The sequence below is a fragment of the Pezoporus wallicus genome, unplaced genomic scaffold (genome assembly GCF_028554395.1).
Source record: "Pezoporus wallicus isolate ANWC-B61680 ecotype Strahan unplaced genomic scaffold, APGP_CSIRO_Pwel_v1 contig_7820, whole genome shotgun sequence".
NCBI lineage: Eukaryota > Metazoa > Chordata > Aves > Psittaciformes > Psittacidae > Pezoporus > Pezoporus wallicus.
In genome coordinates this window covers 287,637-425,451 of record NW_026641900.1, presented here as the reverse complement: position 1 = coordinate 425,451, position 137,815 = coordinate 287,637, and the positions used below count along the sequence as shown (strand labels likewise).

Sequence of the window (137,815 nt, the reverse complement as noted above, 5' to 3'; positions counted from 1 at the left end):
AAATCTCCCATATCTGTTCAGATTCTGCACTTCTCATATTTTTCATCCTTCTCTTTGTCTTTTATGTTGCGCCTGTAAAATAGAAAATAAACCAAAAAGCAAGCAAGTTCTACCTCCAGCCCAGCCACCAGTGTTTGGACCAAGAAAGGGAGGAGTGTGCGTGTGCACATGAGGGAGAGGAGCGCTCATGTCTTTGTGAAGGGCTGTGCAGGGATGCAGGATGCACATCCAAAGGAAATCTGCAAGCTCTGCTTCCTGTGGAACAGTGTTTTTCTCTATCTGGCTTGCTAATACCTGGTCCAGGAAAAATCTAGTACTGGTTGCTACTGGCCAACTGAAGCTTCTAAGGAAACAAGAAGTCCTGAGATACTCAGTAGCACCCTGTTTTCTGATGGCTGCGAATGCTCACATGCCTTGCGTCAGGCTAACTATCCTTAACATACTTCGGAAGTCAGCTGGGAATATTTTCTTTATTTAGGACACCCACTAGAGGGAGCAGTGCTAATGCTGTAACGTGGAAGATGTGTAACAAACTGCGTTAGTAGCATTCGTAAATCTGGGGCACTAAAAGCCTTGGGCTCCTGCCTCTCCTGAAAGCCCAACTATGTACTAAATAAGGAATTAGAGGGTTTCTCAGTGCCCTGGAAACACTCTGGAGAAAATAGTTTTAAAGAAAGGCTGATGTTTCCTTTCTAACTTACACAACTGCATTGTTGAAAGAGGATTTGCGATGACAAAATGGGCTTTAGTTGCCCTCAGGAATGAGTTAGGGATGGAATGCGAGGGTTTTTTTCTTGATGGCTAAGATTTGTATGTAAATGCGTTGTCCTGATCCTCAGAAGCAGGGGTTTTAAGCCAAACTTAGCATTAAAAATTGCATTGACAGATATTTGTTTTTTCTCTAAAGGGTTAAAATAACCTGTAGTTGAAAGAAAGAAAATACATCTCAGGTGAAATACTTCTTGTCTTTCGAACAGATTGTCCTTTTTAGTAAACAGCTGAATATTACTATGCTTCTGATGAAAATGCTAGTCAGCATCCCAAGAGCACCTAGATGGATGAAGGGACTTGGATGTTGCAGTACCTGAGTGTTTGTGATGGTTATGTGTGCATCTAGCCCTGTGGTAAAACTGACAATGCAGTGTGGAGAACCTACACTCTCAATACAGCTGAGGGAAGAAGCGATGCATCCCAACAGGATCTGCAGATATTTGGGCACTGAATAGGAATCACTTAGTACAAGTAGTCATCTGGACAGTGCTGGTGGGAAGACATATGAGCAGCTATCCCAATACTTCTTTTTTCACTTGGCTGAGACCTCATAATCAATCTGTTTTTATTTCACTCCTTTACTTCTTTCCCCTCCCTCCATCTTTTGGTACTTGTGTGAAGTGTGAATCTTAAAGACCCACACCTAGAATGCTGATTTTGAGTGGTTTCTTTCCTTTTCTCCCTTGTTATAAACCTAACCCTCTGAAATACAACTCTATTAGTATTAAGCTGAGCCTGACTAATAGCAATAAACAATTGCACAAGACAGACTTCTATACTTGTTTCGGCCACTCTTCTATAGCTAGCAGACAGGAGGAACTGTGTAAGTGGTGATTTACCAGTATGGAACTATCTCTTTTACCTGCTTGATTTCCCTTCCCCTTCTCTCTTAGGATTTCTGTCTCTGGCAGTGCACAAGTAAAGTGAAGGTAATGTGGTGTTGCTCATGCAATGCTCAGCTAGGCAGACAGGGTGGACATTCTGTCACATCTGGAGATGGGACCCAAGGTCTGTATCCCACACTGGCTTCAGGGCAATCCCAAACCACTAAAATTCAAGGTAGCAGTCACAAAAATAGAAGTGGATATTACACGGATTATCCCAGGCAGTGAAAGGGGGAAAGTGAGAAAGTGTTTGTCCTAACATTTTTTGTACTGTTTTATTCTGAGATATAAAGCAACTTGTACATAGTTACTGTTCTATTTCTGACCCTACATCACAAGTTACTGGTGCTGAATATGGCGCTGTAGATAGCAACAATAAGTATTTCTTCATACCAATGAGCTTCGCTTTCCTGGATCAAGATGGGAGCAGCATCTTCTTGCTTTTGACACTTGTTTCTTTTCAGACTTTTAATCCCTTGAATTTACTTCTGTCAGAGTTGAGTTTGGACCAGTCAGCACATCTGCAGAGCATTGCAGAACCATATTAAAGTCCAGGTTGGCAGAGGCCTCTGGAGATTGTATGGTCCAACCATTTGTTGAAAGCAGGGCCCTAGATTGACTTATCCAGGTCCCTGTCAAATTGTGGTATTTCCAACAAGGGAGATCCCATAGGTCAGCCTTTTTCAATGTTGACTTTTTTCTTATGGTGCAAATGTTTTCCTTATCTATATGGATTTTTTCCTAAAGCTCCTTGCACCCGTTGCTTCTTTTCTGTCACCGTGCATCCTTGCAAAGGGAGTTCCTGCCTCTTCTCCGTGATTGCATTTCAGGTATTGGGAAAATGTGATTCGATCCCTGAGGCTTCTTTAGGCTGAGCAAACTCAGATCCTTCAATCTTTCTTCATCTGCCAAGTTCTCCAACCCTCTTATCATGTTGGTGGCCCTTCAGTGAACCCTGTCCAGTTGCTTTTTATCTTCTGAGGAGATCAAACCTAGATGCAGTATTAGGTGTATACCCCACAATGCTAATGGACTGGAACAATCACAGCCCTTGATGAGCTGGCTGTCCTTCTGTTGATGCAGCCCATGGCATGGTTTCCCTTTATTGCTGCAAAGGTGCACTGCTGGAAGGCATTCTGGTTGCCATCCATCAGGACCCTCCAAGCTGCGCAGAGAGACAGACATCTCTTCTACTGCTGTGTGGGATTGCTGTATCCCAGGTGCAGGATTTGCCTTTTATCTTTGCTAAACCTCGTGCAGGTGTTGTTCGCTTGCTCTTTTAGGCTATCAAGGTGTCTATGAGGTGTCTCTTTCCTCTGGCAGGTTTGCCTCCTCACCCAATGTGGTGTCATTTATGTGCTATCAAATGTATGAGTTGCATGTCATAGTCTTATACATTAATATACACCCTGGCAGGAGTGTGTCTGAGCTGCTTACAGGTAAAGGCCCAGTTGTCTAAGTGAACAGGCAATACATGGGTCAGAGAAGAGCTGTATCATCAGGTACTCAAGCTTAAGTTTAATGCTCAACTTCTCTGAGAAAAGACAGAAGGAAGACAGCATTGTGATGGAGGTATAAGGAGCCAAGTAGATATTTTATTTTCAAATACTATCTAAAATGCCTCAATTTTATAAAACCAAAACACTATTTGATAATGTTGTCTTGGAGAATAAATTCTATCAGTGTAGCTTTCAGAAAAAATACAAATGGATGATGTTTTCCAGGTGCCTTTTAAATGTACACAGCATCATTCCTATGTCAAAGACTTGCAATCATTAAAGGGCAGAACATGATAAGTAGGAAAACCAGCACTTCGGCAGAGTAATAATTTGAAGACATGGCAAAAAAAGTCACTGACATCAATTGATTCTGTGCCCAGAATAGTCCTGATAAGTAAAAACTGCATTTTAGAAAGGATCCCATAACTGAGCATATGTTTTTGCAACTGAATATAAATTTTGACGCAAAAAAAGTGAAGCATTCTAGAACTAAATGGCATGATAGCATTTTAAGTGTTACTTTTCACCTAGTCCTGGAAGGGAACAAGAGAAAATGAGTATGTATGTTCAAACCTGCTTGTGTTAGTGATTGTTCCCTGATCAGTCTGAGCTGAAGGGACTGTAATCTAGGTGTCAGCTCTGTGTTTTGTTAGAATTGCTGTATCTGTTTTCACAAGTGGGATCCTTGTTGGAGTGTATCTGGTGTGCCCTTATTACAGGCTGAGCATACCTTGTCAAGCTGAATGGTACATACACCTAAAATACAGGCTGCTGTTAACGTGTGGCATCTTGAAATATCTACTGTTTAAATTGCAGATAGGTAGCCTGGCTATTCTCAGTTTTGGGTTGTTTTTTTTTAGTCTGGTTAATATGTGTGGACAGCAAGCAGGCTGTTGTACTGCCAGATGGCACCTGGCTCCCTAGTTTCTTATCAGTACAAGAACTGTAACTTTGTTACAGTAAAGAAACTGGTTAAAAAGAAAGAAAGAAAGAGGATTATTATGTATTTGTAGAAATAAAAGAAGGTTGAACACAATACAAATATGTCATGATTATTGAACGAATGATGTAGTAAAATCTCTCCAAGAAATCTTTGGAGTGGGACAAGAGGGAGTTCCCAGTACGTCAAAATTTTGATATGGAATGAGAAACACTAATAAGTAATAATTGTTCTGCAGCCATCTGTGCATAAGCTATATTTTTAAGCATGAATTTATTTGCTGTGGGACTAGTCATGCACAAAAATCCTCCCTCTCCTCTATTTTCAGAACAAAACCATGAGACTTATCAAATGTTTAGCACTGATGCTTTGTGCTTAAACTAAAAAATCCTGCTCTTGTTGCTTCTTTCCCAGCAGATTTTGGTGCTGTTATCTACTCCTTCTGGTGGAATGTTTTAAAGGATTTGGGTTACTTTAAGAGGCTTGCTTTTCTAACAATAATTTGCTAGTCATGGTCTCCTTGAAGTTTTGAAGGCTTTCGAATAAAAATGGATTTGAAGCTGGTAGGGGATGAAAAACTTTTGCGAAGTGAAATGATATTGTGGAAGAGAACATCAGTCTGAGTTATTGAGTGTATTAGTGAATGTTTAAATAGTACAGCAGCTTGCAAAATCTTCTTCATTCAGCCTTATAGGCACACAAGTGACTGCTCTCTTTTCTTTCCCAGATCTCTCTTCAGCCCTCCATAATGCTTCTCTCCATTGGTTTGGTTTTTGTAAAGACTTTCCAAAGCATTCCTGCCAAATCCCAGGACAGAGGATCTCTGTGGTACGAATGCACTGTGGCATCTCCACTTGGAAATGTGCATAATGTTTGTCTTTATCACAAAAATATGTCCTCCTTAATGCTGCAGTTTCTTTCTAGAGGAACCTCAGAAGCCTGCTTCCCACCTCATACAAGCTAATGTGTTTAAAGTGAACCTTTTAAAGTCACAGATAGCTCTCTGCTATGCCACGAGACTGGAGTTTTGAGGGTTTAGAATAAAACAGTAAAATTCTGCCAAAAACTAGTTGACATTTATCAGCTGTCTTAAATTAAGAATAGGCCATTTATTAAGGCATAGTAAAATACTCCATTGACAGTAATGAAAGACATAAACCGAGCTGTGTGTAGTGATGAGAAGGGGTGGTAAATATATCTTAGCTACACGTTAGATCTCTATCTCCTTTTGTCTTCAACAGTGCTTTAAATTATAGTAACAAAGTGACGAAAATGAATTTTCCCAGAGGATTACTAAAAAAGTCTGCAGATCTGTCAAATTACCATTGTCTTTCAAACTGAAAGAAGAGATATCAGGCCTAAGGATCCTGATTTATGTTGATTCTGAATAACATTTCTTGTCTGTCTTTAAGATGATAACCCTGAAGAATATGAATAAGTACGCTGAAGGAGCACAGTTTCCAAGCATACATTCACACTGCTTTTTAAGCCATTTCTCTTCTTTCTGGTGGAGGAAGAGGGTGATGCCAGGGTTGTCTGTTCTGGGCATCTAAATCTTACACAGTACTGCAACTTTCACAGGTAACTGACATGTCCTGAGCAACACTAGGAAGGGTATTCTTGTGCAAGGAGAGAAAAGTTACTGTCTAATATTTCAGCCCTAATGCAAAGAAAATGCTTATGCACAAGAATGGATTTTCCACCAGAAAGGCTTTAATGATCATGCATTAATATTCTCAAATTCCCAATCTCAGGAGGTAATTATGATGTCATTTCTAATTGCAATATTATTTTTCTTTAGTCATGTAGATTTAACACTAATGAGATGAGGATTAGGTGTACTACAGTCCTTCTTCACTGGCTGATCCTCTGGCAATGAGTAATAATACATAACACAGGGGAGACATGCAGCTTTCCTCTGTGTTTACTGGCTCAGTCCCTGCTGCTTTGTAGAACATTTACCAGAATAAAGGAAGTACCCTATAAAGTGGCCTATAAACTGATCGTATCTGACCAAGTCCAGGTGTTTGTTTGTTTTCTTTTGGGGAGAGCAATAGGCCAGCAAAGCACCTGAAAGGCAGCATAAATAATCATGCTGAAAGGAAAAAGGTCACTGATTTCTTTAAGTGTACAAATAGGATTTTAATACAGGATGCTGCAGGCCACATGCTCCACAACTCAATGTCTCCATGCAACTTCAAAAGCAAGAGAATTTACCTTTTGCCTAACACAAAATTTGTGCATATGCAGCTGACGTGGTTTCAGTGGTCACTTTTGACATGTGCAAGTGTTAATTAGAGGATAGCTAATACAGTAGTTCTCGCTCAAGGGTTTCTATGAGCTACCAAGATAAACTTGCACGTAAACAGAAGTGTAAGCAGACTGTCTGCCTTTCTGCACTGCACTCTTGGAAAACATTTTGTCCAAAGCATGTCTGGCTCAAACTCACCACTCTTGAGGACTTGCAGTAAAATTAGCTCTGAGAGCCTAAGAAAGTACAATTGAATTGTGCTACACAACTGTCGTGATTTAAGCCCAGTCGGCCGCACACCTCGCTCGCTCACTCCCTCCCCTTCCACCCCCCTGCTCCTGGAGGGATGGGGAGGGGAATTGAAAGAATGTAACTCCCATGGGTTGAGATAAGAACAGTCCACTAAGGTATAACACAAACCACTGCTGCTACCACCAATAATGACAATGATAAAGGAAATAACAAGGGAAGAGAACACAACCACTCACCACCTGCTGACCGATACCCAGTCTGACCAAGCAGTGATCTAGCCCTTCCAGGTAACTGCCCCCAGTTTCTTTAGTGGGCATGACGTGCTGTGGTATGGAATACCTCTTTGGCTAGTTTGGGTCAGGTGTCCTGTCTCTGCTTCCTTCTGGCTTCCCCTCCTCCCTGGCAGAGCATGAGCCTCAGAAAGTCCATGGTCAGACTAAACATTACTAAGCAGTAACTAAAAACATCGGTGTTATAAGCATTGTTTCCAGGCTGGAAGTCAAAAACACAGCACTGCACCAGCTACTAAGAAGGGGAAAAATGACTGCTACTGCTGAGCCCAGGACAACAGCATTGCCTCAACGCATAATTTTAGTATAAGGTAACTTGGCTGCAAAACTAAATTTAGTTACCTAGGAGGAGCTTAAGGTGGTACCCAGGGCTAGATCAGCTTATGCCAGATGTGGAGGGTGCGCAGTATATTGTTGCCTCATAATGGGAGCAGAGATAGTTTGATCCTACAAGGATGTTAATGAGCTCATAATAAAAGGGAATAGAAAATGATGATTTTTAATTAGATTGCTTTGGGATGTTAAGTGGAGAGGAATTCTGGAGTCTGTCTGGAAGGCTAAATGGCTTACCAGAGACTTAATGGGCTATCTACAGTTAAATCGGGGTATTGCTGTGTACTGATTGGAAACATAAAAGTCTTGTCTGTGTTCACTGAAGTCATCCATTACTGTCATCTTCCCCTAACAATGTCTTGAAAAAAAAGAAGTCACTGTTAAAGGAGGGGGGAAAAAGAAAAAAGAGGGTTGCAGTACTACACCTCCTGTTCTCTGTTAGTTATCATAAGGAAGAGGTGCTGTGTCCTGCTGTATGGGAACCCAGCTCTTTGTTCCCTATGTAGACAACTGGAGGGGGATCAGAGAGAATGAATGCTGCTGGACATAGAAAGAGAGTTCTCAGTGTGATAGACATCTACTATCTAAAAGCTTTGTAGCCCCTAACACGACATTTATATTAGGAAGGAGTGAATGGAATTGTGAAAGGGACTTCTAAAGGCATTGAAAGTTTGGATAGCCCCCTTCACTACCTGAACAGTTAGCTCAACTTAGCCATCAAACCATGGGAGAGCTCCTTTCCAGAACAAGGTACAAATTTTCTGACAGCTTAGCTGATTCCTTATTAATAAAGCAGATCTAGAAAACTTGCTCTGAGGAGAGGGACTGAAACTTGATCTATATCACCAAATCTTATTGAAAAAATAATGTGAAGTCCATTTTATAAGACCTTGAAAAAATGCCCATAGAAGACTTTTTTACCCTGTATTCAAAGGCATCATGAACATGACTTTTGGAGATGGAAGCATAAATAACTAAAAAAGCCCTCTAGTGATGTGATAGAACTGTGGTAGAGTCTATATTAATACTTCCAAACCTGCTGGTCAACTCTTCTAAGACAAATGCCATCTAACCCAGAAGCTGCAGGTTTATTTCATAATCAGACACTGATTCCACAGGAAGGAGGATGGTTACAGCACCTAGTGCCTGCCAGGGAATAGTCCTGGGTATTACAGCTGCTGTGTACTGTTAAATTCTTAGGAAGGTCCTTCACTGCTACTGGTGGCAATTAGAGCTCTCCCAGACAATTCCTAAGCAAGGGCCAGAAGCTAGCTTGTGTCAGGGGCCTCTCTTAGTAGGCAGTTTAGATGGGGCTACCTTACTTTGGGGGGTAGGAGAGACCAACATTATGAATGTACACTGCCCTGTGTTAATTGGCCTCATTTGCCAGAGGATATTCCTGTGCACGTTAGATCTAATAATCTTTGAAAACAGCTGACTTTCTGTCAGTTTTCCACATGTAACACCTCAGGCTTCTCTGGATTTTGTAGACCTTCTGGAAAGAGACAAACATCTCTTCCTACAAGATGTTGGAGCCAAATGTATGTTAATTTTTATCTTGGATAATGCTACTACTGCTACTACTACTAATATCAATTATTAAGCAATATGAGCAAACCATAAGGTAAATTTTTATGGCATTATAATTCATTAAGTTTTTTTCTCTTACTGATGAGAAATGCTTCAAGAAATGTTTTTTCTAACCACAAACCAGTCCATGTTCATTTGCTCATTTCTTTGTTGTGGCATTACACCTGCACTGCAATCTGGAGGGAATTGCTTCTTCCCCTCAAGCAGTTTGTTGAAATGTGGCTTCCAAAATATTGCAGTATTTGGGTAAAAAATATACCTTATCAGGGAATAGTTTTGCTACCAGTGAGTTGCAAGGATATGGTGTCCTATTTACTGACAGCTGGTTTCACAGGGTTAAGCATTAACATTTCTCTGCATGAACAGATGTTGAATATTTGTATTTTTTTAATTAATGGAGATTGTCCTTGTGATTTCATGAATTCTGAAGACAAGTGAAGACTTTGGCTACTTTTGCCCTTGGCCTTTTTTATGATTTTTGTTCTTGAATTTCATGCCAAGGTTTCATTCAGTGCTTCTGCAGACAAGAAAGGTAAATCAGGTGCCCTTCTTCTACCCTTGTGGATCATTGTAGTGTTTTTGAGGGATCTGGGGAGAGTAAGGGGGTGTTGTTTGGGGGTTTTTCTTGTTTGTTTCTTTCTTTCTGGTTTTTATTCAACAGCTAGAAGAGATTTGTTGAAAGAGAAAATCTAAATGTTCTGAAATACTGGTCAGTTTAAGCATTCCTCTGTTCTCTATCTGTTTTAAAAGACTGTGTGTGTTTTGTTAAGCTATCAGTACCCCAACTGTCTGTAATGTACCAGCTTTTCACATCTAGACATCAGTTTAACACAGGGCACTTAGAAGAAATGCTATGTGGATTTTCTTCTGACTTTTGAGTAACTTCTTTATTCTTCCTGCAATTTCCTTACTCTTTAAGGAAACTTTATTTTGTGTGTTTTATCTTTTCTGGCATTTTTGAGGATTCAATAGATTGTTGGGTGCCTTTACATTGAAAATATGTGGATGATTATTAATTGGAAGTTGAGGTGGTAACTTCTAGTCTGCCTGAGTAGACTAGTCTGATGTTCTTTGGAGCAATGTATGATGTGAAAGTGTGTCTACATAGTTTCCTTGTCTTTTCGATTTTGTGCAACCTAAAAGTTATCTGAAAGAAAGAAAAAAACAATAACATTATCCATGCAAAAAAGACCTATGCATTGAGTGCATATTTTTAGGTGAGAATACATTGCTTATCAGAGCTGCAGCATTTTTACAGCAAGATCATTTTTACCTGCTGTTCTCCTTATTCTAAGAACTTCTTATAAGATCCCTTTTTCTGACTTTTACTCAACCCTAATCTCAGCTAAGCTCTCATGCTATCAACAAAATTGAGTATGTTCTTTCCTCTGTTGGTTCTGGGATATAGAAATAAGATTCCTATCATACCTGTGGTGTTACATGCTGAAGGTCTAACACAGGGTACTGAAAGGGTACCATGCCAAAGATGATTACCAAGTTCATTTCACTGTGTGTCCACAGATACATGAGGCCATTCAGCGTAGATGAAATAAACAGCTGCCTCGAAGCATCTCCCGGGCTGTGGGAGCAGCAAGCCCAGCAGCATCTGGCTCATATAGAAGTAGTATCCTTCAATCAGATACTTGAGTGTTTTATCTTATTATCTATGAAGTGGGTGATCAGCTCATATAAACATATACTCTGAGTAGCAAAACTGTAAAGATAATTATTGCTTTCATAGATCTGTGATTTCTGTAATTGGATATTTCATCTAAAATATAAGAAACCCTAAGCTGTAGGAAGTCTGTGCCCGTTGGAGAGGCAGGCACTGGGAGAGGAGGAAGAATGCTGTGGCTGTTGAAGTACGTTTCCTTCTCTTTCATTCACAGCTATCGCAGTGGGGTTTCTTTTGTTTTCTTTTGTTTTATTTTTGGGGTTTGAGTTTGGGCTTTTTTCCCCCGATATATAGATTTTTAAATAGAAAACCCAATTATGTTGAGTAGATTTTTCACAACTGACATCCGAAATTTGACCCTTGACAGCGTACTGACATTTTTAATTTATCTTCTAGCACCCTGTGCACAGCCTCCAGTTGACAAGTTGAATAGTTGCCAAGGAATGCAGCTGGAAAGTACCTGCTGTTACAGTGCTGCATATGCAAAACCAGATGGGGATGTGCACTTTTGGAAATGAGTGTCTCCAAGCCCACTCATTATTTACTGCTAGCTGTGACAGGCAGCTTTGGGATGGCATCTCACTGCTTGCAAGTCTGGCTACTGCAAAGTTCATTTTCTTCTTCTCTGCGGTGGTGTCTTGATTGCCTGTTGCCTGTCAAATGGAAGGGGAGATGAGTTAGGCTAACCCCTTTTTAGACTCATGTTCTTCTCGGAATGGGACAGTTCTGCAAGAGAAAATGTCATCTATTTGTGCTTCGCACCAAGGCATGTCTGCTCTTATCACCTGCAAACACCTAATTATAATGTTTTCATTACTCAGAGATTACATATATATATATTGCTCAGCATTCTAACAGTGCACACATGTGCCAAACATTTAATTAGAACTGTTTCAGTGCAAATCCTTTGCTCATAGAAAGAATTGTAGTGATTCTTGGCCAATTATAAACAAAACTTATTAGCTATTTCAAATATGGCAACATGATTTGAAGTCACTTCCAGAAATGAAACAGGGAAGGCCCATGCATTTTTTATTATTATATCTACATTTTAACGCATAGAATTGTTTTACCATCAAATTATAACTTGAGAAACTGTTAATAACATGCAGCTTTCCAGAATGTTAGTTCCTGAAGCTACCAAGCTCTGAAAACAATTATATGAAGTGCAAGTTTATAGCTTCCCATTCTAGAAATCTCAGAACACATCCAAAAACATTTTAGATGACACTTATGTATGCTTATGTTGATTAACTATTACAGTCAGGGTCTGTGCATTTTCCTGTCGTTATTGCCTTACTTGTATTTACAGTGTTAAAGTGCCTGACGCACCAAATGGAGATTTTTGGGGATGAATGAGGAAACTAATTGACCTTCATGAAATCACTCTATAATGCTATCATTAAACCACACAAAGTGATGCTATGCAGGCATTCCGTAAGTAGGTCTGGGCTTGTGTAATTCAGCATTTATTAGATATGTACTGAGTGTGCCAGTTCGCCAGGGCTTCTATTTCATTTAAGGTAGGTATACCATTTAAATTTTCTTCATGGCACAGTGCAACATTCTCTACAGAAACATGCATCAGATTGGTGCCTTGCATACCTTTGACAAGCTTGAACTTGACACAGAACATTTTTGATTAAACATGATCAAACTTTGGTCAATCTTTTGTATTAGCTTTTTGTATTGGTTTCAACTAAAACACCATAGAAAAATGTTGGCAGCTGAAGGTATTAGCAATCAAATAACTGATAAACCATGATTCAGATTATGACTGAGATTCAGATTTAATTTATAAGCGTTAGGGTTTAGACCAATTCTGTAAAAGAAATATGCCTATTTGTGTAAGTGTGGGTACAGATAACAGGTATCTCAGTACCGTGTCCTGATGATAACTCTTGTGTTCCTACAATGGTACCATGAAGTAAGTGTATGCTTCTCCATTCTTAGTTACTGTGGGTCCTTCAGATAACATGATATCCTACAGGAATGTTCCAGAGGGAGGGATCTTCTGAGGCCATAATCCCACAAAGCTATGTCTCCCTCTTATTCACAGCAGCAAAAGGACAAAAATGCATAGACACCAGGTGGAAGCAAGGATATCAAGAACAGGCTGCTTTTCTCACCTACTTCTTATGGGACCATGTAATAGCAACTTCCATTTGCAGTCCACATGGGGAAAGCAGTAAAATCCATGGACTCCTGCTGTACCTCTTGCTCACCCAGTGACAGCTCACACCTTTGGCTGGTGTTGGTTTTCCTTGGGATTCACAGCTTCCAAAACAGAGAGGTGCAAGGAAGGACTGCATTGTGCAGAAGGCTGTGATGTGGATTTAGTTTTCAACACAAGAAGGCCTGGTACAGGTCTAACACCTTTCTGTTGCAGTTTCCCCCCCTGCCCCCCCCCCCCCCCCCCCCCCCAAAAAAAAAAAAAAAGATACTGTGTTCTTACTTTTGCTCTTTTCTTTATTTGCTTGGTTTAGGGGGATTTATGTGTCCTTACAGAATTATGTGCCTGGTTTTTGTTAGCTGAGGAACACGCAGCTACCTCCCTTCATGTGATAGAGCTGGTTGTGAAACTCACAAGGAGTCTCTGAAGTCCCGGTTTTGCTGTTCCATGGCTGTGTTACATACACCTCACAACCTTCACTGCTGGGGAACTTTCAACCCCATGGCCCCAGAATCTCCTGTGCTTTCTATGTGGCTTCTGCAAGGCACATGGCAAACATCCGATGTAGGATGAAAGGAAACATGCTACCCATTTCTCCAGTGTCTCCTCAAACATGGGCTGTGCAGTTCTGCAAGGTGCTGAGCACCTTCAGATCTTTGTGAGTCTGGTGGATGCTGTGAGCACTTGGGAGTACTGAGGCATTGGTGGCGTCAAGTCAGATCCACTTCATAAAGCATATGGGACCCCTGTCAGTCCTTCTTTGGACTATCCTGTTGTGTCTGTTGTTAGCTGCAGAGCACCCCTTCAGTGCTCACTGGCACAGAGGAGTGATAAAATGATTGCTTCTATTTGCAGCCAGACTGGCCTATTCCATGTGCCATACCATGAGCTGGATTGGTTCCTGGAAGGGCCTGAGGAGTGGCAGAGCTGGCTGGGACTGTATGGGCAGACACAGGAGGTGATGAGCCAGGGCTCAATGATGGGGATGTAGCGTTGTTTTCTTGTGGCAGCAGGGAGCCACTGCCCTGGCTATGCTGCCTGCTGAGCCCTTGCATGGAGGGGTACAGGGAACACTGAAGCCCCTGCAAGGCAGATAGGAGGGCTGTGTGGCCCAAGCGTGTAGCAAACAACCTTTCCAGTAGGCATATCTAATGGCATTAATTCAGGTGGTCTGGAACTTTTCCTGTATTCTCCCTAAGTTCAGACTATGTCATTAAACAAAGCAGATCTGAACAACTCTGAGCTCAACTCCAACAAGCAGCTCTGCCTCTGGTTTCCACAGCAGGAAATCCGTGTCTCTGGTTCCTAACATATGTATGTACATAACATAGACATCTCTCAACTGTGTATTCATTATCTGACTGCATCACATCTGTCAGGCAGACTCAATTAAGCAAACATGCTTGCAGACCTAGCTAAACCTTCTGTGCATGTAAAATGCATCCAACCCCAGATAAGGTTTTGGTAATTGGAGAATTGAGGAGAATGAGCTAAGGTGGGGGAAAAGCAGGAGGTAAAGAGTGTTTGTTAGTATTTCCAGATTTGCCCCAAAGACTGTGTCTCCAGGTGTTTGGAAGTGCTAGCATATATTAGGTTGTATAATGTCATGCAAAGAAAGGATGCTGGAGACCAACCAGACAGTTGGAAACATTTCACTACTTATTATCTGTTATTTCCTTCATTGGGTGATTCTTTAAAGAAATGCAGTTTAATCTTAAGTTTCCTCTGTTGATCATTAAATGCTCTCCATCCTTTTGAAGACTGGTTTTGCATGCGTGTGTTTGCTTTTTACACTTTGCAGCTCAGAGTTCTTACAAACCATCAGTGATGTCTGAGGTCAAGCTCAGCCTCCAGAAGCCTTTTCCAGATGGCACAAAAATGCAAACAGCCCTTGCTACCCCACAGGGAAGTACATTGCAGGCCTCTCTTGAATCACCTTTGACTGAAGACATGGTACAAGAAACTTTAGCATTTACATGAGCAATGATCACTGGAGGATCACCCAGGGAGTGTGATGGAGTCACACCAGCATGCACATGTTGCACATGATGGGCAGCGATGCAGAAGTGGCTCTCAGCACCTTCAACAAGCTTCCTGCTGCTTGGGATGGCAAGTGGTGCTTGCCTCCGGTGCAAGTCAGAGCAGCCTGGGACCACGAGCTTGTATCAGGTAGGTAACGTGAGCTACTAAGTGATCTTCTGCCTTGAACTCTGAAAAGAAGGAAATACAGACCTGAATATTTGAGGAAGCAAATGAACTAATAGGAGCCAAGCACTCAGCTCACAGATGGATTTTACCTGTTTTGAGTATCTGCCTGTGCTCATCTTTATTGCTTTGGACCTTGAATCGTTGCAGTAAAGCAATTCAAGGTAACAATCTCTCATAAGGAATGGCACAGACCTGTAGAGAATAGCAAGGCAGACACCAGACTGTATTACAAGCTTCTGGAAAGGAATTTGCATTATCAGCCATAGACTAATTTAACTCTGCTGAAGTCCAACAGATTGCATAGGTGCAGTAATACTATAATGGGAAGGATCAGTCCTAAACTGACTTGTATTCATGCTGATTTAAATACCTTCCTTGGCTTGGCTTCTATATGAATAAGATAAAGGTGTCACGTTTCAGTAAGTTTTACATTAAATTTATATGAATTGCTGGTGGTGGGGTTTTGTGTGCTGAATGGTCTAAGTCAGATATAGAAGTTCTGAAACTGTTTTGTAAAACCACATTTAAGGTCAAGAAGTGCCAGGAGTTTCTGGGTTAAGGAAAAAGAATTTTGTGACAGTTTATTATAATGCATTCTTAATGTCCTTCCTGGACTAGATAATAATTTAGAGTTTGGCACAGGAACTTACTTGAATAGATTTCCCTGGTGGATCAGTCATGAAAAAGCTGCTAAAATTCATCAGAAATATCTCTTTTGAAGAAGAAATTCCATCTCACACATTCCTTAAGGAAGGAAACTTCCACTTGGCCAGGATTGAGATAAAGACATCTTTGGATACAGTAACAGTACTGTGTACAGTGCTGCACCAGGAACTCAACCATGGGTTGGGTTGTAGCCTATGGCAAAGTGACTTGGGGTTTTTTCTTTCTATCTCTGGTCTCATGGTATTGTGTGTAGTATTTCTTGATGTTATTTTTAATGTTATAACAGCTGGATTCATGCCACTCCATGAAAATCATAATTACAGATAGAGAAAAATGACAGTTTTTCAAAGTATGACAAAATTTAAAGTCTGAAAATCAGATCAGGACCTAAAAACATCCCCTGAACCAGAGACTAACAACTTCACTCCTTTCCTAGCTTTTACCGTTTCCAAATATTCCCACTTTCCTGAACCCTGCAAAGGTTATGTAAGAAAAAATAAATAAATCATGATAACTCTTAAAAAAATAATGAGATCTTAACAGTACTACTGATTTTGTCTCACTCAAATCACAATGGGCAGAGGTCTGGCTACCAAGTAGGGTTATGGTCCCCAGCCCTGCCTTGTTTATTATGGCAGAAATATAATTTCACTATATATGGAGCCACGGAGTGACACCACGTACATTAGGAGAAGTAGGTGACCCATCTTCAGCCGTGATTTTTAAGCGTGCAATGTGTTATTAAGTAGCTTCAGAACAAACCTAACAGATTCCTGAAATCAATGTAAGTAGCTGCAACAATTTGAGCAAAGGTGTTTTGATGTCTCTGCTTCTTGTTTGTCTTCATGAGATTCAAAGGCTTAAAATATAAACCCCAAATGTTTGTTTATTGTAGGAAAATGCATGAGTTGTACATACGCTCATACTTTTATGTTTGCAGCTGCAGCCCTATGTAAATTGCTGTTTCTTGAAGCCTCCCATTCATGGTCACAGTAGTAGATTACACATTTCCTTTCTGGAGGGCTAATTAATGTCATCCAAATTCTGAACAGTTAATTTCTGGGTAGTCTCGAGACAGCTGCAACATCTATAACCAAAGAAACACTCTTTACTTGAATAAATGGCCTGTATGCTCTATTCTATTTTATCAATATAACTTGAGAAAGGCAGATGTTTAACACTCAGATACTGTTCTCTTGAATGGGGTTCATCTGGTTCCTGCCTAAATCAAGAAGATTTTGCTAAATTTGCAAAAATGTGAGATTAAAATCACAGCAGGAGATAAGTGAACCAGTCAACGCAGTGTACTTTTGGCAGAGCTCCTCTCTGGTGGCAGTTGTTCTTGCTGTGAGCATGGTGGGGAAGGAGTTGTGCTGTCAGAGCAGTTAAGGGTTGCTGACACCCTTCGTGGGCACCTATAGTATCTGGCCTTAGGGTTTAGATCTCCATGGCCACTTCGGACTAGAGAAGTGGACCCCTAAGCAGAGATTTCAGCTAGACACCAGCCCCCTTTTTTCTCATTTTAAACCTGCTTTTGGGGAGAGAAGTTTTACAGCCTGTTTTCTCATGCAGTGGAACAGCAGCATCATTGTGGGCAAAAGAAAGGATAAACAGAAATGTGCACAGATTTAATGTTTAGGTTTAATTTTAAGATTTTTTTAAATGTGTAATTTTTAGGAACCCTTCTTGAGTGTTGTATGTCAACAGATTCCTCTGTTTCAGCACTGTCTTTATTTCACACTCTCCTTTTGACAACAGTGAAATATCTGCCCTTTCTCTGACTTAGCAGGCAATTGTACTTTTCTCTCCCTTTATCCATATTGTCATAGAATGAATGGGAAACAAGAAAGTAACCAAGCTGTCAAGTGACCTTCCTTCCTCAGGTAGTTTCACTCCTGTGTTTTCCAGCACTGCAGCTGAGAGATATGCCCTGTAGCTATTCCTTTCTTTAGATGTCCTGGAAGGAATGAATTGCTGTGAATCCAAGCAAGAGACTAATCTTCAGCTTAGCATTTAAAAGCTAAATGTTCAGTTTGAGTTGTCATCTAGACTGTCTCCCTTGGCTAGGCAAAGAAAGGCAATATCAAGGGTGATCTGATACATCCTAAAAGAGAGGGAAAATTCATCTATAAAACTCTGTCTTTACTGAAACAGAGTTAAATTACTGGTTTTCTTAGTCCAAAGGTTTCATTTCTTATCAGATTAGATTTAAGCAGGATAAATGTTTGTTTAGCTTAGGAGCCAGCATCTCCTGGAAGTGGAAATGTTCAGTTACTTCAGTCCTCAAGCCTTGTTAGGCTACATCCATCATAGGTGAAAGCCGAAGAGTAACCAGTGAGGCTGCTTCATTTACCATATTAGTGGGAAAATAAGCATTACGGCAAGGAGTGGTAGAACAAAGGATTGTTTCTGATTTTCATTTCAGGTTTCTCTTGAACTTGCACCACTATCATCAGAAGCAAAACAAAAGCTTGTATAAACTCAGCAGCAGCTCAAAAATCCCTGCACCTCAGTGCTCTCAGCCTTGCCCTGTCCTTATCTAAATGGAGGTGTTAGTATTCAATTATTGCCACTATTTTTGGCACTCTTTCACTTCAGCAACACTTGTCCTTTCAAACACGGACTATTAGAGATGACAATGATAGGACAAGGGGTATTAGAACACAAGATGACAAAGGATCTTTCGACAAAGGCACTGGGCAAGATTTTATTTTTTCCTCATATGTATTCTTACTGTACAATAAACCAATTTCAGGCAATGTTAATATGTTAAAGTCCTACTTCAATACAGTGTAAGGGCTGGGTTTCCTAACCAGGATACCTGCAAGAACAGAGATAGATTGTCTGAGGCTGAGAAGATATTGAAGAACAATACATAAGAGATGAAAACAGTAAATGTGATAGGCTGCTTTACAGAACTCCGGAGATAATTTCATTCTGACAAACCAAGGCCTTGGCTGTGAGGACATAAAAATGAGTAGCTAAATCAAATCGACGTATTTCCACATCATGAGTCAGGGCTATGAGATAGGAAAACAAGAATGGGTTTAGAACACAGAACTGACATGGAAAGAGTGCTTATTCAACCCTCATCTCTGCAGCTAAATGGTGCTTTCTCCATGTGCTTTCATGGTGGAGGTTTGGGTCCAGGCCACCTCAGAGATAAAGGGGCAAGTGCCAGGTTCAGCTCTAGACTTAGTTTTCTTTCTGCAGTTCACTTTTTGGATCTCATCTTTTGGTTTCAGCTCAGATTTTTTCTCCCAGTAAAGTCACTGTAGTGATTAGAGGTTACATTGCAGTCATGATGGTCCTAAGAAAGTAATGAAGGTCCTAAGGAGCATTTGTACAAACAGGTAAGAGGAAAAAAAGTAGAAAAAGGACTTCTGGGCACACAAACCCTTCTTTCAGTCTCAAAGACACAAATCTCAAGCTAAATTATTATAGACAAAGTTGCTTTGGGAATGATTTACTTATGGCAGGAGAGTTGCAGACATACCCAGCACTGGTAAAGCAGAAGTATTAGTAGTGGAAGAGGGGAAGTCTTGAGACCAGTGGGGTAAAAGAAGACATGTAGAGTTTTAAAGCATATATCAACAGTAGATCTGCATAAGCAGAGGTGCAGGAGTATAATGAGCAATTGAATAGCTACCACTCTCCCTGATATGCTGCAGAAGATTACTTCATCAGTCTATATGCTGGTCTCACACTTGGAAATGGGAGATAGCTTATACATACCTCCATAAGGTGTGAATTAGGACTCGCTAAAGGCTGTGAGCTATGTGCACGGGAATGTCTTGGATAAACTGTTTTTAAAAGCCAAGGTAAATGCAGAGGTACTCAAGTAAGCTGCTAGGTCTCTAAAAGGAAACTTGTTCATTTTCTGTATTTGTTTTTCTGAATATGGTGAATTCATGCTCTATTTTGCCTTACAGCTTACGCTGTGGCATATGCTTTACTGATTACAGGACGCTGAGACTGCAAAATCCATTACTTAGCAGAGAAAGGATGTTTGCAACAAAGGTAAGAAAACTGGTTAGTTTTAAATTTGTCTCGCTGCAAGATCAAAGTGATTGGGAAGTTCAGAGAGCAAACTTGAACCTGCTTGTTGGCAAATCCACTTATAAAGGCTGAGATGGATGAGTTTGTTGAGAGTCTAGCCTCAAAGCTCTTTGTTAGTGTCCTGGTTTCAGCAGTAGTAGAGCTGTGCAAATATTGGAGACATGTAATGCTTCTAGGCAGGATGCCGTGGGCTGATACTTTAGCAGTCAGACTATCCTCAACAGCCCTGCAGTGAGAAGGCTTTGACCTGGATACATGCGTCTAACCACCACAGCAGTCTATTGTTAGTAACTGTTGTGAGGTAAGAATATTGTAGCCATTTGTATGAGCTGTTCCTGCTTTTGCCAAGATTTTGAGCCACATGGAAGTGTTTGGTGCTGAACTCTTTGCTTATGAATAATGGTAGTGTTCTCTTGATATCAGGTGTGGGGAGGAGGGGGACAGCTTGTTGGCAATAGCTGAGGAAGGTAAGGTAATGTTTTTCCATGAAAAATTCCTTAGAAAAAATTACAGTGCCTGTAGGTCATTATGGCAGAGCTGGAGGTGCTGTGCGGAGGCAGTCCAGCAGTAGCTGCCATGGGCGGCAAGCATCTGCGAACTGAGCTATCGAGTCCCTTTTAAGAAAGATTAAAACTTCTCTTTCCTTTCTAAACAGTGTGATTAGCCTACTAGTGGCAAACAACCCATTAGTGTTTCTTTCTCTTAATGAATTTGGAACCAGAGTCTTTTTAAATGAGGTTATATGGGCACTGTGGACTACTTGCATGCTTCTGGATCAATGTAGACTGATGAGCCTATAGAAATTAGTATAAATCTGGGGACAAGGTGAGTTACGAACACTTAGGTGTTACAAGCAGCCCCACTGAAACCTTCTTGCACCAAGGTGTTTGTTGTTCATTAGAAATAAATGGAGTTCTGCCCACCAGCAAAAGATTTTCCCCTTCCTTTTGTTAAGGCTATCTGCTGGTGCAATTGAGCATAGGCAAATCAGAAGCAAACTACCTTTCTCCAGTCATCTGTCTGTAATTTGACCCAAAACCCTGAAGGTATGTGTCAGCGCTGATAATTAGATACATGGGCACAATTTCCTACAAGACTGTTGGTGGAGTCCAGGCAGTCTGCCCTATTTCAGACATCAGAAGTAGACCACCAGAAGGTTATACAACTCTGGACCATGGGTTGGAGTTCAGATGATACCCCCGAATATTGCAGGGCTGCAGCAGGCAGTATGAGGCATAATCTTTGCTGATTGCTTCATGTCCTGAGGGCACAGGGCTGGGGCAAACATTTATTAGCCACATTCATTAGTTTGGGGGCTTTGGTGCTGCTCCATCCCATTTTCACAGCACTCATTTAAAGCGTGCTGCTTCTGGCATTTGGTCAATGAAAGAACTGATGGGATCAACAGAAATGGCATCAATTTAACTAAAAAATAAAACTGGTGCTTGGCAGGAAATATGAATGACTTGTGTTTTCTTCAGGTCAGGTTTTAAAGGTATTTAGGTGCTTAAGGTACAGGTAGGTACTTGGAAGATTTTTCCAAAGTAGCTATATGCTCAGCTCCAATTATTTTTTAATGAGACTTACGTGCTTCCTTATTTCAAAGACACCTGACAGGAACATGTGTGAGGGTAAAGTACTGAAGGGCCTTTACAAAACTACTACGATATTACTATTGAAAATGAGACTTCATTATTTAAGCATTACAAGACTGATTTAACATTAAAATGATCTGTAGATTGTATTGATGGCTTTGGCATTTTAGTGGGCTTATGGTCTTCAACACTGGAAAAATAGTATTTTCTATTCAATCAGAAGAATAATTATACTTTATAGATATGGGCTGCAATTATGCAACTGCAGGAGTGTGAGGGAGGAGGAAAGGATGTGCTTATCATAGCGTGAAACACCAGAGTTTGTTCTGAGACAGCTGCAGGGCGAGCCTGTGCCTTCATGCTGTTGTCAGAGAAGTGGACCTCAGGTTTAAAGTCTCCTTTCAGTGTCCTGAAGGTAATGTTGCCAAGCACATGGGACACTGAGCTTGGCACCGAGCTTCTGCCCAAGCATCTGGGCTACAAGAGCACATGTACCAGTCTCTTCTTTGCTGGTCCAACATTACCTCCCTTGGAAGGTGTTTTGAGATATCCCACTGAGTGGAGCTACTAGCCAAGAGTTAGCTTTGTGCAGTGAGTTCTGTGCCACAAATATATGAGCCCAACAGCGTATGGGTTGGGAGCAAGAACAGTCAGTGGGAATAGGCACCTTTTCAACCAAGGAGGGTAGAAAACTCTGGGTATCCTCATAACCAGGGACTGTGACAAGTTTGCCTTTGTTCATCCACATTCATGGTTCGTTTTTGGGTCTCACATGCACAGAGATATGCACTCATCACTGTCTCTCCCTGGGGAGCTCCCTTGCATATGGCATTTCCACGACTGTAAATATGAAGTTTAATGCTAGACAAAAAGCTGTGCTGATAATGATGCCAGTAAAAGCTATGGCTTCTTAAAAGCATAAGTGTTTTTTTCAAATGATAAATGATAAGCAGTTATGGAAGTGTGGAGGGAAGGTAGTTAAAAGCAAACTGTACTGATTGAAGATTAAAGCATGAGCATACCTGTGAAATGATGTGCATTAGTTTGGGTTTAATTCTTTTGGAAGAAGGAGATGCTGATAAAGAAAGTACTGAAATCTGAAACTGAGACAAATATCATCATGCAGCTGAATAATAGCACAAAGGGTTAGAAAGAACAGATTGATAATGGTAATTAATGAGATCTTAACCATGATGGCAATGATGTCTTTGATCACTTACTTTTTTCTGATGTGACTCTGAAGCCATGTGCCAAGTTTTGACCTTGAAAGTCTCATTCTTCCCTAAAATAGGGGGGAGAGGGGCTGTAATATAGCATCACTGTAGCTAATTACTTGGTTGCTAGGTTGCCTGGAGTGCAGGATGTGGTCCCAAAGAGGTGGCAAGGTCTGTGGTGCTAGTGTATTAGTACTGCATATGTCTGTATGGAGTTTGGTGAAAATCTTGATTTTACAATAAGCATACTATCAGAGTGGCTGAAAGTATTTGTGCAGAGGTCAGTGAATGAGCTGACTGGTGTATAGCCATAAGCAAAAAGAAAACTGAAAGCAGAACAACTGTGGATCTTGTTAAATCAGAGCATTGCAATACTGTTTCAAAATTACATTCTTCAAAGCCTATCCTAGTGTGCACTTGAAAAACAGTACAGGACACCCCCATGATCAGTGAAACAGTTTGGTTTTGTTTAAAATAAAACTGTTAGTAATATATTTTTGTCTTGACCAAAGCACAGAAATCAGGGCTCTGTGTGCCAGGGTGCGTGTATGCAATAACTGAATTCAACCAAGATAATGAAGAGGAGCAGTTTTGAAAGGAAGATAGCAAGACTTGGATCTCATGATGGTTTAGCTGATGCCTTTTGTGTTTTAATTCTTTTTGACATTTAGTACAGACCAAACCTAGCAATTGCCTATTCCTGGTTTGTTCTTTTTCTCTGTTATCTCACAGGGACTGTCAATACAGCCTTTTGAAATACTACAATGCAGAAAATAATTTTTCTACCTTTTCAGCTTTTTGTTTGTTTGTTTTCATGTGATTAGACTTCAGAAAAAGTGCAAAACATTTCCATAACAACAGTCCAGTGCATCTTCTTAATTCCAAGCACCAGGGAAGATCTCTTCCCATCTCCAAAGGACGTGATTAATATAAGGTTGTTTTATTTATATATACAATATGCAGTAGTTAGCAGCTTTTCATACAGTTAACACCTGAGAACCTGGGCATTTGAAAACAAGCAGGGCACTGGAGATGTGCTAATCTTCAGGTGGTATTGCTTGAACATATCGTGAGATAGTGCAGGTCACTGATATTTTATGTATTCACATTACTGGGAGGCTGGTCTAAAATTTAACAGGTATGTGTAGTTTACAGTTTATAAGAAAAGGCCTTTGCATGTTCACAGGATAATATGTACTGATAATCTCTACTTCTTGGCAAGCTGGAGCAATAAACTGTAGCAAGAAATGTATATCCAAAACCAGAGTTGAGCCCATGGTCGTCTATCTATAGGCCAAAGAAAGGAGCAGGCAATGGCTTTGGAGGTGTGGAGACTTCTGTCTAATGCTGCTGCTTTGAGTGTCCTTAGCACACACCCAGACAGGATGCAAGCCTATCCATTCTCTTGTGAGAGTAGAAAGTTCATTTCCTTTTGCACAGGAGTGAATGGTCCCTCGTGGCTTTTATTGACGCTGGGATTTGATGCTGTCCTTACGGAACTGAGAGGGACTTTCTGGTGGTAGTCCAGAGCTGAAGTCAGCAACATCTAGCAGTTTCCTCTAGAAAATGATTTAATTTCACATGGAAATCTGTCTCCTGGGTTCTCCTAGAACTAGTTCCTACTTTTCTAATTCCTCAGTGATCATAGATCTGGAAAGTTTTTCCAGACTCTGTTTGCTCGCTGTCATTTTGAGTTCTTTTGCTCTTGTTCCAATGTCATTTTACTTTAAAAGCTCTTTTTTTTTCTGGTGAAGAATTGGATGTCCCTTTCCCCCACTGTGATTACTGAAAGTAATCTTATTCCCTCCCAGTTGTGCCCCAATAGTTTTCAAATGCTTGAAATCAGGTGTGATTTTTCTACATAAAACACAACCAAGAATCAATGGAATAAATGACAAGTAAAAAGTGTTGAACAGTGCAGTGGAAGAAAGGATATATGGTACCATTATGATCTGTTTGATTAGTTCTTCAGTTCTTGGCAGGAAGGTTTTCAAGTTGGCCAGACTTCTAAATTAATTCCTCTTTTCTGTCCTCTCTCTCCTTTACCCTTTCTCCTCTGTCACACTGTGTATCATGGACTAGAACTGCATTTTGGTAGCATCAATTAAATACAGAGGGTACACTAAGATTAATGTTTTCATGTGGATCAGAGTGCAGGTTTTGTGCCATGGAATGTTCTCTTTGCTTATGATCTGTGATGTTTTAAAAGGAAATTAAGGTGGAATGTATGCTGGAGTACAGCACTTCATCCACAAATAGGCATCCAGACAGGAGGCTGGACTAGAAATAGTCTGAAAATAAAAACAAGCACAGTGCAATCTGGAAATGAGGCCCTCAGGACCAACTGTTTCACTCCACGGGTCCACCCCCATGGTTCACATTACTTGCTACTGCAGATGTAGTCTTAGCCTTCTGCCCTATCTGTCTGTCTAGGGGGATGGTATAGGTAGATGTACCTGCATGAAGCTTTCCTCCACCCTTATACTATCTTTGCATTCATTTGTATCTGTCTTCTAAAGAGTGTTTATCCTACCCTCAGACAGACAAAACTATCCAGAGGAGAGAAAACTGGCTGTTCCTCCGCAGTATGAATGCAGTCTTGCAGAAGAATGTCACTGGTAATCAAGACTAGGAACCAACAAAGCATTCACCTCCTTGAAACAGATTCCTTTGGATGGTATCCCTTGGTTACCTACTGACTCATAGATACCAATCTGGGGATAAAGAAGACTATTGTACTAGTAAAACCTACACTGAGATAGGTAGATTAATATTTAAAAGCTCAAGTTAATATGACAGATTTAAACCTTGCATTTACATATATTCACTTTTCTTTCATTGGTGCTGTAAGCCTGAAGATTTGTCTTTAAATCTTGCTCATTAGCTTAAAAATGCTATCTTTTAACAGGAAGAATAACATACAAACTGGTTATATGCCTTCTAGTCAGGTACATTTACCAGAGCTTGGAGGAGGAACAGGTAGCCTTTTCAAGAGTGGTTCATCTCATTCAAGGTGAGCTTTGGCTGTAGTCCCTGCATGGGGAGAGGTGAAGAACAGGGCTCGTGACTGTGGTGCATAGGACCTGATTCTGCATTTACTGTACTTGAGGTGCTCTGAGTTGAGAAAGAAGGGCTACATTTTGAAGGTATATTTGAAAGACAGAAAACTTGTATTAGCAGCTGATTAATTAGTCTAGTCAAGCCATGCCCTGTGTCTCTAGCCCAGCAAGTGAATCAGCAAAGTCTAAATGGGCGTTTAAGATTCTCTGTGGGCAGGAGTGGAAGTTCCTTTAGCAGTAATGGCAGAATTGTTCCTGGTGTTAATACAACAGTGAAGACAAGCCTGAAGCAATAATGTTTTATATTTGTGTAATCTAGCTTCATTGTGGAATGACCGCCACTTCCACTGAAAATGAATTCCAAGTACAGTACTTTGTTGGTTGACTGCAAAATTATATTATGCTAAATCAGTCCTTCTTTCTTCCAGTTTATCAAGTTTATGGACTTGGTTATGAGAGGGGAATGAGTGATAATGGAGAATATGAACAAGGAAGTTGTATGCCTCCATGTATACTCCTGTTCATGTAACTTCTGCAAACGTAATTCATCCTTGCATACAGAGAACATAAGCTGGATGACTGTATGGCTCTCTATAAAGCATCTTACTTACAATTACTGCCCAAGGTAACATCACAGTTAATTTTTAGACTCTCCTACAGCTCTGTCCTTGGACAAAGTATGTTGTGTTTGGCACACTAAATCTCTGCCGATTTTATCTCGTTATTAATGACAATTTACATAAGAAGTGGGGATACTCTCACTTTGTTGTCTGGTTCATTGCAGGGGCTTGTGACAAAGACTGAGATTTGTGTTTCTAAGAACTCTCCTCAAAGTGGGCTTAAAGAATAATGAATCCAACACAGAAAGAATCTGATTGGTAATTCTTGAGAAACTGTTGCTTTCCACTACTTGATCCAAAGTTTAGGTACGGAGTCTGTGGTATCCTGCCTTGAGGGAGTGCTTTCACCCTCTGTAAACCTGAATTATTTGTAAAATTTGTTGTGAATGTGAATGCACTCACTGCCATAGGGACTGTATTTTTCTTGCTTGTTTGATATGCTTACTCCTCCCTGAGCACTGGTTTGCATGCTTTGCTGACTTGCTGACACCCGGATCCTGCAGGATGAGCCCCATAGGAAGGCAGTGCTGGTTGGCGCTCACCTCTGACAGCTCTGGAGCAGCGGTACACACTGCTGAAGGGAAGGCAAGAGGAACAGGGTACTGATGTCCAATCTCTAAGCCAGCCCACAGGACTACAGAGAGACCTGCACAACACCCACTGTCATGGCCCTCTCATGTCCTGGGAATGAGGAGGCATGTGGGAAAATAAATGTTTCTTCGAGTACCCTGCCTGCTCCTTATCCAGTTGGGAATGGCTTCACGGGAGATGCATGGGGTTGTTAAAGCAGAGACTGGCACACTTTCCCCAGGATACAGTTCTGGTTTCAGTTAGTTCTTTCTTGTATGCTTTTTAGTGCAGCCATTATTAATTTGGAGACAACTTTTTCATGAATTGTTTCTTCTCTTTCTGATAAAAGATTCCTTTTTAGCTGCTATAATCCTGCCAGATACTGGCAGTTCAAAGGACAGCTTATTTTCTTGCCTTCAGAACAGGCTGATGGATATAACGTTCGGCAATAATACAGCTGGGAACTCCCGAAGAAAAGCAGGAGAGAGTGGTGGGTGAGGGGGTGCAGGAGAAAGCCAAGTGACACATTGAAAGTGGTTTCTCCAACAGATCCTAGCGGTCCATGGCTACTGGGCTATGTCTGAACTCTTGTTGCAGACTTGGCATGGGAAATGTCCTCTTGTTTCTTTCACCCAAGCACCACAGCTTTGATACTCTGCAGTTTAGAAATGTCTTCTCATGGAGACCTACCTATAACTTCTGCATACACTAATGGTGACAGCAGAATTGCGAAGAGCACTGGCTAAATATTGTGAGAGGGGATTAAATACAGGCCAGCTGGGCTTTGGTTCCCTAAGTCTTTTTATTCCCTATTTCATCACCTACTGGATGTGATCATTTGATCCCAAGCTATATCCTTTCTTGGAGGGCATCCTACTGCAGACTTTGTAGGAAGCTTTGCTTTGTGGCAAAGCTCATGTGGAGCATTCTGGCAAACATCCTTCCTTTTATTCAAAGTAAATACAAATGAACAACTGTTACTGACTCACCATTTCAGCAGTGTTACTTGGTGACTCGATGTGTAGGCCACTCTTATGTTACGAGCTGAAGAAAGATCAGGCCTCCATTAAAAGAAAATCACTAAATTAATGGCTCTGCCATCCAGAGGGAAACTTTTCTTGTGTCTCCTGTGTGTTACTGTTGTTAAGTTCACAGATAAACCCCAGGATTTTCAGAAATGGCAAGTGCTTTCTGAATGACGTGGGTTGCATTTAAGATGACATTTTAAAAGAACCTAATTCTCTGTGTTTGGCAGCACTTCTTGGAGAATTAGACTGTCCCCAAGTAGCTCAGGCTGAACAGGGAACCAGAAGAATCCAGTTTCCTATAGGTTTCTCAGGCTGACATCCAAATTTTGTGTAAAGCTTTCCTCTCTCCCTTGTCCTTACACAGTGACTTCATAGATGTGAAAGAGAGTTCTTTATTTTTTCAGTCTTTCGGTTACTTGTTTTCAGCTGGATGATATTTGCTTGGATCCAGTGCCTTGAATTTGACTTCTGCTTTTATTTTCATTTTCAATGTTTTATAAATAAATCCATGCATTTATTTTTAGTGCAGCTATTTTAAGGAGGTTTATCACATGCTGCACAAAGGGACGCGTGGCCCTGCTGTGCAAGTCATCTTGCAAAGATGTGCTAACAAATGCATTTATAGCAGTGGAATTCATGGGGGACCCTGTGGGGGAGCAGAAATCATCCGTATGAACCATCTGGAATGAGTCCCTGACTGTGAGTGATGAGTACTGGATGCAGCAGTGGTTCCAATGTGCTGCCAGGAAAGCTGCTCTCTGGGGCTGGGGCATGATATGGGGCTTCAGCCTGGAGCATCAGGCACCTCCATGGGGATGGCTGAGGCCATGCTGGGACATCAGCCTGTGGACATCAGCCCACAGGAGCAGTGGGTTTTGTGGCCTTGAAGGGCAGGGACACAAAAGGATGTTCATACCCTCAAGGCCCTGGCAGCATCTCTAAAGTTAGCAAGACTCACAGAGCCACCAATAGTTTGGGATTTGTGGATAACATGCTAGCAGTAAATGAGGTTGAAATTTGCTAAAGAAGTTGGCCACCATTGATAACTTACCTTAATCAAATTAATACATTTTGGGATGATAGCACATAGTAATCTCTCCTTGGAGATCATTTTAAGGGATAGATGCATGCAGCCGTAGCCTCTGTGTGTACGTGTGTGACAAGACAGGATGAAATAATAGTGGTGAACTGCATATATGTGGTTATACTTGTATTTCATTCCTTAAATGAATAAGCCCTTACTTCTGTTTTGAATTTGGCACATTGGTGGTATTAAAAGTGCCTTATAATGATGCCTTGCCTTTCTAAGTCTTTCTTCCAAGGATTATCAGGCTGTATTGCCTGCTCCCAGCTGTTGCTTATTGCTGTAGTTTGCTAAGCTGCTGTACTGCTTCACCCCAGAAACTACTGCTCATCAATCTCTGATAGAAGCGTCCCTGCCATGCTTTTATACCCACCAGATATACATTCATTTCACTGAGCCTCATAGTCCAAAAAATGACACAGCACAACCCAAAAGGATGTTCAGAATTGTCTGTAAGTGAATTAACTGATTTAAATCAACACAGTCTTCTCAGCATTGAAAGACTTCAGTCTGATCTTTAGCAGTTCATGTACTTTTCAGCCTGGGCCAGAACATGAGCAGGCTTATGCATCTCTAACTTCAGTGTGTATTATGATTCAATCTAGCCAAAGTGTCACATTTTAGTTGAAGGATGTTAGTTATTTCTGGTTTATTGCTTTGTGTTTATTCTTTTTCTTCACTGGTTTCCAGCTAGGCATAGAAGAAGAATTGCTCAAACTGCAGAAGAGTTTGCATTATGTTTCCTCTAGCAGAAACACCATATTTCTGGCCAGTATTGTACACACATTCACATACCATGTTCTTTTTTTTATCCCATTTTGCTGCCTTAAGAGGCACAGATGCATTTGAAGGAATATTGAAATGCCTTGAGGCATAGCTGAATTCCAGCCCTGACTTTCTGAAAGTTCACAGTAATGAAATTAAGCAGTAGAAGGTGCCTGAGAAGCATGACATCTAGGTTGACCCAGACTCTCTGCCTCTGTCAGTGAGTACAGTGGACCAGTAGAGGTGGATCTGTAAAGCAAAACAGTTGGCACTGAAGACCTCATATCCAAGATACACACATTTCAGGGTGGATTGGTCTGGTCTGGTCCTGTGGAATCCACATCTGTCAGCAACTGGTGTGCCATAGCGGTAGTCATGGAAAGCTTCTTGCAGAAAATCTCATGTGAAAGACCTCCAGTTTGTGTTCTACACAAGTGCTCAGCCACATGAACCAAAGCATGGTAAGTGGGGGCAATTGGGAAGCTCACTTCAAAGGGGCACTTTGATCTGAACTAAACGCTAACATAGACTCACTTGTAATCTTTCTCAGCCTGTTCTGGATGTCTAGTAAGTAGTTTAGGAAGATGTTCTACAAATCTGAAAGCTCTACAGAGGGCTCATGTGTTACTTATCACAGTGCTGGCAAAGGTATTACTTTTCCCAGGCTAAACGTCCAGTTATGGCTCAAGTAGTTGATTTAACCAGTGATAAAATTAATTGTGTCTGTGTCTGTGTGTCTGTGTGTGTGTGTGTGTGTGTGTGTGTGTGTGTGTTCAGGTTTTTACAAAGGACAATTTGCTGCAGTCGAGCAGCCCACACAGACTGGTTACTTGAAAGCCAAATTACTGTTTATATTCAAGTATCATTAAGGGCATGTAAAAACTGAAGGAATTTCTTAAGACACATGGGGAAGAGAATCTGCATTTAATGAAATTTGCCAGAGGAAGAAAACTCTGGCTTATGTTTTCTGTGGCGCTCATTCTGCAATGCAATTGCCAAGAGGGTCTTACGGAACTGTGATCCAGAAGCAAATGGATCAGCTTTAATTGTGTTTTCCTGTGGAGCAGAAGCACAAGCTCAAACACCAGCCTTTCTAGACTGAAGCTTTCATCTGTTTTATACTGTGGGGTGTTTTTCCCTAGCTGAAGGTGAATAGATGTGAAGAACAGTTTTCAAATGTGTAAGAGCTGAGGGAGGTTAATGGGATGCAGGAAGTGAATGAATGTTTTTGTGCTGAGCTTGCTGGAGTTTTGTGCATGATTACAGAAGTTGTGCTTTTTGTACGTTGTGGTCTGGGTGGTTGGGGGAAAGTGAAGACCCCATTCAGGATTCAGAACATTAAATTGTTTCCCTCATGGAAGTTCAGCAGGGTTTTGTTACTGACACCAGTAAAACCAAGATCTCATGCGGAAAATTTAGATGGTTCTGACACCCTATGGTGACTTGAAAAAGGTGAAGTTAGCTGGGAAAAAAAGCAAGTGAGATAATACATCTAGTTTCAGAGATAGCTTTTCAATAAAGAGAGGGAGCCTGGGTAATGGGACAAGATGCTCTAAGACCTTATCTGGACAACTGTGTAAACTTCCCAGTCTTCCCTCCTGAAAGACAAAGTCAGACTGGGACTGTCCAGGAGGGTTGATGAGGGGACCAGGAAGCCTGATGTCCTTGGGGAGGACATTGAAAGAGCATGGTTTGGTTGGCCAACTGAAATAAAAACTTGTTGGAACATGATGGCTGTAAATACCTAAGAGCACCAACTTCCCAGTCAGAAGGAGAAGTCCAAGTGAAGTGACAAGAGTGGTACATGAACAAATGGATATTAAAAAGCCATGAATAAACTTTAAATGCAAATTGGATTCCCAGCCATCAGAAGCATGAGGTTCCAGACTGGCTTTCTGACAGTAGTGGGAGCAAAACCAAACATGTCTAAGAGCTGGGTAATATTTGTGAAAGGAATAGTATGACGTTGTACCTGCAAGAGGAGGGAACAGGATACAATATGGGATATCCCTTCAGTTTCTATGTTCTGATACAGAGCTGTTGGAACGTGCTAGGAAAACAAAGGGAAAGTTCAACTTGTGCAAAAGCAGATCTTTTTACAAAAAAAGCAAGTAAGTTTGGCTTCTTCCTTAGGATCACATTGTAAATGTCAAATACCATCAAAGTAAAGGCAGCGTTTTACTCTTTACTGACAGAAGTGCATTATCCCAAACAGAGGCCAAATGATAGCTATGCTCTTGCCTGTGCATTAGGTTTGGGTATAATGCACCCTTTTTCATTTGCCTGGAATCTTGCTTGAGACACGTATATGCTGTAGCAATGCTACATGTGCCTGTAAACAGGAAGGTTAGTTATTGTAGCAACACAGATGAGGCAATGGAGCATGACTGTTGGGAGTGCGAAGGGTGAAGAGACAGGTAACAGACTAACAACTGAGAGTTTGTAGCCTGTCAGAAAACCAAGAGTTCTGTGCAAACTGCCTGCACTATTGTGCGCTGGGGATGTGAAGGCTGGAAATGGCCAACTGCAGCAATCAAAGGCACATGGTTTAAGTTGAACACATGCTGCTGGTAATTACTGAGGCTTGACCATGTGCTTAATGAAATGGAGCATTTTAACTAATGGGAAAGCACAGGATGCAGTGTTTGAAGGTTTGGTTACATATATGCAGACAGGAGCTATGATTTGGTTTCTGTCTTGGGTAGCTACAGCTGGAGCATCCTAGATGCTGTTGAGCTACCAAACATGCTAGATAATGTCCAGACAAGGTCTTACAGTTGAAGATGTTCTTGAGGGAAGAGTTTGGTTAAAAGGGACTGAGAATATAGGATTCCTTGTCAGTGAGAGTTAGTCTACTAACTGTGGCTAGTGGGTAAGCATTTGTCGAACAGTCCCTGTTGTGCAGCTTCCGCGGCTCCAAGGACTCCAGTGCATTGAGACACTGTAGAAAAGACACAATAATAAGAAAAACTTAATACACATTTATTATTTAGTTTAATAAGGATAGATTACTGTGAAAGATGGCTTTCCTTTCCCCTCCAAGATCTCTGCAGTGTGTTGCACTCTTAGTATCTTCAGGGAAGAGTAACTCAAAACACATGTACGGTGCAGAGAAGGTTGTACAATATTAATCTGTATTGTAGAGGTCTTTCCATGAACAGTACCATGGAAAAAGTTCCAAAATTACTATTTTAGGCAGGATAATAGACTTTACCTCTGACACTAGAGAAAATACAGTTTAGTGTGTTACATTGCTCACAGGTAAGATTTCAGTGATTTAAGCACAACACAAACCAACTCAGTAAACCTGCTAATGATAGCAGTCCTGTGATTAAAATTGCTCTGTAAAGTGGTCATGTGGAAATTTAAATGGGCATCATAGCTTGCAAAAAGCAAAGAAAAAGATGCAAAGCTTTTGTGCAGTATTGGTTTCAGGTGAGTATAGTGCAGGACATCAACAGGTACAAGTTTGAATGTGGTAGCATTGTCCCAGGAGGGCCAATGGAGTTGTTGGACTTTGGACTTTGATAATATTAGTATTGTACTGCAGTGGTCTTGTGCCTGGGATTGTTCTCTGAGCCAGAGGGGCTGAAGTCCTCTGCTAGAGTGTATTATCATAGAAGACAGAGAGATGAGAGAACAGCCAGTCCTCAGCAGGGCAAAAGTGGAGTGCTTCCTCCTTTCTATTCTGTGTGCTTGTAGGACCCCAGGTCCCTTTGAGGAACTGCTGTGCTATAGACACCTCTATGAGCAGGCTGTTGGAGTGAGTCTAGGCTGTCCTTTGAGGAAGGTGAAAATGAGGGCTGTTTAGGCAGCAAACCTGGATATATGCTTACAGCATGACAGGTAGGATGTCTCATGGTTTAGTAAGAGGTAAGTTTGCAGGGCACTGAGCGAGCCGCCTGCAGGGTTTCCATGTGCCTGGGGAGGAGGCTGCTGCTCACCTGAGAGAACCTTGATAATTCTGCTGAAGTTAAAGACCAACCCTTTATCCAGGGCTGACTGAGTCATGGCATTAGACGTTGTTATCAAATGCTCCTGAGCTTACCATCCAGCAAAGGGTTAAAGCAGGAATCAGTGGGAAAGCATACTTTTGTTTGAACCATGGCAAATCTTCCAAATCCAAACCAAAAAGAACCCCTCAGACACATTTAAAAAACTCTTAAAACTTTTTTTATACTTGAAAGTGGTTTTTAGCGGGGATTTTGTTGGTTTTGGTTTTGCTTTTTTAAAAATATTTAGTAGAGAGTGCTTTATAAATCTAGGCTAGGAGAGATAAATGGAATGCGGGGTGACGCGGACAAGCACATGGCCACCCTTTGCTATTTGGAGAGCTGATTTTTCACTCAATCCACTTCCCTGGCCATGAAAGGGAAGAAGAAATCTTGCGTACAGCACTGGATTTGAAGTAGAAGGACCATGCACAGATCAACTGTACAGCACCTCAGTCCCCTTACTGTTATCTTGCAAAAAAAACACATTCCTATCCCTAATTCAGTTCTGTGAAAAATGCAAGCAGACATCTCTCCCACCTCTAGTTAATTCATGAAATGATACTTGCAATGTATGTTACAGCAACAGTTGAGCTACAGTCAGGGAGTGAATGGAAAGAAACATTCCCGGGAATGTTCTTTGAGATATGACAGTGCTAAAGAAGCCAGTTCAGTGGTTAAGTGAGGGGACCAGAGCAGCGGTCTGCTGGTGGGAAGACTCACTCAAATACGTCAACCTGAGAAATCTGCTGCATTAGTCTTTCTTTCAAATCCTAAGCAACTCCTTCTTTCAACAAGTTCTTGGTTAAATCCATATCCAAGAAGGCTACTGCAGCACAAGCTTTGGATTTCATGGTCACTTAGTTGCATCTCATAGTCACTACTACAAAGAGCGCAGCAAATGACCTCCTCTGTCCTCTCCTAGATTTGGTCACTCTAAGTGTTCATCAATCAGTATGTTCATCAATCAGTATCCTGCAAAACAATTGACCCTATACTATTAGGACTTGATACTTTGACTAAATGCTAAAAATTACTAAGACTTGAGATGAGTAACAACAGTGACAACAGTCATTACCACCAATAAAAATGAAGAGAAGGCAAATTTCACTAATTGAGCATTTTGCCTCAAGACCAAAAAGAATAAATGTGTTGTTGCAGGGCAGAATGCTCTCTTGGCACTAAAAATGATGCACTTAAAATAAGAAGGAGTTGTTTTCCTTTAATTTTTCAAAGTTTGAATTACTGCAATCTCTCGTATCATCCTTAAGGCATTATATGTATGTCTCCTTAAAAAAATAACTGTGAAATACCACACTCTGTTGTATACAGTGTGTATACACTACTGGCTACAGTAGTCTTCTATGTTCCTTTCTGTCTTTGTGCACCTTTGGCTGAGCAGAAACAACCTTGTGCAATAGACCATGCATTTTGATGGTTTTACATGATGTTGCATTTGATGGCGCATTTTGGTGGCTTCTGTGTCTGCACGCGTGTATGTATATATTGGGTGGCCTGTTGTAGCCCAGGAAGATGGAAAATCATTACAGGATAAAAAAGGTATTCTCCTTTGTGGGTCCTCTGCAGTGACACCAGTGTTTTCTTCAGTTGATGTTCATAAAGTTTTACGATGTTAATGTCTTGGACACAACCAGCATTTTGACACATGCAAGTTTCCAGTGGACTCAAAAGTTAAGGGGAGTTTGAAAGATAGACATTTGGTTATGTAGGGGGTTTTGGGTTATTTTTCATGAAAAGAAGGCTAAAAGCCCTCTTATTTTGTCCTACCAAATGACTTTCAAATTAAAGCATGTTTAAAAGACTCTCTGGGCCTGTGGATTTCTGCCACCCTATACCTGGATGCCACATAAAATGTCCTGAAGTATGTATCCTGGAGCAAAAATGGGCATGGAATACCATGAAGGAATTATGATAGTGCTAAATCCTGCTAAGACAACAACAAAGATTCTCCAAGGTGAATAGTGCTATGGGAACTTTGTGGTATTTTATTAAAAGGTCAGTTATAACCATTCAGTTGTTTCTTTTTCTGAAGCTTTACAAATGTTATTGAAAAATGATTAAGAGCAAACACTGTATGAATATATGTGTTTCATTAGATGTGCATAGTGGTCACATAGTAGTCCTACTGTCTAATTTGGGCAATGGTAGCATAAAGTTTTGTCTACCACACATATAAATGAAGAGAGAGATATTTTGCTCAGAGAACAAAAGTAATGACATCCAGAATCAACATTAAATATACTTGACCTTGAAAGTACAGATGAAGAACTGGAATTTCTTTCCTCTAATTTTAAGATTTCATGAACTCTACAGAGATCTGGATGGAGGAATGCTTTGAAGAAGTACCTGACCAATGCATTGCAGACTGACCAAGACTCAATATCAAGAAATCACACTAACTTTCTGGGGCCATCACTGAAATAGCATGACTCAGGTCTATCAACTAACAAAAATTCTTCTTTCAGGTCCAACTATGTAAGAGCATGTTGCTGGCATCTAGTGTTGTCAGCGTTTCTGAGGTCTCAAACAAGTAAATAAAAAATATATGTTGCATAAGGCTACTTTATTCATCTATGAATTTCTCAAACACATTTTTAGTTGCAAAAGTCTTTAACTTGTGAAATTTGAACGTAGTCAAAAGGCCTCTTTTATTTCCATTTTAAGTTCCATCTTTCTCTCTTGGTGGGTGGAATAGGGATTGAACTTGAATCCATTAAGTATGAATGAACTGAAATCTGAGTTGAACTTAAATAAATAACGATTGAACTCTTTTCTCCTGTCTGAGAGGCTAAGCCATATTTTATAAGCTCGGCCTCTGAATATCCTGGCTCAAGACATCCTGACAGGTATTGCCCTCCTGTGGAAACTATATGTATCACTGAGTTCAGTAGAAAGTAAGATGTCTCCTTCAGTCTGCACTTAGGTAGAGCCACCATACACTACCCTCAGAGCACTTAATAAGCCCTGCATAACTTTCACAAAGGCCTTGCCTTGTCAGGGTGCGTGAACATGTCTTTGCATTTTCATTGAAGTCAATGGAACTTAAAGTCTTCTGAGATTCCATACATGTAGGTTCTTTGCTTGGTCATATTCAAAACCCTTGTGTATGCTTTCATACAGGGTTTGGTTTTCCATTTTCAGTCTTTTAAATCTGGGCTTGCTTATGGCCATTAGGTTGGAAAACTGCAGAGCTCTGCAGTCCAGGAGGACATCTTGTTCTCTTCCCTCCAACTTCATTGCACACTGGGGGGCATGGAGACATTTTCCCTCTGAACACCTGAGACAAGCGACAAAACTTCGCAACCCTGGATCATGTAAGCACAGCTTGTTTGGTAGACAGTGGAAGGAGAGGAAAGGACACTCTTGGAAGTTATATCTCCTGGCTCTTCCAGCTGATTAGGGAGCAACATGTTGAAACACTGGACTGAGAGTAGTAGCTGTTAACTTAGTGTTAAAGAAATGATGACAGACTACTTAGTGTTAAAGAAATAGTGACAGATCAGCAAGCATTTTTGTCACACTCTTTTGCCCATAATAGGGTGGGAGGAGAAAGAAATAGAGGAAAATAGCAGAAATGAAGTGGTATTCCATTGCAGAAAAATGACGAAAAGGTTATGTTTGCATTTCAGCAACTTATTTCAAGATTGATGGCTAGCTGGAGGGTCGCTGTTGACTTATGGCAGTATTTGACTATTGCCCTGAATTTATGTTGCTTGGCAATGGTAACACACATTAAGCAAAAGCACAGCACACCTCCTGGCTGGTCCAGCCTGTATCCCTTCAATCATGCAAACCAATATGTGAGGCAGAGGTCAGATCTGTGGCCTCTACCAAATTCCTTGTAAAATTTAAGTGCAGCTGCTTCTCACAGAATTAAAGGCTATTTAAACTGTATTTCTTTTCCAAAAATACATGTCATAATATGGGGAGTACCCTTGCTTATCTTTCAAAGCCATCAGATGCTTAGCACATCTTGGTTTGTTATGCCTCTCTGCAGGGCACAAAGCACTGTGTTACACAAACTCTGCCAGGATGGAGCTGCATTTGATGTTCTCTTGCTGCGTTCTTGGAATTTGTCCTTTACATGGCAGGTGGGGACTCAAAAGTTTCTCTTCGTGTTAAGGGACGCTTGTATATGTAAAGAGAGTCTCTACCTATGGTGGGTTGACCTAGGCTGGCTGCCAGTCATCCACTAATACACTCATTTATTCCTCATCCACAGAAGAAAAGGAGAAGAAAATACAATAAAAAAGCTCATGGATTGACATAAGGACAAGGAGATCACTTACCAGTCACTGTCATGGGTAAAACAGACTTGACTTGTTGAGCAGCAATTTAATTTATTGCCAGTTAATAACAGAGGAAGATAGGGAGAGATAAACCACAGCCACCTCCTCCAATTACCCATCCCATTCTTCCCAAGGTCAGCTTCATTCTTGACTCTTCCACTTCCCACTCCACTCCACCGGTGGCACATGGGGTTGGGGAATGGGGGTTGTGGTCAGTTGATTACCCTTCTTTCTGCTGCTCCTGCTTCCTCATACATTTTCCTGCTCCAACATGGGGTCTACCTATGGAGACAGACCTTCATGAGCTGCTCCAGCGTGGGTCCTTCTCCATGAACTCCTCCAGAATGGGTGCTTTCCACAGGGTGCAGTCCTTTGGGAATGGAATGCTCCAGCATGGTGGGTCCCCCATGGGCTGCAAGTCCTGTCACAATACTCTCTGAGCAGAGTATTTAGAAACAGCCCCGGGAAAGCTGTGGAATGATGCACCCTTCTGTCTCTCTGCCATTGGTGGGAATGCGCTGCCTGAAAGGACAAATGAGTTACATCTGCCACTTCAGATCAGTTCAGTGTGGCTTCAGGGCTGTATTAAAAGTATGTCTCCTTGAACAAGAGCGGAGATAAATTTCAGGAACTTTGAGTGGTGACAGTTTCAGCAGCTGAGGGTGGACAGAGGAAATAAATACCCATATAGTTTCTGTGAGAGGAAGAGAAGGGGTACCTTGCTTCTTAAACAATCATTTTAAAACATTTGAAAACTGTTTAGTAGAATTGTGAGCTGAAAGGGAACCACAGTTGAAATGTAGCAAGGAATGCAAAGTCTTAACATTTCTCTCCCTTGTGCCATTGCATTAACATATAAATAAACCACTGCTAACTGATTAGCTTATATCAGTGAATTTGGAGGAAATGGAAAAGGAGAGAATAATGACAAAACGTTTATTCTGTATTTGGTTTACAAAATGAGAAAGCTGTGTAATAGTTTAATAAAACATTATTTCAGTTATAATGAACTAAGCTGTATTTGCATGACAATGTAGTGCAACTTGGGAATGCTCTGCAGACACCTTAAACATTTCATGAGGAGATGATAACTTTTAAGCAGTTAAGGTCTAAAGCTCTACACTTACACCGAGCCAAAGCCAAAGTCACAATGCCAAGACCACTCACTTGAAGTTTTCTGAATGTCATTCCTATTACTCATTCATTAAAAAACATTGCCTTTCATTAGAAGCAGGACTGAGCATAGCACTTGATAAATCAGAACTCTTGAGATTCAGTCTGAGGGACTGAACCCTCAGTTTTGCTTGGTTTACCCCAAGGCAAGTTGGGTATGTCAGGTTAACTTAGAAAATCAACTTTACAAAAAAAAATAGTTTATCAAAGAATAAATATTTGCCATTAACTTCTGGGTGCGTAATTCTATGAAGACACTCAATAGAGAAAATAATAGGAACAGGACAATTGCTGTGAAATGCTAGCAAAAAAACAAACCAAGCCAAACTAAAAACCAAACATGGTTTTACCCCTCTAAGTGAATCAGGAATACAGTGAGAAAGAGAAAAGAATGGGAAAATAAAATGCCTCCAAAAGTACTGCAACAGTAAAAACCTGCAAGTAAAAGGTGCTTCTTGAATATGTTCTTAACCAAACATAGCTGGTGGAACAAGTCTTTGTTTGAAAAAATACTGAAAATGTAATGTGGTCAGCCACAATCCATGAGGGTATTTTTTGTTTCTTTGCTGCAGGAGGGTATTGTTGTACCTTAAAATTGTTTTACAGTTCTAAGCTTCTGAAAAAAACTCATTAAAAGGAGCTGGTCAGGAAGACAACTGAAAAGATGGGGATTCATGATGTTAGATTTAGATTAAATTTTAAAGTTATGATGAGGTGGCTTTTAAATTAATGGCAGAAATGCAGTTCTATTTTAAAAATACAGTGCATTTTTCTGTCGACACTGTTTTCATTGTGTTCATTCTTACTCTGACTTCAGAAAGGAAAGGAGAACAAAATAGGAAAATGGAAGCTGAGTAACAGTCAGTACATCTTGTTCTTTGGGAAGGGTAATTGTGAGAAGTTATACACTGGCTACAAATACAGGCAGGGGAGAATTGTCAGGAATGTGCAAAAATCTATTGCAAAATAAAAACAATTTTAAGAAATGCTATAAAAACAATCAAACTTTTTTTTTAAATTGCTGGTATGTGATACTTTGTAATTGGGTGATTTCTTATTGTAAGGCAAATGCTCACCAGCAGACGACTATAAAATATACTGGTGATGTAACTGCATTGGTTCTGGGTTTCATTGCAAATGAAAAGTCTTTGATGAAGAGCTCTGCAGCTTATACGGCTTAAGTTTGTTCTGAAGAAACCATAATACTACCAGAGTTGTCTCTCCCTAGTCAAAGACCTGTACCTGCCTACTTGTGCTGCTTTTGTAAACTGTCTTTGGCAACTGCATACTGATGACAGTATGGCATGGCAAGGGTTTAGAAGCTGGGATTTTCTGATGTTCATGCCAAGATGCTTTGGTGTGGGATGTGCCTACGCTATGGATAATGGATGCCAATGCAGCAGTATATAAGGGTCTTTAAGGAGCTCCAGAGCAGAGTATGTGAGGGAATAGGTCAGTCAACAAGGAGGACTTTTACAGCTGCCCAAGTACAGACAGAAAGTATTCCCTGTATCATCAGAGAAGACATTATGGTTTTACTGTGCAGTAACTGTACCAAGTGGAGGAAGGACAGGGAAGCTGTGACATGCACAGTCATTACTGTAAACGGTACATTAACTAGTATAAAATGGTGTTTCCAAATATTTTAATTATGGATTTTAATTTTTAGTTTGCTTGTTTCTGGCATGAGAAATGAATATTTCTCGACCAGTTCCTGTTACTATTTTAAGTGCATGGAGACGTGAAGAAGGATATGTATGTCTAAAATCTGGTGTTATTCCTGGGTATGAACCAGCACTTCAAAAACTGCTGTTTTTCGAAGAATGAGATTGTCACCCAACTGGATTTGGTGGAAGTTTTGCCTTAGATTTCAGAGGCCCTTTACATTTTTTGGTTGTTTGAAGATACTTCATGGTTTTATTCTTGATCTCCCATGTGATGTAGGTAGTGAAGACTAAAAATAGTCCTGAAATCCTACCCATGAAAGACCCAGAAGGATGAGGAAGTTTACTTAAATAGAAAAGACATAAATGGTGCCATGGATTAAAATAGGGTTTTTTTTGAAAAGGAGTTAGGAAATTGGTATGAAGGTGATTTGCTGCAGCATAAAACACAAATTGAAATATAGAGGATTTAAGAGTAGAATTTCTGGATTGGATATGAACCTGGAGGTTTGTTCCATCTGTATCCTGACCCAATATATGAATGGAAAAGCTCTAAGTTGAATAAATTTGAAGTCAATCCCTAAAGAGGGAAGAGAGGCTAGGAAAACATATCCCCTTCAGTGCAAGACAGAGAAAGTCAATAAGTAAGGATTAGTACCCCATTCTATTTTTTGCTATCAGCAACATTCCCTGCAAAAATGAAATATTTGTATGATGATCTCTAACATTTCTGTGCTGCTTCTGGGTGGAAAAGAAGTCAAATATGTACATAGGTAGTGACTTTTAAATGAAATGGCACCACATATAAAACGTATCCTGAGGAATAGCTGGAGAGAATTACTATAACATTTTGCTACTGGAAAACAAACCACTATTTATTAAATTAAAACCAGGATGCATCGGGTATGTCTCTCTTGCAGGAAGGTCAACTGCTGAGAACAGTGTCACTTCACCTAGATAATTTCAATCCTGTTAGGACTACCAAGCGCAGATCACTTTTACAGCTCGGCATAAATACTAAGTGGGTGATTAAAAGCCCCAGAGGAGGACACAGTAAATCTCATTGTCTTCTCTTTGCAGTCTGTTGTTTTGTGCAGCTGTTCAGAGCATGTAAAAGTACCTACCATGTGGTCCTGGCTGTGTTTTACATGACTTTTGTAGCATCAGTGTAATGGATTGATCAAAGCACCAACTGGTGGAGAGATAATGTCTGATACTTGAACTGTGGACTCTTCTGTTTATTGCAAAAGCCCTTCCTAATGTTGCACTGGATTATTTCCACAGTTGCAGACAAGGTTCCAAGCATCAGTGGCCAAAATCCTACAGATTCTCATGCTGAATCAAGCAAACTTTGCTGCAATCATTTTCAAATTGGTCCAGCTGTAGTTGCAGCTGGATTGAATTAGCTGGAGAAGTACCTACCATAGGGCAGATGTGCCAAATTGGCCAGTGTCTATTGGTCTTGAGCTATTTGTGCACAGAAAAATGCGCTAAAATTGCTACAGTTGGTCATTATTCCTTGTTCATATCATTCATTGTCTATGGCTTCAACTGATATCATAATGATAGCCTAAAAACCTCCAGAAACTAGTTTAGTATAAAGACATTTGAAAAGCTGCCAACAGAAACCTTACTGGAACCTATTTCTCCTCTGAAATACTCATGTTCTTACATCCTGTGGTGTCATGTCTTTGAGGGGAAAAGGTTGCTCTTTTTTGATTATTTACACAAAGCAGGATGCACTTTCCTTAATTGCAACAGGAACAGGTAGGTAATTACAAATGTTTTCAGACAGGCTTGTGAAGAACATCATTTTTATTCCCTCTTAAACTTCACTGGATTCAGGGAATTCACATATGCCTGCACTTTTCAACTTCTAAGGGATCAGTAGGAGTACTAAGAAAAGCAAAGCTATTATCAGAGGCTAAAATTCACTAAAGACAATGCACATCTTCACTGGAAAAGCTTTATGGGGTCTTCACACTGAGAAAGACTAGTGACTTACATCAAACACTAGAAAACAGTTTCCTCCTTCAGGCTATTTCTCATATGATTCATAAACTCTTGCTTTATTTCTGTGCAAAAGAGGTTATCTGCTCAGATTCATTACATGATCGAGTTTGAAACTCCATTTTATGACTAACATTTTGATATTGATCTGTGTAGGTGCTTGGATTTGCAGCATTTAAAGACAGAGTATGAGTCAAATGGCTTTCATTGCAAAGACTGTCACATTATTGTAGACTCAGGCTAAAACTAATTTAATGAATGAGGATGGTCTCTCTTTGTATCAAAGATGTCTTCCCACGGTGAGTTACATTACCTTACATCACCAATGACCAATAATAGGAGCTAGTTTTGCTAAGCCAACGCATATTTGTGGATGAGAATGCGAATGAAATCCATGGTCCCTCTTGAGCAAAGAGCAATCTTCCAGTAAGAGAGAGCAGGTGCATTTGCATTTATCTTAATAAATGGAAATTACCTGGTGGCTGTAGATGTTTAAAGTTATCTGTGGGAAATGTCTCAGCCTCTGCCAGCCCCATGGGGTGTTTTGTAGACTGTAGGACATCTAGGCAGCTGATTCCTACTGCTGAGGCGATAAAAATGTGTGCATTGTAGAAGAAGGGAGACAGAACGGTACAAGAACAATGTAGCATCTGACTCTTCAGACTGGCATAGAGAAGCTAGAACAATTTCTCCTCCATTATCCTTTCCTCTATAACTTTCCTCCATTACTTTAGCTGTTGACCTAGAATTAGAAAAAAAATATGAACATGTCAAAAAATCTGTCTCCTACCCTTGTGGCAAGACAAATTTATTCCTAACCCCTTTCTGATGGATGTTTCATTAACCATACTAGAAAAGCCCATGGGATGGGCTTCCATTACATCCCCAGGCAGTCTGTCTCAGAGATTTTCCTTGCCTTACTATTAGAGAGGGCTTTTTGTTCCTAATGTCCACCTTAACATCCTTGCTGCAATTTACGTCCGTTGTGTCTTGTCCCACCCCATGTTGATGGATTTGAAGACTGGTTAATGTCTTTCTCCACTCATTTCCTCTCCTGGTTAAACAGTTCTTTCATATCTTTGCATAGGCCCTATACCCTAAGTTTTCAACCATTAGTACTCTAACAGTACAAATGTTTTTATTTTAAATCAGTGCAAAATTTACTATATTAATACAATAATTGTGCTAAATATTAGAAAGATCAAATCCTAATGGCTCTATGAACAGCACTTTTGATGAATATGCTTAATCTGGAGATTTCTTCAGATAAATATTGAAATTGTTATTTAAGGTAATGTATATGCATGCACACACACACATATATACACACATTAAAGGAACCCACATACATGAAAATCATAGCCTGCAAAGATAAAGACTAAAGATATAAATTTCATATTTCATTCCTGAGTTTCTTGATTTGTTGACGTAGTACTGCATAAAAATGATGGGTAAAGAAGAAAGGTTTACCTGTAACAGCTCCTAGATGTATTTAAACCTCCTAAAGCAGTTTTTCATGAGCAAGAGCACTTTAGTGGGTGGTGAAAATGAATGCTTACAGGAATGCCACTAATGCAGTCTGAAATGAATGCTAATAGGGTTTCTTCTGTCAGTGATATTTGTTGTTATCGACTGAGATGCACCTATGTGTTTGATAGCCTTATGAATTTCCCTGAAAACATTGTTTATCCTGTAGACTTGGATGAAAATCATCATAAATGTCATCTACCTTTAGATCATGACACAGCAGAGCAGTTAAGAATATGCTTAATTCTGAGTAAAAGCTTCAATTTCACTATGTCAGTAAGAAACAAATATGTACTTAGAATGAAGCACATTTTAAAAGGTTTTTGCTAAATCACAATGTTATTTTCAGGTGTCTTCCTTTCCTTTAGCATTCAACAGTACAGTGCTGCCTGATTTATTGCTTGTTACAATGCATCTTTCAATGCTACCTTTCATTCTCCTTTATTGTTCAGATGTGTGCCGCTGTTATAAATAAAGCTGTTGTGCGAGTAAGAAAGAACAGTTGCCTCTAGCAAATATCATTGTATGTTGTCACTACTTTTGTGAAGGTTAAAGATTAATGCTTAAATAGGGTACTTAATAATGTTCACATTATATATCACGTATCTTCTATTCACTAGATGATTTTTTCCTCTTTTAAAAAAGGGAAGAGGTATTACTGAATAAGAATCCCTGCAATAGCTATTTGAAAACTGCTGCAGATGCTTCAGACTTTTGAAGTTTGGACGTTTTATTGAAGAAATGATGGGCTCGTCTTGCTTTTCTCCCATTTATTAAATAGCTTCTTTGGAAGAAGAACTCATCTTGCTATGTGTAAATGCTGTGATGCCTATTTACAGGTAAAGGAGGGGCTGCCAATGTGAAGTTTCTTGCAGCTGAGAATACTGAATTTGTAAATATGTCTGGGTTTAAGCAACACTGTGTTTCCTCTTAGCTCAAGTATTTCCTCATTCTGCTTGTCAACTTTTAAGATCTTTGCTCTAAGCCCTTAACTCTTCTGCCACATTACATATGGAGCCTACCTGCCTAAATCGGTGCTAACTGTTGTACTAGCTGGGTGGCATATAGGGTGATGGAGAACAGTGATGCAAAGCCTAAGTCCTCTTGTGGATTCGTAATTGTGCTGACAAAGTTGGTGTATCACTGCACTGAGTAGGATCTATAGATGATCAGATGATAGCAGTAAACCCCTGATTTAGCAGACACTGCCTTTTATGGCACTGATATGTTATAGACAGTAAAAAGGATCATTACTGACTGAGAGGCAGAACCTGTTGGAAAAAACAGCTGCTGCTGAAGTATGAGGCAGGATTCTCGTTTACCAAAAAAGCGGTGATTTATTTGGAGGACTGGATCTCACACACATCAGGCTTAGTGTGCTTTTTCTGAATCCTGCAGAACTACAACAGAGCTTGCAGTGTCTCTGAGTTTAGGAAACCAAAAGCTCACAATTTTTTGGCTCTCAGCAGACAGCTGCTCAGAGGAGACCTTTGGCTTGTCAATTTGTACAAATGTTTGGAAAGTGGAAGAATAGGGATTGCGAGGGTGAAAGGAAGAATGTTTCCATGAAGCAGAAAACCTGCTTTTTAACTTTCTCCTTTACAAGGCAGAATAATGAAATGTGTCACTACAGCAGCTGGGAATACTTGAAGGTGTAGGTATAGAATCATAGAAGAGTTTGGGTTGGAAAGGGCCTTCAAATACCATCTACTGCAACCCCCAGAATATGCTCAAGGCTATGAGACAGCAGAAAATTCAATGATAATGAATAACTGTGCAGTAGTGGGGCTAATACTGTGGTGAGTTTTACGTAATTTGCCATTTGTGGCCTTCTTCCAGCTTTTTGCTGGAACTACATGGACAAGACTGGTGTGACAGACACCTACAATCACCTTGAGAAATCCATCCTACTGCCGCCTGCACCCATAGGGAATTTTCTGTTTGAGCACATGGGGCTCCTGCTGGGGATGCTGGCATGTGGCTAGACGAGCGCTGTTGCTGATTTTTAAACATCTGCATAGTTAGTTTTCAGTTCTTTTTTTCACAGGTTCCTGCTGCAAGAGTCATGAAGAACCAGCTCTTCCTCAAGACCCTCCTCTGTCAAGCCTCTATTAACTCTGCAAGGTAATGCATGAAATTTTAGCTGGGATTTAAATGCTGGCTTTGTCCTCAAACTTCCACAGGAGTTTGGAGACAAGCGTGATGACTCATGCATAGGCAACAACTGATTCCTGCCTTCTTAAGTCTATGCCCTGTACTGTGTACTTTATTTTCAGACAATGCATAGCATTAAACTGATCTTAAAAAGTTATTTGAGGGAAAAAGTGTCACAGTACTGCAAAATACTAGAATCTGATCAGAAGCTTGCAAGCTAACGTATTCAAGGTTTCTTATCCCTGACCGTGGCAGTATGCTTCTGGGAAAGTCACTGGTTTTGGTAGCATCGATGTACCTTATGAAAAAGGCACTCCACAGACCAGTTGTGCTCTTGATTCTTTTAATCTAGTTATGGGACAATGATTATGTGCAAACGGAATTTAGACTTGCCTCTTCAGGCTGGGGATCAAACTGAGCTTTCACAGTGAGCTCAGGAAAAAATCACTTTGGCTTTGGTCTCCAGAAAAAAAGGTATAAAAGAGGTGCAATGTTTCATTGGCTCATTTTCAAGTCACACAGTGCTGCCTTTTCCCTGCTGCACATATACATGGGATACATCAGGGCAAGCTTGGCAATTCATCTCCAGGAGCGGATTTGGTTTGCTCGGACCCACAAGCAAGTTCCATGTCCCCAGAGAGTCTGTCCTGTTACAGCTGAAACCCTGTCAACAGCAGTCATTAATGAAGTGTCATTATGGAGGTAGGTACATCATCAGAACATGGCCACTCAGGCACTGTGGTCACTTCATAACTTGGCTGCTCTTGCACGTATTACCTTAGGTGGCTTTCAGGATGCTCCATACTGTGGAATCAGCAGTTGCTCACCACTTTAATTTTAATTGTAGGTGTTAAATTGTCAGGTTAACTCTTCCATTTTAAAGGCAGCAGTAAAGGTGCATAAACTACAGATAATAAGTGAACACAGTGTTTATCCACTTTATAGCATTCAGGAGGGACATTCCAACATGGTTTAATGGTCTATGCTTTAAAAAAGCATTAAAAGCCCAGATACTATGTTTAAGATGCAGGTGGTCAAAAGCCTTAACGTAGCTGCTGCTTGAACTACATCCCTAAACCTACATGACTATGTTCCCCAAGCTAGAAAACTTAAACCTGTCAGGGAACACCCTGACAGGACTGGAGGTGAGCCCTTTTTACATTGGGAGTAAAGGAGCTGAGCCCAGGTGAGGAAGGTGGGAGGATGTTCCCCTCTCCCTTCATCCAGCTCTTCTGATACAGGAATAGAGGGGAGGAAAAATAGTCTGCCTCTGTCCTGAGCTCACACCTCCTCTGCTCACCGTTTACCAATGGAGTTCCAAAAAGTAGCTTAGGAGAAGAGGTATAAAAGGTGATACGGGTACCCAGTCTCAGGTAGACTAAGCTATGGGTACACTATGATGTGATACAGTCTCATGTCAGTTTTGCACAGGGACCCCAAAGGTTTCACTATAACTTATTTAATGTAATTAATGACCTAAGACTGAGTATCTAGAGAGTCTGGGACGAATTAATAATACATACTTTTTTTTTTTTCCAATTACAAAAATGGAATGAGAAATTGTACATATAGGTATGCATAATTTACTGCTCAATCTTTGGACTCTAATCTATTTGACAGCCTGGAACAGTGATTTTAAATTCACCTATTCCTAGTTACTTGATCTGCTCCCTTGGCTGTCTTAACCTTCCTCAAACAGAAGAGGTTTATCTTTAGAGCATGTTGGGATTTGAACAGAACAAATCAGATGCTGACGTGACTTTTTTAAGTGTAATTAAAATGTATGACCAAGTCACACTCCCATACCTTTAAAAAAGGAAAAGCATTTTATTACATTAAATATTTAATCCAGGACAGTTAATCCATATTTATCTTACAGGACGATGGCAGTGACTGTAAAATTGCAGGCCATTGATCCTTTCTTGAACTCCTTGGAGAAGATATTAAGGGCCAAAACTGCATTATAAAGTTCAGGCAAACACTCCTCAAAGTAGAGCAGTGTTTAAATCAGTACACCAGATCATCCAGTATTGAGCTCCACGTTGTCAGATCATCCAATATTGTTTTACACTCCATCCAAGACATCTCAATCCCTGGCATGCTGACTATCTGACTATCTGGTAATTCAGTAGGTATACTGTTTGCTTTTTTTCTTTCTTACCTGTGCTGTGCTGCAGGACTGACATCTCATCCACCTGAGCAAGGGACAGAGGTGATCATCAAAAAGGGTAGCAGAAGTTGACAAGCCTTTGCCTTAGATGTTTTGCATTTAGAGATTGAAGGAATGAGCCAAATGCAAGACAGGAAAATCCAGTTGAGGTCCTGGGCTTCTACAGAGAGATGCTGTGGATTAAAGTCTGTAAAGTTCTTCATTAGAGCCTTTGTTCTTGATTGCTTCTTTAGATCTTACTCTCAGTTTGCCATTCATCACTTCTTACCCTTCTGGTATGGGATATGCATAGGCTTTTAATTTTTTTCATAAGCTAACACTGAATTCCCATAATATAGAATCAGTCAGGTTGGAAAAGACCTTTAGTATCATCGAGTCCAACCTTTACCCCTGCACTGCCAGAGCCACCACTAACCCATGTCACTGAGGGCCTCATCTACGCGGTGTGTGAACACTTCTAGGGATGGTGACTCCAGCACTGCCCTGGGCAGCCTGTCTACCTTTTGATATACATTTATCGGGTGTCAAAAGTATGTGCAGGTTCTGGACCATTTAAATATCTACTCATTATATATATATATATACATATATGCACCCATATATATATTTATACATTTCTGTGTACATGTATAACATAAATTTATGTATAAAATTTGCTGGATATTTCATTTAAAAAAAAAGGTACGGTGTAAGTATTGCTGGTGTTGAACTCCTCGTAAAGAGAAGGTGTTACAAGACTAATAAAAAAGAATAATATTTACAACTATAATAAAAACATTCTTGTAAAATAGCTTTTACAGCACTGCTTGTGTGCTATAAGTAAAATTAATCAGTTTGGGGTCAGATACTCTTGAGAAAAATGTGAACTGGAATTTTTTCATCTTCATGGTTTAAATGGATATCTTACTGGTTTTTTAAATGTCATTTTTTCAGTAAAGTATCTATTTCATTTAGACTTTCATGTTAATGCTGGTGGGAATTTAGACATGTCTGCTGGCATTTTCATCATGAAACAAATAATGGGTGATTTTTTATTCTTTTTCTTTACTTTTTTCTTGTTTCACAACTGTCATGGTTTGCTGCTTTGTGGAGAGAGAGAGAATAGAGGGAGCCAGGCACCGGCAGGTTTCCCATGAGATGCTCTAGTCTATGTTGTTCCTGTCATAAAGTGGAGAAAGCCATTTCCAGACTTTCAGACCCTGAGGCAGTGCCAGATTGGTTGGATTTTAATCTGAGTTCTTTAAACACCAGGTCTGCAGATAAACAAAAAAACCCCAATCAAACAAAATCAGCGTGTGTGTGTGTGTGTGTGTGTGTGTGTGTGTGTGTGTGTGCACCCTTCAGTTTTTTGATGATGATCGAGGCCTTTCATGAAAAGAGTGATAAAACCTTTTAGCCATGAGAAAAAATGAACCAAGGACAGATTCTTAGTGATGTCTTAGCAGTATTTTCTTAGCTCCTAACAAGAGATTCTCAAAGTTTCCTAAGCAGACTCCCTTTTGACATTTCAAAAGCTTGTTAAATTCCCTTCAGCAACTCCTATGAAAACAATCTTAAATTACTCTTCTTTTGAAAGAAAAAACTGTGAAATGAGAAATCATCATACATATTTTATTTCTGCAGAGAAATAAATCAAAAGCTTTACATACACATGAAATTGTTTTGCTCATCACCTTCCCAAAGAAGAGAGACTTTAATTAATCCTTGCTCTGAGAAAGATATTAAAGCCTCATCTAATCCCCAAGCAGCAGTTCTTATAAAGTCAGGAATCATTTTGCATGCTCATAACCACAGAAAACATTATTTTCTCCTAAAGCAGATTGTTCTACAAAAGTGATGAATGCTTCAAGTGCAGAGATGTGTTGCTTTTTCTTCATTTAACCTCTCCCTGGTTTGATACACATGGGGATGCAATAGCAACCTTTTTTTCCTTTAAATTCTCTTTCTGTTTCAAAGAGCAAAACTAAGGAACTCTTCAACAATTTTGGTCTTTTTAAAAGTTCTGAAAACTTAGCTCTGAGCAACAGGAGCAACAAATACCTCTCACGCTGATTTCTGGTTTGTTTCTAAGGACTTTAACAAATTAGATATTGTATTAGCTATTTTACATAATCGGCCTGCACCACTGGAAACTTTTTGCACTCCTGTTTCCTAGATGGTGCTTATTATTTTATCCTGTATAGCTTGATTACAAGAACAATATGACCTGTTTCAGAGGTATGTTTGGAAAAGGACTGGGAATTTCTTGCTTAACTGACAGAGATATTGTTTTGTCTGTATAGACAGTAAATCAGCTTTGTTTATACATACAAGCATATAATCAGTAACATGAAGAAATCAAAATAGCCAAGTGGAATCAGCAAGCCAGATCATCAGTTTACATGCTTGGGCACAACCTGTGAGCTGAACAGAGTTGAACTCATTTATTTCCACGAAGATCTGGCATTGCTTGTCCATAACTTATTGCAAATAGAGCAGTCGTCCTTGGCTAGATAGCAAAGGCTGCCAAGGTATAACGTGATCAATTGGGTGATTGTACCCATTCTGAAAGCAGCAAAATACTCACATTTCTCTGAGCATTTGTATCATAATACTCCCATTTACAGTGGAGAGCAAAGAGTCATTAGCAAAAGATACCCAAATCATTCTGCACATCTTATTAAAATGATGAAGGTCTAAGAGACACAAAAGCCTATGAAATTTTGAGGATATAAAAATACTGGTCTAAGTTGATTTGCCGAGTTACAATTTGCCCCATGTTCAGTCACTAGGGAACACTTACATCAAGTGTATCCAAACCTTTATGTCAGTTGATAAAGTTTGTGGGTTTATTTAGACAGTACCATTTCTTTGAACTGTCCTTTCTGTTTCCAAGTCACCATGTGCAGCAGCCCTGTTACACTTCTCTTTCTACATTGGATTGGTTTTATTTCTGCAGAAATTGAAATTAGTGCATTTCCCCATTTTTAATAAAAAATGGGGTTCATAATGTAATCAGGAACATTAATGTACTGCCTTTGGTAGTCTAAAGAATCCCCAAAAACATCCAAAGAAGTATGCCTGAAAAATGTGTTAGCAAAAGATGATGGTATTTTGTAAATGAAGTTTAGGATCACACCAGGCTAATTTAAATCTATAATCTAGGCTAGGAAGAGCTTCTTTGCAGGAGACTATTTTTCTGTATTATCTGTCTAACACGAAAAATAAAAGTTATTGTGTACAGTGTACCAGCCCTGGATTGCTGCTCTGGCCAACGTATGTTATTAAGCACTCTGCTCATGGCAGTATGCAGCAACATATCAGCATGAACAAAAGAATAAAGACTTTATTCACATGAGCTCCCTGATGAAGCTGAGACAGTTTCTTCTATATTTCTTCCCTTCTCTCTGCTCCCTCTCTCTTTTCCCTGCTCTATAATCCAGTGAATGCAAAGTAAATGGTGGCACAAAGCTGCTGGGATGTGAATAACTCATCCCTCTTACCTCCTGACAACATACATCGTTGTCCTTTAGAGAAATGACCTGGGACACAATTGCATATTGTGGCCAGTATTATCTTCTGATCCCCTATACCAGTTCTGACTTGGGATACATTTCACCTGCTAACATTTTCGGGTATGGTTTGGGTATTTTTTCCCCCTTTGTGTCTGCACACAGCTTTTGAAGGAGAGAGCAGTGTGTGAAGTGTATCTTTCCCTGGAGATCCTAAAAACTGAACTTCAATAACTGAGGAAGTTACACTATTCAAACTTTCTTCAGGTGCCTGTTAGTGGTAGCAGTGGAGTACATTTATTTTACTCTACCTTAGGCTTTATTAAAAGGAAATTGGATGTAACTTGTCCCTCTTCTGCACAGTGGCTTTCTTTATTTCTCTGTATTTGTGTCTGTTTGCAGGCAGTCAGAAGCACGCCTGCTACTGCAAAGGATTTTTCCTCTAGCCCCATATAATTTCTTCAGCCTTTTTATAAGTGGAATTAAGCCAGAGAGCAGTTAGAATTCAACTGACTGCTTCTATATTTAATAAATAATAACCCTGCCATGAAATTGTAATTGGCAATAAAAAGTCCTGCAATTCATCTAACAGCTTTCCACCTCCGTTGTAAATCCATACTTCCACTCCGCTGCTCGTCGCCGAAAGACAGAGTGTATTCATCACTTCAGATACAAGTTCCTCCATAGAAAAGGAGAACTGGGATGCAGGCATTTTAAATTCTCCCTTCCCACGCTTCCTTTCATTCTCCTGCTTCCTTGTGGGCACAGAATTCCTCCTTTTATTTTTCACCTACATTTTGGTTTGTGATGTTTTTTCCCCAAGCTTTTAGTGTTGATGGATTTGACTAATTTTTTTCTGGATCACCCTCTTTCTGTAGCATCTGTAGTACCATTTGATTGGAGACTAGTGCTGGCAATATAGTCTTAAGACATGTTCTAATTTGCCATGTTTTTAACTTTAATTTTAAACTTTACCTACATTTGTATTTTTTAGACTCTTCTGCCCAACTCATAGCAGAAGTTCAGTTCACTGTGAACAGCCCAATTATTGTGTGTGTTTACCTTCCCCTGCTTTGCAAAGGAGGCTCAGCACAATTTTTGCTCACTGCTGATTTCATCAGCTCAGATTCAGCACTCATGGGCCATAGTGTTACAAGGTCATAACCGTATTTCAACACAGGATTAGGTCCCTGTTTATAGAGGGTTTGTCAAAAATCATAGTTGAATGCTTAGCTAACTCCAAGTGCTCTGTGTGCCCAGAGTGGGGGATAAATACTCAATACACAGACAACAGAATCCATGAGGATGAGGAGTTGCAGCCAGAAGGTTGTGAGTTTGTTTCACACCTTCACTTTACAAAGCTCTTCCTTATGGGAAGGGAAATCATGTGGCCAGGTCCAGAAAGGGAATTTGCAGATGAGCATGGAACTCAGTATCTTCCCTGAACCCCAAGCCTGTGTCTTAGCCATTGAGTTATTCTTCATGCCCTGCAGAGGAAGAGAGGTTTATCAGCTCCAGGTATCCTCTGCACACTAACAAGGGAGAAACTCCTAAATCAGTGAAGGCTTGAATGGAAATAATGCAAATGACATTTTGTCTGCAGCCACCAGAGTTAACAGACAGTGGGATAAGGTATGGGGGGAGAAGAGTATTTCTCTCCCAAAGCAAACATGATGTGATATCCACACACTGTAGTCTAAGATGGACTGACAGTTGGTTAGGACAGGACAGGAAAGGACAGGACAGTTACATTTGGAAGGGACCTACAATGACAGCCCAGAAAGCCAACCATATCCTGGGCTGCATCAAAAGGAGCGTGACCAGCAGGTCGAAGGAGGTGATCCTGCCCCTTTACTCTGCTCTTCTGAGATCTCACCTGGAGTATTGTGTGCAGTTCTGGTGTCCTCAACATAGAAAGGACATGGAACTGTTGGAACAAGTCCAGAGAAGGACCACAAGGATGATCAGGGGACTGGAGCACCTCCTGTATGAATACAGGCTGAGAAAGTTGGGGCTGTTCAGCCTGGAGAAGAGAAGGCTGCGTGGAGACTTCATAGCAGCCTTCCAGTATCCGAAGGGGGGCTATAGGGATGCTGGGGAGGGACTCTTCATTAGGGACTGTAGTGACAGGACAAGGGGTAATGGGTTAGAACTTAAACAGGGGAAGTTTAGATTGGATATAAGAAGGAAATTCTTTCCTGTGAGGGTGGTGAGGCACTGGAATGGGTTGCCCAGGGAGGTTGTGAATGCTCCATCCCTGGCAGTGCTCAAGACCAGGTTGGACGAGGCCCTGGGTGATATGATTTAGCGTAAGGTATCCCTGCCCACGGCACGGGGGGTTGGAACTAGATGATCTTAAGGTCCTTTCCAACCCTAACGATTCTATGATTCTATGATCCCCTAGCCCAGCTGTGCCTGTTAAATTGGTTTTAGTTGAATCAAACATGTGCAAAGGGGAGAAAAATGCCTTTAAGCAACAATATGAAAACTGCATTGAAAAGAATTCCTATTTATATATGTTAAAGGCAATATCTGTCAGTGCTGGCTGTTTAAAACACTGCAAGAAGGTAGCTTGTGGAAACACTGAACCCAGTTTTCCTCCAGTGACTTTCCTGTACTGTGTGAAACAGGGCTGTGGTGCTGCTGAGGCTCTGGTTTGTAGCTCAGAAGTCTATATAAATGAACAACAAGTTGCTGATGCAAGCTGTAAATAAAATGGGAACTAATACCTCTGTCTGCATAGCCCCCCCCCAGTGTGCGTTAGTGTTCACTGTAGTTAACTGAGACCTTAAGCAGAGGGAGGAGGACAGGACATCCATATGGCTGGTGTTTTGTTCTCTGTGGTTGCCCTGTTAATGGGCATATGGTCTGCTGGGCAATGCAGCTGGGTGGGCTGGCTGTGTGCCCGATAGATGTGGTGGGAGCCTGACAGGGCTCACCTGAAGCCACCTTTCCCATTTGGCAGCAGAGCTTTAATTTCTGAGCTGTTCTCCCTTTCCAGCTGCAGCTCTTTGAGAAGGGCAGACGGTGCCTTGGCATTTGGAAGTGGAAAGTTTTGAAGGGAAAATCTTTCTGGTGCCGATGTGAGCTGTGAATTTATTCTGCCCATCTACAGGCATCCCTACGCGTAACTACTTGCCAGGACCTAATGGATGCCATGCATGTTGGCCACCTGCTCAGCTCCTTTAAAGCAGAAATACTCCAAGTGACTATGTTGACTGCCTCAGTGTTTTATAGGAATGTATGTTTATCAGGCATCTGTTTCATTTCATGGGGCTTGGCTCTTTATTCCCTAAAGCTACTTGCAATTCCAGTCACTGAACAGGAAGCAATCCTCCTCTGCAACAGACTGAATGAATGGAGAATCAGGCCCTTGAAGTACATGGTTTTCTTGATGGTTCTATTGAGGGGAGCAGAGCAAAGGGATTTGAAATTTCAGGGTTTCTGACAGTTCCACTAAGGCAATGTTCATATTTAATAGCATTCCTCTACTTGTTTTCATCTGCTTGCTCCTTTTCAAAAAGAATTCCTTAAGGATTGCTTATTCTTCTGCAAGAGTTTCTTGGCAAAAAACAGATAAATTGTTGTGTATCCTTTTTGTAAAATGGACCAATTTGAATTGACTATAAACAGCAGCAAAGATATGAAAAAAGTCCTTCTTTTTAACTTATCTATGGAAGAGAAACAACGCGCTCATATTTTCTCGTTCCTATGAAAAAAATGTTCTGTCTTTTCTCTGATTCTGGTGCTTTACTATAGGTGAAGTCTAGATTTTTGAGAGAGATCTGATCCAAAACTTTAATTAAGATGAAGAAGTCATTTGCTGGCAGTTTGGGGATCTGTTTCAAAGCTGGATAGCCAGCAATGGGTCAGAGATCAAGGCTGGAGCCCAGCAGAGAGCAGTCATCTCATTCAGTGATGCTTTCAATGTTTCAAAATGGAGTTTGTTCTGATTCAGGGTGAAAATCAAACACACATTTCTGAGCTCCAGCTGCCAGCCTCTAACTCCAGAATTCAGGAATTTGAAGAACTAACAAATGGAACGGGCTGTGGCATGAGATGACCCCATGTGGTGCAGCTGAGACAGTCACAGGTTGAGTCTTTGCAGATTCACACATTCCTAAGGACCAGCTGAGGCTGGCAGTGTCAGCACGCTGTGCCAGGCTCCCAGGCGGCACCTCTCTATCTTGCTTTGGGATACAGATCCTGAAGTAAAGAGCTTGGGAATGAGGTTGAAACCAGCTTCTGAAATCTTGCTGTGTTCTCTGACTCTTCAAATCCTAAGGTACAGCCTCTTCATTCAGAAAGGTGGAGAATGGGAATCTAGTAACTGTATATTTATCTCACAAAAGAACATTGCTATTTCAAGTCTTTGAAGACTGAGAAACTTGATGTTGTCTCCTCCTGGAGGGGCTAAGAAGTATGTCTGCATGTGAGCACAAATGTGGTGGGGGAATAGTTACATCCTAGCTAAGGTATGTATGGAGCACCCTGCATTGCACACAGCTGTGGTCTCTAAGAATCAGAAACCCAGGTGACTCTTCGAACCTTCTGCCCAGGCTCTGGGGCCGCTTGCAGACTTGGTTGGTTCCAGCTCTGGGGGCAGCACTTCACTCTGTGTATTTCCTACCTATGCTGAGCAGATCCATGCCCCTCCAGAGGCACAGCACCGAAGGAAAACAACATGTGTGCTAAGCAGCTTGTAAGTGAAGGAAGATGAGCTTACGTGAGACGGCAGGAACTGTGTCATTAGTGTGTAATTTCTGCTCCATCCTTGCTCAGTGGGGATGCGGGAACAGAGCTCTCCAGTGGTCCTGAGCTGCCAGAGTTGGCAGCTGAGCTCCACTGCTCTGCCCCAGATGTTCAGCTCCTGGGGAGAAGGACTATGCATTGGGAAGAACAAACTGACATCCCTTTTCCTAAGCCAGCATTTATAAATTCGGATAAGCATGGATTTTAACAGAAAAACAATTAACTTGCTGTCTTTTAGAAGTAAGGAATATCTCATTCTTTTTCTTCCTGCAGTCCAATAGCATTCTTTCTTCTTTTTACTGAATATGATTGTGCTCAACTACTCCAGGGTGCAGGAAACTCCAAACAGCAAAAATCCATTTTGTTTTTCTAATTTTGCCCCAATAACAAAGAGAAATCTGCTATAAATTCTCTGTTAAAAATAATGCAGACTTGAGCACATCTGTCCATTTGTGCCTAATCTTTTAAACAATTAGACACATCAAAGCATTTAGATTTGCTGACTTTTGCAAATTATCATCATCATCATGTACAACAAATAGTGCCACATGACATTTTCTATCAGGGAAGATAAAATAAGGAAGTGCACAGCATAGAAGGGACTATGTATTCCTGCACAGTCCCTCCTACTCCTGCTGCTGGGTTTTGGAGAGCAATGTGGCTGTGATTGCGCACCCCTGCCTGCCATGAAGTGTCCACTCTGTCCTGTTCAAAACGACCCATCTCCATCTATTGTGTTTCACAGCTGCTGTGCAGGAAAGACCAGTCTCTGCATGAGGAATTTCATGTTTAAATAGTTAAAATCAGTATTTGTACTTGATCTTCAAAGACTTTGACTCATTGCTCCTTTTTCCCAGGAATACCTGCCTTCATCTGTCTCATCCTATCAGTCTTCTGGTTTCTACAGTTGAACATGGTTTCCTCTTTTTGTCAGTCAGGAAAATCATGCCACTGTGGGGCGATACAAGATGTGTGTTGCAGGACACATGGAGGATATCAGTTTTGTTGCATTCCAGCTTTCACTGTAGCCATTTACAGTCTCAGGTTTTCTGGTCTTTTGGTAAGGCTTTATTTAAGAAAATTAAATTTGTTGAGACCAACATAAAGGGAATGTCAAATGAAATGGCATCTAAAACAAGTCCTCTCCATTCCTCTTCCAAATAACCCACTCTTTTTGCTTAAAGAGTATTCTTAAAATGGCTTAATCTTTCCTACTTCTGAAGCATGCTTATGCTCTGGTGCAATGCTAAAGTGTGAGTTGAAAAAAAGACATCCCAAAAGGTTAAGAAAACAGCATCAAATTTTATCACACGTATTTTACACATGACAAATATTACACATTTTCTCATATTACACATTAGGAAAAAAATAGTCTTAGACTAATAATTTGAGAGCATTTTATATTAAAGCAGCGAGAAGACTCCATTTCTCTCTCTGTAAAACTGTATCAATCTCTTCACCACTGAAAGTTCTTGGAGACTTTGCAACATCCTGGCTGATGAAAACAACAGTCAGCTGTGAGAATCAATCAGCTATTCCTTCCTAGAGGATTGCTGATTGATCTCCCTTCCTAGAGGAATTGCTAGGATTTGATCTTGACTTTTATAGGCTCTTTAGATTCAATCATTAAAGTCTTTTTTTTTGCCATTAATTTCAGAGGTATTCAAACAATTTGCTTATCCATCAAATCCATGCCTCTCCAGCTTAGAGACAAGAATGTTGTGCAGGATATGTGTGAAATGCTTTGGACAAGCCCAGGTAGATGACATCAGTCACTCTTCCCTTATCCACCAGTGCTGTAACCCTGTCATAGAAGGCCACCAAATTTGTCAGGCACTGTTTGCCTTTAGTTGAAGCCGTACTGGTTGTCACCAAGCACCTTCTTATTTTCCATGTGTGTTAGCATAGTTTCCAGAAGGATCTGCTCCATGATCTTCCCAGACACTGAGGTGAGACCGACTGGGCTGTAGTTCCCCAGGTTCCTCTCTTTGCAAAGGTAAGTGTGAAGGCCTATTTGTGATATTTTTTCTTGGTAAAGACACCTTTGCAAGTCAGATAGACACTGTTAGAAACTGTGATATCTGAAGTCTAAAAGCCTAGTAGGGTTTTGCTAACACAGGTGCTTGTATATGGATATATCATAATCCTGCAGGTAATCGACATCAAAGTGGGCTGAGCCAGGGTAAGTAACCAAAGTTGCTAGTGGAATAGCCAGGCTCCTGAACTTAAAGCAGGGAGGATGTCCATGCTCCCCCAGGTGTGCCTGACTCCAGAGCTGATAACCTGGGATGCAAAGCAATCCAGAGTCCATAAGACACATGGCTGGATCCGTGTGTGCTTGGTTTCTTACTGGCTGCTGCTCCTGCAGCATGTAGGAGCATGTGGAGGGCTGTCGTCAGAGTTGTACTGAAGGAAAGCTCAAAGGGACAATGCCAGCTTGGCTTTTCTGTTTTTTTTTTTAACTCTATCACTCAGCTGCACTGAAGCCTGACACCTCTGGCAACCAGTGGTGAAGCAGTGAGAAGCTGGTTTTGTTGCTGCTCTTTACGAGAGAAGCCTGGCTGCATTAACTCTTAGGGAGACAAGCACCTAGACATCTCGAACAAAACACAGTGATGGAGGTCGGCTCCACAGAAGCCAGCAGCAGCTCCCAGGGAAGCACCGGCTGGCTGGATCTCACCCTTGTCACCTGCACTGAAACGGTGACTTTCACTGAAGTGGTGGCAGAAGAGGAGTGGGGATCCTTTTACTATTCTTTTAAGGTATCCTTTTAAAGTGTGCATTACTTTACTCACATGTTACCAGATCTAGTGCTTTTTCAGCACCCCTGCGGGGAGGCAACTAAGATTATTGAACTTTCTTGCCTAGATATTGGTGTTTTCCCCCCTGCAAAGACAGCAGGCAGCATGTGTGAGGCTTTTATTGAAAAACAAAACAGTTGTAGGAATTGGAGTTCAGAGTTTCAGGTCTCAGTCAATTGCATCCCCTTCCAAGAGGGGACGATGCTGTTTTTCTGTAGAGGTGTTTTAACTATACATGCATCTTTAATCAAAGCTTGTCTTAGTTTGACACATCCTTTATGTCATTTCTTATAGCCATCATCTTGACATAAGGGATTTCTTTTCCATTTTCCAGCTGCAACAAACACTACACAGGTGAGAGGGGTTTGTGTTGGTTTGGGGGCTTTTTAATCACAGAGGACAAGCTCTAATTAATTGGTTTGTTTGTTTTTAACTTGAGCAGGGGATGCAGAGTCTCTGTAATGCTGCTGCTAAGAATGCACTAGATGAATCATTTAGTAGTGAATGCTGTTGAATGACATGGGAAGTGTATTCACTCATCTCCGAAAACAAACATCACCCCCTGCAATATGGGAATATAGGGAAAAGAGGTGCTGAAATTCATCTTTCTTTCAGATTCCTGTGCCTGTTGTCAATTCTATTAAGCAATGAATTAGGAAATTATTAATTAATTAAATTGTTCATGCTGTGTGCCATGAGTCACTTTACTGTTGTGCCACATTGTGCAAGTTAAGTTGAAGTTACTACAAAGTCTGACAAGCTGTACCCTGCCATTCGTTCTGGAGCTCAGGCCCAAAGACATCACTTCCAACTGGAAAGATACAGGCACTTAGCTCATTTGACAATATGTTAGGTAAAAGGGTGTATGTTCAGAAGTAGTTTTGATTTCTGTGAGATTGTTCAGGCTCTGACACAATGCAGGAATTACAACAAGTTTCCATACCTGTTGAGGAAAAACTTCAGCAGTAGCTCTACAATTAATTAATGGGGGCCTCTTTTAACATATCACTGATACATTTTTTCCTTGATAAGACAGTATTTTCTTATCTAGGATTTCAAGGATGAAAATTCCTTTTTCCCCCTCTTTTTTTCCTCTCCATGTTAGACTCCTCAAATGCTCTTGATTGATAAAAATCAGAAATGACAAGCAAAATATTTTTAACAACTTTATCTCTTTTGTTCTTTCCAAAGTTTAGTGCTGTGAAACTGAACAATGTCATGGGAGCAGTATTTTATAATGGTAAAAGTGACAATTAATTCTGATTAGAAAGTCCCCAGGCAGAAAAATGCTCCTTAATAAGGGAGATTGAGTAAATTACAATAATTAGGAAACCATGGATAATCATGCATGCTCATCCATTGCTAAAGGAAACTTGATTTTGCTAGCTGAGAGCTTCTCATTAGGCTTGGACTCCTCTGTCGGAAATCTATCTATCTCTGGCACACATAGCATGAACTTTGCGAGGAGGTTCACTGATTTCACATCAATTACTAGCTGTTAATAGGCATGGCAATATTTTGACTCTGGAGACAAGTGACAGCTGGTGCTGCTGCAGGAAAGCAGGGAAAAAGCACCTGCTCTGATGGTGGTGGTGCAGGGAAGACAGGGCTCCCTGCCAGCAATCTCAGCGCTCTGTAAAAGCTTCACGTGTAGAAGGTGCTGCTCATACCTGCTGACTCAGTTGGCTGTCCTCCACCAGCGCTGCCCACATTGTGTCTGTTTCCTTGCAACCTCCAGTGAGCCAAGGAACATCTCCTTCTTCTTCACAAGGATCTGGTTAAGCAGCTAAAGTAATAAAAGTTTCAACTTGGAATAGGCTGAATGGGTTAAAAACCAGAGCTCAGTGCTCAAAATGTAGCTACAAAAGGGGGTTTTGGTCTTTTACTGGGATTTTCAAACATACTGTAGTCCATGGTTGACAGTAAAGGCAGGCTGGGTGAATGGCCACAGCAAAGGTTGACCCCAGTGCCTGCTTGTCAGGAAGCAGGCAGGACATACAAGATATTTCTGCTTGTGACCTGTCTTACCAAAGCTGTCGTAGGAAAACATGATTCAAGCTGCTAAGTGACAACAAGGGAGTGATGCTCACCCGGTATCTGGAGCAGTTCCTGTGTTAATGACTAACAATTTTTCCCAATGACAGCTACACAGTGTGTATCTCGCACTGCTTGAACTATGGGAGCATGCACTGTTTCTTCTTCTCCTCCCATGCTTCAGAAAGACACAAGGAAGAAATAAGACAGGACACATATAGGGAAGAATTTCTTCCCTGTGAGGGTGTTGAGGTGCTGGCACAGGGTGCCCAGAGAAGCTGTGGCTGCCCCATCACTGGCAGTGTTCAAGGCCAGGTTGGACACAGGGGCTTGGAGCAAGCTGCTCTAGTGGAAGGTGTCCCTGCCCGTGGCAGGGGGTTGGAACCGGATGAGCTTTCCCACACTGTGAGTGCTTCTCTGCTTCCTCTCTCAGAAGCATTTTTCTGTCTACTCCTGTTCATAGCTTAACAACTAAATCCGCACTGCTTCAGATTAGAAAGCATTTTGTCCGTTCAGTTTGATTTCTTCTCTTTATTAATTTTGGCTGGGAGATGGAGCATTTCATCCACTTGGAAGATTGCACAATTCCCTTCTGATAGTCATTACCAGAGCTCCTTGGCCAGCTGCTCACTGAGTCTTCACCTGTAAGTCTGCTTTGGGGACACAGCCATGTGTGCGAGCTAGGCTGGCTCTTGGCATGAAGAGTTGCAGCCTTTGGGGCAGGACTGGGTGCATCCACACATCACTGAGTATGGAAGAGGAGCTGGTGCATGGCAAAGGCACTGCCTCATCCCCATCTTCCTTATACACATCATATATATTCATGTCTTGCAGCTGTGTTATGGCAAATGCTCCCTGAAACCTACCGTATTTCTTTCCGGGTGCCTGTACATGAGGCATCCAGGTAGGTCACTGTCTTAAACCACAAGAAGTCCTGTTGGCTGAGTCAGCACCAAATTCAGAACAGATGTGCAAAGGGGTATTAACTACAGCTCCAACCTTCCAGGCCAAAGGAGAGTTCATTGCATCCCTTTACAACCTCTTCCGTAAGAATTTAGTCTATGTGTAAAAGGGCTTTAAGAAGAGTGTCAACTACCATCTGCCAAAAACAGTAACCTGAAAAGAACAGAGATCCTCTGAACACATGTGGCCTTCCTCTGCTTTAGGACCTTCTTAACTCTACAAATCTGACAAAGTGCAGACCAGAAACCTGCCTGGAGAGAAGTTAAAATCTCAGAATAGGTTTGTGCTGGTTGGCCACAGGGTTGGGAAGCTTCATCAGGCCTGAAGGAGGCATCTCCACTTGCCAGGCCCCCAACAGACCCAAAGCTTCCCCAATGGTAGGAGCATGTGCTCCCCTCAGAGGGGATTGAGTGGAAGTCATATCTTTTTTTAAGGGGTGTGCTGAGAAATGGAATGTCCTACTTTTATGCAACAGAGTAAAGGCTGGAGTGCTCAAAGGAGAAAAGTTACAGCCACTGTTTCTTTCTTGGTGGTACTGTTCTCACCATCATCTCCTGCCTCCCAGGAGAGAGGGCTGACTGCTGTCATCCAGTACATTTTCTCATTGTGTTTTCTGATGTGTGGAGCTGAGCCCTCACCTGTGCAGCAGGACACAAAGGTTTTGTAGTTTACACTCAAAGTTGTTTGGGAACCCCATCTCTCCCCTGCCAGGTGGGAATCCCAGCCACTTGTCTACATGTTGACATCCCCCTTCCTCTGGATGCAGAAACCCTGGTCCCTGTGCCATGCAGCATCACCACAGTAGTGATGCTGAAGTGCTAGAGCTCTTAGAAGGAATATTTCCTTAGAAAGGAAAGGAACATCAGTTGCTCAGAAGGAACAAACCAATTGAATCCACCACAACTGGTTTCATATGTATAATCTGAATTCCCATGTTTCAGGAAGGATAGTTTGCCAGTACCACATTGGTAGCACTGCTTACACCTGCATGTTTTAGCCCACATAGCTTAGATACTAAACAGGACTGCTTAGGTATGCCAGAGTAAGCACAAATCAAAGCGCATGTGCTGCTTATCCGTGGAGCCTAATGCTCTTGACAAAGGTCAGGGCTTACCATCTCCAGCAAAGGGCTGAGGAGACCAGCTTGTGGAGACAAGGTTTGCATAGACTTGTTTTATAAGACTGCCAGGTATCAAGGATTTGGCTCCAGGTGCCCTCAGAGCCTGTTTAAGTCAGAATCTGATGTTCATCCAAATGCAGGAGCCTCTTTACCTCCTGGAAAGCATTTACCCATGCTATTGCTTATTCTGATTTTCAAGCAAACCTCAGAAAGAATCCCATCATTGAATACACAGTAGAAAAATAATAATGGGCACTATCAAATTTCTGGAGTAATCTCTGCAAATGCAATCATACCTTTTAGAAAAATAGGCATATCAAATAATTCATAAGTAACTTTGCAGTCTTTCAGTGGGGGGGAGAGGAGAAGAATTACATCTACACAAATAAGGTGTCAGGAACTCCTGAACACAGCCTCTGCAATGTAATGACTGTTGCTATTCCTAAGATGCTGTGCTGAGAATGTAATAGCTGATCTCCGTGTGACACTGCTGCTGCAGTGTTGGCTAGGCTGGCTTCATCTAGTAGTTTAAATGCAACACAGAAGTGATCTGGCTGCGTGACAGCCCGGCAGCTCTGAGCCAACTGATTCGGGTGGTATTATACTAGCAACCCTCAAACTTCTGACTCCATGGTCCACACAGCCTCAGGGTTTGTGTCTGTCTGCCTCTCCTACATAAATATGCCTAGTAAGGATGAATGTCTCCATTTTTTTGAGATGTTTTAATTGTACAGATTAGCTATACTTAACCATTTTACCTCTTTTCATGATTAAACCAGCATTTGACAGTTTCGAAAGAGCTATCCATATAATTATGCATGGACCATTGAGTGACCTAATATTATCTCTTCAAGTTGAAAATGTTCAAGTAAAAAGTAGAAAGGTACACCATGAAAAATGTATCCACCACAACTACAGGTGCAATAGCATTACATACAAAAGCTCAGGCAAAACTGCATCTCAAGTTCAGCAGAATAGAAAACGTCAGCTGGAGTCCCTTCCAGCTGTGCCTTTCTTCCAACCATAAAGACCCATGGGGAAGTGACTGTTGCCAGCACCTCTGACACGATGTGAAGGCCTCATGTGGCAATGCATCCTAGAATGACCTGTAGCCATGTGCTGGGAGGATAACACAGCCAGTGTGAGAAAGTACCTCAGTAAGTCAGCATCTGTGCAGGAGGTATGAAAGCTATCAATCTGACATGGCTGGTGCCATTGAAATGGGAAAGCATCAGTCCCAGAGATAAACCTGGAGCTGAACTAGTATTTATGCACTTTGAATCAGGCTCAATTCCTATTAGCAACTGCTCTGATACCAGGCAAAGGCTTCTGCACCTGAAAACCTGAGCAAAAGCACCTCTAAAGGGGTGGGCTATCTGTTATAATCCCATTCCACAGCTGCAGCTGATGCCCCCAACAGAGGGGATACATAATGTAAGAAATGAGTGAGCAAGGGAGCTGTATGGGGAGAACAGGAAGGAGGGATGGCATCGTGGCCCCAGAATACAACCCAATGGCTCTGAAAGATATAACTATGGTCTTGATTAAAGCTGCTTTCAGGGATGATCATTGTCACAAATATAAAGCCTCTTGCTAGACTTAGCCTGGATTCAGAAATTTTGATAGACAAAATAACAGGCCTCTTTCTTCTACAAGCAAAGGAAAATGTACACATTCATCAGACAAGTTTTCTGGCTTATATTTTACCCACGAAGAGTCTTGCTTCATTGACTAAAGCTAGTTTTAATCTTAAAGCAAATTAGCAAAACATGAGTATGTGCTCGAGAAGTCAAGCACTTCCATGCTCCAAACGCAGCAGCCTTGTGGAATAGCAATGCATGCAATGGTTGTAGTCAAGCCAAAGAAATCCTTTTGACTTTGATTTGTTCTGTAACCTTAATTAAGTCACCAGCATCTTTAATTTTTCTATTCTAAACGAACTGGTGTATGAGACTAGTCTCTCTCATGGCATTCTTATGTAATGTAGTTAGCAATGCCCATTGCAAAAGTAGCCCTTGCTCAAAGCTTCTATGCAGGGGTTTGGGAGATGTTATTAGTTTGCTTTTTATCCAAAATGCCTCAGATGTCTGTGCAATGTTACTAAAAAATGGGTTTTTTGTAAATCACCTTGCTGAGGATTGTTACTAAAAGGATTTTTGTTTGATGGACAAACAAGACATGAAACACTTCTATGTCAAGCTACCTTGAGATGCTGAATAAAAGAAAACTATAGAACATGCAGCTGAAGTGAAGTTCAAGGATCAGTCAGCTATCTGTCTAATCTAGTAACTATTTTTAAGACCTTCACAGATGGAGTTTTCACTGAATGAATCAATATGTATATATATAATGTATATGTATATAGTATAACTTCAGATGATCAACCAGAATTCTGTGCTGTGCTTTTGGTTACTGATTTTTGGTCAGTCTGCAGTGGATCTGAAGAAGAGACTATTCTTCTTTTTACACAGTCTTTTTGTGTCTTCAAGTTCATATTTTCCTGCAGTCTGCTTTTTGCTAGATTAAGCAGCTTAATTCAGTCAGTTAATTCAGTCTCCTGGATATATCCTCTAGACTGCTGTCAACTTATCGCTCTGTGTCTCTTGAAGCACTGAGCCCAGGAGTGGGTGTAGTAGAGAGGCTGAATACAGTGGAAGGATTAGAGCAGAGGCACACGAGACAGCTGTCAATCTATCTCATGAGGGTAGTTGTCACTCCCATGGTAGGGTGACATTATTAAATCAGGTTCCACTTGTGGGGCATCATGCGTGCTGCATGCAGGGGGCATGTTTGGAAGGCTCGTCTAACTCTGTATGATTACACCCACTGCTCTGTAGAATCCTGCACTTGTCCTTTGTTGAACAGTACCTTGGGGGGTTTTTCAGTGCATGTTTCCAATTCGTCAAGATAATTTTGAATTCTAATTGTAGCCTCTGTGAAGGCCTTTATCACAGTAGATATCCCTTTCATAGCTACAGAAGTTTTCATTCTGCAAGCTAACACAGACTGAGAGAGGCTGCAGTGATTTAAGTGGCCTGTTATTATAACTCCTTAATCCCCAGGAATGAGCTCTTTTGCTTTTCTCTCTAAATGGCAATGACCACAAATAGATTAATAAAAACTTTGGCTTTGTTCTTTTATCTATGGCCTTTAAAACTTACCTCTCCTATATTCATCTTTTGCATCTTTTCAGTTACCTTTGTAATCTGATTTGATTGTATATTCCCATAGAGGCTTAGCACTAAAATTGCTTAACTGTACAGCGCTGCTTTTTAACTTGGCAGGAGGGGATTTAAACTGGCTGTATACGCTGTGCCCCCATGTTAGGGAAACACCCTTCTAGCACAGTCTCTGTTGCTCCAAAGTTATTTCTTCTGTGGGAACTGTAAGAAGTTTTGAGCATCAGATCCTTGTTCTGTTTGTACCCATATCAGTATAATACAGGAATACAGAGTTTCTTCAAGAAAATACTCTCCTGATTTTACACCAGAGACGATGAGAACAAGTTCTGCTCCTCAGTTGTCTTCATATGTTAAAGATTTTTTATGAAATAGAAAAAAACCCTGAACCCTGAGGAAAGGCCACTGATTTCAAGGACAAAAGTGATGTGAAATCACGTTTTTTAATTGCCTTCTAAAAAGACATTTCCTTCCAACTCCTGTACAAAGCAAAGCATCCCCATAAAAATAGCTCCACATGTCTCAGCCACATATTTGATAGGGAAATTGTTTCCAAGAAATTCAATAGATTTTCAGACATTCAAAAAAGGTGGAGGTTTGGGGTTTTTTTTTTGTCTAAAGGTTAAGTATCCAGCCCACACAAGTTGTCTTATCTAGGTCGTTCTATAATCAGTGGAGACAGGACATCCTAAGGCAGGTGAGACGAATGGTGACTCATCTCTGAGACACTGTTATTATCTAGACTACGGGATGGCAACTTAGAGCAGTTCTCTTTCTTTAGAGCTTTGCAGTTAGGTGACATGACCCAAACAGCAGATTATGCCGGCAAAAGTTGTCATGCTGGGAAAAGTGAAACAATCTAAACACAGCCTTCATTGCATGCTTAAACTAATCTCTGGGTTTAGGCACAGAATGCAGCCTTGAATTGCTCATACACCAGGTTTTGTCTTCCCTGCATGCCCACATAACCCACAGGGTAGTGTGGCTACCTGGAACAAAGCTGAGGCTGGTTCCCATAGGTGGCTCCCCATCAGAGAAGGGACCATGACTGCTGGCCAGGATGCTGCTAAGAGCTGAGAAGGCACTAAAGCCCATAGTAGAGCAAGAATTCCTTGCTCCTCCTCCTTTCGCTCCATTTCACCTTCCCTTCCTGCACTCGCAGCTGAGCCATTTTCTCTTTTCTCACACATGAGAAAGTTATGGGTTAGTGGCTGCCAAATACTTTTAATGAGTGCTCTCCCCTCTTTCTGCTCCATCATCAGCCCAGTCAGGTAGGCATGGGTCTCACCAACAGCCTCATAATGATGCCCTGGGGTCACTTCTGTAAGGCCAGCAGTGGAGATCCCTCTTTAACTGCAGCCCTTGCCCATCTTCTCCATTTTTCACTAGCTCCCACATTATGGGTTTGGTGTCAGGAACTGGAAGATCCCAAACAACTGCATTGACATAATCCAAAACTCTTCCCAGTTTCTAGGATGTGAGTCCAGGCAACCAATACATCTGAAGCATTGGAAAGCCACAAGAAGGTAGAACAGGGCCTGAAGGCTCCGCTATATTTCACTCACGCAGGGGTCTGATCAGGAGCAGCTGGTTCTGGGATAAGGGTCCCTTATGGAAATTTTTAACTTTAGTAACTATCAGTTCTGCTGAGACAGGTAAGTATTTTTTCTCTCTTCAGTGCTAGTAATAATGAATATATTATTGCTGCTGGATACATAAAGATTTTTATTTCCTCCTGAGTTTTTCTGCTTTACATCCTTCAAACCCCTTACTGTGAAAAATACACTCTTCTCTACTTGTCTTCACAGAAGAGCAGTAGAAACACGTTCCATGCTGCTACATACAGCTTTACAAGGGACAGGGTTTTATAAGTGAGAATTTTACAGAAATGAAGAATATTTTCTCCAAGCTGACCCTAGGTTCACCAGGCTCAGAGCTGGCCGGTTGCTATGGAGAAAACGTAAACTTCACACTAGCATGGAGGGGGAAACCTGCAGAGTGGGCACTGGAAAGTGATTATCCTGCATGTAGCAAGGGTTTTGTTAGGCCAAAAGTAGGGAGAAGATTTGGCATGTGGTCACAACACAAGTAAATGCAGATACATACACTCTTGTTCTTGCAGCCTAAGGATCCTGATGCTTTGAGAGCACAAATAGCTTTCCAAATTCCTTTCTTTTCATTGTAGGCAGTACCACTAGGGGACGTTTTGTCATCACGTATTGCTCTCTATACAATTTTCCTTACAGTGGGTCATGCTTGCTTTTCAATCTTGGTGCATATCTAGATCATGGAGTGAATGTTTGAATTTCATAGGGCTCGTGAATGACCCGGACTCACTGGAGCTGGGAAGGAAAGAAGTATTTATTTCCCTCATTTCTCCAAAGGAGCCCATCTATCAATATTCCTTACAGAGTGAGGAAGCTGGTTATTTCACAGCTTGCTGGAGCACCATGAGAAAACAAGGCTGCATCTCACTTTAGCGTTATGTGCCAAGCACAGATACTGCTAGTGGGTTTGTGGAGATAGAAGTAATATATAGCCACTGCAATCAAAGTGGAATGAATATCACCAGCAGTGAAGCATGTTAAGAATTTGCTGAAAGAAAAAGGATATCTTTTAAACTAAATGCAATCTATTGGCAAAATTCGCATTTCACTCCTCTTTTCCATTCTCATCTCATTTGTCCTAGGATAACTTAGTGGCTCAACCCAAGTCACCTACCAATACACTTTTCTTTCCCTTCTCTTCAATGCAGACGGAGCAGCTGGTGACTCTTTGGATTCTCTTTATTGTCACTATTGCTGGGAATGCCATTGTGCTCTTCTCTACCTGGAGGAGGAAGCGGAAATCTCGAATGACCTTCTTTGTTACACAGTTGGCAATCACAGGTAGTGTATGGAATGGGTTACTATTAAAATGACAAATAAGAAAATGCAAGTTGAGTGGTGAAGAATTCAGTTGTCACCTAATGTCCAGCTGCAGTTTGCCATAAGACAGATGGATGGCTGCTTACCTCAGGGCTCAGTCTGCCTCCCATCTGAAAAGATGTTGCTAGCTGTAGTAGGGTCTGAATCAGATGCAGCAGCTACAGCTCATTGATTTCACTGAATCTTATCTTCCAGTCTGAACATTCATCCACATTTCCCCAGTTGTTGTCATGGAACTGTTTAAATTAAACTATTTTAAAGTTAATCTTTTGTGTTTTTCTACTAAACCCCTTCTAAAGTACTTCATAAGGGTATTTATTGCTCCATCAATTACGCTCTTGCATTGGCAAGTGAAAATTACTTCATCTTGTCTGGTTTAACCAAGTTAGGGAAATATAACAAAGCATAAAGGTGGAAAGCAATGCATTTAGCTTTTTTTTCTGAAAGGGGAAAGGATGCTGGTCCAAGAACTTTGCAGTTTTTAAATGAAATGTAAAACTGTACAGAAACCTGGCTTGTAGAACATCGGTCTCAGCAACTAGGAAAGGAAAAAAGAGCATAAGCAGCACATTGTTTCTCTGTGGCCTTGAATGGGCTAAATCTGTGGGGATTTAAGTTTCCCAAGGGAAAATATGTGCTGTTTCTGTAATGGCGTCCTGCTACTAATCCCGGTTTACGAGAGAGCTGAGTTGTGATTTTTGTGTATGTAAGATATATTCGTATGCTTTCTGTTGATTTTTTTTTTTTATTGTTTTTTTTTTTTGGTGAGCTATGGTAGGAATTACAGCACTTTTCCACTATTTCATATGTGATTTCCCATACTCCTTTGACGTCTGTTTTGTATCTATCTGTTTAAACTGGAAAACAAAGGACTGCACACCCCAATTGTAAATATGCATTCTTTGCATGTAAATGAACTCCTGTTCATGGTCTCAGCCATGTCTGCTCAGGAGCTTGTCCTGTTTGAAACACTGCTCTCAGTTGAAACAGTTAGAATAAGTTGTGCAAAGTGATGGAAAGGAACTGTCTCATAACTACAGGTGATGTAAGAATTGTTGCAAGGTGAGGAGGTGAAAGTTTGCAGTGGCTCTTCTGAAGTGTTGGCGGCTGGTTTTCCTGTTTGTCTGTGAGTCACTTGTAATTCACTTTTTATCTTGATTGTGACTATCATGTCACTCCTTTCGTGTACTAGCAATATTATCCATCATGTAAGGCATGTTGATACAGCCTCACAGCACAGTTTGGAAGCACCAATCACAGATCAAGCATTACAGTGTTCACAGGACTCTGAAAATAGACAGTCCCTGCTCAAAGAGCTCCCAGTCCCAGATTGGGATACAGAGGATGATAAAAGGTAGGCAACAAAGCAGTAGTACAGGCAAAGAGAAGAAGAACAACTGAAGCCACAGATGGACACTGTCCACCTTCTGCCTATCATCATCAGCAAGCAGAATACTGGGGGCAACTGTCATAAGAAGGGCTTTGGAAGAGAGAATGGCGGAAAATGATCCCATGTGTCCGTCTGGCACAGAGGGCACAAGGGCTGGGCTTGCTGCCAGAGCAGGGACACAAGTAATACATACACCATCATGGTAATAGAAGATGGGTCCTAATAGGAAGAGCTCAACTAAAGAGCAAAGGGTCTTTTCCTAGTAAGAAAACAAATGTATTTGCTGTAGCAGAGAAAGAACCAGAATAAGGACATGGATGCTCAGAACAAGGAAATAAAACAAGAGCAGACAGAAGTGTCCGTAACAGGATAGCTTAGGAGAAGGCTGGTCCACATGAGGTGTGCTGGAGCGAGGCTACTCCCACTGCTGTGCTGGGTAAACCCTGGGTGGGAGTTTTGATATTTTGGACCCATAGGAAAGGCTGCTTTTTGGATAAGAATGGAGGTGGATAGAGAGCTATTCACTAGGGTTTCAAACACCATCTACATGAAGGGAGGGGAAGGCATTGCAAGTGTGGTTTTGAGGGAGCTGGAATAATCAGTGGCAAAGACAACAAGGCAAATACCCCAGTGGACAACAACTAATGTATGCAGCTGACATTACAATATTGAACAAGCTCCATGTTCCACTCACTGATTCTTCTGACCTTCCTGTTCCTAAAATTATTTCTGACTTTTAAAATCAGAGCTTCAAAGTGCCTGAGATCAACAGTCTTTTCCATTTCATGTTATGGAAATACACGTAAAAAATTCACTTGACATTCACATCTGCAGTGTTAAAAGAGGTAACACCAGCTGGAACAGTAAAGCTTCTCTCAAGCAATGTTGACCTCTTTTGCGATGCAGGAGTCAGAACTTTAATTTATCTTCCTGCACCAAGAGCTCCTGTCAGTATTTTGGCACAAAGAAATTACTTCATTCCTGAAATGGAGTCATTTCACTTTCTTATCTTCAAAAAATATTAATAAGAACAAAGCAAGCTGGCAACAGTCATCATCTTTTCACAACAAGTTATGAGGTAGATGTAGAATATTATGAAAACACTGGCTTGTCACATTGCTTTGACATGCCAGGCATATTTAAATCCTACCAACTAAAGCCTAATCTCCTGGCAAACAGTTTCTGCTTAGTCAATATTACTACTTCTATCTATTCTGAGATTCTTAAAGTATTTATTATTTCTGCCCCAGTAGCATAGAGAAGAATAATGGATATAGCTTTATCAATGCAGGCTTTTCAAAGCCATTAAAAAAGTTTCTGTCTATTGATCTGCAGCTTGATATCTGAGTAGTGTCCCCAATTCTCATGCTTCCCACTAATGTAGTACCAAAATGAAATGAAAATACAGCCTTCGTGTTAGAATAAACAAGGTATTCAAAGCAAATTGTGCATAATACATGAATAGGAAATGAGCACTGTTGTTCTCCTTGACTGGTTGCCAAGCCAGATGCAGTAGAGATGTAGCTAACTGATTGAGGCTCCTTTCAACACTACCAGAATGGAGTGGTTCAACCCACTCGGCAAATGCAGAGATAAGAATCATACTGATCCCTCCCTACACCATAATTCAGCTTGATGCTCGAGGCTGCAGGGATCTGTAGGAATGTGAGTAACCCCTTCAACTTCAATATGCTTAAAGATGTTGCTGAAGCCTGGATTCAGAATATTTCATGTTAAATATATGCCTATACAATGCCTGTGTCAGTACCACATTTATGTCTAACTCTCAGTTCATGCATAAATCTCTGAAATTATCTGAGTATTAAGCACTAGGAAATCAGCTAAGAGTTAACAGCTGAGTTGAACAATATTACTAATCACTCAGCATCAGCTAATTTAACAAAGAGGAATATTGCCATATTTGCCTTGTGTTCAGTTTGCTTTTGGGAATTTTCCTTTATTGTAAAAATGTTTTTCTTAAAAACAAGCTTATCTGTGAAGACTGAAACTAAAATTCAGTTTCCTACAGATTTCAATCTCCAAGGCAATTTAGTTTCTCAGAAACTGGAAGCTCTGAAGATTACCCTGTGAGGAGGGTATTTCTAAACATCTTTTCCCAAATATATTTTTTTTGAGTTTAGCGCAAGTTATGCTCATGGCAATCTCTCCTGGCAGGAAACCTCTCACAACTTCCCCTACCTGATGTCATTTCACGTAACTTGAGAGTCTTAGTGTCTTTAATATCCTTGCCTTTTGGAGATCAAAGAGTGGGGTCTGGCAGATGGGTGAGTTCTCAGGTGCAGTATTACACTGGAAAGCTTCAAGCAGAATACAGTTGTTTTCAGAAAAGATGGTTTTCCCACATATTTATATCCATTTAGATCACTTCACCCAGATGATCTACCAAATAAATGCCTTCTTAACTCTACTTTTCAAGAGTAAAAGCAGCAGACACGAGCTATACTCAAATACTATTTGAGTAGCATTGGACAAGGAATGTAATTCATTGGTTAAACAGTCCATTCAAACTTATTATTTGACCAATTCAAAAACCAATCAAGAAATATATTAAAAATCTCTGCTAAAAAGTATTTTACTTCTCATTATTCTTCATCAAACTTCAACTGCTGCTGACAGAGGAATGTATTTAAGTTCCTTTTAATGACCAAACATGCATAGCTTATTGAGGTTTTTTTCATAAACAGTAATATCTGGGAAGTTGGAGGTGGAAATATCATGACCGTTAGCTCCGTGACTTTGCCCTATTTCAACACAGAAATCAGTACCTTAAGAATACTGTTAGATTGTGTCCATTGTTAGGGGTAGAAATACCTGTAGGCACTTTACTGCATGCTGAATTTAAGCCATAGGCTGACAGACTTAGTTGGAAATGTATGTTCACTTAGGTATTGCTGTGGCTGTAATGAAGAGAGAACAAAAAAAGATGGTAGCTTACATATAAATAGTAAAAAACAAAAGATGACTTATAAAAGTATTTAGCTACAGTCTATATGGTGATATAAATACCAAACCTTAAGGGATGATTTGAGAATGACATTAAAAAGACAAGGAGGTATTTTTAAAAGTGCCTTTTTATATCACTACCGTATTCTTCACTTGCTACAGACAGCTGGATGATAGGCAGCTTTGGGTTTTAAACAATTTTACACTCATTTTGCTTAGTGTTTAGTAAAAAGTCAATATGCTTGCCACAAGAGGGTTATGTGAGCAAATAGGTGGAATTGGGTCCCGCTAAAGCAAAGAATGTTTATTTTCTGTGCTGCTTCTGTCCAGAGAGAGCACGGTTGCAGGGCTAAAACCAGCTGTGCTCAGCCATTGACTTCTGGGGTGACTTTGGTTAATATGACTGAAGGCAGAGTCTACCAACTAATCTACTAATTAAATGGTACTAAATAAGTGCATCAAACTCTACTACTACAACAGCTAAACACAAGCAAACATATTAGAAGTTGTCCTTCCTTTCTTCTTCTTCTCCTCTTGTTTTTTTCCTTACACCAAAACCATTATGGCACTGACTGCCTTAATGTACTGTGCCTGTCTTTCAGTGTTTTTCTTCCTTGCCTCTGTGACTTGAAGGAATGAAGATGACTTGTTACTCCCTGAAATGTACAAAAACTTAATATAATAACACCATTACCAAAATTAATTGATAATTGTATCTGTTACAGCTTTTCACCTGGAAAATGGAACTTGTAATACTCCTGCATTTCAGAGAAATCATACATACGAATTCATCAGTTTTACAAGTACCTTAGACATCACAATGATTATGAGCATTGGAAGTTAATTGCATAGCACCAATTAGCAGCTAACTCAGCAAGTCACCTTAATGGAGGTGGACTGCTGGCAGCCAAAGAGCCCATAGATTTCCCACTTATACTGGAAAACTCACACCTTGCCAGCTGGGTCTTGGCTGGAACCTGCCATCTGCTTTACATAATTGCCCACCCAAGACACAGAAGCCTAATAAGGAATGCTGAACTGAAATAGAGTTTATTTCAACAATTCACAGAAATCCATGGTTTTCTCTCCTTTCCACACCTTCATTTTCTGCTCATGTGTGGGAAAAGTCTGAGGAGAGGTGAGAAGCATCAGTATCCTACCTTCAGAAAAGAAGACTTAGAGGAAGTTACAATTGTACTGCAGAGTTCATTGATAAAATTGAGAGAAGGATATCTGCATTCATTATGTCATAGAACCACTTGAGAGTGTAATTAATGAAATAATGTATGGTAAGAGAAAAGTCTCCACTAATGCATCATCCTCATTCTACACTGCATGTTCCCATCACTGCTGAAAAGGGTAAGTCAATATTAGGAAGGGTGTCACTGACACATTTGCCTGAGTCCCCAGTGGCATCTAAAACCCCCAGTTTTGGAAGAAGCCTGATTCCGGAACACCAGCTGGAATTCCAGCAACTCTGCAAATCACCGGAGTGCGTACACAGCTTGAGAACTAGGGAAATAAATAGATTATTTCCACCTTTCCTCTGAGGGCTAGAGAAACCTAAGCATTTAATACAACTGTTCATTTTGCATTCACAGAACAAATGAGAATCAATTTACCAAGAGCAAAAATAGTCTCCAGGAGTAAACATGACAACATTAACATTACTTATTCAGTGCATCCTATGAAACTGTGTCAAGTTGCCTGGACTGGGAGTGAATAAGAATATCCATTGCATGGCTGTATTAGTTGCCTGAAGAAGAAACAATCATTTTCCATACATATCCTACCAAAAAGACTAATTCAGTAGCTGGAAAACAATATGGGACTAATTTTAAGTTAGGTATGTACTAGTGTATCCCCCAAAAACAGAGACATGATGCAGGATAAGATGTATGTGGTTGCTGCCTGCAATACTCTGTGGTATCACGTGGCAAACCATATTGGATATCCATTGCCATGTCTGGCGATTCAGTACCTCCTTAGCAGAAACTCAAATTCTTCTTTGAACTTTAGCTCAGATTTGAAGATGATTCATACTATCCTAGATCTTAATGAGTAACTTGGACACTGACGATATACAATTCCAGTCTGATATTATGAATCATGCTTTACTACACTCTCAGGTCAGGTTTCTTACGTGAAGAGCCAGAAATATTTCTGTATGTCTCTATATAATCGTTCTTGTCTGCGTGTACGGTTAGTCAACACAAGACTCAGTCTTTCCCGAAGAAAATAGAAAATACCCAATACATGCATCCCTTTTAAAATGCATTTTCTCCAAAACCAAGGTAGATGGGGTAAAGAGTGGAATAACCTCAAGAGTCAGGCAAAGAAACCAAGAGTGAGCATTAGCATGAAAACTGAGTGACAGAAAAAAGCTTTGTGTAAAGGAAACATAGTCTCTTTTGGGGTATCAGGACCTCTATTTCACGGTGTTTGGTCACACAGCCAAAGGAAGATGGCCATGGAAAACAAAGTATGTTTCGTGGTTTAGGGGTGAAATCGTGAAGCTAAAGGTCTCACATAAATAACTTGGCATCTTAAAAACACATTGCTCCAAACCAGTCTAGTAGTGTAGGAACAGTGAATCTGGGACTGGCACAAACATTCAGTCGAGTTACACAATTTCCTTGTGAGGTTTAATGTAAAAGAAACTGGTTTTGGTTCAAAATGAACTCTCCTTGAAAAGGTAAAGTTATGCTCCAACAACACCGGGGCTCTAAGAAAAAAAGGTGGCCTTCAAGAACTGGCAATAATCCTGCAGCAGTTGGATTGACTTTGCCTTCTATGTATGCAGAGAATTTTAGTCAAGGAAGTGTGCTAAGACACAATGGAGCTCATCCTAATGAAGTAGCCGCAGCGTTTTAGTCTAACATACGCTACTCCAAAAAGCAGGCTGGTTACTGCCCAATCAGGGAGCTCTTGTGGAGGTGGAATACCCCAAAAGCAGAGAAATGAGCTACAGGATTTCTGACAACTACTTCTGCTTTAGTTTCCAATTCCAAACGAAAATTCAAGGTGTTTTTAACCAGCCTGGACCCAAGCTTGTGTACTTCATGTTTTGACTAATGCTCACATATTTTTAGGTACCTTCTAAAGGGCTCACTGGGAAGTCCGGGGCTGGTCACCATATTCATGTTTGCTGTGACTATCCATTGTAGCTCACTGCAGTAGGGAACAGTAGCACTGGCACAAAACCAAAATCAGCTTAAATGTTGTATCTATCTATAACAGTAGAATGCAATGTCCCTCCCATTAGTGGAAATATAAAGATAATGAGCTCTCCAAATTTGCTACTGGAAGCAAGAATGGTCATCCACTTAAAAACCCTGTAATGACTGTTATTTATATAGCTTACTTTAATCTTACAAATGCAGGAACAAGATGTCTATGATTCATGGTTTGTAATTAACGCAATCACAACCCACCACACAGACATCCTTAAACCAGCATTTCTGAGCCTGTTGTCTCTGAGCAATGCTCTTCAGACCCCTTACAGGTAGCAAAAATCGCTCTGCAGCACAGCTCTGAGTATAGAGCTGAGGTCCACATGGGGAAGGAGGACTCCTGAGAAAGATCCCTCTTCTTTCCTCCATGAATAGCATCTACGTACTGTACTTAATTGTTCTGGAAGAGGACACTGTGTGTTCATTGTTCATAGGTGCTCAGAGTGGGATTTTCAGCGTGCCTAGTGATATAAACTGTATCCCCTCTGCAACTGTAAAACAGCAGAAACACTCTCCCATCTCCCAGTAGCTCCAGTACCAATTTCAGTGTAGGATATGGTAATATGTTTTTTTCCACATTACACAGAACCACCTGGGACCCTGAAAATTTATCAGCAAAGAAGAAATGCCCTCATTTCGTCTGCATCTCAGTCACTATAACATTCTCAAGACAGAGAAATCCTTTTTAAATTTCATTTTGTGAAGCCATAATATATTTTCAAGTAGAGGGATGAATTCCTGTACAAAGAATTTGAGTCTTTCCTGATATAACATTCAGGGACTTAACAGACTTTAGACCACAAATACTCCTGCTTCTAAAGCAGAGAAAAGCTAGCTATAGTACACCTCTATATATTCAATATAGTGCAAAATGATTATTCCTTTGCAGTGTATAGCTGTGTTTAAAATTACAAGCAGGCACCAGATTTCTGTTCTAAGTCACCCAGGAATGCCTTTTATTGCTGTCCCTAAGGCTTGGGGCCCTGGTCACCCACAATAGAAATAATAACATTAGCAGAACATCTTGTGACTATCCTATCTACCAAAATTCACCGTAAATCATACTTTTTTGAACTAAGATGGAATCAGTCACTGTTTGCTTTTCCTGGGTAATAAGTCATTTCTGAAAGGATTAAACGATGATGAATGGACCTGAGATGCCCTATCTATATCTAAAAGCACCATCCTCTCATTTCATCAGACACACACAGCTTAAACGTGATTCCACTTATCCACCTACAGCTTTCCACATAGGAGATCCGCATTTACTCTTCTATTATTTTAAAAGGAGCTGTCATTATTTCAGATCTTTGCATACAAATGCTTTCCCTGACTAGACATCTGTGTGACTAAAATGAAAGCATTTACTTTCAGCCAGTTTTTTCTGGTAGCTCTTTTCCCCCCTTTCACCTTCAAAGTAATTTCTCTTACCCTGCACAGGGACCTGCACTGTGCAGCTAAATTACTGCTCCATCACAGCTCTGCTGATACTAGTAGGGCTGTGTGGAGATTATAAAAGTTTGCCTGGCCAACTGCAGCACTTTTGTGTGCTGTAAGACCAAAATGCAATGTAGTCTGGGCTTGTATGCTAGAGTGACCAAGTGGGTTTTGAAAGAAACAGTGAAAAGAACAATGAAATTCTAATCTTAGTAATTTTTCTAGTTAGCCTAGTGAAATCGGAATTAGGGAAACAGATTCAGACAACTCTTTTTTCTTATAGCTAAGTGGTTGAGTGCTTTGGTGACAACCTATGTTTGCAGGTCTTTGAGCAAAAAGGACCTTCTTCACCTGAGGATGTCACTGTTATTTAGGGCATCATACCTTTTGCTTTATACAGTATCATTATTTGCAGGGAGGGTGGAGGGAAAATGCTCTGTTAGCTTCTTGACATGTGTACAGCAGTAGGTCTGAAGGAAGCTTCTTGACATGTGTACAGAAGTAGGTCTGAAGGAAGCATATGGTGCAACATCAGTCCTGGGAAGCAGAACGGGACATAACTGTCATAGTGATAACTGGATTAAGTTTTGTGATTGCGTTCTTGCACACTGGTATTCATTTTAGGGGATTATTCATAACATCTATTTTAGGAGCCTCACTGTAGGTATGTAAAATATGAAATCCATCTCCCTGTGCTCCATTTATAGCCAATAGAGAAAAATATTCTGAGCTGCCTTTAAGTTTCTTCTGCAGAAGGATTCAATTCCTAATTTAGATCCCCAAAGTTGACTATATAAATCCCGCCAGTGTTCATATGTCACCAGAAATGTCAGAATTACCATTAGTTTTTGACAACTAAGAACTTAATCTTTCACTGTTTCTATCAGGCCTCAGAAGTCTCTGACTCAAACCCATCTGCAAACACAGAGAAGATAGTTCTCAGTTTGTTGTTAAGTGCAGCAAGGCAGATCAACATGTTACCTGATGAAAAACGCATGATTCTTTCTTTTGTGCTCAACACTTCTTCTAAACACCCATCTGGAATTTGTCCAGACTTCTCTGGGCTCTGCCCAAAAGACAATTTATTCAAGTGGGGTCTGGAGTAAAAAAGTGCAGCTGAAGGGACAAATGTGATTCCAAACTTGAGCAGTAACACTACAGCTGCATGATTAACTTTAAAGGAGAGCCTTTGCAGGGCAGATGACTGCTGTGCCCCACTGCACTGGCAGGAAAAACAACCTGAAATTAATGAGGGATGCAATGGGGACATGGATGCATTTTAGCAGCTCCTTCTGGTTTTGCACACATTTAATACACAGGTACACAGAGTCAAGCTTTGTCAATGTTAAACTGAGATGACTAAACTCCATAGTCCAAACTTTGAAATCCAAAAGAAACTTGCACATACATCATTTATTCCTCCACTGCTATTAAGTTAGGCAGACAGTAGGAAGAGTGAGAGAAGGGTGAAGATTTGCTTCCCAAGAACATGAACAGTCAAAATAGGATGGAAATTAAATCTGGACAAACCTCCAGACATTCCACTTCCAAATCAGACATTCTTCTTCTTCTCAAGGAACAGGGATAACAGCACTGAAAGGCAGAGGTGGCTGGTTGATGACACTGATTTCTTAGACTAAGAGATTACTTATAATAAACAGAAACAATTCTTGCAAGATGTTTGTACTTTCATTATCAACTAGAGAAAGAGAATGATAGACAAAATATTATCTGAACATGTTGGAAGCCTGCAGACTAGAAGTGAAGAATAAGGGGTTTTCAGCAGGAGTAAACACTTTGCTTTGAAGCTGTAGAAACCTGAAGAAACATGATGGAGAAAAAAACAACCCCAAACTACTGTTTTTGTGTGTGTGTAAGCACTTTTATGAAGTCATTTATGAACTTAATAAATAATGTTAACAACAAATATCAGATTCCATCCACTGAATGTGCCAGGACAGCTTTTTCTCTGCTGTGGTTTAGTATAACATTACTTGTGGAGGTGAGTAACACACCTCTGCATTGTAAGACAGTGTTGTTTCTATGAATGGATGTTTTCTAGTCTTGAATGGAAAAGCTGATTTCTATCCATTTCATTCCCAGCTCATTTAGGCACAGAAAAAAACAGGAACTGTGGGAGGGATGGAGAGCTCTCTTAGAAAATGGCTTTCAGAGGCAGGGAGTGTGTAAACACTAGTTTCCTAATGTGTTGTAGGGTTGCTGAAGTTACTGCTATGTTACTATAAAGTACAGAAAAACCATTTAAGGTAATTTCATTCATTCATTCATTCATTCATTCATTCATTCATTCAATTAGTAATTTCATGCTGCTTCTTAGGAAATTGTCTCTCTAGTGATATTTGATAAGCCAACTGAAATACACAAAATGTCATTTGTGGCTCAGTCTTCTTTGTTTTAACAAAATACACAAGAATACCTTAAAATCAAGGAGATGTTCACTCTTAAAATCTTTACTCAAAAAACTGCAAAGCCATGGACAGGAGCTCATGGAAGTCAGAGCAGATCTCCTCTAGAAGGACTGAAAAGTGGCTTCTGTCAGTCCTAGCATGGAATTCGGTGCCACCATTTCCGAGGCCAGCTTTGTACATAACCCTGGAAAAATAAGACTCCTTTCAGTGTTCTGTTCATCTCTCTGAAAGGAGGATACCATGTCACCTCTTCCATCTTTCATTTACAGAAGCAATTTAAAGTTGGATTCCTGGATTTCCCTGACAGAAGCACTTGCAGGCACACAACAAGCCTGACACATTTTGTATACTGAGCTTGTTAGATGGCACAGCCCATTTACAGTAAGCCTCACAGTACTGGCCACATGGTATCCACAAAAACTGTACTACAGCACTGATCCATTCATGAAACTCATGCATTTCCTATCTCTGATCATCTCCTCTGATGAGTTTTTACAGCATTGCGATGCTCAAACTCCCTCTGAAACATCAAATAGGTTTCATTGTGACAAAGAGTTACTAGTGGCAAATCTCATTGCTCTAAGTCAGAAACTCTCATGAAATTTTAATACGCAAAAGGCAACAGAATGATAAATCTACCCACCTGAAATCTGTGCTTTGCAAAGGTATCTAATCTAATATTAATAAGTGTCAACCTCATCAGCTGCATGTCAACCTAGTTTCTCTGAACGGTCGTCTCATAATACTATGTTGCAGAACCTCACCTCAAACACTGAAGTTTCTTACACAAACAAATCAATAGTGAGTCATGTACCTTTGCGACATGGCTGTAAGTAATGACTGCCTCCCTGCATGAATGTGCTGGCACTTACAGCTTGGCAAGTTAACTGGAACACCAAAACATGGTTTTCATCAAGTACCTCCCAAATGCTCAATTTGCCTTCCATGCAGTAAGCAAACCAACTGTGTTTGTTCACATTACAGCACCATTTGCACTCCTCGGGTGTTTCTCAAAAGCAGTTAAGTGTCTCTTCTACAGCAGAAACTTGTTCAAACAGTAGTTTTGAGTTGTGTGGGCATGCAACATCTTGGATAACAGGGACCTGGTTGTAGAGTGGGTGAAACAGAAGTTCAATGTAGGCCATCTGACGGACAGCTGATGGAAATCAGCTTTAAAGTGCTTTTAGTGTCTGGGGCGGGGGAATGTGAGCGTATGCTGCCTCATATTTTCTATCAGCAATGGCATTAAAAAAACATATTGCACTCTGCAACTATGTTACTGTAAGCACGTAACGTCTTCAAGGGCATGTAGCATGGAGCAGCTAGTTTGCTTAAAATTAGACTTGAGCTCATTGAGTACTGTTTTCTGTCTGGTACAGTAGAATCATAAACTCCACCACTGAAAATAACTTTTAAGTGTTTTTCCTGGGAGGAACACTCACTCTCCTATCTAGACCAAAGCTATCAAATTATCAAATATCATCCTTTAGAGCTGGGAGTGGGGGATGGGGAAGGGGGAGGTGGAGAGGAGGAAAAGAAGGCAATACAATTTAACCATCATGAAAGGGAATGTATATTCCATTAATACACCAAAATGAAAAAATAATTTCCCTTTTGGGGGAAATCATATGTCATTAAATGGTTATTTGGGATAAACATCTTGAGGACAACTGAAAAAAAATCTATAATATGCTGACAATTTGATGCTCATTAGATTAGTGCCTGTTGTCTGTGTGAAGGTCTTAGATAGTCCATCCTTTATAACTGCAGTTTACAGAAAGACTTCTTAGGCTACAAAACCTGGACTCCATAGACAGTATAAAGTTAACTGTAGTTTGCAGCAGAAACAGGCAAGACAAAAGATGAAGAGAATTACAGCAAACTGCAGCCATCAAAATCTACAACAAGGAAAAGAACACATTGAACCAGGGCAGCTGCTGTGATGGAAAGAGTCCCCAGCACATTATGAGGGCTGGCAATACTCATTCAGCTGCTAGACACTACAGCAAGTACCATTGCTCTCCTCTACCTGGGGAAAGCTGCAGGCCCCCTGCACAGGGTCTTGTTTTGGGGAAAACACATCCTCGGACTCCCAATGCTTTAGGTAAAGGAGTAAACTCACATGTTTGAACATTGCATGCATGGACTTTGCTAAGCAAGGGATGAGCTCAGGAGAGAGGAAGATAGCAGTTCAGTGGATTCAGAAACAAAAGCAATATGTCACTTCCTCAGTGAACATCAAGGATGTCTTTAAAATAGCTCCATAATTGTTTTACTGAGTGAAGTACCCATAGCACATGGGCACAGAAAGCTCTCTTTTCCTCTGTGGCCTTCACAGCTCTCCAAGAACCCAAATTTTTGGAATAGACTCACATTACTGGATGAGACAGAGCCCTGTTGCAGGACTGGGCATCTCCAGAGCCTCTGTGGTTTGCGAAGAGACTCACTGGTACAGGGAGATACTTCAGCATCCTCTGCAAAGGATCCTTCTGTAGGAGATGAGAGACAACTCCAGGAAGAATATACTACCTGTCATTCATTGAGCTTCCCACGTTCAGACACTTGTCTTCTTGCACTGGAGGGAGAGTCAGAGTCAAATGGAACCAGTGACTGACAGCAGAGACAAGCTGTCAGTCTGCAGCTGACTTCTGCAACAGCACATCTCAGCATATTACAATGCGTTAGAAGTACTAAAGCACTTCAGCTTGTGTGGTTTTAAAGTTATGAGCACAAAGGGCATTTGCCTTTTAATAATGTTTTTATGAGCTGCCCAAGTGGTTTGCAAGCAGTTCAATATCCACTGCTGCATACCATTACTGCTTTGTTTTCTAGAAGACTGCTTGGGAAACACAGGAAAGAAAATGACTGTGATCAAAGTGAAATTACAATACACAATCGCATTTCTGTGAATGCTCTACGCAGCTAATACAAATAGACTGGGAACAAAATTGATTCAATAAGATTCACCAGAAAAACAAAGCAGTGCTTCCAAAACCATCCCCCTTACAGGTATGCTTTTAAATAACTCTGTGCTTCTCTTACATGGTTTATAATATCAATGTAAATTTAAAAGGGTCTGGAAAGGGAATATTCTTGAGTTCTTTCATTGGACCTCAGTGCGCAGATAATAACACAAAGGATTTTGCTCTCGTTCAGGAGTGATTTGATCATCCTGAAAAGTCACAAACAAACGGGCTAGCTACTCCTGCAAGGTAGCATTATGCATAATAATAACTCTAGTTCCAAATCCTTAAACACCCACTCGTTAGTATATCAAATACATTTTCAAATAAGTGCTTTGGCAGGTTAGCATTGTTTTCAGCAAACAATGATTCTACAATGCATTTTTTACGCTTTGCAGAAAATGTTCTTGAAAAGATAGTGATATCATAAATTCATCAGATTGCTGGATTTATACAGTCTGTGGCTTATGTTATCTTTTCTCCTAAGAGGTTGCTAAATACATTCACATCCTTTCTTGGTCAACCATTCATTGCTCCAGAAGTGGAGAAAGACACTTTGATCTCTGTGAAGCTTTTCTCAGAGTTACATTTTTGGTGTGAATTGTAAATAAAGATGAAAGTTCATATTCCTTCACTATTTTAGAAGAGGTTCCAGTTTCAGAGGAACTTTGCTAGGGTACTGACTGAGAGGGTGCAGAAAAGACACAAATAAATTGATTTTAGCTTTTGAATGAGAGTTGTTGTTTTCGCTCTTTACACTCATCAATCTTACTGAATTACCTGCAGGGAAAATCCACGTTTCTGATACTCATCTTAAAGATCCCCAGACCTTTGTGGTCAGAAAAAGAAGCCAGGCACTTAGAAAAATAACTGGTTTCCTGTATGATTTTAGCATGCCAAAATATCACACATCATCCAAAGACTTGACTCTGGTGGGAAACTTTGACTCCATTTTAGCAAAGATTTGTCCAGGTCTCAGAGGCTTTATGTGCCCTCATATCAGTCTGAGGTTGAACTTATTGGGACCCCAGGGAAGGAATCTGCACATCCAGTGCTGTCAGAGAGATCTGACTTGGCCACACTAGGAAACACCTGATGCACCGTGGGCATGCTCTGCCATGCCCCACAGACACGGTGCTGTGGGTCACCCAACACACCTTGTATTTATATTAGTAATGATGTTCTTTGGGAAAACAGAGCAGCAGGATCCTCAAGTCTAGCTGGAAAAATATTAGTCCTGTTTAATGTATCTTTGCATAAATTACTTTTCTCAAAGCAATCCATTTTTTGGACAAGACAGAGTGCAAGAACTGCTGATTTTATATTCCTAGCACACACACGGCGGCACAGGAAAACGTGAAGGGCAAGAGGTGAACTCGGGGTTTTCTTTGGGTCCCCAGAGAAAAAGCAGACATTAGGATGGCTGATATTTTGATAACCTTTCGTGCGTCCCAGTTGTAGCCCTGAATATGCTTTGTAGATACACTCAGCAGCCAAAGGACTGAACTATGCATTTTTTTACATCAGCAGCAGTCAGCTTTTGCTGTGTCAATTTATGCTCATTTATAGGAAGGCTTAATTCTTGTTTTGACAGCTACAGAATTGTTCTGTGGTCCTGAAGGACTGATTATGGTTTTCTTACCTTCAGCTCATTTCAGACATTCGAATCCTAATGACAGTTGTGCTATGTTTGGTTTTGGTTTTAGTAAGAGGTGCTCAGCAGACAAGCTGTATAATCCTTTGGGTCCAACAATTCGGCATTAAGGGCAGAACTGGATTTCTTTCTGAAGTGCTTAGAAAACACATTGCCTTTAAATTATATGGATTCCTGTTTGATTTCCTGTTTAAGTGCAAGCAGAATTGTCTGGCAGAAGGTATTCTTATTTTGCTATTATGCTATGTCAGAGTTTGGCTTCTGTTGATAAACAAAGGTAGGGGTGTGGAGTTTTCTGTGTGGCTTCTTCATATGCTGGCAGTGATATTGAGAGACAAGATTGTATGAGCACCGTACTGCCAGCAGTATGGCCATAATGGCTATGCTTTATTTGGAATCATCATTTAGGATCTTATTAACTCTCTTTAAAAAACATAAGTTTAAACTTTTGACATTAAATATATGAATACATCATTAACACCTTTTAGTCTATCATCTGCACTGCAGCATTTCTACTTGCCATTGAAAGGAAATGACAGTAGAAATAGCCTTCGCAGGCTTTAAGAAACCCTGAAAGAAAAACTAGCATTAAGAAGGTAGAGATATTATTCTATTCCTTTCTTGCATATTAAAGCAATGATATTTATTTATTATTCTGTTCTAGATTAGATTGTCTTTGTGCCAACAAACAACAGCAGAACACTTTTTCCCATCTTTTCAAAAGGCTGTAGGACAAAACGCTCAGCATTTTCATGCAGCGCTTCCTCACCTGTCAATCTGTATGACTCCTATTGATGTGTTTTATAGGTTTTCTGCGGAGAGTCACTTCCTTTAACTCCATTCCCTAGCTGGTTACCAAACGCTTACAAAGGTTTAGCAGGATTTATGGAATTTAGGTCAATGATATCACATATGACACTACAGAGACTTAGTTGTTCTAATAAGACCGAATGCTTAGGAGCCCATTTTGGCCAAGTTCAGCCCAATTACAGGAGTGGGATCCAGATGATGTGTAATGAAACCTTGAGCATGTTCTGACATTTCAGTATATTTAATGGAAAGTAGCTCAGTATACAATTGCATGTGCAACCATTTCCACATGATGATGATTTTACAAGGCAATTCTCCAGCGAATCTTACCAGTATGCTTTTATCCATGCTATCAGCAAACACCAGAGGAGACAAAGCAGGTACAAAAAAGGAATGAACATCATTCTACTGCTCTGGAATTGCAGCTCAATTTTTGCCCAACCTTAGGCTTGCAGTGTGCAATATTCCTGCTTGAACATCATGGTAATTTGATTCACATTTTGCCACAGGGGAGGAAAAAAGGCTTACCATTCCTATTTAGACTAAAGTATCTATATCAACAGTATCTGAGCCTACTAAGAGAAGATTGTTGGAAGTGCTGGTATTTGGTGACTAAAATGACCAGATTCCCTGAGCTACACCAACAGAAAATACACCCAGGATAGTCCCCATCTTTTTAGATGAGAATAATCACACAGCTCCTGTTGTGACCGAATATGAACATGCAGACCTTAAAATACTTAAGGTAAAAAGTTGCCAAAAAAGAATCAACAAGGGGAATCCAGAGGAACTAACAAAAGAAACTATGTACAAGATATTGGGGAAGGACAGAATTAAAAAGGACTTTTTTGGTACTTGGTATCTTAGAAGGTATATGTCTTCTGGAAAACACTAGAAGTACAAGCACCACTGGAAATAAATGAAGAGTCAATGGATTACAAAGAGTGTGATTTTAATGTCCTTTGTGGAGGCTTGTCCTCATTTTCCAGTGCATAGTTAAGACAAGCTGATCCATAGGATCTTATCTTCTCCATTACATCGAGGCCAGCCTCCCCATGCAGGTTCCCCCCAGACACACATTACTTTTATTTCCTTCTAATTGTTCCCAAAGGAGAGATAAATTAATGAGTAGCATTTGAAATATACTTTTCCAACAGTTAAATAATAGTGATCGAACCCTTCTTCATGGTTAACTTTGATTTGCAGATTCAGCCATGCGAAAGTCATAAGTCTATATACCTAGAGAAGCTTCATTCAAAACCTACAGCCACAGGACTCAATCAAACAGGAACCTTAGCTATGGTTTTGGCAGGTCTGCATTTACCTGTTGTGTAAACAGTTGCTGAAACTCTTTGTTCACACCTTTGTGGGAGGAGCCATTTTTTCTGAAGGACTCAAACCATAGAATTATAGAATCATAGAATCGTTAGGGTTGGAAAGGACCTTAAGATCATCTAGTTCCAACCCCCTGCTGTGTGCAGGGACACCTCACGCTAAATCATATCACCCAAGGCCTCATCCAACCTGGTCTTGAACACTGCCGGGGATGGAGCATTCACAACCTCCCTGGGCAGCCCATCATTGATGTGGATGACCTGGCATTACAAGCCAAGTCCTCCTTGCTCATCCTCCACTGCATTTTATGTGATGCTGCTGTTCCAGTTGTATGCCCTGGTTTAGTGGGTGCTGTGCTCCCTGTTGCAGCACTGCTGGTTCAGTCTAGGCCCTGTGCCCTCCCAGCTGTATCCCACAGCAAGGACGGGGTAAAAAAAGAATGGTAGGAAGAGATCCATTAATCAAACCAAACCAAACAAAACCTTAATGCCCTTCACAGTGGCAAGCCAGGTTGAATTTTAATTCCTGGGGACCTGCTAGGGAATCTGTTGTAAGTGCTGCTTCTTAAGAGGTTATCACCGTGTAATACATGCTGTTTTTAGCCAGTCACCTTTTCACCTGGATGAGTTCTGCAGTGAGGCTGGAGCCTCACTGCAGCCACCTTTTAGAATGTCTAGCTTAAAAGGGCCTGCCTCATCTCAGAAGGGGGGGAACCTCAGAGAAGGAATGTAAGAAAGGCAATAAATAAATAAAATGCTCACCTGGTGCAACAAAAATTCCTGTCACTTCCTGTGAGCCAGAAAGGGAAAAAAAGCATCACCTCTGCCACTGAAGAAAACCAGCACAGCTTTAGCTGAGAAGTGAACAGGTTTCCCCTTGACAGTTTTCAAGTGGGTTTTGTTTCACCCATTGCATTTTGTGTTCTGCTCCAGGCTGCCAGGCCTGAAGAAGAAAACACACGGTAGCAGCCCAGTGCACAGCACTAATACATATGGCAAACATGCTACCTCCTACATGCTCCAGCATAGCCACTGCTGCACAATAAAATGCTGGTAGATGCACTGCGTGATGCCCCACAAGAGCTTAGTGCAGCCCCAGGTTTTGCTCGCACATCTTCCCCCTGCTTTGCCAGGGATTCTCTGACAGAGAGCTGGGATCCTTGCATCATCCAGGCACAACCACATCTGTTCCACATCAGCACTTCTAAATTAGTAAAATTCAGGGTGAACAGGATCATGGCAGCCCCTGGGGGTACCAGCCATCCCCTCTATTGGCCCCATATCCAATGTTGTGCCCAGATGCTCTGCAATGCTGGAGCAAGGGGCTGCAAATAACTACAAATGCAACTGGAGGGACTGTGAAGAGGACGTGTAGGCTATCAGAGGATGGAAGTGTGAGGGTGGTTCCTGCCCTAGAACCTTAGCACCCGTGGGTACCCCACATGCTGCCCCCCACTGCATGGAGAGGCACTGCACAAGGCTCCTGCAAGCTGAATGTAGTAATTTTAAAAGGCATCTTCTAAACATCTTGCAAGTATCTTGTCCTACAGGTGCTCACAGCAGGTACGTAACCTACGTCATTATCAGCTGCTGAACAAGAGCAGAAGGCTGGGTACATTTTCTAGCTAACAGGGTCACAAAATTACTTCTAGTGCAGTGAATACTTGCAAAGCCATGTGTGGTGTTTGCAGTGGAAAGCACAGACTAAGGGAAGAATGGGAGTAAGGATGTAATGAAAGGAGCTGCAGGGGTGTCTGCAGGAGGCAAGGCAGCTTTCCCTGCTCTGTCCCCTGTGCCTGTCCTTGAGCCAACCTGCTACTTCAGCAGCCCCAATTTAATCTTAATTGCTTGCATTCTCAGGTCTGTAATAAAATCAGCTGGGGGGTTTTACTAACTTGCAAGGCAAGTTCATGGCTCTGGCTCTTATTAGCTGATGTGACACAGAGCAGCAGCGGTTGCCTCATCACTTCCAAAATCACAGACCTTATTGCTGTAATAGGGCAGTGATGCCATCTTTGGTTTAAAGGGTCTATCACTCCATTGCAGCAGGTGTTGGTAAACTGCTACTTTTGAGGATGTGCCCTTTGGGGATTGGTAGTGAAAGAAATGCACATGGTGAGGTCCAAAAATGAACCACATGAAATTCTCAGCCCTGACTAGGAGCTCACGCTGCCTGTCTTACAACACATTGCTGCTGCTGCTGTGCCTTGTGCAGCTTGGTGCCGTCAACAAAGCAGAACGAAACATCCCTTATTAAAATAGAATCACTCTGTAAGCAACATGAAAAGAAGGATGAAATTTCAGTGAGAGGCACAGCTTCACCAAGAAGTCATGAATCACCTCATCTGGCTTAATAAGACTGTTCTCATCAGGGGAAATAAATGATCAAACTGCAGCAGAGATGACGTGTGGAGCTTTTTAACCCACCACTGCTTACCAGCGAACTGCTTTCCACTTCTGACAGGGAGGACATCCAGCATCTTCAGGGTAAGTGTCTCTAAGGGAAGAGCGGTGTCAGAACTAATAATCAAACAATAGAGATACTTTCTTGCTGACTTGCTAGCACAGATTTTTGTCTTAACCTCCTTAGCTGAAATGAAAGAAATATCCTGAAGTCCGCACAAGGTGCACCCCTTTGGCAATGCCATCAAGACAGTAAATTCCTGTGAACAGATTAACTGAGACAGTTGTAACCTGTCTCTATTCCCATGCCAGATCTCTAATTACCTCCATTCATTTTCTATAATAGACTTCTGTCTCTGTGGAGGGCTGTTTTTTGCAATGAAGATTTGTTTCACTTACAGTAACAGCAAGCCTGCATTCAGATTTGACCCCTCCAAGGGCAGGTTTTGATTTTTCACCCCTCTAAGGGCAGTTTTTCTTGGTCATATGAGGCATCCACCACCCAAGTTGCTGTAACCATCTCCTGAACCAAGCGGTTCCTGTGTTCAGATGCCCAGAGGCAATGCAGGCACTCAGTCAAGCCCATAATAAAATAAAGGGATTTTGCTGAGCACAATGGAGTCTTGGGTAAAATTGGTTTTTAGGGCTCAGGATTTTCACAGGTTGATTCAGTACCTGCCACATTCTCCAGGCACAGATGCTGTAGCACTATATTGAGCATGTTTCAGTCTACCAACCTCTCTCTACTTTTCCTTATTATTGAAATCTCATGGAATTTTTCTTTTAAATTAGTTTCTAGAAACTCCACCTCAAGAGCAAACTGCTTCCATCCCCATCACACTAGTGCCACCTCTTCTCCTCAACAAAGAGTCATTTTGTCTGCATCATTTTGTGAATGTGCATTTGGCTTATGTTGGAAGTCACAAACTGTCACTTGCTGCTGGTTTTGTTTTCTATGAAAAGAGAATATATGTCATTAATTGATTTTCTGCCTATTTTTGTGAGGAATTAAATGAGCTTATGACCACACAGTTGCTTAGCAATGCAGACACAGAACCACAGCACACACATCACTTCTTAGTAAGAAAAAGAGTATTAAGAGAGCAGTGGCAATGACACACAGTTAGGAGTGAAGGCTGATTAGCACTGTTTTAGGGACCAAGCTTGGTGCTAGTTCGCCCATTCATCAACGAAACATTCATCACTGAAAGAACACTGATGTGCAAGCTGTGAGCTTAGGAAGGAACAGTGAGGTTACCAGTAATAATGAGGACACTGAGGTTTAGAGCAATATCTCAGCTATGTTGGTTTCCTGTACCTGATACTTACCTCTTAAGACATCAGTGGGGTAATCCAGTGATACACATTGAGGTGTAAGCTTGTCAAAAGCAACCAGGGAACATGTGAGCTGCTGATATCACATTGTTGAAACCGGCTGACTTCTAAACACTAACCTCTATTATAGCAATTTAAATTACATGACAAATGAGGATTTCAGGATGTGATCATGGCTGTATTTGTGTCTGAGATGATACATGGGTAAGGAAGATTCATCTACCAGTGACTAAAGCTCTACTGGTAATTCATGATCTATGTATCAGATTTATAGCACTGGCACACTGGGTCTTTGTGTGAAAGGGCACTTGTAGGCTAAAGCAGTCTTGTGAAGGTGTGAGAAACATGAAGTCAAGCCCAAGCAGTAAGAGAACAGAATAATGAGCACCACGTTCATTGTCCAAATCACTAGTGAAGGTTTGCACCAGGTACCTGTGGCACTGGCGCTTGCATGTATGCTTAGCACAGGAATAACCAGTTAACTGACTAGAGTGAACAGAAAACGTTGCACAGAAGCAACAGACTAGAGTGTATCAGGCAGAGAGCAGAAGCACACATTGTTTATTATAATTTGCAGGTTTGCTTCATTTTTGCTGCCTGATCTCCTGCATGAGGCACATTATTCACTTGGTTGCCCTATGTAAAGTAAACTGTGTCTGCATGATGAATTCTCTAAAGGTGTGCAGTTGGGTCAGACTGAGAGAGTCTGGTTCTTTGAAGAGATGGGATAAGAAACACCCTCTGGAGCAGGCAAGTAGGAGAGCAAAGGAATGAGAAAAGTTGGTCTGGTACTTGGTAGGATCACAAAGATGAGAGATTTCTGAAGCCTGCAGAGGGCATGAAGACATTGTGTGGGAGAAGTTTCTATAATTAAAGGGTATTGAGGAATCCAGCTCATTTGGCAGGCACACACAGCTGGCTTTGGCACACAGATGTATGTGGTGCTGAGGGGTACAAGCTTGGAGGAGGGGATGCTGAGCCCTTCACAGCAATCCAGAGACTCAGCACAGATTGCTCTTAAAAAGGTACCCCTGGGGGAGCAGAGCAGAGGCTGTCAGCACAAAGAAGCCGTGAAGTTTAAACCTTGCTTAAAAGCCTCTGCAGTCACCTGAAAAGCCTCAAAGAGTCTCGAGGGAAAGATGGTTTTGGGTTTTCTTTAAACGTCCTCAAGTCCTTAAGGCTATAGCTATACTGGTAGGTAATGCCATGCAGTGAGAACAGACTTGTAGCATGACAAAGATGGACCTGATATCCACACTGTGCATCAGGGGGTGGATGTCTGTCTGCTTTAGCTGAGTAATACCCCTATGGTCCCTCAGCCTGAGCGCTGGCTGGCAACTCTATGGTGTGGAGTGCATGAGGGGCACCCCTGGAGAGCACCTTTGGGTTGAACATCAGCTGAAGTGAAGGCTCATTCCCCTGTGGCTTCTCTCTCCATCACATGAGTCAGTGAAGTGGGGGCCATCCACAGGCTAAAACCCACATTCCCAATGCACATTAACGTTGCCTGATGCAACATGGGCATACAGTGGAAATGTGCTTTCGGGCCTGCCCAAATTGCTTACACCCAACAAGTAGTCCTGAAACCACCAGGACACTGGCCCATCTCTCACCTCACCTGCAGGATGCACCTCCAAAGCACAGTACTAATGCATTGGAAAGGGATAACAATGGTGGAGAAAAGAGGGAAATGAGGAGACAAAGGGTGTGCCTTCCCTTCTCCCCCCTTTTCCTCCAGAAAGCACTGAGATGGGCAGGAGGGAGAGCAGCCCCCACACCTTCCTCTGCTGCAGAAGCTGAACCCCTATTTATCACACACTTGGCGGATGCTCAGACCATCAAAAGCTGGAGGATACCCTGAGGTGAAGCTCTATTGATGTGTATTACTTTGAACCAATGAATATTTCATCAGTGGAGAGAGAGAGGATATAAATCAATAATTCAGGAGTAAGGAAATGGAAGGAATGGGTTCGAACCACTGCTGGAGGATGCATTTCACTTTTTGAAACACTTAAACTCTGTGCGTTATTCAAAGACCATCTTAATTCTATCCACCTACAGTCTTTTCAATACAGTCTTAAAGCCACTATACTCATCAGAGGAACAATCATCCCATCCCTCTAACAAATAACTAACATTTGAAACCTAACAAGGTTTCAAACCACAAACTTCCTTCTGGAGTTCATCTCTGATCCAGCCTCCCTCTAGAGGCAGGGGGAGAGGGAAGAGAGAGAAAACAGGGCTGGGAAACACCAGGAGAGGAAAGAACAATTAAGAGTTCATTGGATGATCACCATCACAAAGAGGGAGGCAATGTAGTTAATGTGCAACAGCAGTGATATTTTCCTCTGATTTCATTTTGAACTAAGCCTTGAAGAAAACAAGGAGATAGAGGATTGAAGAACAAGAGGAGATAAAAGATGACTGATGCAGAAAAAATAATGCTAATTTTCCACTGAAGCAAACCAGGTTGCTGCTTCTGAAACATTAAGCCAAGATCTCAGTTTGAAGTTAGAAATATCTGGAATATCGGGAATTCCAAAGGGCTTAGAAGAAACTCATTTTGCCAAACCCATTCCTGATTGCTTGGAAATACTGGTTCAAACTATTTACTGCTCACAAAAATATGTTTTGAAATCGTTGCGACATCTTGTTTCCAAAAGCTTACACTTCAAACCAAAACCTCCTGGTAATGGGGGTTAGAATTCCTTTATCGCACTAAACTTTAGGGCTAGTTTCTAAATGTGTAAAATGTTGATATCAAAGTGAAACGTTTTACCTCACCACTCTACTTTGTTTTTAAGTATGGATTGATGGTCCTTTTCTATGTGACTTGTTTTTGTCCTGTCAAATGGCACAAAATGTTTTTCCCAAACTGCTCTCACCCTTTGTGGTAATCCGCACAAGAACAGCAACATGCTGTGGTACTTGAAGTGGCAGGACACTGGATTGATGCACATTTTCTTCCATGGACAGCACTTAAAATGTTTATCCTGTCCTACAGGGAGAGAACTTCTGTATTATCTTGGTTTTAAAGACAAAATATCACCCATATGTACCACCAGCTTTTGCAATTCCTTTGTGAAACGTGCATTGCTGTAAGTGCTCACTTGTTCTGTAAGAAGCAGAACAAAGGCTGGAACATCTCCTTAGATTTTTCCACAAAAAAAAAAAAAAAAAAAAGATGGCCTGAGGTGTATTTATTTTGGTGAGTGCAACAGTACATGCAGAAGTAGGTTAACTTTAAGCTGACAAGGCAGGGTTAGCTATTAAGTAATTAAGTTTGTGAATAAAATTCTGACAAAGAAGGAGCATTTGGATATCCCCCCCAGGGTTTTCACAGGAGACATATTTCTTTTTACAGTGAAAGAAAAGACAAAGATACAAAGTCATCAAATAATTCAATATCTGGCACAGCTGGGATCAAGCTGATGCACTTAGACACTAACATACATCTTCTCCAGTGCTGTATTTTATCGATACCCTATAGAAAACCTGGGGGCTTTTAGCAGGCAACAGGATCAAGCCTACCAGGCAGTACCCTCCACATCCCTCATAGACAAGCCTGAAAGGTTTAGGTGTATGTGGGATTAACACCTGTAGATGATTTTTTTACACAGCTCTACTTCCAAAAACCAAATTGTTAGAGGAGGAATTGATCTTTGGTCATTTTAGGCATCTTTGGTATAGATGTGGGTATAGACCAGGACCCGCATCCAGTCTAGGGCTGATGTGGCCACCTCAGATGGTCACCTCACATCCCTTTATAAGGAACAGAGAGAAAAAGGCACTTTAGGGGTGCAGCATATCCAACCAGTCAGCTGAACCACTGCCCAGAGGGCATTGGCAAGTCCTGCGCACGAGTAACCCACTGTGAGCTCTGATGCTTAGAGGAATCTTGCCCTGTTTGAATGGACTGGCATTAAATTAAGAGAAGAAAATAAACAAACAGAACTCTTAAGTGCTTTCTGAGGCTTTCCCAGGTGCTCTAGCATCTGGGGCTAACCAGTCATGGTGTGACTGCCCTCAAGACTGGGTTTGCTGGTAAGTCCTGAGGGTCACACATGTCTCTGTGGCTCCTCTGCAGTCATGTGTTTGTTTCTTTTAATGCTCCTTCAGTTAATTTTCTTTGCAGATTCATTCACGGGAGTCATAAACATAATGACTGACATAATTTGGCGCTACACTGGAGATTTCATGGCTCCTGATATCATTTGCAGAGTCGTTCGCTACTTCCAGGTACAGAAACCTCATGCTCCCATGTATGCCCAAGCTTGTGCAGCTTTGTGTAGACATTCTGTTAGCATCAGAAGCACTAAATGCTGAAAGTGTTCATTTAAAGTCAAAACAATTGAATTAAAGCACATTAAATCTTTGTGGACAAGATGAAGGTGAAAATACATTGAGGGCTTTTTTATTGCTCTTTCCTTTTATTTTCACTAAAAGTTTTCAAATATCCCTAGGTCAGTGTTCTTGGTGACATTGTTTTCTGCAATAAATGTGTCTTAGCTGCTGTCTCATATACCTTCTGCCCCAGGTGGTCCTTCTATATGCCTCGACTTATGTCCTCGTGTCACTAAGCATAGACCGGTATCATGCCATAGTTTACCCAATGAAGTTCTTGCAAGGAGGTAGGAGAATTTCTGTACTTTGCTATTGCTACAGATATTATTAGGTAGCTTTTTTGCTTCAGAATTTGTAACCTTTTTGCCATGAATTATTCATTCCTGCTATAGCAACATTTGGACTCAGGTAGTTTTCTAAATGGCAAAGTAGCTGTGGTTTCAAGATTTATTAAGCCCTTCACAGTTTTTTTAAGCGTTGTGTTAGCAAAGAATGAAATGTCATTTTAAAAAGTGTAGAGGTTTTCATTATCTCCCAGAATTTTTAGAAGGTTATTGTGGGCAAAGGCTATCCCTCTTACTAGACCCACTCTAGGAGCTGCAACAGCTATATTGTCTGTTTATTCACATTTAAAAATAGATTGAGAGTGTAGTACTGAGAATTCATGCAGTAGTTTGATAGAACTTCAAAAGCTATAGCATATAAGTCTGGATATCTATTGTTTCTTGGAATGTTTTCTATTTGTTATTTTTACAGCACTCAAATATATGCTGGCATCTTAGCAGTACAATTTAAAGAACATGATTTCTGTCCCACAAAGCCAAAGTGAGACATTAAATATGTTGCACTGAGTGAAGAAACAGAAATAACAGGTGGGGAGGAAAGGCAATGCTTATGAGAACCGTGAGGTCTGGAAGAACCACTTTAATCAGACGCAAATATCATTCTTGTTTTGGAGTAATAATGGCTTTTGCCAGCCTGCTCTATTCAGAGGATCAGATTAATGGTCCTTCCTGGCCTTAAAAACCTGTGAATCCATCACAGCTGAGGCAGTGGTGCAGCTTTGGCAGATGTTAAGGCCTGAAAGCTTCACATACTTCTGTGAAATTTAGCCTCTTATTCCCCAGGGTATGGGCTGACTTTTTCAGAAAGGGGAGATGGATATCAAGGTTTTCTTGGTGGCCTTTGGGGGTCATGAAGCATTCTGCAGCTCCTGCTGATGCTGCACCAGGCTGGGGAGGGAGAGCTGTGCAACAAACCCACTGACATCTCTTCTGCATCCATGGAAAAGCAGCTACTGTCTGGGCTTAGTAAAGAATTTGGTGGTTAATCTGTGCAAAGCACTTTGAAGTTGGACATAAAACCCCCACCAACCACCTCAATTTTTTAGAAAAACCTTTTTTTAATTCAGTCTCATTCCCTACACCTATACTATATAGATGTTTCCTTTCTTTTTCCCATTTCCTATACCTATACCATAAAGAATTTCTGAAAGATTGGAAAGAGCAGACGTTGCACCCAGCTGAGAGGCAGCAGAGCAGCAGGTCATGAGCAGAGATAACACTGACAAAGCCCACATGGCTCTGGCAATGGCTGGCTACACACTGATGGGACAAGCAAAGACCATGTTCAAAAGGAAAAAAGGAGCAGCTGTAAATCCAAAAGAAGTATCTAGAAGTGTCTAGAGAGGTATATTTACCATAACAACTTCCCTGAACATACATAGCTTTTGCACCCAGCTATTCCTAACAGAGGTGTCAGGGGCTTTTGAAATGCCCTCTTAGCTATTCTGAGTATGGAGAACAAAGACAACCTTGTCGTTGGTGATGACACAGAGAAACCTTAACAACAGTTCTGAGTCAACCTGTAGCTAATTTTGTTCCAAATTGTAAAACTCATCCCTCAAAATGCTTCAACCAAGAAACAAAAGAGTTGTTTCTCCTTTCCCATTTTAAAAGTGATGTTTTGATGTAGCCTTGAAATACCATTTTGGGGAAAAAAACAAACTAAACCCAAAAATAAACCAAGCAACTTTTTGCTTTTAAAACATCAAACAATACCCAAGTTGGGGGTTTTTTAGGTGCAATGAGCTATACTTTGCATGACTCGTAAGAAAACAAACTTCAACAGTTCAGTATTTTCTATGTACTTTGTGAACACATAAATGACCACAGAAAGGGCAGATGTGGAAGAATTCTACATTCTAATCCTAAAGGTTCTGCTGTGTGAGGCAGCAGAATAATTCAATAACCAAAGGGGTCACTGAAAAGCAAATAAATAAAGATCAAAAAGAAAAAAACAGAGAAGTTACAGCAGAAGAGATGTTATGAATATTTCACCATGTTGAAAGGTACATGCAAACAGTACACAAACTAAGCAACAACAGAAGTGCTTAAGTAAAAGACAAAACCCAAATAGGTGTAAACTGTCACTTGCCTGGCTTTGAGCTGCAGATGACACTGAAGTCCATCAGATCGATTAGCTTCTACATGCAAAACTTTCCATTTAAAGAGCAATGTTGTTCTTAAAGGAAAATACTGAAACTGGTTGAATAGAACATTGTATTTCAAAGCTGTAATTTATTTGATTCCATTTATAATCGACACAGCTCCAGTTATATGATTTGGCTGGCATTTAGAGCGTATTAGAGCGTTTACAAGAAAACAACATAAAAAAACCTTTGCTTGCAAGGCAGGCAATTAAGATTAGCCTGATAAAACAAAAAGCTGCTTACCTAGGTGCTACCAGTGCCCTGTTGTCCTGGGTTCAGCACTGATACCACTCTTGCCCAACACAAATTGACCACTTCTCTCTGAATTATTCTACAGTGCAAAAAGAAAGCATATTATCCAAGTATAATCTTTTACCCCTAGAAATACACAGGTGGGCCCCACTGAGGCTTGTATGTATGTAGTTTAAGTAGCTACCTCACAATCAGAAATTCCTTTCTGTCAGGAAATATTTTGTGACAGTCTTAATATTCCTTCTGCTAAGTTTTTGTTCTGCTTTGGGAAACTTTACAGCTCTCCTCTGCCTATGCAATATTTATAGACTTAATCTAACCATCTCACTTATGTAGATGTCATCAGAGTTCCTTTAAGCCCTAGATTAGCAAGATTGTATTTTGTTGAACGTGGGTAGCATTTAAAAATGAGCAAGATAAGTGAATATTTGCAACTGATGTTTTATAAAGCATAAAATTGCTTTTTGAATGTTTCGCCCACATGCTTTCGTATTGCTCTTTGAGCTTCAAGGAGGAAAGACACTTGCCTTGATATGCATAATTTAAAGTGATTTTCTCTTTCACACAAAACTTCGGGTATTTTGTAGGACAATAAAGTATTTCAGCACCAAAGCTTCCCAGATCAAAAAACCTGTCTCCATCTGTGTCTCTCGCAACCTGACTCAGGAGGAATAACCGCTGCTGAAATCACTGGTACCCTACAGATCAGCCCTTTTCCCCCACATTTTTTGGCTACAGCTATCTGGATTTGAGCTGGAAGATGTACATTTGTGAAAATGAAAGCCTCGGGGCTGTCAGCTCCAACTTACTGATTTGTACAAAACCCCCTTGGTGCCACCAGGCATCATTTAGTTTCCCATTAATTTTCCCCATGTGGCAGTGGAGAAGGCCAGAAATCAAGGGGAAGCAGTAGCCCTAACTTACCAAGTGTTTTGGGATCCTTCCTCTCATGTTCTTCACTGTGAGGACCAGCAGGATCTCCTAGTAGGTGTCTGTTGTGGCAGGTAAAACAGGTCTGAGCACTTGAGCACCAGCATCTGCCCTGTCTCATGGTTAGCAGTCCACCCTTAACAAGGCTTAGACATACAACCATCAACAGGAGCTGGGTTTGGTCCCTGCCATGATGCAGAGAACTGCAGGAGATTCACATGCTTGTCAGAGCCAAGTTTCTTTGGGGCAGTAAAGTTGCAGCTGGTTGTGCAGTTTTGTTTCAATCCTGAACTGAAGCTTTTCTCTTTCCTGATAGGTTCTTACTTCAAGGTGCACCAAAATGTTTAATTTCCATTCTAAGGAGGACATTTCCCCCATCAGTACATCCAGTATGCTCCAACCTAGTTTATGCTTTAAGTAGTCCTTACTCTGTCATCTGCAGCATAAGGGCTCCTTGTTTTCTATCTCTCTGTCCTACTGAGCTTCACTTTGCTGTGACATGGTAAGAGTGTGCAGTAGGGCAGGCCTTCAGTCCTTAGCGTTCATTTGTGATGTCTTGCTGGCACAGAGGAATCATTTACATCTCTTGTTTATGACTTGCTGTCCCTCACAAGTGTCTTCCCATAGCGTTTTCAGATTCAATGGGCCCTGAGCATCTTTAAAGAATACATGTAAAATACAAGCCCGTAACAACATGACTATTTATCATGTGAAAGAGATGAAATCCCCATTCTCCTTTGCAGTCTTTTCAGCACCAGCCCCAAATTCCCTTTCTTCACCCAGTTCCCTCCTCCTTCCTGCCTTTCTATCAGTACTGCTACACAGGGCCTTGCGTGCCCACATTAACACTATCTGTTTGATTCTGTTGCACAGAAAGACAGGCAAAAGTTCTTATTGGAGTGGCCTGGAGCCTCTCTTTCCTGTTTTCCATACCAACTCTGATTATTTTTGGGAAACGGCAGCTCTCCAATGGGGAAGTGCAGTGCTGGGCTCTCTGGCCTGATGACTCCTACTGGATACCCTACATGACAGTGGTGGCTTTCCTGGTGTACTTCATTCCTCTGATCATTATCAGGTAAGCCTGAACCACAGTCAGCAAGCATGCGGTGAAAGTTGTCAAGTGTGCAATCAGCTTAACGCTTTAATTTCTACTCATTCATTACAATTTCATTTCCACACATGCCTTATAGCTGCTTTGGTTTTTATCAGATAATGTACAGGTCACTGTACTTGCTCTGCATATTCTCCATGCAGCATTACTAGCCAGAAACATTATCTCTGAAAGAAAGGACTGAATCTCTAAAGTGTGCTCACTTATCTCCGAGCTTCAGGCATGAAACATATCTTTAAAAACCCAGGATGAATGTCTAGTTATTATGACAAAATATAATTTTAATAAAAGAACAGGAAAACCACACTCAATGCTAATTAAATTAAAATTAACTGTAAGTGCTCTCAAGCTTCCTAGTACTAGGAGAGTGTTTCTTCACCAGGATGGGAAAGAAATCTCCAAGCGTCTGAAGCTGCCAACAACTCCTAATATACAGGCAAATAAAATCCTTCCCGTTCTGGAATGGGAAATCTTGGCTGCAAATATTGGAGACTGGTTTGCCCAAAATCACAAAGATGATCTGCAGCAGAATTAGTTTTAAACTGAGGTCAGCCAATATCCCAGTCTGTGCTTAGTGATCAGGGAATTTGATTGCCTCCTTCTGGGGTACTGCCATTAGCTGCTGTTAAACAAAAATTATCTAGCCATGAGGAGCTACCAATACAAAAGGAGCAGTCAAAAACAGATGTGGAAGGGGAGTGAGGCTTCTTAACTGGCTTGAACGGCTGCCAGTGGCAGTAACTTGTTCTCTGAGCCTTTTCCTTCCTTTCCCTTTTATTCTCTTTCAGTAGCAAGGTTACAGCAGGAGTGCTTGGTGTTCATTTCTTCTTAGTGGCAAAGACTTGCTGAGACTCCCCCTTTTCCCCATAATATGGTGACATGCTGTTAAGGCTGTGAGAATGGAGCTGTGTTTGCATATCCCTTGGATATCTTTCTTGTTCCATCTGCTTTTCCAGCAGGTGATGAGCCATGAGTCTTTCATCTGAGCTAGCACACCAAGTAAGAGTGGGTGGGGGCTTATCTTTTCTAGGACAAGGCTACATAAGCTAAATAGTAAAGGCCATATTGCAGTTTTTACTCCTATCAGTTCAGTTGTGCATTGAAGTTTCTTCCTGTTTAATCACAGATATTAGGCTCTGCAGCTCCTAATGAAGCATGTGGTGCTTGAACTCATCTAGCTGACAGGTTGGACAGGGCTTGGAGCAACCTTGTCTAGTGGAAGGTGTCCATGCCCATGGCAGGGGGTTGGAACTGAATGACCTTTAAGATCTCTTCCAACCCAAAGCAGTCTGAGATTCTATGACTTTCTGATACAGATTCAACACTGAGCAGTGTTGCTGCTTAGAGAGAAGGGACAATCTTTATACTTTGCTTATAAGACATCAATTTCCTAACTTTCTGTTTCTTTGTGTGTGTCAGAATGCACACATATAACAAGCAAAATAATGAAAAATTCTCCTTAAAGAAAGGACATTATAGCAATAGGGAAAAACTAGTCCCAGGTTGCCCAATTGCTCTTCTTTCCTAGACAGGATCACTTCTCTTTGTATATTCTCCTATCTTTTAAAACCAGCCTAGTTTTAAATAAAGCAAGAAATATTCTTGGGAACATGTAAATAAAACTGTGGGTGGATCTGCAGCCCAGCACTAGCAGCAAACAGAATGAACACACAGAGAAGAGACAAAAAGTAACTTAACTGTGAAAAGAAATAGAACAGAAAACTTTGAGGCTTGCTGCTTCTATGACAGGAGTTTTGTCATGAGTTTTCTCAAGTAGCTAGTAATCAGGATATTCTAGGCAGCATTTTAAGTGTTTTAGGAAAAAGACCCATAGCCTGTCCAGTTATCACAGAATCATAGAATATTTTGGGGTTGGAAGGGACCTTCAAAAGTTGTCTAGTCCAACCCCTCTGCAATGAGCAAGGACATCTTCAACTAGATCATGTCCCCCATGTGTGTGAAGCAGCTCTTTCGCACTCAAACTTAAAGATGCACATGCTTCCTATTTCAGAACAGCCACTCTTTTTTACATGGCATATATACTTGTTTGGTCAGAAAAAGCAAGCTACATAACAACACATCTTTTAGAGCTGCTGCCATTATGCTCCCCTCCCTCCCTGCCAAAGGAAGATATTCAGACTTGATCAGCTCTGTGACTTGCTTTACAGTAAATCCCCAGAAGCAAGAAGGCAATGAAGAAATGAGAAAGGCATGAAACCAGCATCTCATGAGATTGCCCTGACAGCTGAGACATGAATAAAGCATCCTAAATTTTTTTATAGCTTTAACCTTAAGCAACTTTCACCAGAGAAGTTTATGGCAGGGCAGGAATTTGTAACATTGGCCTTGGAGCCACAGGGCAGAGCAGTGCCCATTGCCCACTCAAACACATTGCTGGTTTCAGCATACACTGAAACAAATGCTCTTATGCTCTTGCCGGCAGAGATCAGACTTTTGACAGGTAATGTATGTATAAAAGGTAGGTAATATATATATAAAAGGAAATCTATAAACAAAACTGCAACAGCCCTGAAAGATGTAAATACTCAGGATATCTGTTCCCACCACTCCTTCACAACTGGAGAATCAGCAGTTACCAAACAGCCTGTGGTTCTGTGGTGAGTTATCTGATTATAATACAAACAAACAAGACCTGAATAATGGAAAGAGAATGAAAAGCTGTGATTGGATTTTTAACCCTAGCATGTGGTTATCTTTGAGAGCTGAGAAAAGAGGAGAATATTTGTTCTTTTTGTGTAAACACTGCCCTCCTCCCCACTCAGTGGCACCCAGGAAGAGCCACAGATCCTGCATCAGGTTCTTCTTCACGATGCTTAATTTACCCTGTTCTTCCCTTTTATTTAGACTAATCCAACACTATTTCTACAGCTGATATTGTCAACTTATCAAAACCCAGAAAATTCAGAAAAATTAACTGGGTACCTGCAGTAATTGTTTCTCCTTTATTCTGGGACAAGTGTCATCAGCTACAACCAAGATCATTTCTCCTATGCTAAGATACGCCAAGCAAAGCTCAAATGGTATCTGTGATAGTTGAATACCTCCAGAGCATTGCTGAATAGAGGTTAAATACAGGCCAAATCACGATTACAGACTGCTCTCCTGCCAATACATGCACTTGGCCCCCTCAGGTCTTGTGACAGGGACACAGGAGAGCTAGTGGGTTTCTGTTCTGTATCACTACTGTGTGCCAAACCAAAATTATATGCTGGCACTTGCGTATCCAGAAATTCAGAGTCTTTTTAGCTGTTATTCACAACTATCAAACATATTTTTTATATTTTAACCTGATAAATGTAACACATAGGCACTTATCTAATATAATTCCAAATTTATGTAGAAAAAAAAAAAAAAAAGAATTGCAGAAGTTCTCTTGAATCACAGAATATCCATCTGCTGTTTAAAATCAAAACTCCAAAGAGAACATTTGCTTTGGAGCAGTAGAAAAATAATTAGATGAGAAAAACCAGAATCAGCTCAAAGGAAAAATATGGAACTAAACCCAGGACATTGCAGTGAAATAAAAAATAGATTTAATAGAAGGTATTTGTCTGAATTCAATCAAATAAAAGGAATAAAAATACTATTAGTAAAAATGCCAAAGGTAATTTTTTGAACTTGATTAAGTGAGCATGATCATTTTTGCCCGCAATTTCCATTTCTAAATAGAAAAACTTAGATCTTGCACATATGTTCTAATATCTGCCCATCTATTCACTTAGCCATTACACATGCTTACAATGGTTTCTTTAGATGAAGTTAAATATGCCTTTTGTCTTTGGATAAATAGTACTGCAAATTAGCTACCATAAAATAACACAGATGCATCACTTTGCACAAATAAAGTACAAGGAACAATAGGCAATACTGGATGATAAATACAAGCCATTAGCAGGGGGCTTAAGTGCACTTTTTGCCATGGTAAAGCTCATTTTACTAGCAAATACTAAGGCTGGGTGGGACAATATCATAATGCAATCCTTTATTTAAAAATAAATTAAAATCCATTTTTAAAGAATGGGCAGACAACTCATGTGATTGTTAATATCAATACATAGCTTTTCCAGGAGACATTGTATTTTCCAAACTTAAAACGATCTATGAATTACAAATGAAGATGGAGTGGGACTATTCATGTTAACATTTGTATGACTAACCATAAGTCAGTTATTTACATGCATAAAGAATGCTGTAATTACCAATGGAGCCATATTAAAAAACATCATTAACTAATAATATGGTACAAGGAACATGCATCTTAGTCCTTCAGAATTTGGATCAAGCTACAAAGCTCAATTGTTTTAGAGATGCAAAGAATTTCATTTGCTGAGATTCATCCATAGTCAGAACCATATTCCTGTGTTTTCCTGCCGCCACCTCTCCAGATCTGCATTTATCAGGGCTAGAAAAATCCCTGCATTTTTAGATCAACAGCATGTCCTTTCTATCCTGTGGTCTTCAAAGCCTGAGCAGCTCCTTCTCAAAAGGGCTTGGGTTATCTTTTCATCCAGGTTTGACTACTACACTTAGGCTTGCTCTTTCCCTTCATTAATTTCTTGCCTGCAGATAAGGGGCCACAACAACTCATATAGTATTTCGATATCATAGTATGCATTAAAATAATTACAGCATGTGTTTATATAGCCCTAGAAATCCTCTATTCACTTACAGACACAAAGAAACCTGACAACATCTGGACCTAACAAACTGTACATCCAATCTCCCTGTGCTTTCAGCAGAGACAAGAGCATACAGAACACAAGCATGTTACATGTATTGGGAAATGAGGTTTGTGGCAATGTGTATGCTGTGCTTTTACATCTTGGCAGTGGAGGCCAAGCAGCTTGATACTGAAAGGAAGGAAACAAGCATTATGATATGGTCAGAATGGTGCAGACCACTGTCAAACACCCTCCTGTCCAACTGAATACCAGTTGTCATCTGTCCCCGCTACTCCTTGCTCATCTGCCACTTCATTTTCCATCAAGTGGGAATTTCTTCCCACCTTCTGAGATGTCACAAACCACCATGTCCTCCTCCAGCTGCCTTTTATAGAAAGAAAGAAGCTATAAATGCATTCTGTAAAAAACCATAACTGCTTTTCCCTTGTGAGAAAAACACAACTTCTGTTCCATAAGTGCTCAGTGCTCTCTTTTTATTGTTGTGGCTTTGAAAGACACACACAGATGCCTTTTATGATCTTAAGCTTTGGGTGGTGTATTTATGGAAACTCCAGTTTCTTAGCTCCGTGCCAGCATAGCTAGGTTAAAGAAGAAAAGAAGATTAGGCACTAATAAGATCTGGAGTCAGAGAGATCAAAGCATAAGGCATAATTGCAGCTGGCAAAACAGTCCCTGGCAAATGTTCCTAGGATGACAAGTGGCTCGTCTTTCCTGACACCCACCCTGAGCAGCTTTATACCACCTCTGGTCCCCTCCTGATAAGGAAAGATGGATCCCAGCTATAGAGAATAGAAAGATGAACAGAGGCAAAAGCACCACTAGAAATCTGCTATGTTGGCAGCACTTTAGAAGCTACTGGATTAAACCAGGAATTAAACTTTCCCCAGACTTATAAAAATGAAGGATTTAAATGAAACAGCATGTAAGCTCATATGTGAAATGCCAACTGAAGAAGACAGCCACTATAACTGCATCTGGTGAAAGGGGTCCTCCTATCAGACTTTGCAGCCAAGGAGAGAGGATTCTTGGAGCTGGAGGGAAAGAAAGTGTGGAGCCTGACTTCACAACTCAGTCCTTGTGGCACTTGGCTGGAAATAGAGAGTCTGACCATTTTGACTATGAGTTAAGCTCCTTCGTCCTGATGCTTAGGTGACTCTGAATGTGTTCTACTGGGCACATGTACGCCTGCAAATAAAAAGGTCAGGCTAGAGGCAGCAGGCTAGGGAGAAAATAGAAACAGGACTTCAAGAAGCTGGCTGGATATTTCTGGAGCTGACAACACTTATTGTTATAATGCATTCTACTTCATTGGGGCAGTCAAAAGAGAAACAATACGTGACTTTTTCACCACTGTCGGTACAAAGCGCAACAGACACTCAAGTGCACTAGCTGATAAATAAACAGGCTCTTGAAAAGACAGGAGATAAAAGGAGAATGTTCAAGTCAGCCGGGAGCCATGCTGGACCTTTGAAGGGGTAAGGAGGGCAAGCTGGAGGCTGCAGCAGATGCATACAAAACCCTCAAAGGGCAAGTACACTACTGCTCTGCTGCACAGCCCACACTGCATGTTGTATTTCCAGCTCTCACCTGCTGAGACTGGAAACCAGATGGCTCAAACTTATGCAGAAGGGAAACCTCCAAGGCACACAAATACTGTCTTTGCAAGTGTGTCTATTAGTTGAGGATGCTGTAAGAAAAACTCCTATATCAGTGTGAAAGCTCTAATAAGAATGTCTCTTCTGATAACAAAAATAAACCACATGACAGTAAGACACATTTTTGTCTCTATAAAACACCCTGAAGTAATCTCTCTAGTTGCACCTTTTTCACAGAGTCATCACTAAGGTTTATAGCAATTAATAGTCAGGCTGCCCCAGGCCCCCCAGAACGCTTAAGTGTATTGCAAACAGCACAGGAGGACAATTTCTGTTGTGATGCTTCGTTTTCACATCAGGAAAACATGGCAGCCTGAGTGCATTAATTGAAATATCCTGAAATTATTTTTGTCTTCCTTAGCAAACTAAAAAGGAAAACACCAGTCAAAAAGATGCTGTTGCTTAGTGATTTTAGCTGCACATTATATATGCTGGAAGAAGAAAAGGCCTCCTATTTTCTTTAATGTAAAATGCTGAAAAGGTAACCTCCTCATCCTAACCTCCTCATCCAGGACATGGGTTCAAACAGCTCCTCAGCTTGAAATAATTATTTTTACCAATTCTATATTAAATAAATTGAATTCCATGTTTGCTATTGCCTAGGGAAAGGTTGTAACTATCCAAGGTCATTGTGGACTAGGGAACTTTTCATCTTTCCTATTAAGAGTGTATGTATATTCCCTTCTAAAAATGGGAATTGTGATGGACCTGGTTTGGAATCATCTAACTCTTCCCAGCTACCTGATACTTCTGTCCTTGATTTCCACCCCAGGACCTTGGGGCCCAAAAGCGAGCACCAAGGTACTCTACCGCATTTCTCATGGATCTTGCCCCTGTCAAATTCCCCAGGGTACCATTTCATTTGTCAGCTTCCTACTCACAAAGTAACAGCAAAACAGAAGTGTACAAACATCAAAATCTGGTCTTTCCTCTTGCTTTCCCTTTTCCAGAGCTAGTGTCCTAGGGCTGGTACGCAGGCAGATTTGGCTTCAGCTAGCTCAAAATCCCCAGTGACCTCTTGCTTGTGAGATCTTGGTCAAATTACTGCATTCTTCTGAGCCTCAAATTTGACATCTACAATGTCAGGACAATAATAACAATTTCCATCCTGAAAACTCTTCAGACCTGCTATGCAGTCCCATCACCTCCATGAGATCTTTACACAAAGATAACTGTATTCATAGAGCACAAATGACTGGGGTGTCAGTTAAATTTACTGTGGCTCATAACACCAATGACTCTTTCTCTTCTGTAGTGTCATATACTCAATCGTGATTCGAACCATCTGGATGAAGAGCAAAGCTCAGGCTGTCATTATATCAACCTGCCCTGGTGAGTCTCAGCACACATGTGTGTCCAGCCTTGTGATCCAAATATGGCAAGTCTCCCCAAATCTGAGAATTCCTGGACATGGAGTGTTGCATTGGGTCCCCATCACTGCAGTGGAAATGGGGTTTATACAATGGCTCCTCCATAACTCTTTTCTGCATTATTTACCTTCTTTGACACTAAATCTCCTTTAGCGAAACAAAAGAAAACATCTGTGAGAAAATAATAAAAAGGCAAAAAATCCTTATTCTAGAGCTAGAATCCTTATTCCTAGAACTTTGGCCATTTCCATAATATTTTTTTCCTAGAATATACTTACACCCACAGTTAGCTGTGTTTTCACATGCCCTTGCAAGTCTGGATTTTGGGCAAGATCAGAAATTCCTGGGTACAGAAAGCTGTTTCACTAGCTGAGCTGCTCTTTTCCCAGGTGGCAAAACCTCTGCTGGCTGCACCAGTCGTGGGTTCATATCCAAGGCGAAGGTGAAAGCGATCAAATACAGCATTGTAATTATCCTTGGTAAGTGAAAAGCCCCCACAGCTGGTAGTGAGGGATGATGTTGACATTTGGAAGCTGGTTTTCCTCAGCTCCTTCCATCATCAGCACATAATGTGCAGTAGATGGCTCAGAGGACTTTTACCTTGACCCCCTCTTGCCTTCTGACCTTGTCCTTCCCCTCTCCTCTGGCTGATAAGACCCTGTTTTAGGCATCTGACATAAGCCTCAAATGAGGTTATGAGCACAACATTTCGCATGTATAAAGAAAGTAAAGGAGGGATATTGCCTAAAAGGAACGAAGGAAGGGTCATGTCCTTCCCATTCAGACTGCCAAAATACTTGGTGACTGAGTTGTCTTTTAGGCTTAGAGTCTGTGTATGGTAGTTAGGTGCTGGGGTGGTGCAAGGGACAGGAAGGAGAGGAAAGGGGTGCGTTGCCTGCTGAGGTGGAAAGGATGAGCTCTCCTTTCCTGACTGGGCAACAGATGACTCAGTGCAGGAGTCCTCCGTCTCCCAGGGAGATGACATTATTCTGATGGAATTAGGAGGCTGACATTCTATCTGGATAAATAAAGGCAGCGTCACACAGGGCTTGTGATTAGCTGCCAGAAACAGGCAGGAAGGCAACCGAAGCTATTTATTCCTGAGGGCTGACAGCCATCCCCTACCACTGAAAAAGAGATCACTCCTCTTTCCGAGGACACACAAAATTCAGATTGGATGATATTGTGGTAATAGTTACTGCTAAGGTGCTTAGCTCACTGTTCAGTGAGACAGGGGAGAGACCAGCCTGACTCATGCTGTTCAGAAGCCCAAGAACAACTTCTCTGTGTCCGGGCTTTTCTGCATGGCAATCAGAGAAAGGTTTGGACAGAAACAAATACAACTGCAATGCCACCAGATGTGGCATCCACTGACCTGGATGCTCAGTATTTCAAAGGACTTTGGTGATATTAGGCACCCACCACCTCTTGATGTGAAAACAGACCTAGGCACCTAACACTCACGGATTTCTTTAAAACCACTCCAAGTTCTGCATAGTCAGTGCTATGATCCCTGCACTGACACTGTGTATTGCAACTCTGCTGGTATCTGCTCATAGATGCTGCCAGTTTGCTTACTCTAGAGACCAGGAGAGGGGCTTACCTCTTCCTTGCACATTCAGTGAGTGCTCAGCTAACTGCCAAGGCAAAAAAGCAGGGTCACTCTGCTGTCCCATTTGGACGTCTGACTTCACAGATACCTGTACATCTGCAAACCAGGTACTTTGACCTTAGTTGACTGCACTGTCTGTCCCAGCTTTTCTGTGTAAATCTTGAGGGAAAAGCCTTTATGAAAGGAGATCACATAGAAATTTGTGAGGGACAGATTCATTCCCTATTCCTGCAAATAAAGCTAGATCTGTCGCCTTTTTATTTCTGCCACTGCCAAATGACACGTTGGTCTGCCATAATGTGGTGTGAAAGGGTGTCATTCCTTGCTCCTGGAAGTCTAAGAGGCTCTGTTTTAATAGGTGGCTGTGACAGCAGTGCTGTCACGGAGAGGCATTTTGGTGGTGTGTACATTTAGATTCGCTGCTCACTCAGGGGACCATTAAAAGAGCACTTCACTATAACTGATGATGTTTTAACTGGCTACCTATTTACCCTTTATGTGTTGTGTAGTGTTCAAAAGTGTCAGGATATGTCTAGAGGGAGCACTCTAAACACTTAGAGGAGCACACGTAATATATTTTATGGGCATTAAAATAAAAATAAAGACAAATAAAGGCACAATCTAATAACTATTCTCTTAAATAAGACCCTGAGTAAGGAGAGATGCCTTTTTTTTTGCATGAACAAATATTTGTGCGTTATGGCAGTCTCTCTATGCGTGTGTGATTACCTCTCTAAATAGCTGAACTATCTAATGTCAAGCTGTTCCTCTCTCTGTCTGTCTTGCAGCATTTGTTCTCTGTTGGAGCCCTTACTTTCTTTTTGATATCCTGGACAACTTCAAGATACTCCCTGAGACCAAAGAGCGCTTCTACGCATCCGTGATCATCCAGAACCTGCCAGCCTTGAACAGTGCCATCAACCCCCTCATCTACTGCCTCTTCAGCAACCGTCTCTGCCCCCCTTTTGAGTAATGCTCCTTTAATGTCACTCTGACTTTCCCCTAAGAAGGGAGGGAAAACATAAACACAGTGCATACAACTATTTTTGCCTGGTTTAATCCTAACCATTCCTTGTTTTCTTTAGGGAAAGAAGAACTCGAAGGCTGGGTGGAACTTCCAGGGATAGGAGTGATGGAGGGCAGGAGATGCAGGTCCTGTCCAAACCAGAATACATCTAACACAGACGATGCCCTGCAAAGCCACACTGGGACCTGTACCGAGGAAAGCAGAATTCCCCCTTGAGCCGCTTGCATCAGAGATGGACATTGAGTGACAAGAGCTTGCACTGTGCTGCTGTTGATCAGCACACATATTTGGGATCACCAATTCAGCTTCATCAATTGCATGCTGCCAGTGCCAAACTCAGTGCGAGGGGTTTGCATGCCAACATTGCGAGGGTTCATCTTTGCCCTCTGTTTTTAAGTAAGCTGTAATATATATACACATATATATATACACACTCCAAATTGCGAAAAACAAAACAAAACAAAACATGTAAATGGTGTCTACTCAGAGTCTTCTCTATTTTTCAAGAGTCACTAAAAGCCATTTATACTACCATCTGCTTCATATAAAGAGTACTCACAACTAATTACAGAGCAGGGACCCTGCTTAAAATGGAAACGTGGGCATTAAACAACAAGAAGACACCACCATCATTCTATGTAATTAGAGTGGTCTTTTGGGGACCTTACAGGGGAGCTCCTACATGGGGCACTTTGCCAGCACAGATCAATCTCTCCATCCACATAGCAGCACTTCCCTGACTCTTGCCCTGTGGAAATCATCCATGTTGCTTAAATTACGCAGGGAACTACACACATCTTTATAAAATCTCAGAGGTAGAAGAAGACCTGAGTGAAACCATAAAACCCAAATTACATTTAAGAAAAATTGTCTGTTTATGGCCCAGTCTTAAGAACTCATTGTAGGGGTCCATAAAGCATGGGCAGTCAGGCAGAGCTCCCCTGCATGGCACCAAAGCAGTCGGGCATCCCTTTCCCTCAGCCCTTGGGGTATTCTCCCATCCCACTGTTCTTAAGTGTAAGGAGAAACGTGCTCACCCAGGTTCAGTGGATGAGTGGGTGATATTGACCTCAGTGCTCATTATACTGTAAGGCAGCTTAAAGTGCTTGTACGATAATACACTGTAACCAGCTGTATGGCAAGTATGTTTGTTTCCAAAAATATTGTTTATTACTTAAGTGGAGTCATATTAAATGGTTTTTTTTTATTATGATGATTCTTTGCAGTGAGTTTGTTCTCTGCAAAATAAGAACTGAATAAAAATTATTTATAATTACCTAGATTACAGAGATATCTTTTCCTAAGTAGGAGATACATAAAACCATGGTGCTTTATGTTCTCTATAAAACAAATAAGGTATCTCTTTTTATTACCTGAAGTTTTGTTACGCTTAAATTTTGGTGGCTGCTTAATTAAAACCATGAATCTGCATCAGCTTTTACAGCAGCCACCTTGGATAGACTGTATATAAGAACTAGACAACACTACCATGTGGGTATGTTTTAACTTTCCCCAAAGTAGGCTGCTCAGTTTAAGCCTCATGGTGACATAGATTTTGGTTGTTAACTTTTTCATCTGACACATATACGATGGATAACCAGTTTTGAACAATTAATGAAATTTGTAGCCTTACTACCTGGAAATGAGATAACATTTCAGAGCAGTACTTTGATTTGCAAATTTAACATGACTCAATCCCATTAAAATTTACATATTCTTCATTGGGGTCATGACATGAATTATGTCATCTAAATTAAGCATATACATGAGTAAGTGTAAGACTCCAGCCTTAAATGAAGTCATTATCCATTTATTTGCAAAGAAACAGTCTTCTCATGTCATTCATTATCTTACTATGTACCATTTACATGTTGCTCATATCCTTTTTCCTCTGGATGTGACTGTGGTGGCCTTCCTCATATGAGGATTTTTCAGTATAAATGGCCTCACACCACTTTCACCTGTATCGCTTACAAATACTTAAACACAGAAATGATTTCTCATCTTCTATCCTGCTTTCTTCCTGTGCAGGAGATAGCATTTTATTATCTTTTCATACTCCCTAAAACTTTTCTTGTAAAGAAACAGAAAAAAGCTGAGTTTTTCCATCTCCCATGAGAGAGCTTTAGGGAATTTCATCTAACTCCAGTAGGTTTCTCATTCCTTTTCTGCATCTGCAACTTGCTCTACATCTGTTAGCTGTTGCTTAAAGGTGACAGAGTTGGTACAAAAAGAGCCCACACCTACAAAGAGATTCTGAATGCAACATGAAGAGGGTACCCAGCTTTTTCTTTCATGACAGCCCATGAAGAACTGTTTTTCATCAGCTTTAACACTTTGAGATGCAACCATGAGATACTTCTGACATTCCCAAAGCAGCCAGAAATATTTGTATGCATTACTATTGGGACATAAAATCCTCTATGATAATAAAGTCCTGTCTGATTATAGAATCCCAGAAAGCATGAATCAGAATCTCATCCTTCAGAGAAGTCACATCAAACAGCATAGGACTAAGATACTTTTCAAAATTACACATTAATTCAAGGGAATAGAAAATGTGCACTTTCTGTGACAGTTTCAAATAAAGCCTGAATGAGAAAGCTGTTTAACTTGCTCTTGGACATTTTTTGATGTAATTTAAAGTTCAATTCTCTTAGTCCAGATTTCCATCTGTTGCTAGCACTGTTTTCTCTTTCATCTTGGATTTGCCTTTGAAATTTCTGTCTCCTTTTTTATTTTTACTTTGAAAAAAACTAATGCAAGACAGCAAAAATTAAGCATCCAAATCTCTGGGCAGGTATACTCTAATAATGCAGTGGAATTATTCCACATTGCAACCATGGAAGAATAGCAAAACAAAAGCATTTTGCATCCTCCTGCATGCTGCTGACCAAGCATTTAGAGGTTCAGACCTCTAAATTATCTGATAAATAATAATAAATGTAATAATGATAACATAATAATATAATAGTTATCATTCTTATTATATTATTATCAGTCAAAACAAAAGGAAGACACTGCCTGGTTGTTTATAGGTTTGGAGGGGGTTTTTTGGAAGATATCTTTCATGGGAAAATAATTAGACCTTTAGATATGATGCAGGATGATTTGACTTCACACACCTCTAAGACTTCATTCATGAAGGCCCATACTTTACAAGTTACCTAGACATCTAAATATGAATAGTTTTAGTTGGAATCAGGCACATAAATGTCATTACAGAAGCGGACTTAACACAATAGGTTTTTAGAGTATTGGCTATTGCAAGTTATCAGACCCTTACTGATAGCAGTCTCTAAGAAGGACACGTAAGCAGAAGAAGGAAAACTAAGTCCAGTGCTTTTCTAGATCAAGGCCTGGGATTTGAATACCAGAAAGATTTATATCTATTCAAATTTCATATTTTCTTGACACTGCAAGGTGTAGGAAATGGGAAAAAAATCCTCTCTCAAACCACAGATCTCTATGTAAAACATAGGAACAGATGACTCAACTGGAAAGAACTTTTTCAAAGTGACTTTGGAAGAGAATTTCTCAAGATATGAATGCTTTGGGGTAACTCTGACCTGCAATAACTAGGAATAGTCTCTTGGCACTCTCTTTACAAGGAATACACTTGCCAGCAAGTTGCCTAGTTCTGTGTCCCTACAGAAAGTTCTACCTCGTGCTTGTGCTGATTTGTTTCAGACAAGAACCCAGAAGGCATCACTCTACCTGTCACTTCACCTTACCCCTAGCAATGGCTGCATGTACTCTTCAGAAACACTTATGGAAACAGAACAAATACAAGAGGAAGAAATTGCAGAAAGCACATCAAAAAGTATATATATGCTATGGGCACAAGTGCCTTCTTTCAAGAGAGGAATGATTCCACAGATAAAAATAAACCACTGCAGAAGCTTTCTGTCTTTACCTTCCAACCCAAAGCCTGGTGCTTACAGAAGCAGAGATTTAATTCATCAGCCTTGGGAAACATGATTGATTTGGGGAGTAAATGCAATTTTTAGTGTAAGGTAAAGTATGTTTCATATTCTTTGGTAAACTGTAATTTATTTTACACAGCGTTCAATTTCGGTAAGCATTATAGCTGAATGGCTCATTGGATAATCTTTTGTCGTGTTTGATGGCATCTTATTCTAAGTACGCATAAAATATGGGCATAGAGGGTTAGGCATACAAGCACAGGCATGACTTTACCAATAGACTTCGCCGATTACTCTGGCTGGGTTGGTTATAGTGGTACCTAATTAGAAGTTTACCTGTTAGTTTAGACTCAAGCAAGCCAAATGAAAACAGGCGAAAATTAAGCAGCTTCAATAAATGCAGCAAAAATGAAGAGAGTCTGAGGCATCACATAGAAAAAAAATGACATGATCTTGAGAACCCAAACAGCAGAAATGAGGTGAAATGCGCCACGCTGGGTGCTAATAATCAATTGCAGCAAGTATGAGAAATCCTGCTATACACTGGGAGCTCATCAGCTGGAAATATCTGAACAGAAGAAAGCCTTGAGTATGTTCATTGGCCAGATGATGCCTTCTTGCTGACGACAATGAGGCCAGGAGGGTCAGGGGGCTAATATGATCCCAACATGGACATGGTGGTGCATTTGTCAGAAGAGCTATGGCTGAGCTAGTGTCACTGTTGCCCTCTGTTGAGACCACTTTGTGCAAAGCAAGAGATAGAAAGATCATGGTAAAAAACAGCCTGAGATTTTGGCATGTTGGGGCTGATAAAATGGAAAGCTGAAAAATGGTATTTCTGCTGCCTTTTAATACAAGGGTGTCAATAGGAAAAGGAGGGACAGAACTACTTAAAACACACAATAAATCTGCAACAAACCTTGGAATATTCTCACCATGAATAAATGCAGCAGACACAATAATCAGCCTGCCCAGACCTTACTGCATTGTTCAGAAACAAACTTTCTGGTTATAAAAGAGTCCTCTAGGCTTGTGCTCTGGCTGCTTATTGAGATCTAAATGTAAGACAAGGCAAGACTTTCTGTGCAAGTTTTTCAGGGGACCAAGAGCCAGTTCCTTTCATTTTGAATCATGTTGATGGCCATGCCTTTTGCAATGGTGCAATGAGAAGGGGAATATTTATTTGGAGAGGTAATATCTTCTTATATCAAGCTGATGGAGCTGGAAAAGTGAATGAACTTGTAGGCATGAACATGCTATCCCCATCCCTGCCCTACCAACTCACATCACAGGTTTCAGAAGAGTACAAGGCATCATCTGCCCCTTTTGCTTGTGTTCAGGCTTTCAGGTTGAAATACTGGCAATAGCGGAATTATACAAGGATTACTGTTTGAAGTATAATCCTCTCTCCTCTCTGACTAAGGCACTGCGGCTCACTCTGTCTGGTCTCAGACAACAACCTCATGTTGGAGTAGCAGCCTACAGCCATGCTGGCAGCTTGCAGACAGCATGGGTTTGTTCACGAGTAACCACACTACTACCTTCACATGGGCTCATGGCTTTATGAAGAGGTGATTGAGAGCCTGTCATCAGACACACATTTATGCTTTGCGTGACTGGAAAGCTGCACCTCCTGGGCACTACAGATTAATGCCAAAGGGGAAAATTCCTGTAGCCATAAATTAATAAAGTGTCCTTGACTTAAAGGATTTGGGTTCCTTAAATGCATTACACAGAAGGCTAAAGAGAAGTCAGACTCCCTTGATCATACTAAAAGCTACTTAATGAAGCTACCATAGAGTAAGAAAAGAGTTTAAAGTGATAAAGTAGGAAAATATCACCAAGTCCCATTTGGAGCCCATAGTTTAATGGCCTCATTTGGGAGAGAAGGATTACTCCAAGAGAGGTTTTAAACACCTAGACAGACAGATTACCAATTTGTATAGATGTAATGTAGGTGGAAGGTTTTGATAATAATTTAAAGGAGACTCAGAATTATGGTGTTTATAAAATGCCACAGATGTAGGATAATTCATAGAGGAAAGTCAAATGCCATCACTTTTTCAGGAATACTTAGCAATTACCTGAACATCCTCTAAAAATTGGGCTGTTAACATGGTTATTTCCATGGGACAGGGGGTAGTGTCATCTGGAAATATTTATTGTCAAACAAACTCCTGCAACAAACTGTTATTTTTGAGAAAGTTTTGATTTTGAAGAATTTGCACACAAACAACATCTTCTGGATCAAACAGAAGAGGGGGGCACCTCAGCACAGCCATGGCGTGGGAATGCACTTAAGCCATGTCTTTTTATACAGCTTCCCAGATCCAAAAATCCTGGGACTATACATCCAGGTACTAAACCAATATCCACTTGTTCTGATCAGAACACCTCCAACAGCAAAAAAGGAAAAGTAAAGGAAGAAAAAAGAAAAAGAAAGACGTTTCATGGAGATGAGTTTAACCTAAGTCAAAAGGGGTAACATGGCTCTGCCTCAGTTTTCCTGAAGAGGATTTCTTGGTAAGCAAGAATCTTTGTGACATATCACGCCATATGATTATGGTAAATGCTCTTTTCAAACCCCAAAGACATGGTTGAGATACATAATTAACATATGGAGCCATGATGTTAATATGGTCCACAGAGGGCCTCAGTAAGACATCTGAAGGGGCCTGTTGGGAGCCCAGCATTACACATTTAAACCTGTTTAGTATTCTAAGCCAGATTCTCCATTCATGTATCTCAGCAGGTCTTTATCAGCTTCCGCTGAAGATGCAGAAGTTTTTATTAGATCAGGCCTTCGTCCATGTATCAAGGAATACACATGTGAGCCATTCTGAACCATGATCAATCATCAGAAAACAGGCATAATTATAATTTTATAATTATGAGAATAATTGCAAAGGATTAGTAGTCTACCCATCTGGAGACTTTGCAAGAGCTTAAAGGAAATTAAGCTGCTATATATTGGAAGCATCTAATTAACTTAATTTCTTTTCTTAGATAAAGCAGCATGAACTTCAGTTCACATCATCAGAGGAGGCCTGTTGCGTGATGAATAAATATTACCAGTAGATCAACCCAGTCCTACAAAAGAGGAAGACCCTTCTTGCTGGCTTCAGTAGGAGTTGATCAGGCTGTGTTCAAGGAGAGCACAAGACCTGTTTAACGTGTTTACATTTACTATTTCAGGCAGGACTGAATTGATTTAACTGCCACCTCAAATCAAACTGACATTTGAAAAACAGGTTGCAGGGACTTTTTCAAGTTGGTCAAGCAAAATGCTGAGAGAAAATAGTGCACGCTGACAGAGTTATCTAAGAAAACCCTAAGAAATAGGATGGGAGAAATCATTTAGATGGTGACAGAGGGGAAAGAAAAATAATGAACATTTCCTAGAAGCACATGTCATTCCTATTCCTTGAAAGATTGCAGTGATACCCAGCTGAAGTTTAATTGATTCAAATTACAATACAGACAGGGAAACCATAGAATATCAGCAGTCTTGAAAGTGTGTATCTGATGACACTATGGAGCACAAAATTCTCCAAGAATATTGCATGACCCTTAAAAATTTTCTTAAATTGTTATGGGCTCAGCAGTGGTACAATTCTTGGATCAGTGAGTATGCTTAGAGTCACCCATATAGGAACTAAAGCCAACCTGAGGGATAACATAAGCCTCTCCCTACTCAGGATCAGAACTCTGCTGAAATTCACTGCTCCCACACCAAACTGGGAGTAAGCAGCACAGAAACGTAGACTCACAGAATCACAGAAAGGTTTGTATTGGAAGGGACCTTAAAGCTCATCCAGTTCCAACCCCCTGCCATGGGCAGGGATGCCTTCCACTAGAGCAGGTTGCTCAAAGCTGTATTCAGTTTAGCAATGAATGAAGCTCTGTGAGCAGACAAAGGATAACCCTTTAAGTTCCATAAGACGTGTTTCAAAATTCCTGACAGACAAAAAGTCTTAAACTCAATAAATTCCTCTATCCTGCCCTCAGAGTGTGACCTGAAGTCATAGATTTGCACAAGCAGGTCTGAAGTATTTCACAAGTATGGGGTCTTCATGAAGAGTTTGGGGAGTCACTGCCATCTTCTCTTTTGCACCCTAGGGAAACCTTGGTTACTATGGGGTAAATGATAACACACCCTTAGACACCACTTCTGCATATGTGCCACCCTTAGGTCTAGGTCACAGTCACACCAAATTCGATGTGTGCCTTTTTAATAAAGTAATGGCTTTTGGGTAAAAGACTCAGCATGCCTGATTGCTTCACTGTTTGCCAAAGAAAGAGGCAAAAGCAAAAGGTGAGCTTCAGAGTAAAAGTATTTCCTCTGCCAAGGCATTCTTTCTTAAGATTCACGATACAGCAATCTGATTTTAATATTTCTATGGTGTTTAAAACCACCCACCAGTCCATCTCTGCTTCACAAAGCTGATATGACTCAGATAATTAACTCAAGGACAAATGATCAAACTACAGAACATTCACCAGTAGAGTCATGAAGCCCTTTAAACATATAACCATTGCTTCTATTGACTGACAATCTTTATGTGACTAGTTGAATTCAGCTCATGATCTTTCCAGCCACCACTACAAAATGCATGACTGCAGTTTCCCAGACCTCCTCTTCTGAACTACTACATTAGCTTTCTCTGAAGTTTGAATCATAAGGAATTGTGAAGCTTCTGCTGCTATCCATTAAAGCGATTTATGGTTCACTCTATCTCAGGTGGCATACCTGCAAGCAGAGACAGAAGCGGCACTTTTAAGTCTTTTAAAGGATTGCTGAAGGAGGGGGAACAGTGAGGCATTTTTAGTAGAGAGTGACTCTCAGGAAAGGTTGTTTACTGCAGCACACAGCTACCATCAGAACAGCAGCACAACTTCGTCGCATATCAAACCCCCACATTTAAGGTTTTCTCCCATCACCCTAATGTAGCACCATAAATCCCTTATAGAGCACAATATCCTACTTGTAGCAGGGATCCTCTTTCTATCTAATTCTCCAGCTCCACTTGCTATGTAGACAAGGGATGCGAGGAAATGTGGGGTAAGTCCCCACATCTGCCTTTGGGGCACAGGTTTTTGTCCTCTGCCAGGACAGAGGAGACAAAGAGGGCTTTGAAGAATCACCTGCCACTGAAGGCCCCTTCACCAGGGCTTTTGCAGTCACTTTGCTACCAAGAGTTATGCAGTCTGAAGCCTGTAGGCACACCAAAAAGAGCGTGGAGAAATATCATATTGATCTGTCTCAGTACATTTACCTCTGATATGGAAATATAAAGGAAATAACTTCTGCTAAACTATGCAGATAAACATGGATGAGGGTTGAGTGTTCACAAAAGCAGGACAAGGACATTGAGTAAATTAGTCCTAAAGAAAAGGTGCATTAGTACAGTCAAACACCAAGCAATACATCAAGGAGAAAACAAACGGCCATTCTCTCTAGAGAAAGTGGTGTTGTGGCTGGGAAGCCTAAGAATAAAGAGGAGCTAGAGAGAACAATAATGAATGGACAACACAGCACTAGCACCCAGTGTGTCCAGGGGATCAAAGGTGATCAGGGAAAAGAAACAAGGGGCTGTTTCACACACAATGGGAAGGACAGATGTGTAAATCACATCTTGTTCAAAAAACCTTTTACAAAACTTGGATAGGTTGCCAGAAAAGAGCCTTAAACAAATCTAAGGATGGAAGGAAACCTCCTATAGTAAGAAATGGCAAGATATATCTCTTTTGCTTAGAACAAGATTACCAGTAACAGCACCTAAGAACTTTCATAGGGAGAAAAAGTTCAGAGCCAAAAAATTAAGTTTAATGGAGCAAGGCATTACACATCAGTTGTACAGAACTAAAGTCTACAAATCAAGTCAGACATTAGGATCACGTTTTAACAGTGAAGATTTTTAACTGGTGGAGGGGATTGCCATGAAAAATACAGGATTCTTCATCTCTGATGTCTTCTAATCAAGGTTGAGGAGTTTCTGGTTTATAAACATGATTCAACAGTCCTTCAGTTTAAAACCCTTGAAAAGCAAAGTTATATTCTGCATGGGTTCGCATTATCTCTTCCAGCAGCATGGGTAATGTAAAAAACAAAGGTAAAATGGTTGGCCAACTTCCAACCTGGTTTTTGCATCCTCAGTTTTGGGTAGAAACAAACTCAAAACATTGATTTGATATTGAATGAAGAAAAAAGAGTAAAACACCCAGGTATCTTCTAGGACACGCTGAAGTGGCACCAGGAAACAAGCAAATGGGATATTCGCTCTGGGTAAAGCAGACTCCTAACCTTACCCCTGCAGGACACATTGAAAACAGAACATGCTAAAAGAAGGCGTGAACAAGACCACAGCTGGGTAGCAGGAAGAAAGTTGCAGAGCTATGAAGGGAATCTCCTGGTCCTACAGCTCTCAATGGAAATTCTTCCTTTGTGTTCAAAATGAACACTCAAACACTGCTTAGTTTTTCTGGGAAAAGATCAGCCTCTGGACAATGTTGTGGTATCATTTATCCACTGCTGGAACAGCTGCCCAGAGGACAAGAATAAGATATTAAAAAGCAGAGGTATAGAATGCACTGGACACTCCTGTCTATTTTGTCCCATAACCAAAGAAGAGAAAGCATTGGATTCAACCAGAAGAGCAGTCAACTTGTAAGCAATCACTGTAAATGCAATATTATAATTAGCATAGCAGTATTTGGAATTCATTTCTTCACTCTAACAATCAGTTAAAATCTTTATGAACTCTTCAACGCTTGACTGAAATGAGCAGCATCTGCTGCTACTTTAGTTCTGGATGGGTTTCAGATTAGAAATAGCACAATTGCACTATTTGAAGGTAGAAAAATATCACAGGTGGGATCAGAAAGAAACTCCGTTCCCTGCAACATACAGCTGTGAATGAATGCCCTGTCATATAGTGCTTTGGTGTCTGTCTCCTTTTTCCTCTGCTGATAAACTCAGCCAAGATTACAGTACTGGTAAAACAGGACACCAGGTGAGATGATCCCTAACCCTTCTGAGTGTGTCAGTTCACCCCTTTCCTATTCTAGCAGCCATTCTGGTTTGATGCAAATCTTGGTACTTTGTAAGTAGCAAGTAGGAAGAGAGTCATTTTTCATTTTCACAGCACAGCACAATGATATTACCAATTGCAAATTTAATCTGCAATGTGGACTGCTTATAGCTCTGCAGCTGAGTCACCGTGATTGCTTAGATCTGCTTTTGTAATTTTGAGAAGGATTTATTAAAAAAAAAAAGAAAAAAAAAAGGAAAATATATAGAAGAAAAGAAGAAGCAGCAGCAGGGGGTGAGGGAGGGAAGGACTAAACTGGCTCATTGGTGCTTGGCAAGCTCTTGAAACTTTTTCTCCTGAATGGAAGATTACTGGGCATTAATTCTTCCTGAAGCCAGTATATTCAGCAGATTCCCATGGGGAACACAGTCCGCTGTGACTATTGAGATGTTCTGCTTCAGAAAAACTTGACAACTACCCTTGACTAAGTGCCAGCACATCCACTGGCAGCAGTGGAGCAGGCTGCCCCTTGGGAGAACCTCAGCAAGCGGTATCTCAGCATCCAGGGCAGAAAGGAAAGAGCTGTTCCACCCATGGCTCCAACTGTGCTTGAGCCATCCCCAAGAGACAGCCTCCTTTCGAAAAGACAAAGACGTGCATCAGCATCTCATGCATGGGAGTGCAAGCACAGGAGCTACAAGGGCAAGGCAGACTGGAAAGGGTCTTCACAACAGTTAACCTATGCTAATTTTTCATTCCAGAATTTAAGGCCTGAAATTGGAATCCCACAAAGCAATGGCAAAGTTGCGCTATCAACAGAAGTAGAGAATTAAGACTGTTTTAATTTCTTCTAATTAGAATAGGAAGGTAATACCATGAACGTTCAGGGGGGTTAACAACCTCTCCTTCAAGTGCACCCAGGTTTAGTTTAAAGATATTGCCCTCTCTTCACCTTCAGGCTCAGAAGATTGTATTTTTTGTTCGATAAAATAGATGTGGAAATTATTCATTACCTGATGAAATACTGGCGGCTGAGGCAATGAATGCTTGAGGGAATTTGTTTACATGCACTCATTCGTTGTCTGCGTTCACCAGACTGAATGTCTTGGACTTCCTTTTTTTCTTTCCCTAAACAAGACATTTGGAGACATTTTGAAGGTTAATTTAGCATTTCTCAAATGTCACCCAAACGCTGAATGATAAAGTTTATCTCATTTCTTTTTCATCCTCCATCATAACAAACTGTTAGCAATGTACTCAATTCTCCAGGCCACAGTCACTACAAACCAAAGGCATCTGAAAGCATGAGCCGAACTCCTGGTTGCATTGGAATAAACCCCACTTCCTCAGGTTTCTTTGGTTTCTTCAGCTTCATTATTTCTATAGAAGATAGCAACAGGGCAGCCAATTCCACCTACATCTCCATGCACTTACAGGGCCAAGATGCTGAGAAAGAAGGGGTGGGCATCCTAACATAGCTTTTTAGGCCAACAGCTTGTTAGGTCCTTTGAGTAGCAACTCTCCATGGGGTTTGAAGCCAGTGGACTTTCTCACAGCCATTGAAGCCGATCTAAGGACAGTGGGAAGCCGACCTGCATCAGCCTTGATGAATCAAATCTGCACCAGGATCACTGCAAAGGTGCCTATATCCAAGTGCAAAATTGCCTTCACCCTGGCAAGCTTGGTGAGAAACCTCCACCTGACACAAAACTGGAGGCACCAGGAGCAAATTTTTCATAGCACCCAAATTCCTACCTCCCTCACACACAGTGGATATCCTGCTGAGGTCTGAACACTATAGACACACAAAATGAACCAAGACATGGGTGCTCCAGGTAATTCTTGTCTCTGGCTAACCTACAAGAGACAGAGACAGGTCCCCATGCCCCCCCACACTTTCCCAAAGTGAGTCATCTCATTCTGCACAGTATATATTTGTCACTGCACTTGTGCACTAGACATTAGAAGAGCTGATGGTGTACTGTGTTGACCTAGACAGAACTTCCCACCATGAATCCTGAAGGACAAATTCACTGCTGACAAATCCCCAATGAGGATGGAGAAGTTTGGTCCAGAGGCTTGTGAAATCACAATTCAGCTATTACCTGCTTGCTGTGGTACACCTTTCAGTAGTCAAACAACAGCAGGTCACCACTGCTACAAGAAAAAAAGTCAGCCTTACCAGGGTACACAGTGACCTTGAGCTGACTTCTTCCTTAGTCCATATGGAGCAGGGGGAAGAGTGAAATGGAGTCAACTTCCCAACACATCAGCATCCATCCACATATAATTTCTTCTGCTGCTGAACATGATTTTGTTTTATTGGGAAACACCATCCACAGCGAGTGAGCTCTGAACTGCTGGAGTGAAACAATAGCAGGAGGAGGGGAGGGAAGGCATTCAAAGTTACCAGAAAGAAAACTGCAATTTTCCAATCAGCTCAGGAGGGAGGGTTCGCTGGCACTGCGACAACCACTGCTTCAATCACCCTGCAAAGGCTATTTAATTCCCTGATGAGCTCAGGCAAATATTTCCTGTTCACTCAGTTCCTCAGTCTAGAGTCAACCACACATATTGCTATAGCTTGTGCCATCCACCCGTGATCCCCGGAGATTCTCCACCCAAGGAGAAGTGTACATATGAAGCTCCTTTGGTGATAGCACAGAAAAATCCTTTTAAAACTAGCCGAAGACCAAGCATACTAACAAAAATGCAATAGTGATAAAATAGCTTTACTAGGATACAGCTTTGGAGACAAGGAGGCTGATATTGTCGCTGTGACTGTAATTATTTAATAGGCATTTAAAACAGCATTGTAATTGCTCAGCCCTCACTGTAACCATGCCTTGGAATTTCACAAAACTAATAAAAACACCAAGTAAAGTGTCATTGCAACCTATGCAGCCTATGACATACGGTCCCCTACCGTGCTCTCACAAGATGGGCTAATAAAGACAGAGAATTTGCTATGGGAAGGTTGGACCCCAGACAATGATGACTGTGCCACAACCACTCATCCGTTTCCCATCATGTGGGAAACTCTGAGTTTGACAACTCAGAACTCCCATGGCCCTTTGTTTAACCCAGTACAAATGATGTGGATGTGGTTTATCCCCTGCTTGCCTGCTCTTCTCAGCTGCCAAGGCAAGAAGGGAGAGGAAGAAGGAGCACAAGCACATTTTTAAGAGGACAGCATTGCTTCTTGCTGGCGGCATTTCTCAGAACAAGCCAGACACTGCCCCTCCATGCATCAGGTCAACTATATCCTGCAGATACTGACCTGATGATCCATCAGTAGAACTCTAGTCCAGCGGGTACTTCAAAATACAACTTCATCCCACCAGTTACCCTTTCTACAAGCAGCTGTGCTACCACCTCTCAGACTCCATCTTCCTGCATTCCCTGGGACATCTGCTTCAGGAGGATAAGGTTTAAGAGCAGGCCTGCTCTTCAAGGCCAGGTTGGACAGGGCCTTGAGCAACCTGGTCTAGTGGAAGGTGTCCCTACCTGTGGCATAGAAGGGTTGGAACTGGATGATCTGAAGTTCCCTTCCAACCCAAATCATTCTGTGATTTTATGCAGGGAAATCAACTTAACATGGTGGCATGTGGTTAACTGAGCTGTCTATAACACCACTGATACCAAAACCATGTTTCAGTGTGTAAGTATTTGTGATGCCAGTCCAGCCTATCAGTTCCTGTGCCCCACCAGCCCCCAGCTACAGCACATCCTATGCCCAGGCAGAACAGCCTCCAGAAAGCGAGGGAAACCCTAATCTGAGACCATGAGCCTAACAGCAAGGGCAGGGGCACTCGAGGCACGTTGCCAAGAAGCTCAATATAGTAAGCAATGAAGGAAAAGGGTGACACAGCCACAGCAACCCCCTCTGCCAGCCACGGCAGGTTGTTTTGCTTTGCCACAGACTGTGATCTACATGGGATGCTCAGATCTCCCCCCTCACCTTTCCTTGCAGCAGTGATGGATTTTCCTAGAGGCTCGATGAGCTCACTGAATAGCTCACACAATCACTTGCAGAAAGGGCCACCATCCAGGTTGATGCACTTAACCCACAGGGCCAGAGGGCCAGACCCACCACCCTGACCTCAGCTGGAAGTGAGTCCCAGGCAACATAAGCAGAAGTGTGGTTGTAAAAGCAGATTCTTTTACTCAACTTTAAGGATTAGATACCTTTCCGAAGCAAATCTTGACCTTCTAAAAATGTCATTTTTCTCCATTCAAGCAATTTGCAATACTAGATTTTAAATATTATTCAGAGAAATCCTTTGTTCCTTTCAAAATGTCATTATATTCATCCAGGCACATATTTTTTTATATGTATGCCTCTTTTTAATTCTATTTTACTGTAGTACTGAAATCAAAGTGCATAACCTTTGACTACACTTTGAATCCCTCTTTAATTGCATTGCTTCGAGACTTCACACTACATTGAGCTTGCTCTGGTGCTCCAAGACTGTTTCTTTACCTTATTTGAAATATGCTTGTCCAGGCATAGTAGTGAGGGCTGTGCCTCCCAGCCTCCTCGCAACCCAAACAAGAGCCCCATGGAGAATGGCTGGGGACACTTCAGGACACCATGGCAAAGCTCAGTCATGCCTGGGTGCCTGCCTGCTCTTTGGAGCACTGATGATGCAATATTCCACATGCAAATACAGCTGTGCAGATGCATGCAAGGTGGCTTTTCATCTGACCAGGCAGGATCCCAATACCACCCCAGCTCAGAGTTATATCCACCTAAACATTCAGGACCAGCACTGCTGCAGCTACTTCACTTTTGTCATCTGAGCTATCAAGATAAAAGCTTTGTGCCTCTGCTTTTATGCCAGCTACAATCTTTAAATCCCTGACTGCTCAATATGCTCTCAACCCTTTAATCACCCCATCCTGATTTGTACATAGGAAGCAACATCACACCAAGGACCACCCATAGTGTTGCAAGTTACAGGCTCGCCCCTGGAACAGGCACATGCCCCTAGTTGTACACCAGGGCTTGGGAAAGAAGGGGTTTAAGATCAACCTAAATCCAAAGGAAAATACAGCAGATTATATCTAGAATGGTAAAATTCCATTATTTGTTCATTTCCATTTAAAGTGTCGAGTCATTTCTGGGTTATATATTAACATCTCATCTAGTTCTATAACACAAAGAGGGCAGTATTTTGACATAGGGACCTTTAGGTTCCAATAAGCTAAGTTTCTGTAGTTATCAGAGAAAAATAACTGCAGAGAACATAAAAAAGCCAAGAAAAGTTAAGTAGAATTTTCTAGAGCTCCAGCATGCACGCTTTATAGAGATAACAGCATATCAAACATTGAAGACAAACCCCAGCTGTTTTGGAACATGCCTGACTACCCATTGATTGAAGCTGATGATGTGCATTTGGTCAATTCAGTATTTCCAAAGTCCTTGCTGCACTGAGCTTCTTTCCTGATCATTTAGCAGATACTAGGCTGTGCTGCCAGGCAGTGAACAGATGCCAGTTAGCATCTACACTCTCTTCCAGCCAGGCTACTGTAATTTGGGATTTGCCCATGGCAGGGGGTTGGAACTGGATGATCTTTAAGGTCCCTTCGAGCCCAGACCAGTCTGGGATTCCATGACTTCTAGGTGCTAAGTGTCCTGGATGATCAATATTCCAGCAACTTCCTCAGGCCCCTTTGCTTTTCTTCCTGGATTTTTTAGACCTATCAATGTTAACTGTTGTCAACACATGAGATGCAGTAATGTTGTTCTCTCTCTTTTGAGCTATTTCTGCAGCCTAAGGTTTTCTTCTCACACAATTGTATTCTTCTCTTCATACCTGAGAGAGTGGTGGGGAGGCTAAGTAAAAGTAACAACCAAACCTTTACCTTAGACAGGGCATCTCAGACAGCTATAGCTTCATCCTACAATACAAGCTCATGTCATACACTTCCCTCTCCCTGTGCATGCATATGCAAAGCTGGGGACTACGCAGGTGATAACGTATACTTATCACGTACCTTATTTATCATGTTTATCATGTTCTTCCTCTTCCCCTCTTAATCAAAACAATCTGAATATAAGCTTGAACAGTTGTCATTAAATGCTCATAACCTTTCATGTGATGGAAAAAGAAACCCACAGCTTTAATGTGTAATTTGTCTTTCTGCAGCACAAGAGCTCTGAGGTGATGGTGGGGGGAAGGTGTTCAGCCATGGTCAGCTCTCCACCCAGGACACGTTCAGAACTTAACTCACTGCTTAGCCTCAGATATGCTCACCTCCAACATCAAAACCAGACCTCCCTTGTCACAACAAAGTCCAACACTTCAGGCTTTAGGGTGTGGCTTTGTAACATGCAGCAAGTGTATTGCAGGGCTTTTGCTTAGGGTTTCCACCATGCATGTTTCCCTCACCTTCAGCTCTCAGCGGCTGGCTTCTCACATCCACTCCTGTGCTTAGGTTACACAAGTACTTTGCTGGCTTTAGTTTCAGCAACACACTAAGCATTATCTTGACCAGCTCCTATATCCAGCTCCCCGTGTGGCTGCACAACCACCACAGCTAACCAGAGGAGAAAGCAGTGGAGGGGAAGAGCCATCTAGCACATCTAGCAGTGACCAGCTATTTGGATACACACATGCCCCCTGACCATACAAGCACATGGACACAGTTGTGTGCATGTTCAGGCACCAGAAAATCTACAGATGTGTCAAAGTTAATCCCTCCAAAACTAGCCAAATTTTGGCACAATTAAGCACAAGCCAAAATTAAGGTTGTGTGTGACAGTTAATTTATTCTTTCGTCCTGTGTATAAACATAACATGGTATAGAACAGAATTACTACCACAAAGCATATTTGTTTTATACACTACACAGAGCAAACTACCCTGATTGATTCTTCTTCATTAGTTTACCTTATCCCAAGTGCTGAGTGTATGGCCATATGTTGCCATATGATATGCTGCCTTTGATTTTTACTGCATACCTATCATTGCACCATACATTTGCAGCAATGAATTTATCTCCCTGGCACTCTTGTGAGGAAGCCCATCCCTCCAGCCCTACAGGCACAAAGGAGAAGTTTGACACCATCTGGTCTAGAGCTATATTATTAAGTCAAACCTCCTAATGGCTTCATGGGCACCTGCAAGTACTCAACACCCTTTACAGCAAATTCCACTTGGGTCAGCAAAGAGGACCGGGGCTAAAGGAGCCTTGTTCACCCCTTAGTTTGTCTGATTTAGCTAAACTATCAGCAAATAAAGGGGGTAAATAGCTCAAACACACCTTAGCACATACCAGTGTCTCCCCCAGACTGTGGTCCTCAAAATGTCAAACTGAGCCAGAAATGCAGACACGGCTCCATGCTTCATGTCTTTGCTGTCCCCAACCCAATTTCCTTGGACTTGTGCACAGCTCCAGACCCACAGAAATCCCCCAGCTCTATGGCTTGTCTTTCAATCCTGTGCTAATATCTGTGTCTTGGCACATGGCTGCAAACCCCACTGTCCCCTCCCAATGCTTCTTGCCCATAACTCAGAGGAGGGCCACCAACTGCATGACTTACCTGCAGCCCCCTCGGACTATTTGCTGTGCCCTTGTTCGGAAGATGGCAGTGACTGCAGTCGCTGCAGGCCAGATGGTGACTTGCATCAGCAGTATTCAAACATTCATCCCCTGCAGCTGATGCTCATCCCACCCTTGCTGACTCAGCACAGCTCAGCGAGGGATGGATGTGCTCTGCAAAGGCTGCAGCAATCATCTCTGAGCCCCTGAAGTATGGTGGGTGCCATGAAAAGGGCAGGGAGATGGTTTGCCTCCTTGAGCACAGCCTGTAGATGTAAGGCTCTGTAAGAGGCAGATGGGGATTGTATGTCAGGCTTAGGCTGGTGCAATGATTGTGTCTTATGGATACACTGTAGGCATCGTGATACCTTCTGAAAGGTCTCTTTCTTCCTCTTATGAGCAGAGCTGGGGGAAGAAGCTCTGAAATCTAAGCACTTCCCAAAGGAAAAAACTGGTAGCCCTATGAACAGTGAAGCCTCTTCTCCATTGCTTCCCCTCCCCTTTACCACAATAACCCCCTTTTCCCTATGTACTCAGTACATCTGCCCAGGCAAGAGACAATAGCCTTAACAGTTGGGGCAGAGGTACTCAAGCATCTGGGTTATGCTGGCTTTCCATTGGGGGGGGGGGGGAGGGGGGGGTAATGCTGATCTCTCCTGCTTTCCTCCTCCAGTCTACCAGTTTCACCAAAGCCTCTAAATAACTGTCCTTGAGAGATCTGCATCACAGAATAGCAGAATGGTTTGGACTGAAGGGACCTTTAAAGGTCATCCGGTTCCAACCCCCTGCCATGGGCAGGGACACCTTCCACTAGAGCAGGTTGCTCCAATCCCCTGTGTCCAACCTGGCCTTGAACACTGCCAGGGATGGGGCAGCCACAGCTTCTCTGGGCACCCTGTGCCAGCACCTCAGCACCCTCACAGGGAAGAACTTCTGCCTAAGAGCTCATCTCAGTCTCCCCTCTGTCAGGTTAAAGCCATTCCCCTTGTCCTATCCCTACAGGCCCTTGCCCAAAGCCCCTCTCCAGGTTCCTTGTCAGCCCCTTTAGGCACTGGAGCTGCTGTGAGGTCTCCCCTTAAGGAGCCTTCTCCTCTCCAGGCTGAACCAGCCCAGCTCTCTCAGCCTGGCTCCAGAGCAGAGCTGCTCCAGCCCTCGCAGCATCTCCATGGCCTCCTCTGGACTCTCTCCAACAGCTCCAAGTCCCTCTTGCTTTGTTGCCCCAGAGCTGGATCAGGACTGGAGGTGGGGTCTCCCCAGAGCACAGCAGAAGGGGAGAATCCCCATCAAATTTAATTGAACTTAGGAGGTCCCGAGTTTTTTGGTAGAGGCTTACAGAGAAGGGCCATGCTGGAGGTCCAGCATCAAGGACACTTTTAACCAGTCCAGGGTGACTCAGCCACTGAGAAAAGCTGGTGCTGACTGTCTGTGTCTTCCTCCATGATGCCTTTTCTCCTTGGTTGCTCCTGTAGTTGTGTGATGAATGAGATTATGTACCCAGATGATGTAAAAAACAACTTATTTTGCCACGTGAGTTTCACCTGAACCAATTCCAATGGTCGACCGCACTGACTGCACGGAAGGTCATGCTAGCACACGAGCTGGCTGCGGGAGAATGACTCTTTCAGTGGCACATTAGTTTATGCTGTCTGCCATGGATGTGGAATTACAGCTGTAGCCAAAATAAATCCTTCTACCATTGTAAAACTACTGAGCTGGGAAAGCCTTTAAAAGAAGATTGTATTTAACATTCCCATACCTGTAGTTTGCATTCTCTCAGAGTTAAATAGACTTTTTTTTCTCTTCAAATATTTGCCATTCATTTGATTTTTAATTTGATTTTTTTATTATACACACAATGAAAAATGATTTATTAATGTTTTCCTCAAAGCAAATGTGGTTGCTGTGATTCCCCTCATTCTTTCAATCTTTCTCAGTCAGAGAATAGTTCTAGGAGATGATATTATGTCTTGTACAAATTGTGCGGTTTAGGCTTCAGTAGTCCTGAGGAAATAGAAAATCTTTACCTCAGGGAAAGTTGAGTTTATGCTCCTCTATATTCTTCCCAAATCAAATACACATGCTATTAAATGGACAACAAAATTTCACCCAGTGATGAGACTGAATGCAACCATTCACCAACCAAAGACTGAGGAAAAAAGGGCTTCTGGGTGCTGAAAACGTGGACTAAAGCCAAAAGCAACCTCCCCAAAGTCACTGGAGTGGCACTTGAGTGGCATCTTACCTGGCAGCGATACCTGTTACAGATGAAATCTGATTGAATGATGGTATGTCAGCTACACAGGTCAGCATGCTCCATGGTGACAGCACATAGTATGTGACTTTCCCAAGTCTGAGTGTGTCTTCTGGATGGACATTGCTGGTTGCTCACTGCCATCCAAGTTCTTCTCGCAGCTGTGGATCCGGTAGTCATACAGGAATAAATGAAGGTCATTTACAGCATCTACTTCCAAGGGTACAAGTAAGGTTCGGAAAGATTTGCTGCAATGCACATCTGATTGTGCAGAAATAATAGATACAGAGAATTCAGCAGAGCCAATAAGGGACTTTGGCTCCTTCCCTTTTATCTTAAAATGGTCTCTCTGCTCTGTTACCCTCTGCTATCAGCTCAGATGGCAATAGCGAAGGGCAGCCTGAAGTCACGCTGTGCCATAAGGAAGAAAATATGCCAGGCTCTCAGGAGACCAGGAACTGATGAAGGGTGTCTGCACTGTTCACCCTCAGCTGCATTTCCAAATTGCATGCTTCCCTCATTCTTGGTTCTTAGCAAGTGTGACATGAACCATCAAAACCAGAGCTGTGTGATTCTATAATGCTGTCAGAAAACATCTAGCTTTTTGGTCACTTTAGCAGAGGAAATGGCCTTGATTTGGGAAGCTTTCAGTAGAAGTTGCTTGTACATTTTCTGTGTTTTCTCGTCAGAAGAAAATGTAGCCATTTACAGAGTGATAGTATCACAAAGTACATCATTTGTTATTTATTTGTGAAATGTACATACAGGAGCACACAGCAGGTAACTTTTCATCATAAGTCACTTGCTCTGCACAGCTGGTATTTAAATCCCTCTAGAATCAGCATCAACCAGGTTGGAAAAATCCTTTAAGATCAAGTCCAACCGTTACCCCAGGACTGCTAAGTTGCACAGACTGGGGTGTTACCTATAACTCAAAAGCACTGGATGAAGCACTATGGTAATAAAGGAATTTAAAAAGAGGGGAAACAGTGTGAGGTGATAGGGAACCAAGTCCTGTGCCTCACCACTCTGACAGCAGCGATGGCAGTACCCATGTGCTGCCCAGAAAGGTCTAAGCTTTCTAACTGAACTACTTAGCATAGCAGAACAACATCCTCCTGTTTCTTCTTCAGTGACTTGTCTCAATGTGCTTTAACATCAGTCTCAGAAAGAAAATAAATGAAGAGCCTCAGAGCAAGATCGTGTAATTCTTCACATGGAAGCAAAAAACAATTACAAAGCTCTAGTCCTACATTCAAAGCAGAAGAGCAGCTTGAAGAAGTGCTCATTGAGGATCAGATCATCTTTCTGAAACTGAAGATTTCTTTCTTGAAACACTTCTGTAACTGCTGTTATACAGATAGCCTGGAGTAAACTACTAGTAGGATACAAGTTTCTCTCTCTTTTTATTCAACAAGATCTGAGGTTTCAAGGTTTGCTTGAAGTAGCTAATTCTGAGTGACTGGCTTGAGCAGAAGTCACTCAACAAGGACTGCACACCCTAGAACAAAGGCACACAAAATCATTCATGACTTCTGGAAAGCCATTCTTTCACCTCTTTTGTGCTAAAGTTTGTTCATTATGCCCCCAGTGATTCACAATCAAAATAGTCCCTCATTTTTCTGCTGCAACCTTGAGAAGCATCCTAATTCTAAAGCGTTTTCTATAAAACGGGTAGTATTTTGAATGCAGCAGCTATGGCAGGAAGTTCTTTAATGTCCAGTGTGCCTCCTCTGTGGTTTTCTACTTGGTTACGTACATTAGATGGATCAGATGGCACTCCTTACGAAGGATTACACCACAATACAGTATATGACATTTGTCCAAAGGGCTCTTAAACTGAAAACTATGGGAAACTTGGTCAAGCCACCACTAGGACCTAACACAGATGTCACTCTGATTCATAGTAGCTTGAATTAATCCTTCAGCAAAACACACTTCTGGATTTGCTGACTATGTTAGTAGCAACAAGCTTAGTCCTCCCTAAGAATGAATCTAGCTCCTACAAGATCACTAGCTCACTAAAAGACAGAGCATGGTCTGATCATAGCTGCGATGCACCCACTTGAGTCTCTATCATTACAGCACAGCATAGCAGGTGCTTGGTAGCTGATTGTGGTGAGCTCCTGCATCACAAAAAATGAGTTGAGATCTCTTACATATGGAATTTGTAGCTAACAAAGTTATTTTCAGGTCATATAAGCAAACACAAATGGCACGTATGTGGGTTTTTCCTCTGGCCATGTAGCTTTCTGTGAGGTCCTGAGGAGGATGTGTACTCCAGGTTTCACCTTGTGATAAACCCAGGCTCTTTTAAACTCACTTATAAATGAGCCACAGAGCAACTGGGAATGACAACAGACTACCCTGGCACAGGAACACCAGTTAACATGGACAACTTCCATCACTTCGTTCATTGGCGTAAGCCAAGCATTTTGATCAGGTTCAGAAAAAACAGGTTATATTTGGGAGACACAAACACCTTCTCAGTTTCAGCTATGAAATTTTGCCCCATGCTATTCTGTTCAGTTCCATCCCATTTCCCAACATCAGAGTGAAACAGAGTAAGATTAAATAGGACACGGAAAAAAGCCCTCCCAAAACCAAGAGAAAACATTTCCAAACCCAGTCTGACTTTATAGAAACTGTGTTTCCTCTCAGCAGTGCTGCTGCCCCTCGACACTGCAAGTACTTATGCTTTTCAGTTTGTTACAATTGGAGCTTTATTGCTTTGCTACCTCCTTGAGTGTATGGACAATCTTACAAACCAAATCAGTGCTGACAGGTTTCTTTCTAAATTCAATTATCAGTTCAGTTGCACACTGACGGTTCAAAGGAAGGCAATATATGCCATGGGCTGCTAATCCAAAGGTGTCTTTACAATCCCTCTTTATTTCAGTCAAAAACCTAATGGGTGAAACTAACCTGCAACTATTCAAGTAAATAGCCAAGACCTCATTAATTTAAACATCACTTACAGATTCTGACTGCACCACTTGCTGAATAACATCGGATTGATTTTAAGCATTGAGGATGGTTAAAGTGCTAAAGATACAACTTCCCTTTGATCACCTTGTTACCACTTCTCCCTTCTCAAAATATTTATTTCTTTTAAATTATTTAATAACACAAAAATGGCTAAAAAGTTTCAGATCCTGTATGCAGCAGCTTGTAGCACATTAACTGCTGGCTAAATCCAGCGAGGATCTAGAATGAATAAAACTAAGGTTAAGGAAAACATCTATTCCTAGCACTTGTATACAACTTGTGTTCTGAGTTGAATGGCCTTTGAAATACTTCAGGAATGTGATGATTTCTACTCTATTTGGCTACTAAGCTTGGTTCTAACTTCAGCTTATTTTTATGAGCAGTGGATGATAAACTTCTCCAAATATAGATGTTACATTTTCATAATCAGAATCAAAGACAAGCAAGGCAGTAATTCAAGCACCATCATAAAGCTAATTCGGGAAGAGAATAGGAGGCATCCCACTCCGGGGTATTTTCAGCTTTTGCTACCTTTCTTTAGCTAAGTTAAAGAAAGAAAAAAGTTGGATTTTGAGTAAGAGTTACGCTATAAAAGCCAATACTTCAGAAGAGGCTCGGATTTTTTGCAGAACTCAGGCAGACACATCTACAGCAAAATACTAACTGCTTGCAAATAATGTTTGCCAACTGCATCTTACGACACTCCAGGGATGCGTAGTCAGGGAAGCTGAGAAACCAGTTGCTCAGTAACATGAAGATGAAACATCTCAGGTGTATAAACACAGCGCTAAGTAATGAAAGTGAGAATTCGGTGTGCTGGCTTTGAAAATAAGCTCGGTCACAGCTGCAGAATGAACTCAAGTGACTTGATTCCTTTCAGATGAACATCAAAAGGACAGAGGTTTTCCCTTTAGAAGTTGTCCTGTTATAGACTCAGTGTTACCTTTAAATGAGATCCAGTAAGAGTTTTCATATTCTTCAGGCTAAAAGCTAGATGTCATCCATCCTGCCAAAGATGCAAAGCAAGTGCTGCTTGCCCTCAAGAACCAATTTCTACACTGATAATCTTGACAGGGTAGAAGACTGGCTACAGGGATCCTGCCCGAGTCCTCAAACAGATAATGAAACCAGTTTTAATCATTCACTCTGTGTGTTCGATCCATATCTCATCATCTATTAGCAATAAATGTTCTACACACGCTGTAATAGGAAGCAATAAAGTTGAACTACTACATGATGAACCCACTCAAACAACTGCTGATTTCATACATTATATGGATTTCGTCACTAAAGGAGAATTACAGCACAAGACTAGAAACAGGCTGTTTTGCTGAGGAGGGAGATGCTGCCTAAACCTGTAAATCCTTTTACTCCTCTGGACCAACCAACAGGTCAGCTTGAAGTTTTCTGATGGATAGTTTATCATAGTGTTTGATTACTGAAGTAAAAAGGCTTATGTCATATAGCTACAGCTGAGAATTTATCATAGCACTGAAAGGTTTCACTGCCCAAGAATTCCTGCACAGATGACCAACCCTCAGATTTAGGAGTTCTGCATGCCATTTTATGCCCTTACTCTTAATTTCAGTCAAAGTATAATTATTCCTTAACATCTAAACTCTGTTCCTATTCAAACAGGAAAGTCTTCCCTCGCATCACAGCTGCCATCCTTCTCTTTCCTCTGATTACAGCAATAAATAAAGCTTACATTGGAAAAAAAAAACAAATCAGGATTTAGATTCCTTTGTCCAGCTGCTGAAATGACTCAGGAGCACCTTATTCTTCTGGGTTTAAAAATACCATGTTGTTTTACTGCAGTCCATCACATGATGTAACATAGATGAAACAGCAGTTTACAGACAGTACGCAACAGTGCAGTCTGAAAACACAGTTCCTAAACCCTAATTAGTGTTTTGTAATTGCCTTCTTACATATTTGCTTTCGCTGAAGTTAACTTCACTTGGAATGAGTCCTGTATTGTCAACTTCAATGTTTTAATCATAAAAATCTAAGAGATACTAATTTAGTTTCACTGTTTAAGCAGAAGAAGGAAAAGCAAAGGCAATTTTAAATGGCAGATAAGAACAATGAAGCACAAAGCTGAATAGGACTCAGCATCTTTTGTTTCATAAAGGTGCCTTATGTGGTCCCCACACTAAATACTACAGTTTGCACAATTACCAGAAGTGTGATAACGAATTGTAATTGTGCCCATTGTACTGAAGAAACTGCACTCAAAGCTGGCAGTATTTCAGATTCTAACAGACAAACCTGTATGATCCAATATTACTAGAATGCAACAGAAACTGTTTTCAGGTACTGAGGCATTCCAGTCCTCCGCCTAAATTATTTGAAGGCCAGCACATCTTTAAAAATGAACCTACTTGAGTTACAGATTTATTGATTAAGATCTTGCAAATGGAAAAACAACTTTGCTGCGAGCTAAGAAATCTCAAACTTCCATTTTCTGGTTCAAGTTGCAGTGATAACCATGATGTTAACATAATGTTAACTTCTTTGTGTAAAATGTTGTGTTATTTAAACCAAAATTCTTTCCTTTGGAATTGAGAGCAAACTACTGAGAGGACAAGAAATTTGTATCATGATACACCTAACTCAAGAATTCCCATGTTTTTTTCCCACAATCATATAACACATTTTTTTACTTCATATTTTTCCATTACTAGATTTTGTCATCTTAACATTAGATCACAATAATTATTTGGGTTTAAGACCAGTTCAAAGAAAGGGACAGTGTAATATCTCTCAACATCAGCTGAAAAGATTGTCTGGTCATGTACTCACTAACAACAGCCTACTCATCCAGTGAG

The 137,815-nt window shown here is 41.1% G+C and overlaps 1 protein-coding gene across 1 annotated transcript; it reads left to right on the top strand.

The window, feature by feature from the left end:
- The first annotated feature begins 59,158 nt into the window (after positions 1–59,158).
- On the top strand, positions 59,159–111,656 carry NPSR1 (neuropeptide S receptor 1). Its single transcript, XM_057425754.1, has 9 exons — positions 59,159–59,531; positions 69,622–69,754; positions 95,881–95,984; positions 96,283–96,376; positions 100,636–100,837; positions 108,487–108,563; positions 108,991–109,080; positions 111,002–111,182; positions 111,299–111,656. Exons 1-9 carry the CDS (start codon positions 59,385–59,387, stop codon positions 111,390–111,392), a joined length of 1,122 nt encoding a protein of 373 aa, XP_057281737.1. The 5' UTR covers positions 59,159–59,384; the 3' UTR covers positions 111,393–111,656.
- Positions 111,657–137,815: the final 26,159 nt, after the last annotated feature.

Bases quoted from the DNA above. Each gene is read 5' to 3' on its own strand.
- NPSR1 (XM_057425754.1), top strand. From the start codon at position 59,385: ATGGAGGTCGGCTCCACAGAAGCCAGCAGCAGCTCCCAGGGAAGCACC. The intron at 69,755-95,880 runs GTAGTGTATGGA...TTTTCTTTGCAG, and splicing joins TACACAGTTGGCAATCACAG to ATTCATTCACGGGAGTCATA. The intron at 100,838-108,486 runs GTAAGCCTGAAC...TCTCTTCTGTAG, and splicing joins ATTCCTCTGATCATTATCAG to TGTCATATACTCAATCGTGA.